At 28.3% G+C, this 144,179-nt stretch overlaps 17 protein-coding genes and 3 long non-coding RNA genes across 28 annotated transcripts in view; 13 read left to right on the top strand and 7 right to left on the bottom strand.

Annotated features, from left to right (window-relative positions):
* Positions 1–1,122, top strand: part of LOC130951181 (uncharacterized) — a 4,593-nt gene extending 3,471 nt beyond the window's left edge. For all 6 annotated transcript variants that reach the window (XR_009073858.1, XR_009073860.1, XR_009073856.1 and 3 more), the window contains 2 exons: positions 117–175; positions 365–1,122. This is a non-coding gene — a long non-coding RNA (uncharacterized LOC130951181). The remainder of the gene's footprint in view (positions 1–116; positions 176–364) is intronic.
* Positions 1,123–14,497: 13,375 nt separating this feature from the next.
* LOC130951091 (transcription factor NAI1-like) lies at positions 14,498–18,540 on the top strand. Its single transcript, XM_057879702.1, has 4 exons — positions 14,498–14,852; positions 14,989–15,192; positions 17,254–17,640; positions 18,285–18,540. The coding sequence occupies exons 1-4, from the start codon at positions 14,811–14,813 to the stop codon at positions 18,354–18,356; spliced, it is 705 nt and encodes a 234-aa protein (XP_057735685.1). The 5' UTR covers positions 14,498–14,810; the 3' UTR covers positions 18,357–18,540.
* A 419-nt stretch (positions 18,541–18,959) lies between these two features.
* LOC130951648 (uncharacterized) lies at positions 18,960–22,457 on the top strand. Its single transcript, XR_009074045.1, has 3 exons — positions 18,960–20,943; positions 21,037–21,919; positions 22,006–22,457. It is a non-coding gene; the product is annotated as an uncharacterized LOC130951648 (long non-coding RNA).
* A 5,267-nt stretch (positions 22,458–27,724) lies between these two features.
* LOC130951617 (transcription factor bHLH19-like) lies at positions 27,725–30,680 on the top strand. Its single transcript, XM_057880314.1, has 4 exons — positions 27,725–27,848; positions 28,013–28,333; positions 29,097–29,462; positions 30,133–30,680. Exons 1-4 carry the CDS (start codon positions 27,825–27,827, stop codon positions 30,235–30,237), a joined length of 816 nt encoding a protein of 271 aa, XP_057736297.1. The 5' UTR covers positions 27,725–27,824; the 3' UTR covers positions 30,238–30,680.
* Positions 30,681–43,046: 12,366 nt separating this feature from the next.
* On the top strand, positions 43,047–48,609 carry LOC130951009 (transcription factor bHLH18-like). The gene is made up of 4 exons (XM_057879618.1): positions 43,047–43,187; positions 43,434–44,054; positions 46,906–47,295; positions 48,244–48,609. Exons 1-4 carry the CDS (start codon positions 43,149–43,151, stop codon positions 48,334–48,336), a joined length of 1,143 nt encoding a protein of 380 aa, XP_057735601.1. The 5' UTR covers positions 43,047–43,148; the 3' UTR covers positions 48,337–48,609.
* A 17,525-nt stretch (positions 48,610–66,134) lies between these two features.
* On the bottom strand, positions 66,135–69,714 carry LOC130948237 (transcription factor NAI1-like). Its single transcript, XM_057876948.1, has 5 exons — positions 69,676–69,714; positions 69,300–69,477; positions 68,522–68,904; positions 67,202–67,588; positions 66,135–66,239 (listed from the first exon to the last, which is right to left on the bottom strand). The coding sequence occupies exons 1-5, from the start codon at positions 69,712–69,714 to the stop codon at positions 66,135–66,137; spliced, it is 1,092 nt and encodes a 363-aa protein (XP_057732931.1).
* Positions 69,715–73,027: 3,313 nt separating this feature from the next.
* On the top strand, positions 73,028–76,686 carry LOC130947732 (uncharacterized). Of its 4 annotated transcripts, XM_057876433.1 has the most exons (6): positions 73,029–74,002; positions 74,709–74,791; positions 75,127–75,238; positions 75,472–75,524; positions 75,988–76,186; positions 76,277–76,686. In XM_057876433.1, the coding sequence occupies exons 1-5, from the start codon at positions 73,117–73,119 to the stop codon at positions 76,135–76,137; spliced, it is 1,284 nt and encodes a 427-aa protein (XP_057732416.1). In that variant the 5' UTR covers positions 73,029–73,116; the 3' UTR covers positions 76,138–76,186; positions 76,277–76,686. The 4 variants fall into 4 exon arrangements, with proteins under 4 accessions (XP_057732418.1, XP_057732416.1, XP_057732417.1 ...); XM_057876435.1 differs by lacking the exons at positions 75,988–76,186; positions 76,277–76,686 and adding an exon at positions 75,810–75,971 and having other exon boundaries at positions 73,028–74,002; XM_057876434.1 differs by having other exon boundaries at positions 74,709–74,801; positions 75,140–75,238; positions 75,988–76,686.
* A 2,736-nt stretch (positions 76,687–79,422) lies between these two features.
* On the top strand, positions 79,423–82,249 carry LOC130950847 (cinnamoyl-CoA reductase 1-like). The gene is made up of 6 exons (XM_057879443.1): positions 79,423–79,652; positions 79,805–79,974; positions 80,520–80,705; positions 80,838–81,003; positions 81,383–81,569; positions 81,863–82,249. Exons 1-6 carry the CDS (start codon positions 79,523–79,525, stop codon positions 82,002–82,004), a joined length of 981 nt encoding a protein of 326 aa, XP_057735426.1. The 5' UTR covers positions 79,423–79,522; the 3' UTR covers positions 82,005–82,249.
* Positions 82,250–84,155: 1,906 nt separating this feature from the next.
* LOC130951857 (uncharacterized) lies at positions 84,156–86,070 on the top strand. Its single transcript, XM_057880599.1, has one exon. It carries the CDS (start codon positions 84,279–84,281, stop codon positions 86,004–86,006), a length of 1,728 nt encoding a protein of 575 aa, XP_057736582.1. The 5' UTR covers positions 84,156–84,278; the 3' UTR covers positions 86,007–86,070.
* Positions 86,071–87,999: 1,929 nt separating this feature from the next.
* Positions 88,000–89,760, top strand: LOC130948236 (uncharacterized). Its single transcript, XM_057876947.1, has one exon. The coding sequence runs from the start codon at positions 88,000–88,002 to the stop codon at positions 89,758–89,760; it is 1,761 nt and encodes a 586-aa protein (XP_057732930.1).
* An 885-nt stretch (positions 89,761–90,645) lies between these two features.
* On the bottom strand, positions 90,646–94,389 carry LOC130951337 (uncharacterized). Its single transcript, XR_009073935.1, has 2 exons — positions 94,283–94,389; positions 90,646–93,983 (listed from the first exon to the last, which is right to left on the bottom strand). It is a non-coding gene; the product is annotated as an uncharacterized LOC130951337 (long non-coding RNA).
* A 724-nt stretch (positions 94,390–95,113) lies between these two features.
* On the top strand, positions 95,114–96,927 carry LOC130948234 (uncharacterized). Its single transcript, XM_057876946.1, has 2 exons — positions 95,114–96,017; positions 96,083–96,927. Exons 1-2 carry the CDS (start codon positions 95,114–95,116, stop codon positions 96,925–96,927), a joined length of 1,749 nt encoding a protein of 582 aa, XP_057732929.1.
* Positions 96,928–99,206: 2,279 nt separating this feature from the next.
* LOC130947350 (cinnamoyl-CoA reductase 1-like) lies at positions 99,207–100,635 on the top strand. Its single transcript, XM_057876028.1, has 3 exons — positions 99,207–99,363; positions 99,527–100,334; positions 100,470–100,635. The coding sequence occupies exons 1-2, from the start codon at positions 99,231–99,233 to the stop codon at positions 99,712–99,714; spliced, it is 321 nt and encodes a 106-aa protein (XP_057732011.1). The 5' UTR covers positions 99,207–99,230; the 3' UTR covers positions 99,715–100,334; positions 100,470–100,635.
* Positions 100,636–101,826: 1,191 nt separating this feature from the next.
* LOC130948302 (F-box/LRR-repeat protein 3-like) lies at positions 101,827–104,343 on the top strand. Its single transcript, XM_057877022.1, has 2 exons — positions 101,827–103,771; positions 104,038–104,343. Exon 1 carries the CDS (start codon positions 102,037–102,039, stop codon positions 103,726–103,728), a length of 1,692 nt encoding a protein of 563 aa, XP_057733005.1. The 5' UTR covers positions 101,827–102,036; the 3' UTR covers positions 103,729–103,771; positions 104,038–104,343.
* Positions 104,344–104,472: 129 nt separating this feature from the next.
* LOC130948232 (uncharacterized) lies at positions 104,473–106,538 on the bottom strand. The gene has a single exon (XM_057876944.1). It carries the CDS (start codon positions 106,536–106,538, stop codon positions 104,793–104,795), a length of 1,746 nt encoding a protein of 581 aa, XP_057732927.1. The 3' UTR covers positions 104,473–104,792.
* A 1,329-nt stretch (positions 106,539–107,867) lies between these two features.
* Positions 107,868–109,691, bottom strand: LOC130948231 (uncharacterized). Its single transcript, XM_057876943.1, has one exon. The coding sequence runs from the start codon at positions 109,689–109,691 to the stop codon at positions 107,868–107,870; it is 1,824 nt and encodes a 607-aa protein (XP_057732926.1).
* A 3,605-nt stretch (positions 109,692–113,296) lies between these two features.
* Positions 113,297–113,929, top strand: LOC130948230 (glycine-rich protein DOT1-like). The gene has a single exon (XM_057876942.1). It carries the CDS (start codon positions 113,297–113,299, stop codon positions 113,927–113,929), a length of 633 nt encoding a protein of 210 aa, XP_057732925.1.
* A 3,360-nt stretch (positions 113,930–117,289) lies between these two features.
* LOC130948483 (plasma membrane ATPase-like) lies at positions 117,290–123,138 on the bottom strand. Its single transcript, XM_057877229.1, has 15 exons — positions 123,097–123,138; positions 122,641–122,760; positions 122,443–122,541; positions 122,201–122,338; positions 121,181–121,495; positions 120,576–120,902; positions 120,376–120,495; positions 119,933–120,055; positions 119,734–119,842; positions 119,350–119,655; positions 118,675–119,189; positions 118,179–118,352; positions 117,892–118,074; positions 117,612–117,793; positions 117,290–117,386 (listed from the first exon to the last, which is right to left on the bottom strand). The coding sequence occupies exons 1-15, from the start codon at positions 123,136–123,138 to the stop codon at positions 117,290–117,292; spliced, it is 2,850 nt and encodes a 949-aa protein (XP_057733212.1).
* A 3,839-nt stretch (positions 123,139–126,977) lies between these two features.
* LOC130947670 (60S ribosomal protein L27) lies at positions 126,978–127,604 on the bottom strand. The gene has a single exon (XM_057876372.1). It carries the CDS (start codon positions 127,537–127,539, stop codon positions 127,132–127,134), a length of 408 nt encoding a protein of 135 aa, XP_057732355.1. The 5' UTR covers positions 127,540–127,604; the 3' UTR covers positions 126,978–127,131.
* A 7,740-nt stretch (positions 127,605–135,344) lies between these two features.
* LOC130951604 (ethylene-responsive transcription factor ERF003-like) lies at positions 135,345–136,869 on the bottom strand. The gene is made up of 2 exons (XM_057880299.1): positions 136,616–136,869; positions 135,345–136,210 (listed from the first exon to the last, which is right to left on the bottom strand). The coding sequence occupies exons 1-2, from the start codon at positions 136,696–136,698 to the stop codon at positions 135,655–135,657; spliced, it is 639 nt and encodes a 212-aa protein (XP_057736282.1). The 5' UTR covers positions 136,699–136,869; the 3' UTR covers positions 135,345–135,654.
* Between the last annotated feature and the right edge of the window lie 7,310 nt (positions 136,870–144,179).

The raw sequence follows: 144,179 nt of genomic DNA, 5'->3' as shown, positions 1-144,179 counted from the left end.
GTATCGTGTAGTCAGCCATTTTAAACAAAAATAGTACTTGAATGCGTAATTCTTAGTTTATATGAATAAAACATGTTTTATTATTTATTTATTTTTTTGTTTGAATTTCATTTCAGATACCCCAGACACTGATAAACACATGTTGGCAATACAAACAGGTCTTTTGCGAAACCAGGTGGGGGATTATTCCTTTCGAATTCATCATTTTATTTGTTGATCTTTTTATATATTCAGTTCATTGAATTTGTAATCTATAATGTTCATATGGTAGTTTTTTTGAAAGGGGGCCTATTTCATCATATAATAGCTTTAAACAGTGTCATAAAGTAAGCATTTTTATTTTCATATTTTCATCCCATGCAAGAAATGGGACTAGTCAGTAGCCAATAACATAGAGTAATGGAGGGGACTCAAAGCAAGTTCAACATGCATTCTTTGATTCCTGAGAATCAACAGTAGTCTCACCAAAGTATGGAACTTGAAATGGAGTCAACAACCAATGAAAAACAATGGAGCCGAGAGAAGAGGTCTAAATTGGAATGTGAGATGAGTTCAACAAGCATTATTAAGTAGTTTTTAGCTAATAACTGCACTATTTTGCTTTGCAGTTAGAACAAGAAATTATGATAAAAGAGGTTAAAGTATGCTTTTTTTTTTTTACTTTGTCAAAATTTTTATTTTGTCTTAAATTGTGAAATGGCTTCATGAATTTATTCATGTGCATGAACTGGTGATATAATCTTGTTTTTTATTATAAGGGAAGATTATGCTAGCAAGTCATTTACATTCGCTTTGTATGTGATATAATCATGGCGCATTCTTTTAAAAAAATCCACATAAATCTGCGGCAGTTTCAAACCGTCGCAGATTTTTTTTAAAATCGAATGACCAAATAGCGGCGGTTTTGAAACCGCCGCAAAATCAATTATTTGATTTGCTGCGGTTGTGCCAGCGGTTTTCTCAAAACCGTCGCAAAATCAAATCTCCACCCTTTAATGGGCAACGCTTGTAGAACCGTTGGAATTTTGTTTTGTTCCTAAAAAAAACGCTGCTATTCAGCGTGTCTCTTGTAGTGTAAATAACGACAGAATAATTAAACCTATAACTAAGTGCTTGTATAGAAAAAGGAAATTAATAAACACTAACATATATAGACATAGTGATCAAATTCTTTCTCTTGGTGAAAGACAATTTGAAGTATTATATATAGCCAAGAAAGAAAAACATACTCTCTATCTTCCTCTTTTATGTTTAATGCACTTTCTCTACTGAAGTATATATTATTTTTAAATATCTAGAAATTTTTGCTTTTAATTTATTTTTACTTGGAAACAAATATCTAAAAAAAATTTAAATTTATTTACCTGAAAACAAATTTTTTACTTTTAACACCAACTTTTTCTAAAGTCTTAACTAATGCACAAATTTTTACTTTTAATTGAATGGTCTAAAACTTGACACGTACTTTGATTATATATATATTATTTAACTAATAATAAATTTATTTTAAATAATAATATAATTATTTAAAAATAAATTCAATTAGATAACAATATAATCTAATTTAGGTTAAAAAAAGCAAGCGTGTTCAAATTCAAACGGATCTAAATTAAACCACTTATCCAATCCAATCCAAATCGAAAACCGATTAAAACTGCACCTAATTCAAATTTGATTGGATTCTATTTTTTGTAAACTGCTGGATCGGATCAGATTTCGAATCTATTTTTTATAACCGATCCGATCCAATTCAAACCGCACAATGTGTTATAATATTATTTTATTATTATATTTACAATTATACTTATAATATGTTCAATTTGTTATATATTTTTATATTATTTATGTATTATTATTATTTAATAAATATTTTATATTCAAAATATTATTTATTTATTTATTTTAACTAACTTATAATTTTATTTCTATTGTTATGTTATCGTTGGCTTTTTAAAATATTGTTGAAACTTCTTATGTCATTATTGATTATTTAAAATTTGATGTTAGAAACTTGTTATATGTATTTAATTTATTTAAGGTTTAATTATTCTATTAGTCCATATAGTTTCGCAAAAATTTTAATTAGGTCTCTATACTTTTTTTCCTTATAATTGAGTTCTTGCACTAATTTTTTTTTAATTAGGTCCCTATACTTTTTTCTTTTTATTTGTCCTTGCACCAATTTTTTTTGTTTTAGTTGGGTCTCTATACAATTAAACCAATTACTATCAAGAAAGACCTAATTGAAAAAAAAAAATTGGTGCAGGGATCAAATTAAAAGAGAAAAAAATATAGAGATCTAATTGAGAATTTTGCAAAACTATAAGGACCAATAGAGTAATTAAACCTTTATTTAATGTACAAAACCGCAAATTCAATACAATCTAAACCACTTGAAATTAGATCAAATCGGATAAAAATTTTTAAAAAAATCATCCAATCTAAATCATACTACAAGTAAAATTAGTGTTCGAATCGAATGAATTTTTAACTCAAAATCGATCCAATCCGTACTGCGAATACCTATACGAAAAAGAAAGGAAGAAGAAAGCGTTGATTGTGCAGTTAATTATTGTAAATTTGTAATACGTTCAACATGTACTATGTACATGCATATGTAACATGTGACGGCACCGACACTGTACAACACAATATGTTAAAAGAAAAAAAAAATAAATAATAAATAATAAATACTAACGTATAATTATTTTTATATAAAATTTATATTAAAAAATTATTAAATAATAATTTAATTAAATTTATTAAATTATTTAATAATTATTAAATATCAATTTTTTATAAAGATAAGAGATAACTGCGAATTTTTATCGTTACATCATAAACCCAATCATATACAGCATTATTTATAGAATTATGGAATGGATAAATTCTGTTTTTTCCCTTCGCAGATGATAGGACGAAGGATTTTTTTCTTTAAAAGGAAAGTTTAACTATATTTGGCAAAATCTATTACGAGTGATGGTGTTGTTCATTACAATTTTTTTTATTTAGGTATAAATATTTATAAAAATATTGAATTTAAATTTTTATCATTATTTTTATTTGTTTGATTTTTTTTATTTTTGTATTAAAATAATAAACTTTTTCATAAAAGTAATACATATGTTTGACTTCTATCTACCTTCTCGTAAAAAACTGTTGTATATGAATTTGGGAGAAAAATATATTTTAAATTCTCAAGCGATTTTAGTTTTACTTATAAATTTTATTTTATTTTAATTTATTTTTAACATTTTATTTCGTTTTAATTTTATTCATTTTTTCACTTATTATTTTTATTTTTTATTTTTTATAATAAGATAGAATATATGTAATTTAAGTTCAGTACAATTAGTAAAAATACTAACGTAAAAGTGAAAAATTTATGAAAATACATCCTATTAATTACAAGTAAAGAGATTTAAGTACATTGAGTGAATTGTAAAAAATAATGGAAAATTTAAGTAGGATATAAAACATAGCTTGCTGCTGTTGTTTCAATTTTTTATAGTAGTAAAAAATTAATTAAAATTTATTTTTACTTTTATCCTTCCTTTTTTATCATCATTTTTGTTAACTCTTATTTCCAATCTCCTCCAAAAATGTTGTCTAAAATAAAATAAATATAATCTTTAAATATAAGGCAAATTAATTTAATTTTATTTATCTGATTTTTTGTTTTGGAATTACATGCAAAATTAGGATAATCTAATATACAAATAAAAAATTTTAGAAACAAAATTGAAATAAAATAAAATTTAAAAATATTTTTAAAATTTTTAACAAATTTTAAAAATAAAAAATATACCTAACTTTTTTTTTATAGAACTTTATTATTTATATTAGTATCCATAAATACTAAAATCTTTTAAAATTATAGAATTTTAAATTTTAACGATTTAACATTAAGTCAAAATTATATTTAAAATTTGAATTTTTAAATGTAAAATAAAATTTTATTTTTAAAAAAATTGTTTGAAAAAATACAGGAAGCCAACTTTAGTTTAGCCAAGATTAGTCAATTTTAGAATTTAGCACTAATGGCTTATAATTTAAGATTTAAAATTTAAAATAAATAAAATAATTTAAAAAGTTGACTAATGTTAATTGAAAGAAAGTTAATAAGTTTCTAATATTACTCTTTTGTTTAGTTATGCTGTCTATAATTCTCCGTCTCAAGTATTATCTCGTCTCTTAGTCTGCATTTATTTTTGAGAACACAATAGAATAAGACATTAAAAATAAGATAAAATAAGATATTGATAGATAGAGACATAAAATTTTGTATTTTTTATCTTGTTTGGTGATAAAATAGAACAAATTATGAAAATTTAATTTATTCTCATTTTTTTTCATTTAAAAATTTTGAGATAAAAAATATAATTATAAAAAATTAATAAGAATAATGAAAGAAAAAAATAAAAAATAAATTGTGTCCTTTGTTAGTATTTTCGTATCCTTCCTATCAGAATGGACACAAAATACACTAATTCAGTATCTCTGAACACATTATCTCTGTCTATGTTTCCTCTACCAAATACGATTCTGTCTCTATAAACAAACGCAGCCTTAAAAACAAAAGTTCACTACTTTATATTTTCTTAATATATATCAATATTTTTCTAAACAAACGAATTTTCTTTTTTTATGTATATACAGATATTTTTCTGACATAAATTCATTTTCTCTTTTTTCACTAATTTAGTAAACTAACTCTATTGGAACAATAATGCATAAAATAAAATAAAATGATGAAAAGTGTAACAACGTCCTCGTGGTTATTATTGTGGAGCCTCGTAAGAAGTGGCAGGTAATAATAAGTGGTGACAATATAGTATACTTAGGGATGTATATGGCTCAACTTGATTCGAAGATTCGGTCCAACTCCAAACACTTTAGAGGTTAATTTAGTGTGATTTTATCGGGTTTAGGGTCGGATAAGGATCTCAAAAATAGACCCAGTTATTATTTCGGGTCGGATCCGAGCCATAGTTCGGGTAATCCGAACTCGGTCCGATGGTTCGGTCATCATATACAATTAATATTTTATGTTAGATGATGGTTATTTTTATGTGAAATTTAAATATTGTAAACTTTAATATTTTGTGTTATTAGTCATTTATAAGATTATAAGTTAATATTTTATGTTTAACATATATAAGACTTTACACTAATACATAATATTGTGTTATTTGTATTGATTTAAATATTTGGTATTAGACAATATTAGTATTGATTATGGTTATGCTTTAATTTTAGAGAATGGTTGGTTCTTGTTATATTTTTTTAAATGAATTTTATTATGTGAATTGTGAAATAAAAGTTGGAGATTAGATAATTTTTATATGCTAAAGACCCAGTTTTTATCCGGTTTTTATCCGATTTTTACCCCGCCCAAATGTGCGTAGGTTTTATCGGGTCTAGAATCGAGTTAGGGTCTAAACATTAGGCCCTGTCTATATTTCGGGTTGGATCTGAATTAAGTCAAATCCAATGTGACCCGGCCCATATACACCTTTAAGTATACTTATGGCACAGCAGCCTTTGATACTCAGAAATTACAATCGAAATATAAACGTATCTCGTTTATGTATCTGGGACATAACATGGTTTCTTAAACTTAAAAATTAGATTATTTTAATAATATCATAATACATAATTATATATTTGTATAAATTTTTTTATATTATTAATGTATAAAATTAAATTCTAATTAAAAAATAGAAATTTGAATATATATATATATATATATATATATATATATATATATATATCGGACACACAACAATTTCATGATCAAATTAAATGAGATGCATGAGAGTAAATCATCACTCGTTTTTATCAATCATTTAATTTTAATTGTTCACATATAGATTAAAATTAATTTTGATATATTGATATGATAGAAGTTAAAAGATAGTTTATATATTTTTTTATTAAAAATAATATTTTGTATTGAGATTGATTAGAGCACGTTGATGAAAAATATGACTCAACTGTTTTTAATATTATATAAATTTATTATCTGGCTGGAAAGTTATGTATAAAAATATTAAAAATAAATAGTTAATGAAAGCCAGAGGAAGTATCAAACTATCAATATCTGAAAATCTCTATTATATTTTCAACTATATTTTGTATTTGTCTGCGTGTTATTATTTTAATAAAAAAATAAAAAAAATATTTTTTGGCGTATTTAATAAATTTTTAGTAATAAAAATAAAAGTATTAAAAAATATTTTTTTTTGAAAAGCTGTAATTTATATATTTTTTAAAAGATTTTTTTCTTAAAAAAAGATGTTTTTCATATAATAAATAAATAAAAAAGTACTTTTATATTATTATACCAAAACATAATTAATAGATAAAAAGATCTTTTTACATAAGATACCCAAACATAAAATTACTTTTATTTTTTCATAAGATATTTAAAAAAAAAACTAAAAAAAATTATTTTCTTAAAAACTCACCCAAACAAATCTTTTACCGAATAAATTACTATTTTAATGAATAAATAGCATTTGTTCTCGTCTAAAGATGATCTTAGTTTAATAAAATGCACAATTTTTTTATAAATGGCAAATAATTCACACTTCGTTTTTTTTTTGGAAATATTTACAAAATCATTTAAAAGGTACATAAAAAAGGTAAGAAAAAAATTGGATAACTAGACCCTTTTTCAATTTTTTATATTTTTGGTTATTCAAATCGCAAGAAAAAAAAATTTAACACAAATCATCAAAGTTTAAAAATGAAAATATCTCATTTTTTAAGTAGAATTACAAAAAATTAAATCAAAAATTGATTTTTAAATCCATATATTTTGTCAAATTAATATTTTTAGTTGATAAAATGTCTATTTAAAAAAATATTTTGTCAATAATTAAATTCCTTAGAGCAAACAAAATAGTTTTTTTATGCCAAAAATTATTTTGCACTTATTGCGAAGAAGCATGTGGCCCTTTAATTTCCACACTACTTAATATATATAGTCAAGACTAACACTAAAATATTAATTATAAGATTTGTCATATTATCATATAAGCTAATTAATATTTTTTAGTGTGACTGTCCCCTTAAGTCGTTAAATTTTAATAAACATCTCTTTAATCGACACTTTGCAAGTTGGTACTGAGCCTAGGAAAGAATCATTAAGACATATAAAATTACTATGTACCACCGCCAAGGAATAGAACCGAATCTTATACGAATTTAAGTTAGAATTCTCTATTGGTAATATAAAAGTTAATTTGGTAATTGATTTAATTTATAATTTTTTAGAATAAAATATTATTTTAGTTCTTAATATTTGGGTCAATTCCTAATTTAGTTTTTAATGTTTCAAACGTATCATTTCGATCTTAAAAATTTTCAAACATTCTATTTCAATTTCAAAAAAGTTTTAAGTGGATTTATACTGTTCTACTACTAAATTTGATACAAACAATTTGTATATTGAATAGCTAATAGCATTCGATTTCAATATGTAAGTAAAATTGATTCATCAACAATACACTACAAGACAAACGGAGCTTAGCGGCGGTTTTTTGGCAAAACCGTCGCAAAACCGAACACCAGCGGCTCAAGAAACACCACCCATAAGAGCGCGGGGGTTGTATTTTGTGGCAGTTTCCAGCAACCGCTGGTATAATCGCCGCAATTCAGGTATTTTGCGTCGATTTGAATAGCGGCGGTTTCACCAAGGGTAATTTATAGTGTATATTTGCGACGCTCCTTAACCGCCGCTATTGGATGCCACGATTTTTTTAAATACTTTTGCGGCGAGTTTTTGCTGCCATTTTTTACCCTCCCAATTATTCAAAGCTAATTGCTACGGCTACAAATCACCACCATTTATTGTTGGTATTTTTTTAATTTATAATATTTTAATTTGTGTTTCTTTAATTATCCTGGGGATAATTTTTTTATGATTATTATTTAATTTTATAAATCTTATTAATTTTCTCTAAAAATTTTAATTGAGGCAAAAAATTCATGAATATTTAATTGTGAAACAAATTAACATATTTATATTAATATCAATACAGTATTTTACTAGTCACTAAAAAAATTAATGGTAGAAATATTGATGATTGATTGTTTAATTTGGATTTGGAGTTTTTATTTAAAAAATAATTAAAAAAATTTTAGTTATATTTCTTTTAACACATAAAAATGATATGACTTGATTAATAATGTTATTAATATTTACATTACTCATTCTGTTAATTATTACTATTAAATTAGCGGTAAAATAATATTAAATTTATTTAAAGTTTTTTGGGACAAAAATAAAACTTTAAAATATTAGAAACCAAATAAAATTTGACATAAATATTAAAAACTAAAATAATATTTTTTTAAGAACTAAAAAAACAACGCAACCTAGTTTTAATAAAAAAATTATCAGCATCAAATTAAAAACTTTTTGTTGAGAAAAAAAAAGCGATGCTCTACACTCCTTCAATAATATATTTATATAAATAAAAAAGTGACACCAAATAACAACAACTGGTTTTTTGGGAAAGATATATATAAAAATAAAATTTTATTATTTAACTGAGTAATATACTAATATTTATTTAAAAGTATTTAATTATATATATGTCTTGTGAAATGTGCATGAAATGTGTCTTTCGTGAGTGTTTTTATGTTGAGGGTTCCCTCTCATGCATCATATATATCATATCATATATATGCAAAAATTATATCTGCTACAACGTTATGTTTTCAATATTTAACTATATTTACACATTTTTGTAGCATAAACCGAGCTATTTGTCAGCTTTAATATTTTTTTTCCAGTCTGAAAGAAAAAAGGGGGTCCCACTCCGAAACTGTTTAAAATTTCCCACGTGGCATCATATGATATGTGGACAACTTTAACTGCCATTCTACCATTTTCGTTATTCAACCACCGTTCTAACTTTGATTTTTGGTGCATAGTTTTGGTTTGGTCATATAGTAGTAGCGGTGGTAGTTGTTGTTTTTTAGTCTTCTCAAATTTGTTTGGACTTATTTTAAAAAAAATATTTTATTAATAATTTTTTTAAAAAAATTTATAAAAATAAAAATAATTTTATATTTGATATTTTTATAAAAATTGTTTATTTATTAATTATATAAAATATGTTTTTTAAAAATATATATATATTGTAATTTTTTTAAAAAGATTTTTTTTATATTTTTATTTTTATTATTACAAATTTATTATATACACTAAAAAATAAAAACTTTTTTTATTAATTTTTTTATCAATTTAATAACATCCAAATAAATACAAATATCCACACACAGCAACATTAACTTAGCTTATATTTAGATATATGTTTGAAGAAAGATAAATTGTTGCAAACCTCCAAAGGAAATAAGTTAAAAGAGTCTATATCTTTTTTCAAATGGTGACCACCATGCATGTATATAGTGACATTTAGATCCATCCATATTTCTAATATCCGTACTGAAATTATACCCCACCACTACTAAAAGGTAATGATCATACTAACACAAATTTAAATGTTATCTTTTATGTATTTTTGATATTATATATTAAAATTAGTCACTAAAATTAATTATTAATATAAAATATATATTAAATTATAAAATATATATAAAAATAAGTTAAATAATAAATATTTTTTTATATAAATATATAATAATTAATTTTAGTATATAAATAATATTTTTGTTTTAATATATATTCTAAAGTTTGTGTGAGTGGATGAAAATAATAGTAAAACAAAACAGAATAAATATTCTTAGTTATAGTTTTATAAAATTATTTACTTTAAAAGTTTAAACGAACGATAAGTAGTATATTCTACGATTGTGATGAGTCTCATTACATTGAGTAAAAAATTACATGGAGTTAATTAATTTGATATTTAATAACAAGTTGCGTTTGTTTATAAAGATAGGATACTGAAATAGAAACACAGAGATATAAAATCGTGTTTGGCAGAGGAGATATTGACAGAGATACTGAATTAGTGTATTTTGTATCAATTCTGATAAAAAAGATACGAAAATACTAACAAAGAATACAACTTATTTTTTATTTTTTTTTATTATTTTTTATTAATTTTTTATAATTATATTTTTTATTATTATATTTTTTATCTCAAATTTTTTTAAATAGAAAAAATGTGAATAAATTGAATGTTTATAATTTATTTTAATTTATCACCAAATAAGATACAAGAACATAAAATTTTATCCGCTAATTAGCTAACATTGTAAGGTGAACTCTTTTATGGGTTCCAACTTCCAATCAAAAAGAGAATATTTTATTTTTGATATTAATGTTTGGGGAAAAAGTATTATTATTCTCGCCGAAAAACGTTGTCATGGACTGTGGACATACAATTGGCGGGGTAGTTTCGGTCTTCGGTCTTCGGATAGTGGTTTAACGAGGCAAAGAGGTTAATATATATTTTTTGTCCTCTTATTTATTTTGTCTATTATTCTGCCCCTTATAGTTTGAAGGTACAAAAGGTAAAAGAAATTTCTAGTTTTCGACCCTACCATAACGCTAGAGTTGTCAAATTATGGGGTTCGAATTAGTTCGTCGCGAGTAGCGAGTTGATATTAAAAAGAATAAATGTCTATTTCGGTTCCTAATTATTTGGATGATGGACTAAGCGTCTCTCAACAATTGAAAATTATTCTTCATCTACCTAAAGAAATGGTTTTCGCATCCTTTATAACTGGTTGAATAAATCTATTGAAAATTTTAAACAAAAGCAAAGTTCATGATCCACTCCTCCACCCTTTCGTTCCTTCTTTGTCACTTCCTACGACTACTTTCACTTCTGGAAGGTTTGCAAATTTTATACCCTCTCCCTCTTCAACAATAACAAGATTAACAAAAGTGTACAATTAGACTGCATTTGTTTATAAAGATAGGACACTGAAACAAGAACACTAAGATACACGATCGTGTTTAGCAGAAAAGACATGGTCAGAAACAATGTGTCCAGAGACATTGAATTAGTGTATTTTATGTTCATCCTGATAAAAAAGATACAGAGACACTAACAAGAGACACAATTTATTTTTTATTTTTTCTTTCATTATTCTTGATAATTTTTCATAATTATATTTTTTATTGTTATGTTTTTCATCTCAAAATTTTTAAATGGAAAATAAAATGAAAATAAATTGAATTTTCGTAATTTGTTCTAGTTTATCACCAAACAGAATACAAGAACACAAAATTTTGTGTCTCTATTCATCAGTGTTTTGTCCTGTCCTGTTCTTAGTGTCTTGTCCTGTCCTGCTCTTGAAAACAAATACTGCCTTAAGGTGTTTGTAAAAAGAGAAAGTCTAAGAGGCCAACAGATTTTATGGTTTTTACCCATTAATTAACCATTAATAATATTTTTAATGGTATGAAATTACATCTAATGATGTAGAATCATTTAATTTTTTTGATGATTAAGTATTGAGCCAATTAAATTTTACAATTAGCCATTAATGATATTTTACACACGTCGTTGGTTTGTGAACCTTCTAAAAGCATGTAAGACAGTGAACCCTCAACTCCTTATTGTTTGGGCCTTGTTGAGTTCTATGTACGGGATCAACTCCAAGGTCTTTTTCTCGAGTTTTACACCTCTTTCATTATCTTCAATTGGAATGACATTAATTCTAAATACATCACCTCAAAAATCGACACTAGGAGAGGATTTTGACAGAGGATTTACAAACTTTCCAGAGGCAAAGATAGCACCGGAGGTGGCGAAGAAGGGAGGAAAGGGTAGAAGGATGGATTATGAACTTTGCTCTTGTTTAGGATTTTCTGCGGGGTAAGACTGTTTAAGTAATTTTCAATGTTGGGAGGCGTTTAGGTTTAATTTGGATAAACAACTTAATTAAATTTTTTTAATAAAATAGTTTAAATAATAAATAATTATATTAAAAGTAATTTATAAATAAGTTATTTTGTATTTAGTTTTAATTTTAAAAGTATTTATTTTATAGAAATGTGATAAAAAGTAATAGTATTATGAGAAAAATTATTCTTTTAATTTTTCTATAAACTCCTAAATAACTTCTTAGAAAGCTGCAATTTGATTTTAAAAATCACACCAAATATTAATACTACTACTTTTCATAAGTAAAAGATAAAAAAAAATTACTTTTAAAACTTTTCAAATAAGCTCTTAATCTATCGTCCAAATAATTAGAGATGGAAATAGACATTTACTCTATTAAAAAAGAATTAAACTGAGATAAAAAGTAATATAAATGATTATATTTTTAATATTTTTAAATAAAATCTTTTTAAATTTGTTTGATTTTTATATTTATCTTTTTTTTTGTCTTATGCTATTTTTTTAATTTTAGAATTTATCAAACATTGAGTTTTAAACAGTTTAAATATAAAATTATAATATCATGTTATAATATTATTTTTTTAAATTTAAATCGATAAAAAATAATATAAATAATTATATTTTTATTATAGTATAAAAAATATTAATTCAACTTAATCCAGCTGAGTTGACGAGTTAAATGAATTGATTTTTATTTAAAAAATATTTAAAAAATTACTTAAAATAAGTATAGATAATTTTAATATTATACATATATTCATATAATGCAAGTAGTTTCATAATTCATGAGAAACTCAATTCTTCACTTCAGCTGAGTCATCAAACTTATCTCATCCCCCAAAGAAGTCGTGGAATTTTGTACATTTTCATGTCAAATTAATTAAAATACAAAAGTCTAGTTAACAAATTACCACATAACAAGTCTTCAAGTCTAGAATATTAAGAATAATGCATAATATAAATTCATCAACTTCGATTATTGGAACATAGGATCGTTAAGTCACTATCATCATTTTCTCTGTGTATTACTATATTGTGCGTCTTAATAATATAAATAATGTGATTAGTTTTATTGTTCAAATGTTTATATATTTTAAAAAACAAAAAAATAAAATAAAAAAGACAAATGATGAGCCAACTTGTAAATGTTTGTTCTTTGGGATCAAATTCGCGTAACTCGCGAGTTATTGAAATTGATAAAATTGATTCACTTTAAACGAATCATATTTTACTTACTTATCAACTCGTAGAAATCGATTAACCGAATTAATTTGTGATTTGTGAATTCTAATCTCCGCATCTTTAAAGATGACAATCTTTTAAACCGCTGATAATTAATTTTGCGACGATTTATAAAATTCTAAATAAACCGCAGCTAAATTATACCTCTTTTATAGTATAAGGACAAATCCGTCACAAATAAGAATTTGAACTTCTATCTATATCTCTTTAAAAAAAAAACAATATAATATTAGATCAAATAATTATTATCGTTAATTAAATTGAGTTGATTTAGTGATTAGTTTATTAATCCGCTTAAATAAATATCGAGAGTTTGAATATTGTCTTGTACAGACAGTAATTCATTGCTCATCATAAACCCTTAAATAGAGTTTCAATTCGCAATAAATTGATCATTGTCCTGCCAAATTAAAAAGATAGTGAAAAACTAAAAAAAAAAAATTAGTTGTCGTTAGGCCAAAAATTACTATTAACAAGTTAACATACACTAGTCTAATTTTAGTTTCTCACAATTTTTTGATACAGTATTTTAATATAAGAAACTTTACCCATTACAAATTAGAGACCACTTCAATAAAGATACTAAAAATGCTATTTTTTAAAGACATTTATATGTGTCATGATATTATTGACATCTTTATTAAATTGATTAATAATTTATTTTTTAATAAGTTAGAATAAAATCGGTTTATTATAGTAACAATAATAAATCCAATTGTCTGCACTATAATTAGTAGGTCCGATTTAATCCGACCGATGTACACAATCTAAACCAAATTATGTTTAAATTTTTTGATAAAAAGATAAATATATCTCTGATTTTTGTTTTTAAAACAAAAAATCCATAATCCAATGGATTATGTAAATTGGTTGGTTCGACCGGATCTGATAACAATTAGATTTATTGTTAAAAAAAATCGGTTTTATTCTAGTTTGTTAAAAAATTTAAAAATAACCGATTCATTAATACGTCCAATAATAATGCGTTTACATAACTACATAAGTATTTTTACAAAAAGATGTTTTCACGCCTTGATGGGAGCATCCTTCTTACAAATTTACGAAGTGATGATGTTATGCATGGAAATAAAAGCCTCATAGTAATTCTAGAAAAATAAAGTAAAAAGAAACAAAAAAACAACAACAAAATGCACAAGAATGAAGAGAAGAGTGAAGAACAACCAAACTATGTAGCTCCCAACTCACTTTCGTTATAATAAATTTTAGTTAGTACATAACAAGGAACACGCGAACCACGCTCGGACTTGTCCCTCTCTCTCAGCTCATGCTCCCGATTCTTGACACGTGTCAAAAACAAGATTTCAACGGCTGGGATTCAACTTGCATGTTTAGCGAGTATAATAAGGATATATATTGCTACTGCTCACCCCTTGAAACTCATCAATAATAATCAGTTTTGTTTTTTTATTTTCCCCCTTTTTTTTTATGTCTTCTTTCTTCATCTTCATTGCCCCTTTTTTTAAATATTATTATTTACTTAGATATATATAAATATATCACATAATTGTGCATTGCACGCATTACTTCACACTACACACCCCACACTCTATTATACTATCATCTTTTCTCCTAGCTACATAGAACCCCAGATCAAAATCTTAGTTTTTATTTTTATTTTTTTAATTTTAATTTGTTGATCTTCTAAACCCCACTTCTTTTCACATCCATTCATTCTTCCTACTACCTTATCTTCTTTCAATAACCCAACTAATGGAGGAGTCAGGGGAAAATTGGCCTTCGGATTCTGATTTGGTAAAAGCAAATTAATTAACATAAATTTATTAGTGCTTATATATATGTGTTATATATGTTATGCTATAGTATGTGGAAATTAAATTAAATTATATTATTGTTTTGGTGATTATTTGAAATATATATGTAAAAATAGGAAATGGGTGATGACAATAATAATGATTATTGTTATGATGATGAAGAAGAATTGGGTTGTGATGAAGAGATTCAATATTTTGCTGAAGAAGCTTTAGATCCTATTATGGATGAGACTCAAAGGAAGAAGAAACAAAGGGAACTTGAAGAGAGATTGCTTGCACTTTCAGCCACCATACCCAGTAGTGGCTTCAAGAATAACAAGGTTAGAAATTTTTTTAATTAAAATAATGCTTTAATTATTCAAATTTAATTAATGGGTTTTATGTTATTTCAAAGAAAAATATATATACTTCTAATAATAATAAGCTCTATAGGATTTTCCGATTTTGTCCTTAGTTTTTTTTATCAATTATTATTTGACTGTTAAATAAATTCCTGAAATTCAATGTTTAATTTATTTATTTGTTAGAATTTTAGTTATTCAATTAGCCAGCCATCCAATCTTGTACAATGTGGCTGCTTTTTGGGAAAGGTAAAATAAAATAAAAAATTTATTATCGTGAAAATTTATGTATCTTAGTGCATTATTCATGTTTTACATAAGAGTGAAAGTCAACTTGCTAAGATATATATACTCATAAAAAGATAAATAATTAAAAATGTATAAATAATTATATTTTTAATACGTTAGCTTTATATATATTTTTTGGATAAATAAAGATCGAATTTTAAATTTTTAAATAATAAAAATTTTGATACAATATTATAAAATTATTTTTTAAAAATACTCTCACGGTTCACACCAGTGATTTATTAAATTTTTTAATGAAATTGCTTATTAATTGCTTTTACTTATCCAAGAAGCAATTCAGGCTGTCTTTATTTGAAAATTTCTAACAAATAATTTTTTTAATGAAAGAATAAACTTCAACATATTTGTAAATACTTTAAAAACTATAAAAAATATTAAGAAAAATAGTTTTCAATTTTTTTTGGGAAAAATGTTTAACATTCTAATTTCTTATTAAAATCAATTTTGAATATTTATTTTTAGTTGTATAAAAAATCAAGTTATACAATCACATTCAAGTTGTCGTGATTGTAATTTTCTCCTCTTTCAGTTTTTGAAGTTACTTATGGATCTCCTTCACCTATTCAATTATTAGTTTTAGATATACGTCATCAAATTGAAGATTTTTTTTTGTTTTTAAGTTTGATTACTTTATAAAATTTATAAAATTATAATTGACTATATATTATAGAGATTGATCAGTATTATTTCCTTTACAAAAAAATATTTTACTATCTAATTTACAAAGAAATAATTGGAGCAATATTATTATTAGTAGTTTTTTGTATTTTTTATTAACAATATATATAATCAAAGGCATTGCAAAAAGAAAAATGTTACTATCAGTGAATAAAGAAGAAAGACACGGGTACACTCTTTAGATCCGACGTCGTTTTCAAAGACGGAATATTATTAGATTGAATCAAGGAGACTATTTGAAGATATTTTATCTTTGAATTCTTAAAAAAATTGATATGATTTAGTATAATATATATACATATATTTGGTTCTCAAAAAATTATTATGTGAACTCACAAGTTTTTTGTTAAAAAATATAGTGTACTAGATCCACAACTTACAAAGCAAAGCGTTATTATAAAGTTTAGAAAAAAAAATTATAACCATAGTTTATCCTATCAATTTAAATTTTATAATATAATATTAAAATTTTTTAAAATAAAAAAATATAAAATTTAATTCTTGTCCATATCTAAACGAAAATTTTAGCTATCTTAATTTAAAAAAAAAAAGTGATTTCTACCGTATAAACAGTAAAAGCCAAAACTAATATTTTTATATTAAAGTGGTTTTTCATTGACAAATATTAAAAGATTATCAAAATTTATTATTTTTTATCATTACTTTTTTTTATGACTCCTTTTTTTGTCATTATTTAGTCATCAACTCAATTTTTTTAGTTTAATAATTCAACAACATACTTTATCTCATATTTTTTAATATTAATAATTAACTGATGATAAAAAATTATAAATTTTGATAATCCTCTATCATTACTCGTCTTTCAATCTATCAAAACCTAAAAAACCATCTTCACATGCAAGCTAAGATCGTTCTCAAGTCTCAACATACATTTTTCCCATTAAATTATGATTAAAAAGTTCAAATTTAGAAAAAAATATTTTTTTTTTCACAAGTTAAATATGCAACGAAGTTTTTTTTTTTCTTTTTCATTTTAAAATGAAGGTTCTATAATAATGATTAACATGAAAAAATTTATGTATAACGTTGTAGATGGACGATAGATCAATCCTTGACAATGCTAGCAACTACGTGAAACAACTCCAACAACGTGTGAGGGAGCTAGAACAAGAAGTTGGTGGTGGATCCAACAGTAACAAAGGTTCCACGTCTTATAATAACGAAGAAGTAAACTCTTATAATAGTAATAATAATTGTGATGAATTCTATTATGGAGAAGGTGGTGGCAATAATATTAATCTTCCTGAGGTCAAAGTAAGAGTGTTGCAAAACGAAGTGCTCATCATAATCCATTGTGAGAAACAAAAGGGTTTGATGCTCAAAATTCTAACAAAGCTTGAGAATCTTCATCTTTTGGTTCTCAATAACAGTGTCTTGCCATTTGGGAAGTCAACCCAAGACATAACCATTGTTGCTCAGGTAACATAATTATTATGACCATTATTATTAATCACCTTATTGATTTAGTGTTATGTGTTATTTGAATATAATAAAATTTATAAATATTTATTTCTTTACATTCACTAAGCAAATTATTTTCTCATATTATTATTATTATTATTATTATTATTATTATTATTATTATTATTATTATTATTTGTTTTAGGCTTTTTCCCCAATGAACGATTATTAGTTAATTATAAAAGATATATTATTGCATTTTTTTCTATTAATTTTTTTCTTAATATTTAGTCAATTATTTATTTACCGGTGATTATACCAATAGTTATTAGAAATCTTCACTAGACGCTTTAAAGAACGACATTTAATCAAATATCGTGAATCTATTTAGCGACAGTTTAGAACTGCTGCAAAATCTTTAAAAAACAATTTTGTTAAATAACTAATAAGGGGTCTAACCAACAACAAGTCAATAAGCATTTTTAAACTGCACTCTGTACTAATTAATTGTTATTAGTTAGTAATTATTTAAATTTTATTTTTTAAAGTTGGTTGATTAAGAGTTGTTATCTATATTTTTTCTTTTACTAATTAACTGCATAGGTAACTCAAATTCTGAATGAATTGTAATATTAAACTATTTATAAATATATGTGGTGCAGATGGGAGATAGATACAACATGACAGTGAAGGAATTAGTGAAAACCCTGAGATTAACTATCTTGACACAATAGTCATCAGTTAATTATTTATATATATTTGTATGTATGAGATCATGCATTCAGAAGTACTTATGATTATTTCTATATGTTTATATGAGACATCCAAATTCAAGTTGTGGTTTCATTCAATGGAGACTAGTTATTCAACTTGTAATGTTGCTCAAAAAATGCTACATATATATACACTACTGGTTTGGTGAGAACTTTTCATAAACTCAGCTGAAATAGAAACCATATATAATATAACTAGGATTTTTTATAATAATAATAATAATAATAATAATAATAATAATAATAATAATAATAATAATTCAATTCTTATTATAATAAAAATCATTAATTAAAAATATACTTAAAGTTTTTATTTAAAAAAAAAAAAAAGATCAATATAGAACTCTAAATTATACAAATATAACATTTGAGATTTAATTATATCTAGTCCTCTTTCATATTTATATAAACTGTGATGACTTATAAATGTTAGGATTTTGTATGTAATTCGTGGTAGGTCATTGTAATTTATAGGGATAAGTATTTTTTTCGTCCCTAAGAGTTGGGGTCAAAATCAATTTCGTTCTTAATCTTTTTTTTTTTTGTTATTAAAATCATCTTCAATCTTTACAAACACATTAAAATCATCCTCCCCCTCCCCATCTACAAAAATTTTCGAACACATTTACTCCTAAGGGTCCCTAACGCTTCGTTTTCATTCCCGTGAAAGGCATTCACTATCTCATTTGTCATTACACACTTCAAAGGAGATGTTTCATGTTCAATGATGTCCTAGCAGTGGTCTGTTGACACTGGAGGAGTATCGGAATTGCATTTGGACATCGTTAGCAAGGGTGAGGAAAGAGGTCAGTCCGGCATTATCATTGGGGATATTCAGGTATGTATGCAGTATTTGTTACAGTTTTGGTCGAGGTTGAACGTAATAATGTTTGAACAGATTCTTTTAGTTTCCTAAAACTGCGAGAGTTTGATTTACATTTTTTGTCTCTTTGAGAAATGGAAAGCTTTACTCTGACTGTCTACCATGTGGGTCGATTCGGATATGAAGATGGGACGTTGTGGTATATAGGGGGACAAAAGACACTCATCGAAGATGTTGAGAGTGATTGCTGGTTTGTATTTGAGGCATATGCAGAGCTAAGGCACTTTGGGTACACAAAGGAGAACATTTCAGCTCTGTGGTATAAGGATCCAGCAAATGAATGGTTAGAGAAGGCTCTAAAATTATTTGCTACGGATAAAGATACACTTAAGATGTGTAGAATAGCGAAGTTGTGGGGTCATGTTGAGGTGTTTGTGGTGCATGTGGTTGAGGATGCAGAAGAATTTTCTGAAACTGAGTTTATGATGTACAACAAGTTAATGAAGGAGATAACTTAGAAACAGATGTGGCTGCTAAAAATGAACAGGGTAAGACAAATAGCAATGATGACAGCGATGATAAGGAGTTTATTCCGTCTGATCTTGAGGTTGATAGTGCAGACGATATTCATTTTACAAATAGTGAAGATGAATATGATGATGAGAGTGGGTTTGAGGAAGATACAAGTGTCAAGGATAGTGAGAGGGTTGATAAAGGCAAAGGGGTTATGAATGGTGATTTTAGTGATGAGGAAGGTTTCAATAGCGATGAAGTGGATTTGGAGCATGAGGTTGGTGTTGGTTCAGATGATGAGGAAGGATAAGGGGAAGATAACTATGAGGCAAGGAGCTATCCAATTTATAAGGATGTTAAAGATATGACTAGTTACAAGTGGGAGGTGGAAACAATTTTTGCTTCAAGAGAGAAATTTAAAGACACTGTGACATTGTATGCAGTACAAACAAGAAGGGAACTCAGGTATGCCAAGCTTGACTTGGTTAGAGTGAGGGCTGCTTGTCAGCTTGGTTGTCCTTTTTGGTTATATGTCGCTAAGATGAGAGAGGAAGCAACTTGGCAGCTTCGGTCCATGAACCTTAAGCATACCTGTGGCCAGTCGCATAGGGTTGGGATAATACATACTTCGTGGCTGAGTAGAGCTTTTAAGAAGAAGGTGGAACATAATTCGAAAGTTAAGATCAATGAATTGGTGAACAAGGCACAAAGAAAGTGGAATCTGACAATTACAACCTCAATGGCAGCTAGGTCAAGGCAAGCTGTGTTGGATGACATACGGAGAGAGTATAGAAAGTAGTACAAGAGGATTGCTGATTACTACTCGGAGTTGCTAGTTGCTAATCCAGGATCATCAGTGACGCTCAAGGTACAGAGGTCCCCTGATTTTGAGATTGAGCAGCAATACTTGTCCTTGAACAACTTCTGCATATTTCAAAGAGTTTATGTATGTCTAGAGGATTGCAAAGAAAGCTTTGTGCACTGTAGGAAGTTCATTGGGCTAGACGACTGCTTTATAAAAACACCTCAAGGGGGGAAGCTGTTGACTGCTATAGGTTAGAACGTAACCCCAATGATAAAATGCTCCCTATCGCCTATGCCGTTGTGGAGTCAAAGACGAAAGATACCTGGACTTGATTTCTGAAGCTGTTAATTGATGATTTCGGATTTGAGACAATTGGCAGTGCAACCTTCATGTCTGATCAGCAGAAGGTAAATAATAATTGTGTTAAACTAAATTAATAGACTCAATTAACTCTGACTATTAACATATTTATGCATGGACAATTTTACCTCTCTTTGTAGGGTTTACTACCAGCTTTTGATGAAGTAATTCCAGGTGTAGATCATAGGTTTTGCATGTGGCATCTCTATAGCAACTTTAGAAAAAAGTTTTTGGGACTGCAATTGAAGCAATTGATGTGAAGGTGTGCAAAGGCTACACACTAGAAGGATTAGGAGAGAAAAATGCCAGTGGTCCGAGCAGTCAATGTGGATGCTCACAAGCATATCAACTCTATTCCTCCTAGATTTTGGAGCAGGTCCAGGTTTAACTTTCATTCCAAATGTGATACTTTTGTAAACAATATGTGCGAAAGCTTTAATGGTGCAATATTAGAGTCTAGGAAAAATCCCATTATTACTATGCTTGAAGATATTAGGGTGTACCTGATGAGTAAATGGGCTGTTAATAGAGAAAGAATTCAAAAGTTCAATGGAACAATTTTACCTCGAATTAGGAAGAAGATAGAGAGAAAAGGTAGGGCAGCCGGTTAGTGGATGTCTTACTGATCTGCTGCACAGACTTATGAGGTTGTAAATGGGTTGAGCAAAATATGCTGTTGATTTGTCTCTTCGTGAGTGTTCTTGTTGAAAATGACAGCTAAGTGAAATTCCATGCACACATGCCATCAGTTGCATAAACTTCAAGGGTCTTGATATGGATTCATATGTGGATGACTACTACAAGAGAGAGGCCTATGTCAAGTGCTATGATTTGATAATCAACTCTCTCAATGGCTCAGATCTGTGGGAGCACACTAACTTCGATGATGTCATGCCACCACCCTATCGAAAGCCTAGCCACAGACCAGTAAAGAAAAGGAAGAGAGGACCTGAGATACAGAGGTGCTCAAACTGTGGTGCATCAGGTCACAAGAGAGGAAGATGCAGCAATCCACCCCTCCCTGTAAGTTCATTTCACCATATGTATGTTAGGGTTTTATTGCAATGTTGTTGCTGCATATAATTTGTCTCCTTCTTGCTATATTACAGGCCCAACCACCTAAACAATCTGCTGTGAAAAAAAACTAATAGAGAAAAAAAGAGATCAATTTCATAACTTGTTGTGCAATCTGCTACCAGAAGGAGGAAGAGGTCCAAACTGCAAGGAAACTCATCATCACAGCCTCAACCAACCACCAGCACAACATCCATAACCAGGTCCAAGTCATCCCATTCCTAGCCCATCCCCAAGCCCACAACACATGCATCTAGGCTCAAGACAATACCAACAGCTACTCCTCAGTGAATGCCCAAGATAAAGTCCATCAGAAGCTCAACACAACTACCACCAGCTGCCAAGGAGAAAGGTACATCTAGCTCAAGTCAACCAGTTATGAATAAAGTCTCCTTCAGTCACAACATTACACTACATATTTCTCCAAGAAAGTTGAGGCTGTTGACAAAACTGCATCCAAAAACTTGGAAAAAACTTTAAGAATTCTTAGAGACTACTTAAGTTGTTAGCTTGTTAATGTAGAGTTAAGTTGATCATACTATATATTTATGAGATTTCATTTTGGTTGCAACTTATTACATACTCTTTATGCTTCATGTTGTGTAAAGTGAACAGATTTACTGTTGTTTTATTCTAAGTCCAACTGTCATCTGGTTTAATGAATGGTTTAAGCTTATTACTTTTGGTTTGTTAATGCATGAAGTCACATAGTTGTGTTTTAATATATCTATTTTTGGTTTCATTCTGATGTCGAGCAAGTATTGCATACTACATATTATGCATTATTAAACCATGTCATAATTTACCATTTATGTTGACACAATTCTTCAGTCATAATTCTGGGCAACCAGATCCAGTTTCATTACTATTTTTTTGTGAAATTACAGACACAAACCATCACTTACATACACATAGACTAACCTACAAAAACCAATTTCATTAACACAAATTCTATCCACCCACAGCAGTAGTGGATTTTAATTACATAAAGTAGATTTTAATGCCTAAGTACAAACTAACTAAAATTGTCCTATTTTCTACCCTACTTTCATCAACCCATTTTCAGAGACAGCAAACAAGGTAAACCCTAATTGTGATTCAAAGAAACCTACAGCCATCAAAATAAACAATCAATCCACCCAACCATACCCAACACTGCAGCAACTTTCAACTTTCACTCAGATGCCTTTACGTTTGCCTTCAAGACTACAACTTTTCTATTCAATCTTGCAACATGCGGATCTTCGCTTTCAGCTTCTGGGTCTGCCCAACGAAAAAGATGACACTCATCTTTAACCTACATGATCCCACTATAGTCAATGCCCAGAAACAAAATGTTGGGGTATGCTGAGAACAATAAAACATGAACGCACCTCATAGTAGATGCAGCCCCAAAATCAGCGATCTGGGTTTTTTTGGTTTCCGAAACTCACAACACTGGTCTCTCTCCATGCCCATAAAGAAGCCCCCTCTTCTGCGCAGACCCCCTGATCCGAGACGACCTTGAGCTCTCCGACGCCATGGCTGCACTGAAATCCGAACCCTAGCACACGCTTTGTGATTCTGGTTTGGGGTGAGGTTTTTAATTAAAAAAATTTAATTTTCTTAATATTAAATGGTTCAACTACTGGTAACAACTTTAAGAGTAAATGTGTCCAAAATTTTTTATAGATGAGAGAAGGACGATTTTAATGTGTTTGTAAAGATTGAGAATAATTTTAATAATAAAAAAAGATTAGAGACAACTTTAATTTTGACCCCAAACTTTGGGAATAAAAAAAGTACTTACTCCTAATTTATATGTAACACTATATAAAGTATAAACTATTATCACTTGTAGCAATTTATAAAGACAAAAATAACCAAATATAAACCACTATAAATTACAGAAATCTATAAAAAAGAATAATAAAGCCATAAACCGCAAGGTAGTGAAAGTTCATTATTATTATTATTATTATTATTATTATTATTATTATTATTATTATTATTATTATTATTATTATTATTATTATTATTATTATTATTATTCCATCCGAAAAATTTACCTAATAATAATCAATGACATGCACAGCTAAATAAATTATTAAATTTAAAAATAAAATAAAATATGTGTTTTGAAATTTTGAAAACAAATAAAGTAAATATTAATAAAAAAATTTAAAAAATAAAATAACCACATGCCTTTTTCATATCTGTATAGAGGTAGTTTTGTCGCTCATTTTTAATTTAAGAAGTATTAGGAGGTTAATAAATTTTGTGATTTATAATTATCAATTAATCATTATCTATATATATTAAGAATATTATAAAAAAAATAATATTAAAATATTTTTTTATAATATACTTAACTTATTCTTTAGGAATAACAAAATCTAAATCTTATTACTATTTCACATTTTAATATGAGTAAAAATAACTACACATTTGACTTTTCGAGAACGAATTCTATACTTCTGTTCGTCTTTGTTTCTCTCTTCAAGGTCTTGGATTTCATCGATTAGTTTGTAAGGCTATCAAAGAATTTGTTTTTCGATTTCCTTTATTATAATATATTTTTTTTAATTGTTGTATCTTTTAGATATGTTCAAATTGCGTCAAATAAGAATTTAATTTTTTTAGGCGTTATGTGTGCATGTTCCGGAAAGAACGCAAGCCCTTCAAAATTCAAGGCTGATACTGATTTTTCAAAAAATTTATGGATTAAGTTAAAAAAAACTAATTTCAATTAAAAATAACTTTGATAAAATATATTCATATTCTTTTCAGAATAACTAATTTTTTGAATACTAGAAAAAAGGAAATCATAAATCTTATTTATTCAAATATCATCTTTTTTATAAGTTTTATTATTAATTGAGGATAACAAAAAATTGTTCATTTGGCCACGACAGGGTACATTCAAAAAAGATTATATAGTTTAGGTAAGTTTTTTGTGATTGCTAATTTGCTTATACTTAAATAAGTATCCTGACAATTTGTGACCGCCAACACCATTCCTCAAGGCTCAAATCCTTTCTTTTTTTTTATTAAATTATATCTCAAATTCTATATGTGAATACTTTTTTTTTTTTTTTTGGTCAGATGGATTAGACAGCCCCTAATCCTAGGCATTACTCATGTATTACACACTCACACAACACACTCACACACACTACATGAGTTCATTTAAGGATTCATTTTTCCTCTCATGGGTTTTATTAAATTACTATATGTGAATACTTATATATGGGTTTTCTTATTGGGCTTGACTTTCGACTATTTGGGCTAGAATGTTTTTTCAAGATTTTTTATTTGACCCCAAAATACTTGCATCAATAAATATTTGAAATATTAAAAAAAATATATGTATTTATATTTATTCTTTTAAAAAATTTGAGGTACGTTTAAAAACAGTTATGAATATATTTTTTAAAATTAATTTATGTTTATTCAAATTCTTTTTAATTTGTTGAAGGTTTTTTATTTTCCTAATTATAGATAGCAAAGATATAAAAGAATTTTGATGATCAATAATATCTTAAAACGTATTCGGTAATAATAAATCAAAAGCTAGTAAAATATCATATTTTAGAATAAAAAAGATTTAAAATTTTAATACATTAAAAATATATTTTTAAAATTTTTTATTTATAATATAAAATATTTTAATAATACGCTTTTAATTGAATCAATCAATTTTACAATATGTATATATTTTGAAGATTTTATAATTTCAATTTTATAGATTTTGTTATCTTGTCTTAAGAGTTTATGTTAAGCATATCAATAAATAAAATATTTTAATATTATTTATTGTAAAAATATTTTTTATATATATTTTCAATACATAGAAACAATAAGTAACATTAAAATATTTATTTTTATGATATATTTAACTTAGGCTGTTAAGATACATAATAACAAAATCTAAATCTTATTATTATTTTACGTTTTACATATTTATTTACTTTTTTTATTTCAAAAAAGACCTTCAATTTTTCTATCTTGATTAGAACGTGTGTATGGTTGATGGAGATAAATAATTATCCATCGCTATTTCCAATACAATAAAGGAAATATATAATTAGAGTTTATCTATTTTGTACTTTAAAGATATATGTTAAATTTACAAATTACGACAATTTTTATTAAAAATATAAAAAATTCAAGTTTTTGATGCATTTATTTTATATTCATTAAATAAAAATATTTAAAAAATTTTACTAATAATAAATTTATCACGTGTCCTAAAAACACATGTTAATTCTAAAGACACATATTAGCTAAACCAATATAATTATATACAATGTGTATCAATTGATTATATGTTAGTAGAAATACTTAATTAGTTAAGACAATATTAAATTAGAAAGGACTTGTTGATTGACTTTTCATTAAATAAATTAAATGCCATAAAAAATCAATCAACAAATCACCTCAAATTTAGTATTATCTTAACTAATTAAGTAAATATTCCTACTAATGTATCATCAACAGATCCTTCTAATTACACAAGCATGAATACAAAATCGCCAACACAATTCCTCAAGGCTCAAATTGATAGAGTGATAGATGCTCTAAACAAAAAACAGGATAATGGTATGTATATTGAATAGAGTAATTACGCCAGAAGTACAAGTTTAGAGTTCAAAAATAACTAAGAACAATCAGAAAGAAATCAAGCTCATCAGTGATTGAGCTCTAAGAACAGAAACAAGATAGAGTTCTTCAGTATAACAGTAACTATGTCAAAATTGAAGAAAATAGAAGAATCAGAATTCGCCGAATCAGATTGCAGCAGTAGGGAGAATCCATAACCTGAGATATGGAAGTGGGAATCAGCACAGGGAAGGGAAGATAACAGAATAGGAAAATAGAAGGGAAAATTCTATGTAGCAGCTGAATGAGTGTGACCAAAGAAAGAGGATTGAGAGAGAAGAAAGAAGAAAATACCACAATACGCCTAGTGCTTGAAATCCCTCAACAGCCTGTTATTTGACCTCTTTCTCACACTTCTTCTGAGGCCTTGAATTTGAGGATCTGCTGCCATCTGTCCCGAGTTAGTTGCAACCTCTTTTGCTGACGTTACAAACCTCTCACTTCCTTCCTTGCATTTAGCTATACTCGTATCACAAATCCTTTCTTTCTTTATGTTTTTTTTTTCTTTTTTTGTTCAAATTATATCCCAAATTCTTTACGTGAATGCTTGTATATGGGGTTTTTTTTTGGGCTTAGCTTTCGGTTTTCTTTCCAAGATTTTGTATTTGACCCAAAAAAATTTGCAGTCAATAAATATTTTGAAATATTAAAAAAATATGTATTTGTATACTCTTTTAAAAAGTTTGAGGTGTTTTTAAAAATAGTTATAAATATATTTTTAAAATTAATTTGTATTTATTCAAATTCTTTTTAATTTGTTGAAGGTTTTTTATTCTCCTAGTTATAGAAATACCAAAAATATAAAAGAATTTTGATGATCAATAATAATGTCTTAAAAAGTATTCGGCAATAATAAATCAAAAGCTAATAAAATATTATATTTTTAAAACAAAAAAAATTAAAATTTCAATACATTAAAAAAAATTAAAATTTTCTTATTTATAATATTAAATCCATTTTCACTGTAGAGAGGAAATAAAGACTATATCTATATGTGTCAGGATTTTTCTAAGTTACCCCACCAATAATAAATCACATGTCTTTCTCTGATGAGTTGTCTCTTTCCATCTTTACTCTTCATCCACACATACATACCTCCCCCTTAACTTGAAGCACCGAGTGGAAAATAAATAAATAAATTAAAGTATTTAATAAAAAATAAGAGAGGAAGAAAGAAGAAAAGAAACAGAAGCTACTTCAGTTTTTTCCTAACATGGAAAATTGGCTCTCTCATTTGGTAATTATTTTCTTCTTATCATTATAATAATAATAATAATATATATCTTGCTACCTACATACATATTAGTAATTAATTACCACTATAGCTATGCTAGTTCTAAATGCTATTATTATTTTTGTTAAAATTAATTTTCATTTTTTGTTCTATTTATTTTGTGGAAGGAAATAAGTGGTGGTGGGAGTGGCTCAAGCAGTGTATCATTTGAAGAGATTTTAAGCTTCAATGGTGGTCAATCTTGTGATCATAGCTCCAATAATAAGGATAATAATATTATTATTATTGGTGATGAGGCTAATAATAAACAAGAGAAGAAGAACTCCAAAAGGGGTAGTTTAGGGAATAACAATAATAATAAGAGAACAACAAAGAAGGCAAGAAATTCAATAGAGGCATTGGATCACATAATGTCAGAGAGGAAAAGGAGACAACAAATGGCTGAGAAGTTCATAGCACTTGCAGCTGCTATTCCTGGCTTGAAGAAGGTAAGTAGTTAAAATTTCGATTTAATTATTAAAATTTGTTGAAATTACGATTTTAAATGAATTAATTGATTTTACAAAGTATTATAAAGTATAAACATTTATTTTTATAATTATCCATACAAAAATGCTATATAATTAATAATTTATCAGTTTTTAAATTTTAAAAATTAATTATATTATGTGATGATAAAATATTAAAATTTATTATATTAAAAAATATATGTATATTGTTATTATTGTGATTTGAATAAACAATAAATATCACTAATTTGTAATTTTAATTAAATAGATTAAAAATATATTTTAATCTTTTAAGAAAGGAAAATTATAGGGTAAAATATATTTTTTGTTTTTGAAGTTTGGTAAAAGTTTTAAAAATATCACTAAGTTTTATTTTGTTTCAATTTTGTCTCAGAAGTTTTTAATTTGTATCAAATATATCCTCAACGGCTAAATTTTCAAAAAAATTAAGACCAATCTAACAATAATGCATGAAAGTTATGCTTGATTTGCTTGTGTTGGGAGTTGTTCTTATGAAATTGTTGTTGAATTGATCTTAATTTTTTTGAAAAATTAGCCGTCAGGGATATATTTGATGCAAATCGAAAACTTCTAGAATAAAATTGAAACAGAATAAAATTTAAGGATATTTTTAAAACTTTTGTCAAACTTCAATGACAAAAAATATACTTTACTCAAAATTATATATTTTGAAGAAGAAAAAAATGACATTTTTTTCTCTATATATATTTATTCTATATAGATAGACAAGGCATCTATACTTCAAGAAGCAATAAATTATGTGAAAGAACTTCAAGAACGCATAGCACTGCTTGAGAAAGAGACCAACAACAAAGAACAATTGATTGTGAAAAAATCACAATTTTATTGTTCTTCTCTGCCGTGTGACAAAAACAATAATAACAACAACATTGGTAATGAAATGGTGCTACCAGAAGTGGAAGCAAGATTGTTAGAAAAGGAACTACTAATTAGAATCCATTGTGAGAAACGAAATGGAATCATGTTGGAGCTCTTGGCATTTTTGGAAAATAATAATCTCTCTCTGGCATGTAGCAGCTTCTTGCCATTTGGAAACTCTACTCTCAATGTTATCATCATTGCTCTGGTATGGTAGTCATTAATTATTTTAGTTTTTAATAAATTTTAATTATGAAATTAATTTTTTAATATTTATTTAATTAAATTAATTAATTAATTTTACATCAAATTCTTCTATTAAAAATTAAAAATTCAGGGTCAGTTTGAATTATTTTTTAAAAAATATTTATTTTTTTAATTTTTTTAAAAAAATTTTTAACAGACAAAAATTATTTTATATTTAAATAGACGACTTTTAAAAAAAATTAAGTATTAAAAATGTCTTTTGCTTTTGTTTTTTTAATAAAAGTACTTTTTTTAAAAGACGAATCCAAATAAATTTTAAATTGAATAAAAATATTTTATTTAGAAAAAAATTCTCTAAAAAAGCTAATCTAAGTGTTTTTTTTTTTGGTTTGAAGTCTTCAAGTAAATTTGTTCATATAGACTAATTTAGTAATTAAAATGGGTTAGAAATTAAAGTGTCCAACTAAATATTTTCTAAGAATTGATTTGAAATATTACTTAAAATTAAATTTATTAATTTGACTCAAATAAGATTAATTCCATTATGAAAATGATATTATCTAGATGCTTTATTTATTTATTTATTTATTTATTATAAACTTAATATATTGCAAGTCATTTGATTTAGATAATGGAGTATATGTTCTAAGTTGTTCTGAATTTTATTGCAGATGAACGAGGAATTCAACTTAACATTGAAGGATCTGGTGAAGACGTTGAGGGAGTATCTTTTGAAGTTTATGAGATGCAATAATAATAATTGTGGTCCATGCTAGTGTATCAATAATCAAACCAATTTTCTTCTAAAACTCTCTTTTATCGCCTTGTTTGAGAAACTAGCTAGTAATTATGTTATGGAAAAATATATGCTTGAGGTTCTAAACTAGTTTAGTAGAAAAAATGAGGGGAAGGATTTTATAATCTTTCTCGAATATATATTGCTTTTGTTACACAAACAAAAAATATAAAATTCTAGGCTTAACTATTGATTTCTGATCTCTAATTTGCAGTTTAAGATAAGCGTAATTTTTATTTAAAGAAAAATAAATTATAAATTAGAACCTCACTCCAATGGATACAAATTATTGTAGGATAAAATTGGATTGGATAGGCAAAAACCTAGCCCATTAGGACCCATAGATATGGGTAATGGGTGGCTGTTTCTTCTTTTCCTCTCTTTCTGACCCAAATTAGGAAAGAATAAAAGGTGTTTTGTGTAGCCCTATCGGAGGGAACATTGAGAAAGAAGAGGTTGGGCCACCAAGGCCCAACTCAGTGTCCAAATGAATGAAGGACTTTGTTAGCAAGTAACACCTGCATAGCTTGATAATAAAAAAAAAAAAAAGAAAAAAAAAAGTAGCACTTGCATAGTAAATTAATTTAGATTAGTCAAGTAGTTAACATATTTGAATTTTTGTTTATACATATAGGTAAGTGATTAATTTAGATTTGTGATGAATTAGTCTTTGACCTATCTGATTGGAGGATATTCTGAGCCACCAAAAAAATAAGAATCATCAATCTGCTTCTCATCACTACCCACTAACTAACTTCAGGTGATAAAATGGAAATGGACCCATTTTTTGTTGATTCAAAATTTCTATATCTATCATAAATAAAGTATCATGTAAGATACTTGTGAATGCTGCATAGAAAAAAAAAAAAATCATATCATGGAGGTTTTGGGGGTAAGTTTATATGATATAAAAGAAATTGCTTCATTTATTGCAATATATGTTAACAGATAGCAATAATTGTAATTTGGTTTGTAGCACATGTTATGCAACATATTTATAATAAGATTAATATAAAATATATAGTTACTAAATAAACATTTAGTTTACGCAACATATATTTGACTGTCTTATACCAAAAAAAAATATTTAGCAAGTTTTGAAGATATTCTTTTTATTTTATTAATATTCAGATTGAATGTATCTAATTCAATTCGAAAAATTAACTCATAACATAAAAAATATCTCGTATTTATAAATTATTTAAAATTTTTATTCTTTGAAAAATATAAAACTTATAATAATTATATCGTTTTTTTAGATATTTTATCTGATCCGTTAACATACATAATAGTTTAGATATACCTATAGATCGAAATCTAAATCATTTAACATGTTAGATTAGCTAGAAATCAGGCTAACATGTACACTATTCATTAATTTGCACATATTCGTAACTATTTAACTACGAGTACAATAATTTTATAAATACAAATGATTTATTAGTCACAGGTACATTATTTAATATTATTGTTACTGTTTTACACTTTTTTAATTTGAGCGTTAAAGTATCTTTACAAGTATTTTCTACCATTATTCTTTAAAAAACTTATGTATATTTCGTTTCACTTAAAAATAGACGAATTCAAACACCAAATAGAACGAACTATATCTCGAAATCAGTTATGTATGCAAGACTCTCAAAGTGCTTACAATCAATAATCGGTATCAAATCATTCCTTTAACATTGCAAAACTAAAATAATAAGATAATGATCATTCCTATCCAAGTACTCCTATAGACAAGAATCATGAACACCAAGTTATTCTATTCGAATTTTGCTCCTTTTCTATCAACAATCTCCAATCAACTCTCCTAAAAACACAATTTATTTGCATTTTCGCGAGTTGAATCTCTAGTGGTCCAGTGCTTTGTAGGAGGTTCATCAGCATGCATGTTTCTTTCAAATTTTTGTCTCCAAACCGTGTTATTCCTTTGTCTTTTGTCCATCTTAAAATATTGAATTTAATTTAGATACAATTACATAATTATGTAAAATATTATACGGTGTTAATACATTAAAATTAAATTCCATCTTATAATTATGTAGAGTTTTTGCTTTTCTTTTTTTTCCAGAAGTGCTCATCGGATTTTTGTCGAAGTTTATCTTTCTATGAACACCTCATTTTAGGGAAAAGTGAATAATTTCATACCATTGAATGAAATCTTACGTCATTAAAAACATCATTAATGGCTACATGATGATTACAAATTACAAAAGTTGATGGCCCCTAACACTCTTCTTCATTTTATATTAAACATGTGAAAAATAACGTTCAAACTTCAAACAACCTAAACAGTCTTGCAGTAATAGGAACACGTTATAAACTGAAGACAAAATGGACACTATCGATGGAATTTTCTTTAATTTTTTGAATAGAATGGAAAACACTATCGATGACTCCAGAAAAACCACCTTAGATATATTTTCGACCACATAACCATTATAAATAAACATATAGATAAGCAAATAATAACAAATAAAAAGCATTATATATAATAATCATGCTTTGTATTTGATAATCTTGCTTTATATTTTCAAAGTTTGTGTTGCCTAACCTGCAGCTAGGGTTATAAATAAGTTTGATGGATCTACACTTGGACCTATTATGAAATATTAATTAAAGGTTTAAGTTATTATAAAAGACTAATTAAATATATCAAAGACTAAAACTAAGTTCATTAATTATATTAGTTTTATTGGCTTGTTAGACTTCTCTAGAGCTGAATATGTTAAAATATAAATAATAAATATATAAATAATTTATTATTATTAATAAAATTAATAGATATTTTAAATTTATTATAAATATTATTGTATATTTTAAATATTTTTTAAATTTATTATATTTAAAATATATCCATGCATATAATTCACGTTTAAAGTAAAAAAAAAAAACTCTTGTAAAAAATTGATATATATATATATATAGTGTGTGATAGTTAATAAGTTCGACCTATATTTAATTACTTAAAAGAAGGATACCCGACCGGTCTATAAAATTAATGGATATTTCTCATATATATATTATTCATGCCTTTTTATCTAATAAATTAAGTTTTTAAAAAATAATTTTATGATATTGTATAAAAATATACGTAAATAAAAAAAATTAGGGAATCAGTAATTTTATTAAATTTTGATCAGCATGTAACCAGTAAAAAAAAAGTAAATTATTGAATGAAATTTTATACCAATCTCACACCATTAAAATCATCATTAATGATTATTTAATGACTACAAATCACAAAAATTTCTGGCCTAGCATTCTTCCATAAATAATTAATGCACTAATCATGTGTAAAAAGAGGCTATTACATGAAATGTCTTAGTATATAACAAAGATTCTATATGTAATAGGTCAAATCTTGAAAAGAAATCATTCATCAATGTGAAAAGCAATATTTTTTTTCTGTTTTATGTTTTTATTTCTTTAAGAAAGTGATTCATAGGAACGGTGACATCTAGAATTGGATAGCAATAAGGAAAACGCCAGCTAGAAAATTATTTTCGTTTTTAGCATAGTGTCATCATGTTCTTCATTGCTTTTTATCTTAAAGAGTTAGAGCCTTTCATATTATCGCGAATTATCCCCTTAAAAAATGGAAAGAAAAATAAAAGTGCATATTAAAAATAAATTAATAAATTATAAATTATTATTTTTTAAAAATGCTTTTTTAAGTAAAATAACATCCGTTTTATTTTTCGTAAAAAATTGGAGAAAAATATAATATATTCATAGACTAACTATTTAGTTATATAATTTTAAAGAAAATTATAAATATTACACTGGGTTAAATTACATAATAAATAAAAAATAGCCGTGCGTAATAAATTAAACGTCATTGACCTATTGGTTTATGACATCATCAACATACACACTGCTCGTTTTTAAGTTTTCTTTTAACTATCTAAAACGACATCACTTTAAAAACAAAACAAGAATAAAATGACACATATATCATGGTCAAATTGTCATGGATTTTGCCATTTTTAATAAAATAATTTACAAAAATAATAATTGGTAATAAAATTACTTCCTTGTCACAACTCACCACACATCAGCTTGAGGTGGTAGATAACTGGATATCTTGATCATTTTGTCTTTTATTATTTACACTCAATGATATCTTCTTACTTTAATTTATGTGATAATTGTAATTTACTCCATTATAATATAATATTAGAATTTTATATTTTAAAATTTAGAATTCAACCTTTAATAAATTCTAAAAATAATAAATAAATAAAAAGGAAAAAGTCTATAAAAAGCTAAACAAACATAAAAAAACTCTTATTTATAAAAAATATTAAAAATATAACTATTTATATTATCTCATCTTATCAATTTTAACTTTAAAAAAATAATTTCATGACATTCTTATATTTTCTAATTTTTGCTTTTGATGATTATAGGGAGAGAGGCTATTGGGTTTATAGTCAATATATAAAACTTTATAACTTAAAAAATATCCATTGTGTGTGTGTGTATATATATATATATAAATGAGTGGTTATAGGTGTTTATTAATATGTTTGTCCTCTCTCTATTTTAAAAAATATATATAATTTAATAATATTTAAAATAAAATTATTTATATTTTGATAACTAATTTTTTCTCAAATTTTGGTAAAATTAAAACAGCTCGAATAGTATAGAAATTAAATATTAAACTTAAGACATGAGAATTAGAAGTCTTTTTTTTTTCATCAATATATATAATATTAAGATTAAGTTTGTAGATTGTATAGTTTAATTTTTAAATAAAAAAGGACATTTTGGAAAATTAAGTTAAACTACAGTCTAAAAGAGTGGCACTACTAAAAAGTGGAATGGAAATATCATCTTCCCTGCTTATATTGCCTCATTTTTTCACAAATTTTTAAATTGGTGGAGTTCTGCCGCTTTAAAAAACAAAATAATCTGTGACGGTTTTAAACTGACAGAAGGTGTAACCAACAATTTATAATGATCATTTAGCCAACATTTAATAAAACTCAATAAAATCAGATAAATGTTTCATGATTATTAATTATTTTATTTTATTTATCCTCTCTTATTTATATTTTAAAGGATATAACTAGAAAAATAAAACTAATTATGTTAATTTATTAAATAAAATTGTATTTATAAAAATTAAATTTTCAAAGATAAACGAAGATAGTGGTATTAGAATTTGAGAGCATACAAAAATTTTAAGATTAGAAAAAATTTTGTGTCCAAATTGATGGGTAAATTATGAAATTATTACGAGAAAAGAGATGAAAGAAGATAAAATTACTAAAATAGTATTTTAAAATACCAATTACTGATTTTAATAACTTTAAAAGATATAAAAAAGAATAATTGTATCTTTAAATAAATTTATTTAAACAAAATAATACTTTTATAACTGAAAAAATGACTTTGATATTTGTGAAACGGTCTATACTTTGATTCAAATTATTATGAAAATATTAAAGTAACTATTTACAAAATCAATGCGAAAAATCAAAACAAAATTTGATTTTTATAAAACATTTGTTCATTTTAAAATTATTTTTCCGTAATCTACAAAAATTGTAAAAAAAATTCATGTGATATAAAATGATCAAATTTTAAAAATAAAAATATTTTATTTTTAATTTAATATATAAAAAGTTGTATTAAAATTTAATCTTTAATTTTGTTGTAAATATATATTAATAACCAATTATTTCATTTTTATTACGTTTTAAAAATTTTTCAAAAATTTATTTATTATTTATATCTTCTAAAACTATTTTATTAATGATATAAACTTTTAAATATTAGTTTAGTAATTTATTGGAATAAAACATTATATATAGGAACATTACAGTATATATTGATAGAGCCATGTGAGGCTATTAATTAATTTTCAGTGTTCACCAATCTCTATGAAACCAGCAGTTCCCGCATGGCCAGGGAACAAGACATTATTTTAGGAGATTAGGAGATTCACCTTCTAAAAATGGGATCGGATATCAAATTATTCAAGCTTTTCGTTTAGAGGTTTAAAAATGTAGTCAAAATAATTGAATTATAAAAAGATAAAATAAAAAATCATAAATAATTACAAAAATACAAACATCAGTAATTAATTATGCTTTTATTACATAAATATATGAATTTTATAAATATTTTCATAATTTTAGTTTATTTAACTATTGATTTTCTTACTTTTTTTCATTAAAAATATCATAATCTTATGGTGCAACTCACAAAACATAATTATATTATTGTTGTTTATAATGCAGTCCGTTAAATATAATTATTTTTGTTTTATTAATTATTAAAAATAAATTTAGAAGACAATTACCAAAAAAAAGTGCCCTAAAATATTATCCTAACCCTAATTCTAAGCTAAATTATGTTCACTCCTCTACTTTTCTCTCAAAGCTCTCAGCCTCTCATGAATCAGATCTCTCTCACTCTTCACTCAATATTGCAACTACTTCTATCATTTCGTCTGGAAATGTTTGGTAATAAAAAAAAATCAGCCAAAAATATTCATAATTTACCTTATTTAATATTTATTAAATAAAAAATATTTAATAATAAAAAAAATTAACAAAAAACAGTCATAACTTGTTCTATTTAGCATATATTAATTGTTGTAACAATTAATGAATGTTAAATAAGGTAAATTCTGACTATTTTTTGTCTCCCTATCACAAAAAAAATTGTTTTTATTGTTTGTCTGCCGTTATTTTTTTCTTTTCATCATTTTTTATTGCACCATCACTCTTTGTTGTTTGTCCACCGTTGTCTTTTTTATTTGTTATTGTTAGAATATAATTAGGATCAATTAGGATCAATTAGTATTATTTAGTATATCTGAATATTTATTATAGAATATTACGTCTTTATTATTACGATTCTCTCAGTGCCTATAAATATCCTTCTATATTGTATCATTCTAGACAACTTGAATAGACAATTTAAATACAATCAATAATACAGTCTTCAGATTATTCTCTCACTCTCTTGTTTCTAACATGGTATCAGAGCCATGGTATTCTCCTTGAAGAGGATAGGTTGTTTTTCTTGTTGTAAAATCACCGTAGTTTTTGTATTTTTTTTCTATGCCATTCTTCTTTCCCTTTTGTCACTCCTTTGATACTTTTTCACCTCATCGACTAGCCTATTTTTTCTGCCTTTTTTTTTTAGTTGTATGATCAAACACCATTGTCATCAGCTGCTTACCTATTCTCATGAAGAAATCATATAGTTTTCGCTCTCTTACGGTAGTTCCGTCTACGTTCTCTTGTGACAGTTCCGTCTACGTTCTCTCGTAGCAACTTCATCTGCGTTCTCGTGGCAGTTCCGTTTGTGTTCTCTCGTGGCAGTTCCATCTGCGTTTTCTCGTGGTAGTTTCGTCTGTGTTTCGTCTATGTTTCTTTATGGCCGTTCCGTCTACGTTTTTTTTTGTCAGTTTCGTCTGCACTTCCTTCAGATAGTGGCAATTTCGTCTGTGCTTTCTTCTGACAAGCGGCAGTTCTGTCTGCGCTTCCTTCCGACAAGCGGCAGTTCCATCTGCGCTTCCTAGTTCCTTCAGATAGCGGCAGTTCCATCTGCGCTTCCTTTTGGCAGTTCCGTCTGCACCCGCGGCAGTTCCATCTGCACTTCCTTCCGACAGCGACAGTTCCGTCTGCGCTTTCTTCCGACAGTTTCGTCTACATCTGTTCTGTTAGTTTATGCAGTTTTTTATTTCGTTGTATTAATTTTTAAATAAGTTTCAAACTCAAGTTGTCATTTGAGTTTGAGGGGGGATGTTAGAATATAATTATGATCAATTAGGATCAATTAGTATTATTTAGTATATCTGAATATTTATTATAGAATATTACGTCTTTATTATTACGATTCTCTTAGTACCTATAAATACCCTTCTATATTGTATCATTCTAGACAACTTGAATAAACAATTTAAATACACTCAATAATACAATCTTTAGATTACTCTCTCAGTCTCTTGTTTCTAACAGTTATCATCTTCTATCATAAGAGTTTGCTGTTTTAATTTTCTTTCTTTTCTTCTATCTTTTGTCACTTTGCCATATTTACTTTTCACGTCACTACTTTTTATTGTTTGTTGTCATTGTCTTCTGCCCCTTCTCTCTGTTTATGTTTTTCTGTCGTGGTTGTGCTTAGCGAAAATCAAGATTTAAGTAAAATCGAAAAAAATAAATTAAGTACATAAAATATAAAATAATAACAAGATTTAAATAGTAAAATTATCAGATTTAATAAAATTAATTGACTTATTTAAAATAAAATATTTAAAAATTAAACTTAAATCGAAATTTTAGCTATTATATATGAGACCACTTCGATAAAGACACTAAAAATATATTTTTAAAGATATTTATATGTGTCATAATATTATTGGACATCTTTATTAAACTGATTAATAATTTATTTTTTAATAAATCAGAACAAAATCGGTTTATCATAGTAACAATAATAAACACAATTGTCCACACTATAATGATTAGACTCGATTTGATCCGACCGATTTATACAATCTAAACAAATTATGTTTAAATTTTTTGATAAAAAGATAAATATATCCCTTACTTTTCTTTAGAAAAAAACAAAAAAAATCCATAATCCAGTAGGTTATGTGAATTGGTCGGTTTAACCAGATCTGATAGCAATTGAGTTTATTGTTATTGTTATAAAAAATCGACTTTATTCTAATTTGTTAAGAAATTAAAAAATAATCGGTTTATTAATACGTCCAATAATAATGTGACACATAAGTGTATTTACAAAAAAATGTTTTACGCGTATTTGTGGAGCATCCTCCATTATATATAGCTGCCACTCCATTATTGTGCTTTTGTTTAGAATTTGATAACTTTTCTACTTCTTTTTTTTCCCTTTATTTTGGTTCTAAAGCATGATGTTGTTTGTCTTTTACATTTTTCTTTTTAACCTTTTTAACCCTAAAAACCGTCCGGATTTTTTGATTCAACGATTATACCCTAACAAGAGATTTGGTCTCCAGTCTCCAGCATTCAATCCTGGCCTTATAGCATGCTAGTATGTGTGAATGCTCCAAGGTGGAGTGGGAATAGATCTAGAGAGGTTTTGGCCGGTTTAATTTGTCCTTTTTTTTTAGTATTCTTTGTCTTTGGAAGTGTGTGAGAATTTGTGACGCTGGATTGTGGGGGAGGGAAGCTAGCTTCCAAGTTCCAAGATAAATATTAAATTAAATTAATTAATATTCAAACAAGAACTTACAGTTGAAAATAACATTTTTCGAGAAAAAAAACAAAAGAATTTTATCCATAGATAGATTGAACGATACTTATAAAAATTGAAGAAATCAGATAGATATACTAAATCTAAATCAAATAAAAAATGAAAAATGTTAAGTTTTTCTTAAAGCACTTTTTGAAAAAAAAATACTTTTATAATTATTATTGTACATATAAGTATTAATTCTCTCCAACTCGGAATATATCTCACAAATAATATATAATAATTTAAACTTCTTTGGTTAAATTATCTCTCATTTTTATATTTTATTAAAAAATAGTTACAAATTAAATTTTTCAAATATTTTATATTCTTCATTCAATATTAAACACAATATAAATAATAAAACTTGATATATAATAATTAAATAAATTAATTTTTCTTATATAGCATCTGTCATTTCAAGAACTGGTCACAAAATCGCAATAACAAATAGTATATTGTGTTAACATTTCAATGTATATTATGTTTCTTATCTAGAGTAGTGTAGAAGATGAAGTCAAAAATACTTAATAAATAAATATATTATAATAAATTAACTAGCGTAGGGTGCCTTTCTAATTTGTATATATTAATATAAAATTTTATTTCCTATTGTTTGGTAGGATTTAGTGGAATGAGTTTATTTGTGAATTATAAAAAAATCAAGTATAGTTATAGAAAAAGAACAAATGTAAGAGAGATTAATAATTTTTATCACCCCAAATTCTCTTCATAACATGTATATATAGATGCATAAATATAATATAGGTATAGGTATATTATCAGTTAAATAAAAGTATTTTGATATATATATATATATATATATATATATATATATATATATATATATTTAGAATAACCTAATTATATATATTATTGTTTCTCATAAATACTTAAACAAGTTATTACTTATTGAATAAAATTAAAAAATGGAGACGGATCAATAAATTTAGGTTTAATTATTTTATTGGTCCTATAATTTTATTAAATTTTTAATTAAGTTTATATATATATATATATATATATATATATTATATTAGAATTAATGAAATATTCTATTAAATTATATAAAATATTCAGTTAAGTGTTGGATATATTTATTTTGTTTAACGAAATATTCCATTAATTCTAATATTTTTATCATAATAAAAATTTAATTATAAAATTTGATATAATATAAATATTCAATAAAAAAATATAAAAAACTAATTAAAAATTCAATAAAATTATATGTTGGGCCAAATGTGGAGAGCTCTCGACCACCGGGGAGACTTCGGGGAGGAATCAAGTGAGAGAACATAAGATGAGAAGACACCATATCCAACTCAAAACCTTAAGGTGTCAAGTTAATGAGTCTCTCATCTTATAAACTCCTCACTCTTTCATACTTTCTTTGATGTGGGACTAACTTCAACATTTCTCACACTTGCAATACTAACATTATAGACCGACAGAATAATTAAATCATAAATGTATTGTTGTTAATATAGTCAAATGAATGTTACTTTAAATGATAAACACAAGTATCAAGTTCTTAAATGATTTTATTATTACAATAAACCTAGAGAAAACATGTACACAACTAATAATAAAGTGTAATAATCCTCCTAATTAATCATAGATGGATCGATATGCGATACAGCTTGTTGCATTGAGCCTATCATTGGTCCCTCTACTGTATGTCTTCATTCAGTTATTTTTCTTTTGGTGACACACTTTACTCATATTTATAAAAACTAAATATTTATCATGTATGTGACCATGTATAATTACGGACACTCATCAATAAAAATCAAATAAGACAAAAAATTTCTAACTCTATCACTTTATTTAATTATGACAACATTCATCTTAAAATTAGAGGTGATTAGAATTTAATTAAAAATCGATAGGTTATTAACTATTAATAAAAATAATAAAAGGATAAGAATAAATGATGAGCTTATCAATGACGAAAATATCCTACTTGATGAGCTCAAAAAGGATTCTTTCTTCAACAATCTATAAATGAAATTTGTGCTGATAAAAGATTAGAATGGGAATGAAAAAGTTGAAAAAGATAAATGTTTTTTCTATGATCAAATGTGAGAAAGTAGATGAACGGCAATATTTATAAGGAGCTACTACTCAAATAAAAATGTCAAAAATATTTTTTTATAAAAATATTTTGTATAAAAATATATTTTATTTATTTAGTCATATTTTAAATAAAAATAATATTTTTATAATATATTAAAATCTAATTTTTTAATTTATCATTTAAAGGTCAAAAAAATTTTTTCGCATCAAGATAATTATAAAATTTTCATTGAAATATATCGCCATATTTATAAATAATCAAAGATAGAGACATACAATATATTGCCTAGTATTTTTTCTACTAAAAAAAGGAAATATATTAAAAAAGGAATGACTTAAATAGCTTTTAGGTATATTTGGATTGTAATAGGATTATCTTATTCGCATTTAAGTGTAGTTTTTAATTTGAATAGTCATTTTACAAGTCCTATTTTAAAATTTGGAAATAGTTAAGATTCTTATGCCATTGTATTAATATAAAATTAATAATAAAAGTAATTTTATATAAAAAAAATACATGTGGATTTACATCTTTAAAAATATCTATTAGAGACAAAATTATAAATAATTAAATAAGCTTTAAAATAAACTTTAAACCAAGTTCGTCAAGTAGCTATAACTTGAGATTTTTTGTGAAATATTGTTAATATATTAAGTTAGTTATACTGCAAATTTTTTATTATAAATTTGTAAGTGATTTATCTTCCTTACAAGATTCGAATTTGACTTCGTTTCAATAAGTATGAATGAATTATGACTATATCGTAACAAAATATTATTGTCGACAAAAAAAAATCACTAAAATTTATATATGTTGTCATATTTCAAATTTTAAATTAGATAAGATTAGTTTTCATTCATGGTCATTATCTTCTAGATTTTTTTCGGTTATGAATTTAGGGTTCGTTTAAAAGTAATTTTTTTAAACTTTTAACTTATCAAAGGTGATAATATTAATATTTAGTGTAATTTTTAAAATTAAATAATAATTTTTAAAAAACTATTTATAAATTTATAAAAAAGTTAAAAAAATTATTTTTTTTATAATATTATTATTTTTTATCATATTTCTATAAAATAAATATTTTTAAAATTAAAAATTTAAATACAAAATAATTTATTTATAAATTATTTTTAATATAATTATTTATTTTTTCAAAAAAAGCTTAAACTCTGACTTATTATAATTTTAATTATATTTTTGAAAGATTGATAAAATTTTATAGCAAGATATGATTTAGTAATTTACCAATATATTATTTATAGAACATTTATTAAGAATCTCATCTTGTCTGTTGTGGGGTCCACCTAATCTATATCATTAATGAATCCAACGGCTGAGATTAAAGTCGCATGATAAACGAGCAATTTCTTGTCTTTTTCCACACCTACACAATTCACCATTCACACAAAACCCACAACTTCTAAGAGTTAGTGTCTTATATTATTATATCTCCATTCCCCCTCCATTCTTATATATGACCAAACCTCATTACTCCATCATTAAATTCTTCTTCCTACAAATTAAACACATCACTTTATCACATTAAAATTTTTCCAATAATGGATGATTTTTCATGGGAGCATTTGCATCTTCAATTGGTAAGTCTATATAAATATTAAATACCGAGCAATGTTAGGGGCAGCAATTTTTGTAATTGTTAGCCATCAACTAGCCATCAATGATGATTTGATGGTGTGAGATTGGTGTGAGATTTCATCCAATAACTCACCTTCTTCTGCTGGTTATATACTGACCAAAATTCAATAAAACTGCTGGTTTCCTAAACTTTTCCTTAAATACCACTCTTTAATTAATTTTTAGTTATTGCTTTTTTTTTTTTGTAGGAAATGGATGATGAGAATATGAACAATAATAATGGCGTTGATGATGATAATAATGAAGATGATGATGAGTTCTTAAGAGAAATCCTAATGTTGCAACCATCTTTCTCTTCTGAAAATAGTGAAAGTGATAATCTCCAAAACACCGTTGGATCATCATCATCACCGGTTATTGAAGAAGTGCCGCAAGATCTGACGGCTGAGAATTCAAACAACAAGAACAAGAAGAATAATACTATGAAACAACCTCGTAGATCATCATCATCATCATCACTACGTTGTTCTTCTCCAAGGAGATACATTTTGTCGTTTGATAACTCAACCATGACACCAGCTATACCAAATCAATTACAAGAAGACCCTTATTATGCAAACAATAATAATAATAATCATAAGAACAAGAAGAACAAAGATCCATCATCATGTGATTATTCTTCTCCAAAAAGGGTGGTGCCGATTTCTACTAATAATAGTGAGAATAAAAAGGAGGAAGGTGCAATTACAACAAAGAGGGCAAGAAGCTCTTCACAAACAATGGATCACATAATGGCAGAGAGAAAGAGGAGACAAGAACTCACTGAGAGGTTCATAGCACTCTCAGCTACCATCCCTGGCTTGACTAAGGTACTAATTCATTTTTTTACGTACAATTATTTTTATGTAAAATTTATAATTAAAAATTATTTTATTTTATATTAAATTATTTGATAATTCTTAATTATTAAATTTATATAAAAATAATTGTATGTAAATTTTTATTTTTAATTTTATTGTAGTAACATATGTTTTAAAAAATTGAGTAAAATTAAAATCCCTGGCTTGACTAAGGTACTAATTAATCCATTCTTTTAACATTTTTTATTTGATTTTTTTGCTTAATTTAGTTTAGTAAAAATTTAATTGCAGTTATTTTTATATAAAATTGATAGATAAAAGTCGTTTTACTCAGATATATTAAATTATTTGTTGATTATTGATTTTATATAAAAATAATTGCTTGCAATTTTTTATCTCTGATTTATATTGTAGTGACATATGTTTTAATTAAAAGGTTGAATAAAACTAAAATCGGCTCTTGAAAATATTTTAGAAAATTTTTAATTATTAAAATTTTATTTTGTAAATAAAAATTACTACTTTAATGAGGCAAATGTCTTTTTCAAGAAATTTTTGGTGGCTCACTTTTATGTTTTAACCTGCTCTCTTGTTTTTTTTTTCTTTTGACTTATGAGCATGTATAAAATTAGATGTGAGATACTATGTGTCTACTGTTATCTCATTTTTATATTACTATACTTAACTAATTAATTAGACTTTATTTCTGATTTAATAATAATATAAGAAATTTGAGTCGATACTACCTCTTGAATTTCGAAGTTACTATTTCTTTTTCTACTAAGAAAATTGATGGGACTGTGATTTGTAGATAGTTTTCTTTAATCACTATCCAACAATTCATGGCATCTCTACTAATGAGTGTGCTAAAAGAAGTGTTTGTTTTTTTCTTTTAAAAAACGTATCAAATGTTGTGTTGAAATGTTGAACGATTCATTTATTTTTATATAATAATATTATTATTATTAAGTTTAATTATTCTATAAATTTTTACAATTTTATCGAATTTTTAATTAAGTCTTTATATTTGTTTTAATTAGATCTTTATATCATACCAATTTTTGTAGTTAAATTCTTACCGTAATAAAAACGTTTAAATTAATAGAATATTTCGCTAAATAAAACGAATATGCCTCATACTTTGACTGAATATTCTATCTTGTTTAATAGAGAATATTCAGTTATTTTCAATATTTTTATAATAGTAAAAATTTAATTACAAAATTTTATATAATATAAAAATTTAATTAAAAAAAATATAATGACATAATTAAAAATTAGTAAAAAAATAGAGAACGATAAAATAATTAAATTTTATATTATTATTATTATTATTATTATTATTATTATTATTATTATTAGACTATAGATTATTGATTCTCAGCCTTCAGTGCCCAGCCATGTCCACCTGTTAACCAACCTGGCTAGTTTAGCATGCATGCACACACATACACCTACATGCATTTTGTATAATAATATTAGAACACCACTTGCCCAAACATGATGAGTGTAACTAGTGCTTTTAAAATATTACTATTCTTAATTAATAAGTTTTATTCAATTAAAATAAAATCAAAAGTTACATACTTTTGGCAATCATATGAAAGGCAGAGTTGTCCTTGAACATTATTAGTCTTAATTTTATCAAAATCAAATCAAATCAAATATAATCAATATGCAAGCGTCACCCAACCCCATATAAAAAGATATGTATGTACTTTGTCTCTTCTTGTATTATTAAATATATAACTCCTACTAAAGTTGTAATTAATTAAGTAATTCAAACCTAACCCCTCGACAACAAAATACTTTGCATACACAATCATTGTATTATTATTATACTTAAAATAATGGTTTGGTTGACACTAATAATTTTATTGCTATTTTTAATTATAAATTACAAACTCATTTATCTCTCATAGTCTTACTCTTACTTTGTTTTTCTATTTTAAATTTTAAAAGTACTATTTAATTAAAGTCTATATTAGTACACTTTTCTCTGAGTCCCATATAACTTTTTAATGCGCCACTAAAAGATGACGTGGAACTTTTGGAATTAGCAAGCAGTTGAAAAGGAAGATAGCTAGGGACCCAATGTATGCATTATTATTATATGGAGATAATATTGTTTTTTAATTTGGTTGATAAATTAAATAATTCCACTAGTTGTGTTATGAGCTCATTACTACTACTTCATTATGTATATTATGAATAATTGAATATTATATTATTCAATTTAACAATTAATAAAAGGTAATAACTAATAAGTCGATTCAATGATTAAGAAAAATGAAAACTCACTGCAGCAATAGTCGTCTTTATATGAAATTGATAGTTGAAAACTGATAAATAATTTGATAAATTTGACTAAAGTATAGTTCCTGAAGTTCGATAAAAATTTAAAAAATACCTCTAAGTTTTATTTTATTTTAATTTTATCTCAAAAGTTTTCGATTTGCATCAAATATACCCCTAACGGCTAATTTTTCAAAAAAATTTAAGATTAATTCAACAATAATTTTATAAGAACAACCCTCAACACAAATAAATCAAACATAATTTTCATGCATTATTATTATATTGGTCTTAAATTTTTTGAAAATTTAGCCGTCGATGGTATATTTGATACAAATCGAAAACTTTTAGGACAAAATTAAAACAAAATAAAATTTAGGAGTATTTTTGAAATTTTTACTAAATTTTAAGGACAAAAAATATACTTTACCCATTATCTATTATTTAATAGTTATTAAATATCAATTTTCTATGAAGACAAGTATACGTGAGTTTTTAGGATCGATTATGATATTTAATTAATTAATTAATTTTAATTTTTTGTTGATGAAATTGTGATGTGTAGACAGACAAGGCATCAATACTTAGAGCAGCCATAGATTATGTGAAGCAACTTCAAGAGCAGGTGCAAGAATTAGAAAAGAAAAACAAGAAGAGGAGCAGAGAGTCAGTGATATTGGTGAAGAAATCGAAGAGCAATAATGAAAAAATATTATTAGAAGAAAGTACAATAATATCAAGTGAAACAAGAAGAAGTGAAGGTGGTGGAACAGGGCTCCCTGATATTGAAGCAAGATTTATGGGGAAAGATGTTTTGATTGAGATTCATTGTGAGAAGGAGAATGGCATTGAGATGAAAATACTTAATCAGCTTGAAAATCTTCATCTTTTTGTCACTGGAAGTAGTGTTCTTCCTTTTGGCAATTCTGCTCTTGGGATCACTATTATTGCTAAGGTATGCATACATACATAAATTATGGTGGAAACTCAAGTACAGTCAACTTTACGTGAAGTTAATAACTTAGAGTCGTCAGATGAAAATTTAGTTAAATGATTCAAATTATTTAGCGACTCTTAACCATCAATTTTACGTGAAGTTGATTGCACTTGAATTTTTACCATAAATTATTGTGAATTTAATTACACCTTTTTGTTATTACGTATTATTAACAATCGTATTATTTGAAATATATACATATATATATGTTTAATTATTCTGTGAGTCCGTAAATTTTATTAATTTTTATTTAAATTTTTATAATTTAAAAATTTGTAAACGAATTTTTTAGTTAGATAAATTTTCAATAGTTATGTCATTTTAAACTTTTAAAAATAAATACAGTTTTTTTTTTGAAATATTTGCTTTGTGTTTGATGCAAAATAAATTATGCAATATTATATTTTAAAGTAAATATTTTAGAATTATATTGCGCTTTTTCTAAAAAGTAAAAATTTAATTATAAATTTTAAACTATAAAGATTTAACTAAAATTTTGATAATAAATTAAAATGAATAATAGAATAATTAAATCTATTTTATATATAGGATATTTTACTAATCTGTATATTATTAGATATATAGAATATAACTTATGAGATTCATTTGAATTGGTTTAATTTGTAACAATTTTATTTTATTGTAAATAAAAGGAAGAACGACCCAAAATAATAATAATGAAAAGATTAAACATTTAGCCTAGAGAGTAAAAAATACATGATATCAAATTTACAAATAATGGTAGTAAAAAATTGGATACATTTAGAAGTTGTTAGATTTAATAAATTATTATTAATTTAAAATTATATTAATAAATTATTATAGCGCGTGATACATGCAGCATATTTTTTTATGAACATGAAATAATTGTAATAATTGATGCACTCTATTTTTATTAATTTTCAGATGGGAGATTCGTGTGAAATGACAGTGAATGATGTGGTGACAAACCTTAGGCAAGTGTTCTTGAAGCCACATCAAAATTCACATGGCATTTAAAAAGTGATCCGTACTAGTGTATCAGACAACTCTGCAGCATGTTATGGTTCATAACATCTATCTATAAATAAATAAAAGTAAAGTACATTTTGTAATAAATTATATGCTGTGGTTTGATTCTTGTTATTCATTTAATTCATATTTGACTGTTTGTCTTCACTGGGGAATGGATCCTCTCCAGTGAATAAAAAACTGGATGGTGTGCAGTGTTTAATCTAACCATTCATCACTCTCTCTCTCTTATTTATTTCTGGTCCCACTATTAAAATCAAAGGTGAGAGATTGCACTGTATTTTGTCAAGTGTTGAAAAAACTGGAGAGGATCTATTTCCGTCTTCACTGTATTATATCATTAAATTTTTTGGAAAGTTATTATATTATGGCAACTATTTTAATAAAAATGTCAAAAATATCTTTTTATGATGATTTTAGTTTAAAAAATATGATATATTTATTTTGTAATATTTTAAATAAAAATAATATTTTTATTATATATAAAAATTAAGTCCTAAAATTTATCCTTCAATAATTAAAATAAAATATCTTTATATGTAGATAATTATGAAATCTTCATTGGAATTTACCTTATATTATTTGCCTATCTTGATCTTAGTTACATATATAATGCATTTTAGTAACTTTGTAACAATTGGTAATTAGTAATGAAAATCAGAAAATTATTGATTCTTAATTGAGAAGTGCTACAGATATAAGAATTAGTGTTACTTTCTTCTATCAACGTAAATTTTTGGGATAAGTGATTTTATGACATAATATATATCAAAGCTCTATGTCCGAAGGTCAATATATGCTTATGATGCATATTATTATAATCTTTAGCTATATAATTTTCGCAACACTTTTAAAATAATCAAAATAATATTTTTATCTATGTAGTATTTTGAAATTTTAAAAATAAAAATAAAAATTATTTTTAAAATATAAAAATATGATCTTAATTTTAATAATATCTAATTTTTTAAATGATAAAATTATATGAAAATTATTAGAAAATTAATAAAATTTATTATTTTTTATTATTATTTTTAATTATTAGTTTAATTTATTTAGTCTAATAATCTAATAATATATTTTTAGTCTATATTTTTAAATAATTTAATAAATAATTATTGACTAAAAATAATAAATTTTATTAATCTTCTCATATTTCTCCAATTATATCACTACTGTACATATTATAATGATAGCATTATTAGACTACTCCACCTTAATATTTATCTACCAAAACATGAGTAATAATTTGTTAGTAGGAGAAATAAGGAAAAAAATGATAAAAAGAATATGAGTCTCACATGATTATTTTTTATGTTCTCTTATTATACAAACAGAAGTAACGTTATTTGTTGTTCGAATTGTTTTATTTTTCGTCTTTTGTTTTTTTTTTTTGGTCTTGGCTTTGTTTAATTATATATACACCAAATAACGCATTTAAGGGATTTGTTTATATCATTGAGTGACAATAATGGACTCGACAATTGCCAATGAGCTATAGTTTGTAAGGCCCACATCGGTTGAAGAGGAGAACGAAGTATGTCTTATAAGAGTGTTGATATATCTCTTTTTAGCATGACGCGTTTTGACGATAGGGATGATAGTCAAAGCCCCCACACTCCACAGTCCACACTCACTCGTGAAAACGCGTCATGCTTTGTTCCCCTCTTCAACCGATGTGGGCTGTTCCCCTCTCCAACCGATGTGGGCCTTATAATCCACCACCCTATAAGAAAGCGTACTCGCTGGCACATCGATTCGGATTCTGACTCTGATACCATCTGTAATTTTTTTATATTTATCTAAGAAATTGCGAGTTCGAACATTTCTATTTTCGATAAATGTTAAAGATTTAAATTTATTTTACGATTTATTAGTTAATAACAAATTTTTAAACAAAATTTAAATTTGCAACAGATTAATTTTTGATATAAAATTCAAAAAATATGGTGAGAATTTGTCAAACTTATTTTTATGGCAAATTTTTAATATTTAAAAATTATTTTTTAAATTAATTAAATTAATCTTTAAAAAAATAAATAATAAAATTAACGTGAGTATTTTTAAATTTTTCGAAGATATTTTTGTTTAATTTAATCTTTTGCAAACCAATTTGATAAATGCATGATCTTTTAAAAATCAAGTTGACCATTTATTCTCATAATGGATCCCATTTTATAAAACGCCAAAAGGTTGAGTATTTTAATGCATGTAACAGTATAACTCTACATAAGGACTGAAGATATAAAGTTGGAATTGCCAACACTTTGCTATGACACCCTTTTTGTTCTTGGGGCCAATAAGAAAGTGAAATGATGTGTATGATTGGATATCTTATATAAAAGGATATAATATTTTTATGGTAATTAACTATAAATTGAAAAGTCTAAGTATGATTATTAACCAAATGAAAAAGTTATCAAATTGTTAACATGTATGTTATGGAGTGAATTATAACCATCACCATAAATCAGAATATCAGATAAAGTAATAATAATGATCCTTTAAGAAGAAATTAAAACTCATGAAAAAATTGAGAAAAGAAAACAGAATGAAATACAAGTATATACGAATTATTATTAAGGACAAATGTTTAACTAGATAGAATTTTTTTTATGTATTTTTTAATTTGATTTTATAATATGATATTAAAATGTTAATAATTAAAAAATGTAAGGTGTATTTAGTTTACGTTTTTATTTTCTGTTTTTATTTTTTATATTTTTTATTTTTTAAATTTTACAAAAAAATAAAAATATGAGATAAAATCAAATAAAAAATAAAATTTTATTATTTTTACTATTTTTATTTTTTTCTTTCACAAGCTTTAAAAAATAAAAATAAAAAATAAAAACGTAAATCAAACACATTCTTATAATTCTATGGCAAGAGACTAATATATTCTGTTGGTATCTTAATTCTTACTGTAATAAATGCTTTTCTCACAACATATAGAAGTAGAACACATTCATTCCCTGTTTTGTAAAAGCAATTATTGCACATAAAAAAAACTATTGAAAATTGACTTTATGTTGTGTCAATTTTGACCTAACGAACGTGTATCTGTCTGTGCATGTGATGGCTGTTACATTCACAAACAGTTTAATTCATCACATCTTCTTTTCAAAATTTTGTCATTTTATCTCTACATTCATCAACATGAATATATATACCTAATCCCATCATAGGACACTAGAAAAACCTGAAATGGGTCCAAGCTTAAGCATGATTCACGTTGCAAGTTGCAACTAATATATATGAATTCTATCGTATCATCTCTAAAATAAAGGATAAATTATCTTGTGTGATATATATATTAAAAGTGATTAATCAGATGAATTTTATAAAATGGAAGAGATCTTTATGAATGCAATTGATGCACTTACAAATAGAGTAAAATTTATAATCCATGATAATAAAAGTCATAAAAATATTTGAAAAGTTTCTTGAAATCCTCAAATCATAAACACAGTTAAAGGGTTGTTGTTGATGATGTCAAATACAAGTTTCAAGGGATGATAGATTCGGATCCTCAAGTCGAATTCAATTACAAACAATAAAATTTGTAAAATGAGTTGACAATTATGCACAAGAATTTAATCACTTTCATGAGACAAAAATTTTGCGAATAGTGAATTTCGAAAATGTTATCACCATACAAAAGAGGGTGGAGAAGGCGCAGTGGTTGTACGTCGAGGTTAGAAATTGAATGAGTTGCGCCTATATAACAGAGATTCTTCATATTTTGATAGTACAGATATTGCCACGTGTAACGAGCTGAATACGTACTTGTACCTTGTTAATGTGTTTGTGAGTTCACTATAAAAAATTTTTTCGACAGTGATAACCACCACCACTACCATAGATACAAGAAAAAAAAGAAAATTAAAAAATATATACCTAATTATTATTATTATTAACATTTAACTTAATTATAATTATAAGTACTATATATATCACAAAAAATAATTTATCCTTTATTTATAGAGAGCACGGTAATATTCACTATATATATTCCGTATATTATTTTCAACATGTGATTAATAATTAAACTTTACTTTAGTTCCATCTTTATTTAATGTTTTATTTAAATTTCAAAATCCACATCATCATTAAAAAAAGTGCTACAAGGCTATTTGTATGACGTGTTGATATCACATTGATCCTTGCTTTTAGGTAAGATATAAAATTAATAGATTTTGAAAATGAGTTCATTAAAATAAGAATAAAATATATATTATAGTTTATGGGATGTAAATTTGACAACCGTAAACGAAGAATAATCTATTGGCCGATCGTACAAATTAAGTAATAAAAAATACAAATTAGCATCATAATTTGTGAAAGGTGAATTTTAGTATACAGATCAAAATTGGTACAGATTTAAAGATTTGCTTACACCACACTTTCTAAAGCCACACTTTAAACCGTAACTCTTCACAAAAAAAAGCGTCACCTAATGGAAAAAAGTAAATTAGAAGATTTAAGAGAAGAAATAATCAAGTTATCAAAATTAATAGATCAAAAATTAATGATTTTAACTAATGTTAACTGTAATGACACCGAATTCTTAAAATCAATACAAAATTATTTTTCTCAAAATCTTTATTTTACTATAAGTTTTATTGAAGGACTTCAAAAACCTGAAAAAAACTTATTTTTCACATGGAATTTCTAAGAAATATTACCATGGAAATGATTCCCCACATCTTTATCATACTTTTAACCCACAATTAAATTCTATAGTATATATGCTTGAAGAAATATTAGTATCCATAAAATTTCAAAGAAATAAAGAAAAAGAGAATCCCAAAGAAGAAAAATTTCAAAATATAATCAACATAACAGATCTAAAAGTAAAACCACCACTAAAATTATGAATATTGAAGAAAAATTAGAAGAAGTTACAATGCTTTTTAAACAATTAAAAATGGCTCAAGAAAATAATATTATGGAACAAGGATTTCAAATAGAAGAAGAATTAGTAAATTCCGAAAATATAGAAAACGAAGAACACATCCTAGATTATTCAAGTGACGAAGAACCAGCAATTCCAATACAAGTAAAAAATGAAGCTGGAACATCTAAAGATAACCAATCTCAATATAAATAGGAAACAAGTTTTGATAATTATGCTTTTAAAAAAGGATTTATAAATAAAGATTCAAAATATACAAAAATACCATCAAAATACGTTCCTAAAATCCAGGAAATGGAAGGAGAAAGAATGCTTGATTTAGACTGTAAAAAGAATGAAAAAGAAATTTTCGAAAATTGGTTGAATTCCTTTTTATTAGAAGCTTTTACTAATCCAAAGCTTAGTGAATTATCTGGAAGAAATATTTGGAATTACATAGGATTTCATACTAAAGGAACTATAAGAGATTATATGACATCAATAGAAAATCAAATAATAGAAGAATTAGAAACAAAAATAACAGCTTATGATAAGATATTATATATAATGATGATTCTATATAAAGAATTTTTTGGAAAAAATATTATAGATCATAGACAAGAAGTCTATAATAAAGAATATCAAGAAGCAAAAAACCATTTAGCTAATATTCAGATATATGATTTATGTAATGCGGAATCTTATATATGTGAATATAGAATACATTATTACAAATTAAAAGAAGAAGATAAAAATCATTATCTCAGTATGTATATAACAAAACTTCCATATCCTGCTAATGAATTTATAATGGGAAGATTTATAAGAGAAATAAATAGAGGAACAATTGAAAATAATTTTGGTGGAGCCACCTCTGTAATAAGAGAGGAAATAAAAGAACGTTGTATGCAAGAAGCAACTCAAAAAAGATTTGCAAATATAATTAGAATTTGCTGTCAGGATAATGAAGAGATACCTCAAAAATATGGTCTTAATAAAAATTTTCAAAGAAAAAGAAAATATCAATTTAGAAGAAGAAAATACTATCCAAACTGGAGAAAAAAGAGATATTTTAGGAAAGAAAATAACAACAAAAATAAAAGACAAAGAAATAACTATTGCCCGAATAAAAAAGAAAATTGTAAATGTTGGTATTGCCAAGAAGAAGGACACTACGCAAATGAATGCCCAAAAAAGAAGGATAAAAAGGATCTTACTAAACAAATAGAAATTGCTAAGTCTTGTTTCATGGAACCATTAGAAGAATCTGATGATAACTTAGACTATATTTTTGAATATGTCTCAGAAACAGACTCAGAGATTGAGTAATAATGCTACATTTATTACTATAAAAATAACAGAAAAATTTATAAATGCTTTCATAGATTCTGGAGCAACACAATGCTTTGCTAGTTCAAATATAAAACTTGATTGGAAAAAATTAAAGAAACCATTAAGAGTTAGAATAGCTGACAAATCAATACATAAAATTGACCAAAAAGCAGAGATGGTTGAAATTTTTATTCAAAATTATAGATTCATTGTTTCATCTATATATATGTTAGATTCTGGAATGGATTTTATCATAGGAAATAACTTTTTAAAGCTATATCATCCATTCATTCAAGAATTAACATATATAGTTTTAAAAGCTCCACACGATTCTTCAATAAATCAAAAATCAAAACGTATAAAAATACCAACTACTACTATAGATAAGATCTTAAAATTTAAAATATTTTCTATATTAGAAACATGTTATTTAAATCTATACTTTCAGATAAATATTCCAAAAAATAATCTTGAAATAAAGATAGAAGAATTTTTTGATGAAATTTGTACTGAAAATCCTTTAGATATTAAAAATACAAATAACGAATTAGTAAGCATTAAATTAAAAGATCCCACAAAAGAGATAAATGTTCCAAATAAAATTCCTTATTCTGCAAGAGATAGAGAAGAGTTCTCACTAGAATGTAAAGATCTTTTGGAAAAAGGAATTATAAGATTAAGTAAAAGTCCTCATGCGGCTCTAGCTTTTTACGTTGAAAACAATAATGAAATTAAAAGGGGAAAACGAAGAATGGTAATAAACTATAAGAAAATGAATGAAGCAACTATTGGTGATGCTCATAAACTTCCAAGAAAAGATTCTATTTTAGAAAAAATCAAAGGAGCAACTTGGTTTTCATCTCTTGATGCAAAATCAAGATATTGGCAACTTCGTTTAGACGAAGAAACAAAGAAATTAACTGCTTTTACTTGTCCAACAAAAGAATCAACAAGTGTGTTGCTCTATGAATGGAATGTATTACCATTCGGATTAAAACAAGCCCCAGGTATTTATCAAAGATTTATGGAAGGAAATCTAAAGGAGTTAAATGAATTTGTTTTAGTGTACATGGATGATATACTAATTTTTACAAAACAGGACAAAGAAGATCATCTTCAAAAATTATTAATAGTTTTAGAAAGATGTAAAGAAAAAGGATTAGTTCTTAGCAAAAAGAAAGCAAGAATAGCAAAACAAGAAATAGAGTTTCTTGGATTAATTCTATCCACTGAAGGAAAGCTAAAACTACAACCAAATGTTCTAGAAAAAGTAAATTTATTTCCTAATAAAATAGAAGATAGAAAACAATTACAAAGATTTTTAGGGTGTATAAATTATATTTCTGATCAAGAATTTTTAAAGAATATAACAGAATACACTAAAAGCTTATTTCCAAAAATAAGTACTAAAAAAGAATGGAAATGGGATGAAAAAGATAGTATACAAATTCAAAGAATTAAAGAATTATGTGAAAAACTTCCAGAACTTTATATTCCAGAGGAAAATGACTACTTAATAGTAGAAACAGATGCCTCAGACATAACCTGGTCAGGATGTCTAAAAGCTAAGAAAGCTATAAAAAGCTTAGAACAAGAAAAAGAATCACTAGATTCTAAATATCCCCCAAAGGAATTACTTTGCAGGTATATTTCAGGAACTTTTACTCCAACAGAACAGAGATATACCACTCATGAAAAGGAAACTCTGGCAGCAATTAAATCTCTTAAGAAATGGAAAATCGATTTACTACCCAAAGAATTTACATTAAGGACAGATTCAAGTTATCTAACAGGTTTTATACGATATAATTTAAAAGTTGATTATAATCATGGACGATTGGTAAGATGGCAATTATTTTTGTTACAATATCCAATAAAAATTGAATATATTAAGGGTGACAAAAATGTTATTGCAGATACATTAACAAGAGAATGGAGTTCGTCTACAACGCATTAGATCAAGAAATTCAAAAATACGAACAAGAACTCGAAAAATGCAAGCATTGTCAGCAAATAAGGATACAAATCCAAAACCATCAGAGTTCAGCCAGCTAAGCGTGGTGGACAAATCAGGTGAAGAAAAAATTCCAGAAAATAAAACAATTGCTGAAATTATCAAAAAATCCACCCAAGATAAAAAATATTATGTAATTTATAATGGCCCCATGAAAGGAGTATATGATGCATGGGAAAAAGCAGCACCATTTACACATCAATCAAGGATAATTCATAAAGGAGGGTTTTTAACACTGGAAGAAGCAAAAGAATCCTTCAGGGAATATGAAGCTCTTCATCCAGAGCAAACTCTAAAAAGAGCAGATAAAGCTTTCAAACCCAGAGAACAGGGATAATAAGAAACATTCCTACAAGGGCTGAAATCAAGGAAAAGAAAAGGATCTGTAGATCAAATCTCAGAGAAACCCTTAACATAGTCCTAAATTGGACTGAAGAAAAAAGGGCAATCTTGGAATATTATCCTATTGCCAAAGAACAGTTAACAAAGCTGGTTATATTTCCAGATGCTTCCCCATCTGACACCTATCAGTTTTTCCAGTATGGATTAATTGATACAATTTTAATTTTTAATGATTTAAAAATTATTAGTGAGTTTCCTGCAGGATTCGTTGATGCAGTAAAGAGATTTAAAAATATGATTGACAACGTAAATCCAAGGGATATATCCCTAAAATTTACGAATAGTCAATCTATTTTTAATGAAGAAGAAGAATGCTTGGTTCCAGCACATCAAGTAATCTTCATGTCCGTCTTCCCAGGAAATTTTCAACCAATTGATCAAGTTCAAGATTTAACAATCTACAGTCATGAAGGAAGACTAGCCAGCACACTAGCAAGGGTCTTCGAAAGAACTCAAAGGATAACAAGGGAATCTCACACAAGAATCAATTATAAAAGCAGAAATACTTTGCTTGTATCCAGTAAAAGGAATGAAATTGAAGAAAGAGAGATGAGACTCTTAGTGGAATTTGAATCAGCATTCTACAACTTATCTGGGCTCTTAGAAAAGCTCCCCGAAGGGATAAAGAGGAATCTCTGCTATTTGATAAAAAACAGAGAAGACCACAAGTGCCAGCTATGTGTCTCAGAGTTATCTGAAGAAAGCAATAATGAAACGGAATCAACCCACATGATAAAGGAAGGAGACAACACATCTGAAGGCCACATAATGAAAGAGGAGGACAGCACATCTGAAGCATCTCTCAACATTATTGCATAATGACGTAAGCGCTTAGGTCATAGAGCACCAACAATGTAGCTGGTGCAAGATAATAAACAATGACGTAAGCAATGACGTCATAAGAAGGGTAAGGATGGGAATTGTCCATCAGACCCAACCATTATAAATAGGTTGTTTAGGCAATTGTAGAAATCATCAAACCATAGAAAGCAGGAGGCTAAGAGTACTCATATGCTAGGAGAGCAAGGATGAAGCTGCCGAGGCGATTCTATAGTTTGAAGAAGAATTCCCTTAGGAAAAACCAATTCTAAACTCCCCTCTGGAGATAAAAACATCTTATGTAAATATTCTAAATAAAGGAAGTTTTTCTCCAAAAAGGTACGCCTTTATCCTAATCTCATAGTTATGAATTATTTAGAAAGTTTAGAATTAACGGAAGAATCTGATTATTATAGATTATCTGCCTTATTAGATAATGAAAAACAGGCTGTTCTAAAAACAGAATTAAATCTCAAATCAAATGAAAATTTTAATAAACAAAATCTTTTAAAAGAAGTTTTTAATAGAAAAAATATAATATACTATGGAAAAATTCAACTTGAAGCCCCTATAAAGATAAAATCCGCCAATGGAGAACTTGAGATAGCTTTGATAAATGATGAAGAATTGAGTAAACAGATTGAAAAAATTAAGGATCAACAAAAAAGATCTAAAATTGGATGGATTCATATTAGTACTATACAAGTCTTAATCAAATCTACATATATGAAAGGAATTAATTCACCAATAAGCTTAGCAATCTGTGACAAAAGAATTACTGATGACCCAATAGATCAAATAATTGGAATTGTTCATGGAAACTTGGCAAACGTAAATGTTAAATTCAATGCCCATCTTGGATATGCTATACCTTTATCAACCGAAAATCTTGGAAGATCTATAAGTTTGGCTTATAAATTTCACAGAAAAAATCTAATGGAACAAGACGATGAACCATTTTCAATTACATATGCAATAAATTATGCTTTAACAAATAGCCATCATAGTATAATATTTAAAAATAGAGAAAGAATTTATGTCGATGAATTATTTCAGAAAATTGTAAAGACAGAAATACCAAAATATAAAGCTATTGAAAACCCAGTTCTTTTACTAAAAGAACCATCAGGAAAATTAGTTTCATCAAATTTTCAAATAAGAGAATCCAAAATTAATAGCCCGTTAAGTTTATCTAAGTTAAAGATCAAAGAAGAAAATTCTGAAATAAAAGAATTAACAAAAAAAGTCGAAAAATTAAATGAAACCCTAAACACTAAGTTATGACAATAAATAAAAAAAATATATGTAACCTATCAAGATAAGAAACAAGAGCTCTTTGAAAGAGAAAATCGGTTGAATTATTTACAGTTTTCTGAAATAAATCAAAGAGCATTTAAAGCTCTAAAAATAATCTATGACAAATTAAAAGGAGAAGTTGAAGAGTTAGAAAAATTAATAGAATATCTAGAAAATAGTGATGAATCGATGATAGAATTTGCAGAAATTCTAAGATAAATAATGAAGTATACAAAGATTGAAAGACCAGAAAACAAAATAAAAAGAAAAAGGGCGAAAAAATTAAAAAGTAAAATAAAGGAGTATAAAAGGGAATTAAATAATCTTCAGTTCGAAATTAATGACCTTATAATAAAAAGGATAGAAATAAAAATAAATATAAACAAGTTGGAGCTAAACTTAAAAAATCTATAAATGCCTAGAACATCATATTATGACCTAAAAGAATTAAAGCTGTTAAAAGAAAAAATGGAGAATGAAGTTGAAAAATTAAAAAGATATTTAGAAACAACATAAAGTGTAGAAATAAAAGAAGTTTTTGAGGATTTGAAAAATTATATTAAAGAAAAAGACAAACAGATAAAAGATTTTATATACAATAATCCATGCAAAAAAGAATATTATAAACTAAAACAAGATTGAAAAACTATAAAAATGAAATTAGAATTAGTAATAAAAATGGTCAATACTTTTGATTATAAAATTACAAATTATAAAGTACTACCAAGCAAATCTATACAAATTATAAACTTATTCGAAGCAAAATATGAAGAGTTAATAGAAATTTTGAAAAAGAAATTACATTTTAAAAATTGGTATCAGAGCCAAGTTAACGATTAAGAGTAATACTTTCTCTTTAAACAACACTCTTAGTGACACGCTTTTAAATTAATAAAAGACAAAAATTTGTAAATCTGTACAAAAGTACATCTGTACAGTAGATGGACCCTTTGTGAAAATAGGTTGAGAAAAGTTGGTCCCATTTTGACAATAATACTACTTCTGTTTTTTATATGTTTATATAATAAGAATAAATGCAAAAATCTATATATAGAGAGTGATATTATTAAAAAAAAAGTGATAAAATCCTCACACTAGATCAAATACCGACATCATCAACCAATTTGACTAAAACATGCTGAACCAAATATTAATAAAATATAATCAAATAAAACATGAATTAAACTAATTAATGAATTTAAGACAACGATTCAGCATTTTTTTTCTATTATATATTCCCCTCTTTCTTTTTCATCACATGTTTTAATTTTTATACATTCTTTTAAAATAATGAGTCATCATATAAATATAATTCTATTGAAATAGGCTTTTTCTTTATGTAACAGTATAACTGTATAAGAATTGAAGATATAAAGTTGGAATTCACGACACCTTTTTTGTTCAAATCCAATTTAATGGGACCAACAACGTGGTTAGATACCTTAGACTGCGTTTGTTTATAAAAATAGAATAGGACAAGATATTAAAAATAAAATAAAATAAGATACTGATGAATAAAGATATAAAATTTTGTATTTTTATATTTTATTTAGTGATAAATTAAAATAAATTATAAAAATTTAATTTATTTTTTATTTTTTATATTTAAAAAATTTGAGATAAAAAATATAATAATAAAAAATATAATTATAAAAAATTAACAAGAATAATAAAAAATAAAAAATAAGTTGTGTCTCTTGTTAGTGTCTTCGTGTCCTTCATGTCAAGATGGACACAAAATACACTAATTTAGTGTCTCTAAACACATATTGTCTCTGTCTATGTCTCATTCGCTAAATACGATTTTGTGGCTTAGTATTTCTGTGTCTCAATGTCCTATATCTCCTATATCTGTAAACAAACACAGCAAACAGTCAAGGACATTATGGTTTTTTTATGGTAATAATTAACAATAAATTGGAAAGTCTAATCATCGTTGTTGAGTAAATGAAAAGTTATCAAATTATTCAACATGCATGTTTATGGAGTGAATTATAAGATAAGAGTCACGATTTTATTTTTGAGAGAGGAGATGTGAGATTTATAATATATTATTTTTACATCTTGGTGGCCTAAGATTAAATAGGGTCTGACATTATATTATAATTAAAATAAAATTGAGTGAAGTGAATTTAATTTAATTTCAAAAATTAATTCGTAAAACAAAAAATATCTCATATTTATAAATTCTCTAAAAATATTATTCTTGACTGCTATAAGACTTCTAATAACAAATGAAAAGAAGAAAACATTACAAAATATAAGTATATATGAATTATTATTAAAGACAAAAATGCAACTCAAAGAAATAAGTGTAAGGTTGTTAAAAAGATAATATAACCAAAACTGAACTAAAATTGAACCAAATTGTTTTAAATAAATCCGTCATTTCAAATAAGAAAACTAAACTAAAATCACGGTTAAACTAAATAAAACTTGTATAGTAGTTGTATATAAACCAGATAAAACCAATTTTTGATATGTTATATAAAAATTAGTTGTTCTTTTATATAAAACAGTTTAACTAAATTCACTACAACAATATAGATGATTTTTTAGGGTTATATGTGTAAAAAAAATTAAAATTTGTTAAAAAAACAAATTTTAACACTATTTTAACTATAAAAATATGTTAATAAAAATTTTGTCAAAAATAGTATTTTTAACATATAAGTAATTGTGAAAAAAGTTTAAATCTTATTTTAATAAATATTGACTGTCAAAAATAATTTGTTAGAAAAATTTGAGAATATATTTTCTGTGATACTTATTAACCATAAAAAATACTATTTATTTTGACACTTATTAACTATAAAATATTCTCAACAAAAATTTCTAACAAAGAATGAGATGAAATCTTAAAATTGAAGAATAAATTGAGATTTTGAAGATAAAGAATGAGTAGTATGATCCCAAACTAAGAACAGTGTGATGTCAAAATTGACAGAGCCGAGAGAAGAAGAGAAATAATAGAGTAAATTGAAAACAAATGAGTGTCAAAATTGAGAAGTAATTTTCTACGGTCAAATTATTCCTCAAAAAAAGATAGAGAATTTGACATTTGTAATATTTGTAAAAAATATATATTAATTTTAATATTTAATTATAATGTTAAAAAATAAAGTGTTAAAATAGTTCTTTTTTCTTGTAGAGATTTTAAAATTAATTTTTTTCTTTTGAATTGATTTAATCTAGTGCATCATATTATAACCTAGTTTAAAACCAACTGACTATTTAAAAAAGTTATTTAATATTATTTTTTAATTATTTAAAATAATTTGGTACAAATTCAGTATAGTTTACGAAAAGAATTTCACTATAAATTCTCTTACTTACAAATATAAATGATTAATAATTATAAAATATTTTTTGTATTTAGAGTAAATTCAAATGTTGGTTAAGGAGTAAGGTGATAAAAAAATACAAAATCCAGCATATTATATTGAATATCAAGTGCTTTTTTGACTAAAAGCAATTATTGTACAGAAAAAAATTCTGCTGAAGATTACATACATTGATGTTGTGTCAACTTTTGAGAGTGTGATATGGTTGTTGTTATATATCACGGCTGAATTCACATTCACATTTTCTTTTGAAAATTTTGTCCTTACATTCCTCACTTTGGATACCTAATCGGCTAATCCCATGAGCATAACATATCATATATTATTATTTCCAACATGTGATTAATAATTATAATTCTCTTTAATTACATCTTATTATTTAATGTTTTATTTACCTCTCAACATTAACATCATTCTCATAGTTATAAAAACCGAATCGGATCGGTCGGTTCAATTAAAAAATTAGTGAATTGGACTATAAACCGATTCGGTTTATCTCTTGAATTGTTTAAGAAAACAAACCGCTATGAACCAGTAAGAATCGAAATAAACCGGTTAAAATCAATGCAAACCAATCTAATCGAACCGATCTGTTTTGAAAAATTCATTCATTCTTTAAGCAGTGTTATAAGGCTATTTGTTGACGTGTGAATAGTGGCGTAGTTTGAAACAAAATTTTGAAAGGACAGATAAAAGATAATTATTAAGATATTTTTTATATGGACCCATTTAAGATAAGCTCGTCTAATTTCATTTCTCTGATTTGGGTGATATTGTCAAATTTAAAAACGTTTTCCAGGGTCTCGTTCCAAAGAATTAAGATCAAACTCATAAGATGCAACTCTTTAAACTTTTGAAGGTTGTATCTCACTTTTTTCGTGATTCATTAAAGTAGAAGAACTATTTACAGATATTGATATTATAAAAGTTATATGTTCTCCTTCTTGAATATTAGCATTTCTCTTAAAAAATGTATCAATTTTTTTATTTTTCATGATTATTTTATATAAAAATTTGAATATATATCCTTTAAAATATGTAAAAAAGAAGTTAGAAGGACAAATATTAAAATTTATAATATTTATTAAATTTTTTTATCAATTTATATAAATACAATAATATTAATACTTATTGAATGTTCTAATATTTTTATCATATAAAAAATTAAATTAAATAAACAGTAAAATATAAAATAATATTAAATTACATATATAAAAAATATCTAATTTTTTATATTTGAATTCAAAAATAGAAGGAGTGTTACTTATTGAATAGAGAGCTGTAAAATACGAATACACTCAATTTAATTAGTCCAAATCCAACATATTTTAAATGTTTAAAACTAAAAATTATATTATACAATAAAAACAAGAGATGAAAATTAAACTTTGATATTTTAAGTCATAATAAAATATTTAAGCCAACTAAATTATTTTTTATTTTATAAAAAATATTACTAATTTTTTTAACAAAAATTTAGAAGAGCCATAGTTTCCTTGTCTCAACTAAATTCCGTATTGCCTGTGAATATATAACAATTATTATTGCTTTAAGGTAAGATTTAAAATTAGTAGATTTTGAAAGAGTAAATTATTTATCGCTAAGAAGTGTTATAAGGCTATTTGTTGGCTTGTGAATATCGCAAAAATGATCCTTGCTTTTGGGTAAGATTTAAATTAAAATAAAATTAGTAGATTTTGAAAAAATAACTTACAATAACAATAAAATGCTACTATAGTTTATGGGATGAAAATTTGACCAAGACAAATGTATTGGGTATAGTACAAATTAAATTAAAAAAAATGCAACGATCATATTTTATGAAAAGAGGTTAAGAAGCGTAAATATCGTCTCTTTTTATTAGTATTACTACTTTTATTTTCTACATATCTGATAAAATATTTACCAAAATTCTCACACTAAATTATTTTCTTCTTATTATATTGAGTGGCATCCAATAACCTATTCCTTCCGTTGATTAAGAAATGTAATATTCTTAATGTTGATTATGCACTTACCGCGGAGACCAGGAACCTGATTTTATGTATTTTTATTATAAAAAAATATAATAAATAAACTTATATCTACTATTAATAAAAAAAGTTAGGTAACAAAATAGAAATTAATTTATCCAATTGTTAATTTATTTATAAACAAATCTATCAGTATTTTAATTTTTATAAACAAAAATAATAAATTATTATTTTTCGTAAGTTCAGAGACAATTTTTTATTCATCAATCAATAAATAAAATTATCAGCATTTTTAACTTTTTATGCATAAAAGGTAACTTTTTTTTTAAATATAAATTACGTAAAGTTTATTTGTCAAAATTGAATATGTTTATTTTTTCTAAACGAAGTTTATCTATAACAGAATAGGCTTAATGTGGCCATGATTGCTAACAAAATTATCAGCCCAAGTTTTAGCCAAAAAAAAAAAAGGGAAAATTGCAACTATGACCAATAATTTCTATTAGTTAGTGTATACCGATATATAGACACTAAAACATACATTAAAAAGACATAAATACAAATTAAACATATGAATATATATTTTATATTTGATAAAATAAATACACAAAATACATTAAAATATTAAAAAACTGTAATATTCTTATCATATCTTTATTATCATCACCCAAATGTTTTATCTATTACCACTTATTTTTCTTTTCCACCATTATTCATAACCAAAATTAAATAATTGAAATAACAAAAAATTCTAATAATTTTAACAATAAATTCAACTATTAATGACAACAAGCTGCACTCCATGAGAAGCAAAGAGGTTGTGGTATAATTAGGGATGAAATTAGTATATGAAAAATTAATAATAATAATAAGGGATAAAAATATGTGTAAAAATTGTGTCTAATTTGTTGTGATTTTATATTTTAATATTTTGCAAAACGCTAAATACATCTATTATATATGCATTAATGTACTAATGCACCACCATATTTATATCTATAAGACTCCAAGATTCAGAGATTAATACTAAAATTTCTGTTTTTATTTTTAAAATTTCAGTATTTCAGTATCTTTAAAAAATGAGGATATAAGAGACTAAAATTTTGAGATGGAAACTGAAACTTTAATAACATTTTATACTTAAAATATCCTATTTTAATTAATTAATTCTAATTTGACCCTTTATACAAATTAAATTAGAGTTTTATTTTTAATTCAATTTCTGTTTATCATTTTACACCAAACAAAATACTAAAATTTATTTTAATTTCTATTGCTTAGTTTCAGTCTTTAATAAACAAAAACACTAACCAAACGAATTATATATTCTCACACAGTCACACCTACAAGTTAAATAAAAAATAAAAACCCTCTTATTCCAATAATAATAATAATAATACAAGTCCACTAGCCCCAATAAAAAAATCAACTAACATCTATTAACATAGATACCACAATCAAATAAATTCACTCATTGTATGACCAAAAAAAAAATTTTCACTCATTTATTTTTTCTTACGTTAAAATCACCCATATGTAAAAAAAATAGCCACATAATTATTGTCCTTAAATTAAGTCATGAATAACAAAATAAATAATAACAGCACCCTAATTGGCCAGGATCACACTCACACTCTCAAGCAAGAAGGACTTTCAGAAATCATTTTGGTTCATCAAAATTATTATCTTGTTTGACGCTCTAACATGAATCAATGACTGTTGTGTGGTTCTTCATCATCATTAGGGGACTCCAAGATACACAGTCTCAGGTTTTTCACTAAATCATTCATTGTCACGTTGAATTTGTCACCTATCTGCAGTAATTAACAGTAATAAAAGTTTAGAGAAAATCCATAATAATTATTAAAGTTAGTTCTTTACTATCATTCATGTTTGATTTTATATTTCTTCTATTTTATATTGATAAGTCGTTTTAATTTTCAATGTTTTCATAAATATATATCCAAATGCAATTAATTGTATACGGAATACTGATTTATGAAAGGATTTATTAAGAAAATTAAACGACTTATTAATATAATTTTTTTGCCACTAATGCTCCAATCATGCAAGCCATGGTTATGTAATGCTTAGTAATTGTGTCATGGTTAAAAAAAATTTAAAAATTTTGTATATATATATATATATATATATATATATATTAAATCAAGTATGTAACAATAATAAGCAAAATTGTAATTGCAATTGGGTGATCATAATTTATAAGACACATAAATAATGGACCTTAACTATGAATTCCTTAAAAGATTAATTAGGACATTATATTGATGTTAATAATTAATTAAAGAACATATATTTAAATTGATTTACGTTGAATTTTAATTCAAACACCTTAGTACATAAAAAAATTCACTATTTTAAAAATCTTCGAGAATTATTTTTAATATATTAATCTCTATTATTTTTAATCAAATTTTTATTATATATATTAAACAAGGAAAGTTTTAATAAAATTTATTATAAGACAATTAAATCTCAAAAAATTGTAATGACAGAATATTCTATTAGTCTATCTAACAAAATTAATTCGCAAAAACTTTTAAATAATAAAATTTTGTTAAAAAACAAGATTAAGATGATATCTAAAGTTTTTTAATATGTGGAAATTCAGGTGCAGTCGACTTCACGTGAAAGCTGAGAGCCATTAGATGAAAATTTAGTCAAATCAGTCAAACAATTTAATAGCTCTCAACTATTAACTCATGTAAAATTGACTGCCCTGAGTTTCCACCTTTTTAATATTGTGCATATATACCTGAGCAATAACGGTGATATCAAGAGTGGAATTTCCAAATGGCAATACACTATTGCTAATGGCAGAGAGATCAAAACTCTTAAGATGTCGCAATATTTTGAGCATAATACCACTTTGTTTCATGCAATGGATCCTTATTAGCACATCATTTTTGAACACTCTTGCTTCCACCGTTGGGAGTAGTGCTTCACTTGTTGCTGCTTTATTATTGATTGCACCTTTTTCGTCATCCTTATTATTAGTTCCATTCATGAGGTGGGATTTCCTAATAATGAATGACACTGATTCTACACTTATCTTCTTCTTTTGTTCTTCTAATTCCTTCACTTGTTGTTTGAGTTGTTTCACATGACTTATTGCCTCGCTAAGTATAGTGGATTTGTCAATCTACATTTCGTAAACCATTATAATTAATTACATTAATTATTATTCTAATGAATTCTTAACATGGACATTCTATACATTTTCTACAAGCTAAGTTTCTACTTTTTATTAACATAAAAGAAATATATAACTATTCCATTGGTAAAAGAATATGTGCTTTATTTAGAAAATCACTTTAATAAAGATACTAAAAATATCTTTTTTTAAAGATATTTATATATGTCATTTTATTATTAGAGATCTTTATTAAATCGGTTAATAATTTATTTTTTAATAAGTTAGAACAAAATCAATTTATTATAGCAACAATAACAAATCCAATTGTCTGCATTATAATAATTAGACTCGGTTCGATTTAATCGAATTACACAATCTAAATCGAATATCTTTAAATTTTTTGATAAAAAAAATTATATATCTCTGACTTTTTGTTTTGCAAACATTTGAGTCCCTAAAAATTTAAAAATACAATTAGATCTCCAAAAAGAAATTAGATTTATTATTATTGTTATAAAAAAATCGGTTTTATTATAATTTATTAAGAAATTCAAAAATAATCGATTAATTAATACGTCCAATAATAATGCGATACGTAAGTTTCTTTACAATAGACGCTTTACACGTTTTTATAAAAATATCCCTTATTATTATAAAATATTTTATACTATTAATTTAATTATATTTATTTTTTAGATGATTATTGACGTAATAAATTAAAAAATAGTTATTTTGCTGATGTGAAATTATAATGTGATTAAATAAATATTCGTTTAAAATTATTTTACAATACAACAATGTAATAAAATTAAATTATTATATTATTTAAATAATTAATTTCTTGTGTAAAATATCTTTACACTAATAATGAATAGAAATTAAATGGATATAATAAATAATACAATAATAACTTGTATATAGTATATACTAAGTACTAACCTTCTTCAAGCCAGGAATAGTGGCTGAAAGTGCTATAAATCTCTCAGTTAGTTCCCTTCTCCTTTTTCTCTCAGTCATTATGTGATCAACTGTCTCTGAGGAGCTTCTAACCTTCTTTGCTTGATTTTCTAATGCCACTTCAATGTGTTGGTATGGTCGTTTCCCATTGTTATTATAGGTTTCTAATGATGGAGGAGGAGGAGGAGGAGGAGTAGCCGTGGCCGCCGCCGTGGTGGCAATAACGGTGGAATCATTGAAAGATAGAATGTATGATCTTGGAGAAGATGTTGAAGTAGAAGCTTTCATATCCAACAATAATGGTGCATGTTCATTATTGTTGTTAAACACAAAGCTACTAGTATTGCCACTTCCACCACCTTTGACTAGAAGGCAAAAAAATAAAAATAAAAAATAATAATAATCATTGATAAAATTAAGGTGAAAACTCAAGTGCATTCGACTTCACGTGAAGTTGATAGTTGAGAGTCGTTAGATAATTTGACTGATTTAACTAAATTTTTATCTAACAACTCTCTGTTATCAATTTTACGTAAAGTGAACTGCACCTGAGTTTTCACTTAAAATTGAATAATATATATTATTGGAACAATTTTAAATCTCCATAAAATACTAATGTTTAAATAGTTTTAATCGTTAATCTCAATTATAAAAAATATATAATATATATTAATTAAAATTAACCGTTAAAGTTACTGAAATACCGATATTTCAAGAATGTTTGAAAAAATTTTTATATTATTAAAAAATATATACTTACTTTGATTATTATTTGTGGGAGAGTGACTATTATCACTTTCAGATGAGAATGCTGGTTGGTGATGATGATGATGATGATGATGATGATCCATGATCTCCCTAATGATATGATCTTCATCAACAATTAGTGATGAGTTAATATTGTAACGTTGGTTGAAGATATCATCATCTTGGATCCCCTTAAATATATAGAACAAATAAACATTAATTCAAAATTCACACAAACATTCATATACCTATACATAAAACTATGTTCATCATATATATACTCTAATATATAATATAACCTAGTCAAAAAAATACGTAGAATATTATAAATATAAATTTATAATAGTAAAATGATATATATTGGATATATATAGTTGATAATTATTTACCATGTCAGAGTACCAATAATTGTGGCATGGCTCCCCCATTGGAAATGGATGAAGAAGGAATTGAAGAGAAGGATGAATATGAATGTGAATATGGGGGAATGGAAGTGAATTAAAAGCACACAAAAGAAAAACCAAAAGAGAAAGACTCGCTGAACATGCATATCAAATCTGAACCGTTGGATCTAAAATTTGTCTTGATGACATGTTGTGTAGGGCTGCACACGGATCGGATCGGATCGGATATGGCCTAAAATTCTATCCGATTCGCACTGCATTCATTGGATCGGATCGGATACGATATCCGCAATTTTTTAGGTCGGATCGGATATCGAGTATATCCGCATAATTAAAAAAATTTATTTTAAGATTTTGTTTGGCCTTTTTACAAAAAAAATATCTAGAAAATTTATTTTTTATCTGTTTAAGCCTATTTACTCCTAGAATATTATCAATAATAGTTCTTTTGAATAACAAAAACAAAATAATAACACAAGATTTAAGTTTAATTATTCTAAGTTGAAGTACAACATAAAAAATTAAAAACAAAATATCATAAAATTCATAAAATAACATACTAAAATTCATATCACATTAGGGTTTACTGTCTTAAACTATGCTATTTATATGTGATGTGGGGATATGCGAGTTTGCGGATCGGATCCGCGGATATCACTGCCGAATTCGCAATCCGATCCGACTATAGTGCGGATCGGATCCAATCCGATTCGATGACTCTGCGGATCAGATAATATCCACAAAATTCGGATCAGATGCGGATAATTACCGCGGATATGCAGATATTATCCGATTCATGTGCAGCCTTATTGTTGTGGATATCTTTATCATTGGATGATCATTACGATGAGATATAGGACCACTGTCCGCCAAAGATAGGGCAGCCCATTTATTAGTGACCTAAATTAAAGTACCATAAGGTCCAATCTTGTTTCACAGAATTGAAGTCAGCAAATTTTGGTCCTAATAAATTCATCTTTATTTTCAGGTCCAAAAAAAAAAAAAAAAAATTCATCTTTATTTTTACTTATGTTGTGTATCTTCTGCATCTAGTTGAAACTATGTGGACCCAAACCAAATTATTGAGTTTGTCGAGTAATCTAAACACTTGTTCACTTAAACGTGTATCAAAAATTTAAATTTTGTTTTTATATGTAATAATTTATTAACTAATATTAAATTTTTTAAATAAAATTTAAATTTGTGTCTATTAGTCTTTGACCTATCGAGTAAGTAAAAATAATGTATCTCATAAATAAAGGTGGGATATCTATTTTAGACATTAAGACTGCGTTAAGAATAAGACAAAACAAGACATCGAGAATAAGATAAGTCAAGACACTGAGAACAAGACATAAAGGATAAAGATACAAAATGTGTTCTTGTATTCTATTTGGTGATAAACTAGAACAAATTATGAAAATTTAATTTATTCTCATTTTTTTTCATTTAAAAAACTTGAGACGAAAAATATAATAATAAAAAATATAATTATAAAAAATTAACAAGAATAATAAAAAAAAATGAAAAATAAGTTGTGTCCCTTATTAGTGTCTCCGTATTCTTTCTATCAGGATGGACACAAAATATACTAATTTAGTGTCCTTAGACAGATTGTCATTGTCTCTATCCATGTCTCCTCTGTCAAACACAATTTTGTGTTTTTGTGTCCCTATTTCAGTATCTTATCTCTGTAAACAAATGTAGCCCAAAAGCACAACAAAGTGTAATACACTACATTCTATTGATCTGAAAATTAGTTACTTGTTGCCAAGAAGAAAGTAGCTTTGTTTGATTAATGAATTGCCATTTAAATCTTCGATACTTAAGTGAATAAGTAAGCTGACTATTCGACTAATTTAAATTAATTTATGTTTTATAATGTAATGTCTTTGGAATAACATATATATGTTTTGGAACTTTGATAAATGAAGAGATGCTTCAATTTGACCGTGGAAGAAAAGGTTTCTTCCTTTCCGATATGCATGTCATGTAGTGTAATGTATGTTGTATAAAACCATCGAACTCAAAACTGTAATTTCAATTCATTTCAATCCAATAAGGTACGAACTTCGCCATGCATTCATTAAATTTCAAAGTGTACGTAACATGTGTTGCCCTGTTTCTTTTGTCAAACTCAGATGTGAACTTAACATCATTAAATTTTATATATGATATATATTGTTCAACGAAAAAAGATTATATAAAATTGCTGAAAAACCTTGTCTTGCTATGCAAGAGGACGTTTGTCTTCTTGCTATGCACGTGAGTCGGTGAGTGTTTGCCAACTTGCTTCATTAGCTGTGTTCTTTTTATTTTGTTTTATAATTTTATTTCTCTCCTTAGTTCTATAGGTTGATTATTTTTATCTGTTGCTAAAATTGGAACAAAATTAATTTCAGAAAGTAAAACAAAAGAATAAAACCATTTTTTCTAACCAAAGACAACAAATTAAACTTTTTTCTATATTGTTTTCTCTACCAAGCAAGAAACTTAATGTCACATTTATAAGTACCTCTTGTGAGCCAGATTAGAAGCAAAGATGAGCATTTATATATAATTGTTTCAGTGAATATAATTCTTAGGATTTGAAAATTGGATGTAGAATAGTAGAATGCAGCAAATTTATTGAGTAATTTTCTTTCCTTTTTTTTTTCGTTAATAAAACGGGCTGAGTAATTAGTCACCAAAAAAACGGGCTGAGTAATTGAGTTAGCATGGCCCAGTATCTGTTTTGGTCAATGTTTGGCCCAGTATTTTAAGGTGAGCAATTAAGCCCAAAATATAAGTGGGTATCCTTTACGCAAGAATCTGTGTTTTGTTTCTCTTTCACCTCCAACAAAAAGAGCTTTGGTTTACACCTCCAACAAAAATATTAACAACAAAACTATTCGTTAAAAAATTTAATATATTTGATTAAATTACTATTTAATAAATTTAATTAAATAATTATTTAATAAATTTAATTAAATTATTAATTTTATATAAAATTAAATATATCTAATGAATAAATTATAATTTAAATCACATAATTTTTTATATTTATCTAAATAATCACAAATTTAAATTTTTTTATCTTTAATAAAAAAAAAAGTTTTGCACCTCAATTTTTACCAACTATAATTTATAAATTTAATAAAAATTTAAATACAATCGACTTCTTCACGTGAAGTTAATACTTAAAAATGAATAAATAATTTAATTAATTTAACTAAATTTTCATCATACATATTAACTCCGCGTTCACCTGTTCGTGAATTTTCACCTACAAATTTTATTCCAAGTAATACCAAAAAAACAAAGCTTTTATCCCAAGTAACCCCTTTAGTAATTTTCCCCCTTTTCTACTATGCAAATTGTAAGCACTCTTAGAAGTTAGAACCCTTCCCAAAACCACCTTGCTTTGATCATCTTGCTCCTTCCGCCATGGCCCTTCTTCTTCTTCTTCAACCCAGGACCAAACCCAACAACAACCCTTTCACAAACCCCGCTTTGTCCTTTGTATTCTCCAAATCTTCTTCTTCTTCTTCTCTCAGAGACCTAAAACACACTCTCAAACACCAACAACCACAATCACAATCACAATCACAATCACAATATCCTTCAACACCCTCAGAGCAATCCTCATTCACCAACACTCATTATCATCAGCAGCAACAGCAACATCAGCAACAGCAACAACAGAAGAACTCTCTCCACGATATCCGTCGCACCCTCTCCGAGTTCCGCCGCCGCACCGCCGCCGAACCGCTTTCATTCAGTGATATCTACGACCGAACCACGCGCCGGAAAACGCCGTTTCCGGACGTGGAATCCTCCGGTACGGCGCACGGCGGAGGGAGGAGACCTTTCAACCTCGGCGCCGTTCGCGATGGCTTGCGGAAGCCAGGAGAGGCTCGCGCCAGAGACCGGAGGAGAGCTGATTCGATGTCGTTGGAGGCGTACAGGGAGGTGCTGAGATCGAGGCCGTTAGATTCCTCCGCCACCGCAGCAGCTGGAGCATCCTCGCCGGAGAATGTGGTTGGCACTGCGAGCTCGTTGCCGGATTCTGTGTTGAAGCAGAAGAGACGCAAAGAAGAATCCGAGTTTATGAAGGTTTATAGCTTTGGCGAATTGGGGGAGAAATTGAAGAAGCTGAGACCTGAGGGAATGAGAAAAGAGTGGTTCTCTATTGAAGAATTGAACGAGAGGTTGAAGAGGATGAGAGAGAAGGAGGTGGAGGAAGCTGAGTCCAATGTCACAGGAGGGGTACTATTCAAGGACATGAGAGAGTGCCTGCTATCTGAAGATGAAAAGTCTAGGAAGAGTTCACGTTAGTAACAAGCTTTAATTTCTTGTGTTTTTGGATTTGATTTTATCTTTCACATGATATTGAAGGTTTCAATTTTGAGGGGTTGAGTTGACTATAGGGATTAGTACATAATAGGAATCAGTAAGGCTGCGTTTGTTTCTGAGAACAGGACAAAGCTTGATGGTTGTCATTTTTATTTATTTAATATATGGATTGAATTTAGAACTTCACTTCAACTTGGATAACATTGATTAGGATTTAGGATAGAATTATAAGAACATGATGACATTGTTCCACACCGTCTAGTGAGATAAAGCTTAGGCTATGTTTTGTAGTTTTGTGTGGGTGGAGGGGATCCACCCTGTCTCTAATCCCCGGATTTGGTTGCGGTAGCGAGTTATGGACCTGGTGTCCCTTGTTCGCCTTGTCTCTCCTTCCTAGTTTAACTCCCTCAAGCATGCTCTCTGCAGTTGTCCCCACTGTGACACGTCCTTCGCTTCCCTCCTTAGCCATCTCAAATAGACCCTTGGTCATTGCTGTATTTTAAAATTTGGCATGAGGTTGATGAAGTATAGGCTTGTCATGAATCACCATTAATTTGATGTGATGGGCTGGAATCAATCTCGGTTCTTGTGTATATTTCTTAAATTTGACTGTGATCGTGGTGTGAAACTAATGTGGCATGATTTTGATTAAAAGCGAATTACTAATTGTTTGAATTATCCAGTGCAGAAATCTGATATCTTAAGCCAGTTCATTGGGACTCCAGCCTACTATTCGGGTCCCCCTAAAGAGCAGCTTGTTGAAAAAGTAACTAATGGTTTGCTTTGGTCTATTTTCTATTTATTTGCTATATTCCTTCTTGTTTTGGTGATCTGAACCTTCATTCCATTGTCAAACTCAAAACTTGCGACATTACCTATTTAGAGAAATGTTTTTCCATGTCGAATCCATTGTTGTTGACATTAACTTCACAGTTCTATACTTCAAAATTGCTTTCTCCTTGATACTATTGAGTGAATCCGTTGGTGATATGTGTTGGTTTTATTAGAAATATCTATAATAACTTACCGTATTAGATTGTTGATAGTTCTGAGTTTTAACAAATTTGATACCCTGACATTGCCACTTTTTGCTAATTCCAGTACTTCCATCCAGATAATATGTCCTCAGAAGAAAGGTTGAAAATTGAACTTGCAAAGGTTAGAGATGAGTTCAAAATGTCAGAGTCAGACTGTGGATCTGCTCGAGTTCAAGGTAAGGGCTATTATTAATTAACTGTTTTATTTATGAGTAGCATGTGGAAGGAAGGGAATGAATTTGCTTTAGTTACCTTCCTATCAAATCTGAAACATTGTGTGACTGTCTTATTGCAATATAGGTTCATAATTAGATGAAAGTGATGATATCAAAAGTGTATTGGAAATGCTTATGAAAATGGTTATAAGAACTTGTTATGGAATCAATGATGTCATTTTGGTTTCATGCAGTTGCACAACTCACAACTAAGATTAAGCATCTATCAGCTGTTCTACACAAGAAGGTGAGTTACTTCTTCCAACATCTCTCATTGATCTTAATCTTCTATATATTGAAATGAAAATAACTACTGGTGGCAGAAATTTTTTGAACCAACCAATTTCATATGAATCTGGAGCTATTTCTGTTTGAGTTGGACTTCTATTAAGCTGTATGTATGTTAAGTTATAGATAAAAACCAATGGTCCGAATAAGCATCCTTACTACTAGTATATCAGATGAACGAAAAATAGTGTATTATTATTGCTGGTCATATGATTGCTTCTTAATTCAATTTGCACTTTTGCAGTCTTGCCATGATCCATCTTATTAGTTCACCCTTGAGATCCCTCTTGTGCGATGTCACCACTGTTTCGATTTCAACCCGTCTCTTGACCCTTCGATTTTTATTTCGGATTACATGGTGAAAATCGTTCTTAGCATATTACTCTCATATACCTTACTTGATTCATTCTATCATGATTTAGGATGTGCATTCTCGTAAAGGTTTGATAGCAATGGTTCAGAGGAGAAAAAGATTATTGAAATACCTCAGAAGAAGTGATTGGGAATCTTATTGTTTCGTTATATCTAAGCTAGGTCTACGTGATAATCCAGATCATGGTCGCAAAACATAGGCCAGAGGTAGATCAAGTCATGCAATCAGTTCATATGGTCATTCTTCTGGTAAGCTAATGAGAAGACCCCTCTGAACATAAACTAATTGGACTATACAAAAAGACAACTACCCATCATTGTTGTTGATAATCTGACCAGGTAGACCAGGGAGAAATACTTCTATGATCTGGATGCAAAGAAAAAATAGTGGTTATTGATAATTTTAAATGTGTTCTAGGACTATGCAAGTATTCCTCATACAGAAGGTTAGTCCAGTTTTAAACATTTTCAGTGAAACTGGCCAACTGGGTGAGTCATTGTTTTGTTTGTAGTTTTGATTAATATGATTCTGCTGTGTCAACTGTTGAAGAGATATGTTGGTCCATTTTTTCAGGGAGAAGATTTAGATTAGTCTTATGGTCAACCCATTATATCATTCTATCAATTTTAGGTTGAATTTTGTGAAAATTTTTAATTTTAAATAGCTTTTTGTTTGTCACAAGAATCATATCATGTATCAGGGAAAACAGATAATTAGGTTAGCAAAATGTTCTGCTTTCACGATAGATTCTCCCCAGAGTATCCTCTTTGATTATTGCAACTAGATTGTTGATTACTGTTTTTTATTTCTTTTTAATAGTAAAAGTAAAATTATTGGAAAAATAAAAGATATCCTATTTTAGAAGTTATAATTTAAATTTTTTAACTTAAAAAAAGTTTTTTTTAATATTATATATAAACAAAAAATATTTTTATATTATTCTACCTAAATATAATTATTAGATAAAAATATATTTTTAATGAAATATTTGAACATAAAAGTATTTTTATTTTTTTAAAAAAGATCGTTTGAAATTTGTTTTTTTTTTTTTTAAGTTTATCCAAACAAGTTCTTATTCGGTGCACAACCCAGAATTTGAAACCCTGGTATGTTGGTATTTATATCATAATTTTAACTGAGCTTATCTGTTTTATTTTTCCCGCCTGGTTGTTTACATTATCCTGAAATTAATTTGGAAAAAGAAGTTTGGATAATTTTTACATGCTATTTATTGACCATGTGTCATTTGAGTTGTGACTATTTCGAGTTCACAAAAGAATTTCACATCTAATACGGTAATACCTACTTAGCTACTCTCTTTTTCCAAATCTATTATTGTTTATTCAAATGGTCTTTTCTTAGTACCAATAATTTGGTAATCTCCACATCACTATCATAGTATCATTATTCACCTCCAAAATTGTGTCGTATTAGTCCCAAGTCGCATTATTGTTTATCCTTATGTTCTCAATTTAACATGTCTTACAACATATGCACATTTTAAATAGTTTTTTTCCCCCATAAAAGACATCTCTCAATTTAGACTCGAAATGTTTAGTTTGTGGATCACTCGCAAAAAATAGATGCATACAATTCAATACTCAACTTTCAAAATGGAATTTAAATAGATAATAGGAAAAATTATTATAAAGGATCATAAAGAAGATTTAATTATTAAAAAAGATTTTTAATATAAAAATTATTTAAAAAGATTAATTTTATAATATTTAAAGAGAAGGATGAAATTTTTGTTGCGAAAAGATAAATATATTTTTAGATTATTTATTTATTTATTTATTTTTTGTAAATATATATATATATATATTTTTTAATTGTCTATCATACTCAAATTTTTATTCTTCATCTATAATTTATAGAGATATTTGTTGCTGCCAATCACAAAAAGTAAGACTTAGGACTTGGGAGTATACTAATGTCTTACCATTATCATATATAAAGTAGTCAACAATGAGTATAAAACAAATAATTCAGATGGAGAAAGAAAACTAGGAGTGAGCACGAGTCGGTTTGATTCAGGTTCAAAGTGAAATTAGAATCGAATCGATCAAAATGTAATTGGTTCGATTTAGTTCGAATTTATATTTTTTTGTACATATACTCAAACCAAACCAAATCGATTAAGAACGGATTGATTCGGTTTGGATAATTGAGTACCTGATAACTTTGAAATTCATAAAAAAAACTAAATTTTTATCTTAAAAGTTCAACAAGTACAATAAGCATGTAACATCAATATAAATAATCTAAACATGTTAAACACCAAATATATTAAAAACCATACTCATTAAAATCCAAACAAATTAACAGTGAATAATCTCACTAAAAAGCTACTAAAAACCATATATATATATATTTTTTTATTTAATTAATATACGATCAGGTTTACGGGTTGGTTAGGATTTCACACCCTTAGAATTGATACCCGAACCAATTACTGATAAAGACCATTGGTTTAGTTTGGAATTAGACCCGATTATCCGTTGATTCTAGAATCAATTATTTAATTGGTTCGGTTTAAATTCAGACGGATAATTGAATACCCGCTATCTGTATTCACTCCTAAAAGAAACAAAAAAAAAGAAGAAAAATTATTAGAATAATATTATCTTTTCAATGTTTTTTTATTTTTGTTTTTAATAATATATAATTAATCCTTTTTAATAATTTTAATATTAATTATCCTTTTCATTAATTATGTTTTATTAAAGGTCTTTTACAATAATTTTTTCTAGATATATATATATATATATATATATATATATATATATATATATATATTTGTCGGTATATTGGACAACCTCTAATTTTAGGTATCTCAATAGATTGGACAACTTCTAATTCTAAATACACAACACACCCACACTTTTCATACACTTACCACATTTTTCTCCCTGATTATAATCGATCGAATTTAAACTTGCGATCTTTGAAGTAAAGAAGGGGAAATATGCCATATGAGTTAAGGCTCATTGGCTCCTAGATAATATATGGAAAGAATAATTATCAGTTGGAATTAGATGTATACGCTATTACGCTTCACAGACTTTTTTGGGTTAGTTGATAAAAAAATAAAAAAAAGGAAGGAACATTACAGTGCCATTCTAGAACCTTTTTCATAAACAATCCTATTCAACAACTACCGAAAAAAGAAATCTAAAGCTGTATAGTTGAAAAAAAAAATAATGAAAGAATGTGAATACATAATGATATTTTAAATAAAAATATTATTTTTATACTAAAATTAATTATTAAAATTAATTATTAATATATTTATGTATAAATATATATAATTTAAATTATTTTTAATATTTATTTATATTTTAACATATTTTATATTAATAGTTCATTTTTGTGATTAAAACGTGGCATCGCATTCACATGCATTTCTTGTTTTTGGTTCAACGTGGCGTGTCACTTGCCTTTTATATATAACAAAATCCAACAAACAATTATAACATTGACTCAGGACTCAAATAGAAAAACTAAGAAGATTCTTTACAAGAGGCGAAGATTGAAGAAAGAAGCAGAGAAAAGAACTCTACTTGAGCACATATGGAAGGAAAATGGCAATGGCAGCTTCTGCAGCAAAGAAGAAAATATGCGTAACTGGTGCAGGAGGTTTCTTAGCTTCTTGGGTTGTTAAGTTTCTTCTTTCCAAAGGATACATCGTTCATGGCACTGTTAGACAACCTGGTACTTTTCACCAATCCCCATTTTATTTCTTTTTCTAAATTGAAACCACTCTCATAATTTTGTTTTCTTACTAATCTCTTGCAGATACTCTTTTGAGTTAATGCTAAACTCAATACAAAATTATAAGTTTATTTGTTTTAATTTGTGAGTAGGTGATGAGAAATATGCTCACTTGATGAAGCTTGAGGGAGCTTCTGAGAATCTTAAACTCTTCAAAGCAGATTTGTTGAGTTATGAATCAGTTCATTCAGCAATTGCTGGATGCAATGCTGTTTTCCATGTTGCTTGCCCTGTGCCTTCAACAACATCAACCAACCCTGAGGCATGGAATCTTCTAATATCATAATACTCTTTGATTTATTTATGTCAATGCTTAAAGGATTTATTTTGTTTGATCATTGTCTTCAAAATAGTTCATTTGACAAATCTGCAGTAGCATTAGTTTTGTGGTTAATGGGAAAATTATTATGGTTGTGGAGTTAATGTTGTGTTTATGTTCTTATTTATCCAATTTACATGTTAACCAGTGTGAGGCCTATATATTCATTTTGTTTTGAAACCATGCATCCCAAAAGTTTAAGCTGATAAGAAGAACCAACATGATTAGTTATATCTTTGATATTTCCTCTCAAGCAAGAACTTTTTTGGGTTTGTTTTTTGCATAAGCCTTATGCTATTTTTTTCACTTTTGGGGGTTCACCAAGAATTGAATTCTAGATCTTTCGTACATAGAGTTTTGATACCATGTCATGAAACCTCTCATCCTAAAAGCTTAAGCTGATAGAAGGAAATAACATGAATGGTTATATCTCTAACACGTTTTTCCTGTGGAATCAATGATGCTAGTAGTAGTAGAAATTTCTGCAGGTAGAAATGATTGAGCCTGCCGTCAAGGGAACTACCAATGTGCTCGAAGCTTCTCTTGAAGCTAAAGTGGAACGAGTCGTCTATGTGTCATCTGTAGCCGCTGCTTTCATGAACCCAAATTTTCCAAATGACAAAGTGATTGATGAATCTTGTTGGTCTGATAAAGACTATTGCAGAAAAACCAATGTCAGTATAATTCTGTTACATATATGCTTGTGATACGAATTTGTCATTGGTCTTATAATTACAACCGTATCAGTTGTAGAGAACATTTGTGTTATATATGACTAAACTCTCAAGTTTTTTTGTATGATTCAGAACTGGTATTGCTTCTCCAAGACAGAGGCTGAAGAGCAGGCCCTAGACTTTGCGAAAAGAACCGGGCTTGATGTGGTGAGCATTTGTCCTACCCTTGTGCTTGGACCCATTTTAAGGTCATCTATTGTGAATGCAAGTAGCTTGGTTCTCCTCAAGATTTTGAAAGGTGCTTAAATGCTTAATTATTACTGTCTTCTACAATATGCTAGTTTATTTACTCTGGAGTGGTAGTTATCATGCACCGGCCTAGACTTGAACGGTTAAAATAGCTAACTTTTGTGGTGTGGTTCATTCAAAGCTCTTCTCGTATACCTTAAAGTGCAAACAATTAAAATCTTGAGACACATGAACAACAACAGTGGCATAAAAATTTCCTCTTGTGCAAGCAGATTCCAAGTTTGGTTTGTAAATTTAGTTGACCATGAAGTAAACTAATCTAAAAACCAATTTTTAGTGATGTCATATGTTTCATTCTATTTGTAAATTATAACTTTTAGCATCCATAGTTCTCTTTTTTGAAATGTATATATGAATTCATGTTTAAGGTTGTGAATCATTGGAGAACAAACATCGTTGGATAGTTGACGTGCGAGATGTAGCCGCTGCAATTCTTTTGGCTTATGAAAAGCCTGAAGCAGAAGGGAGATATATATGCACTTCACACCCTGTTAAAGCAAAGGATATGGTGGAGAAATTGAAGACTAAATATCCAAACTACAACTACCCTACAAAGTAAGCTTCACTTTCCCCCATGTTCTATGATGAAAAATTTCAATTATCAATGATGAACCAATTTCTATCTTATGAATTTAATTTTTATGCACCGACAGTGTAAAGCCGTCGTGTAATCACATCCGGTTTTTTTTATGACCATTCACATGGTCAATGTGAAAAATAGTTATTTTTACTGACAGTATATCAAAATTAAATTCCTATCTTATTTATGACAAAAGGATGAAGTTTTAGGAAACACAGATCTTTTGCTTGTTAGTATCAATTCTAAACACAATTTGCATTATTGGTAGCTTTGTTGAGGTGGATGATCATCAAACAAAGTTAAGCTCAGAGAAACTACAGAGGCTTGGTTGGAGATACAAGCCATTGGAGGAGACACTCACTGATGCTGTTGAGAGCTATAAAGAAGCTGGTCTCTTGCAATCAAAGTAAACTTTGTTGGTCTTGGAATAAAATAAATAAATTCTGTTTGTTATTCAGCATCTCCCTATTGGAAGGGATTTGTGAATGAATATGTTTCAGTTGTTGCAATGTGATTGTATTGTGTGATCACATATATTGTTTTTATATGACCAATTCATGCTTAAAAAGATGGCCCTTTTCCCCAATATAAGGCCAATGTTCTCAAATATATCATTACATTTCATATAAAATAAAATTCCATTCAATTCAATTCATATGCACTGTCAGCGTAAAGAAGTAGTTGTACACGTGTATTCAATTACGCGATGTCACATCAGTAAAAATAACTACTTTTTACATTGATCGCGTGAATGATCATCCAAAAGAACAAATGTTGATTGTACGCCAGTGCATCAAAATTAAACTTTCTTGAAATTTTTTAATACGTGTGAAACCTATTCAATAGGTCTTGAGCAAGCTTTCTCGCCACAAGGGAAACTTGAGCTGTATTGAATACAATGGAATCCTAAAATCTTGAGCAACTCTTTGATTTCCCAGATAATCCTTTTAGATTGTGAAACATATTCAATAAGTCTTGAACAAGCTTTATAGTCACAAGAAAAACTTGAGCTGCAGTGAACATAATGTAATCCTCAATTATTGCAACATATCAAAGAGATTCACACTGCATAGCCAGGTAATCTCTGTTTATTAGTTTCTGTAAAAGTGATTTCATATCAAAATTTTAAGTTATGAAATTCAAACCTAACAACACAATAAAGTATATACCTCTTTAAAAGATTTTGATTCTGACTGCAGCTACCATTACTTTATCTATTTAAATTAAAAGATAATGCACAATCTAATTAAGTAGTTGAGTTTTAAGAACATAATTCCAATTTGTAGCACTTTTTCTCCGCACACAAATGTTTTCAATTGGATGCAAATTTCTACATTCTTAGTTTTGGCTTTTGACTGATTGAAAAATGTTTGAACTTTCAATCTCAAAGGACTTTTCCATGTAACCAAAACCTTCCTTTTGTGCCCAAAAAAAAAAGGATTTAATAACTAAAACACAAATGCATAGCATTAGTAATAATACTTTGCAAAACAACCAGCTCAATTAATTTATTTAATCGTTTTGAATTTTCGGTTGGTAATAAAAGTTCTTTTAAATGAAAGTATAAACAATATCTTACACACTTTAGGTAAGAAAAAAAAAACAAAACAAAAAACAGAGTAATTTCTGCAGTGTGTGTGCACCGACAACATTTAAGAAGTCCAAATTCGTAGTAATTGTTCAAAATAAATGTTCTTGGATTTTTATGCTGACCATACTTTTATTTAAGCAATTAAATTGGTTCCTCTAGCAAATTGATATATTATTTATTTTTTTATTTTTATTTTTTTAGACACCAAAAAATATTGATATATTTTTTAAAGCCATTTTCTTAAATCCTTCGTTGAATAGGGATTCTAGTTTAATTAAGCTCTCAAAATAGACACTATTATAAGCTCCCATGCACAAATATAATTATAATGTAAATTGGAATTATTATATATTCTTTATATATATAAATAGGATTTCCACCATGTAAATAATAATTATGCTGTAGTTGTTGTGTATATATATATAATCAACCCATTATTTAATTATAATAGTTGAATAATCATTAGTTATGCGACTATTCGTTTGTGGCAATTTTGTTTACTTATGCAATTTTATGTATAGTGGTTACTTAAATTTTATTTTCTTAATCAAGTGCTATTTTTTAAGCATTTGCTTTTAGACAATTATTTTAAGTTAAATTAAGTAAATAAAAAAGGTTGTTCTAAAGTAAAGGATTTACCTGTGCAATGAATGCATTCAACAATTCAAAGTTCAAACATTCAATATAGTATTGCAGTTAATGCATTCAACACTTGACCTTAAAAAGAAATAAAATAAAATAAAACACAAGTATTTTTTTTATTTCTTAACCAAAGTTAACAACATATACCTTAAAAGTAGTGAAAATTACATACCAGATGGCTATCTACCTAAGAACCCAAACAGAGTTTCTAGATTTTATTAAATAGTATAATTTAATTTAGAATTTTAGATTATCATTATTAGTCAATCACAAATATAATTCTTCATCTTCTACAAGCTTCATTCACCAATTTGACCAAAACATAAATTCAGACAATTTGCACTGTTTGAAAAAATTATTTTTAAGCAGCATTAGCTACGCAGTTTCTCTCTTAGTTTCTAACTTTCTAAGTATCATACTATATCTGGTATCATTTCTGTTTCCGTTGAACATGTTAATAGATAATCAAGATCAAAGGTTCAGGAGGATGGAAGTTAGGACAGTTGATATTCCTGATGAATGCTGGGATTTAGTCTTTAGATTCCTCGACGACAGCCGCGATTTGGAATCTATTTCGATGGTCTGCAAGCTGTTCCTTTCAATTTCAAGCCAAATTCAACATTCTCTTAAAATATTTGATCAAACAGTTGAACTCATTCCTAACCTGTTCATGAGATTTCCAAAGCTCACAGTGTTAGACCTCAGTTACTTCAATGGAAATCTTGAAGGCCTGCTTCATCAGATTTCGCAATCTGGGTTGGACCTTGATTCCCTTAATCTTTCCCATCAGAGGAAGCTTCCAATTGAAGGCTTGAGCGAACTCAGTTTGGCGATGAAGAATTTGAGGGTGTTGATCTGCTCAAACATTGGCTCTCTGGATGACAGTGATTTGGAGGTTATGGCCTCTTGTTTTCCATTGCTTCAAGAGGTTGACATTAGTTTTCCATTGGATTCTCAAGTATCGGATTTTGGGATATCGAAGCTGTCTTTAATGCTTGAGAATCTGCAAAAGATTAACCTCTCTGGTAATCACTTGCTCACTGATCAATCACTACTCGCTCTGTGCCGAAACTGTGTGTCATTGGAAGAGGTTTTGTTCCTGTCCTGTTTTAGAATAACCCAATTAGGTATTGTTTCTGCTATCCGCTTTCGAGGGAATTTGGCTTCCATAGCTTTCAACATTGAAAAGAGAAGAATTCATGGACCTGGTTTGGCACCTATGCCAATTAGCCAGGATTTGATTGGTGCACTCAAGTGTCTGGAAAGGCTAATTGCTATTGATTTGTCAAATTCTTTCATCTCGGACGAGTTGCTCTCTTCAGTCGCAGAAGGTTGTCACATTCTGAAGAAACTTATCCTCCAAGGCTGCTGCAATTTCACATTTGCTGGAATCTCCTGTGTGCTATCAAAGTGTCAATATGTTGAGTGTTTGGATCTTGGAAAAGTTGACTTCCTAACGGATCAATGCATTGCCAAGCTATCCATGTTTCTTCTCAATGTGACCTCTATAAACCTCAGTGGTTGTTGCCAGCTTACAAATTCAACATTTTTCACACTCACAAGAAACTGTACTCTGCTAGCCGAGATCAGAATGGAGAGAACATATCTTGGGGTAAAAGCCGATGAAGAAAAAGACAAAGATCCTTCACTTGATCTTGTTCCAAACCCTCAGGTGAAAAGTCTTTATTTGGGTCACAACATTCTACTTGATGACGAAACTCTGTTCAAAATCGCTTCCATTTGCCCCAATCTGGAGCTTCTTGACTTAAACTCTTGCAGCAGCATATCCGAAGAAGGTATGGCTGAGGTTCTTAAGAAATGTACCGAGATAAGGCACTTGAACTTAGCCTACACAGAAGTGAAGCTGTTAACTATAGACTCTCAAGTATCACAAATGAAGGCGTTGAACTTGTCAGGGTCAAGAATTGGTGATGAAACACTCTCAGTAATCTCAAAATGGTTCTGTGGACTAGTAGCTCTGGAGATTCAGAATTGCAGTGATGTAACCACAAAAGGGGTGAGGGAAGTAGTGGAAAGCTGCATGGGATTGAGAGAGTTGAATCTGAAGAACTGTGATTTGGTGAGTGATGAGTACATTGCCACCTTGGAGTTTTCAAAGCCATCATTGAGGAAAATAATCAAACACCTTGCGGGCATTGCTGTTGATTATTACCGATGAGAAGCTGATTATTGGATCCTGCGTTGTTAATTGTTAGTTAGCAGAATAGTAATAATGCTTGGTGCATATACTTTTTTTAACACCAAAACTTTTGTATTTTGTGTCCATACTTATTTTCTCACCCTTGGATTATATTTATTTAACTGAATTTAGAAACAAAAAACTTGGTTGTCATATTTATAGCATAAATCGATTTATTTGCGTAAACATTATAAAATATCATGGCCATAAAAATAAAAAAGTTTCAATAATACTACATGAATAATTAATTTTAGTGATCAAGTTTAATTAAATTGATTAATAACTTATTAATACAATAAAAATAAAAAAACACAAAAAATTAATTAAACTTAATTATAAAAATAATTTATTTAGATAATATTTCTCTTGAGATATAATTTACACAACAATTTCTGCAATAAACATTATGGCTAATACTTTTTTTATTTATATTTAAATTAATATCAGCTAAATGATTATTTACCACGAAAATCACCTTGATAGTTTATACTTCAAAAATGTTATTTGTACACTAAAATCAGCTACTAAAATTAGTTACTAATATATTTGTATATATAAACTAATCTAACTTTGTGCATGTAACAACCCATTGCCAGCGACAAACTTTTAAATAGAGTTCAAATCTGCGACAGATTAGTCCTTGACTTGTCGAGAGAAACCAAAAAAATATATATTTATGTATAAATACATTTATGATTTGATTTACTTTTAATGTATATTTATATTTCAACATATATTTTATATTATTAATTAATTTTAATGTACACGATACATGGGTGACAAACGGGCCAAAATTCACCGAGCCGGCTCGCAAAGCTTGCCATAAAAAGGTGGGCCGGCCCTGAAAATTTGAAACCACCATAATTAAAAAATCTGCTTAACTTGTACCACCTAATCCGCATGCTTTGGTAGGGCGAACTTTCTCGACGAGTCTGCTTGTTTTTTTTTTGTAATTGACGATGATAATTAAAAATGTTTTAAGTTATAATTTGGATGATGTTTTATGTTTGATTGATTAGAGATTTAAAAATATTTAATTATATGTGTTAGAAATAAGATACTAAATTGGAGAAATGATAGGATATTATTAAGTGTATTCAAGTTGTCTAGAATAATACAATATAGAAGGATATTTATAGGTGCTAAGAGAATCAAAATAATAAAGACGTAATATCCTATAATAAATATTCAGATATGCTAAATAATGCTAAATTGATCCTAATTATATTCTAACAATATGTTGTAGACAATATTTATTTTATTTTTTATAATATTAATTTTATTATTTTATTTTAAAAAATTTGATCGATAATTATATTTATTATATATTTAGAATTATAAAGATTTTAATGTTTGTAAATTTAAAAATTATAAATTTATTAAAATCAGTATAAAATTAAATATCATTTAATATTTAATAATTTCTTAATAAAAAATAAAAAATTAATAAAAAAATAGAAGAAAATACTCGTTAATACACTGTTAAACAGAATGGAAGAGAAATTAAGGAGAAGTATAAAAAGATAATGAGAATATTAAATAATATGAATAATGGATATATTAGATGTTTAATTTAATAAGTAGATTATTCTTAATTTAATGGTTATTCTTTTTTATTCAATTTATTTATATATAATTAATAATAATTAAATATTCAATTTATTAAATATGCAGATAATTATTTTAATATTAAAATTTATTTAATAATTTGATAATGGAGTGCATTTTAAATGTATTGAATCTATTTTAAAATTTATTATTCACATTATTTACAAAAATTATTGTGGACCGAATTCAGAATTATCTTACTAAATATAACGAAACGGGCCAGCCCCCAAATAACGAACTTTTGACTGGCAAAGCGAAGTAGCGAACTACTCCGCTTGCCACTCCCAGTCACGATAGCATGGTTGTTTATAATTTATATACCCCCAAACTCCCAACATCTTTCTCCACACACAAATTGTAGACAATGACTCCACCGCTGCCGCCACCACCACCACCACCATCATCATCATCAAAAAGAACTTGTAGACACCAAGAAACACATTTGCCAGATGAGTGTTGGGAATTAATTTTGAAACACATCAGCGACCATCTAGATCACGAATCACTCTCCCTCGTCTCACGCCAGCTCCTTTTCCTTACCAACCGCCTCCGCACCGACCTCTCCGTTCTCGACCCTGTCCCCCCTCTCCTTCCCGCCCTCTTCCGCCGTTTTCCCAACCTCACGACCATCAAAATCACGCGCTACTTCACGGGTGACATCAACGCGCTCCTCTCCCAAATCGCTTCGCTCGACCTACCCTCACTCCATTCCCTCGACTTGTCTCACCAACCCACGTTCCCCTCACATGGGTTGCGACAATTCTCCCAAAAGTTTCCAACTTTGAAGTCACTCAACTGTTCCTTCATGCCTCAGGATTTGGGCTTAATTGTCGAGTGCTTCCCCAACCTCGAAGAAATCGATGTGAGTTCCCCTCCGTACAAATGTGATGAGATAACAGATTATTCCGGTGTAAAGGCCTTTGTTTCTGGGCTTAAGAAGCTTAGAAAGTTGAATATTTCAGGTAACCGTGAATTTCGGGATTCTTTTATTGTCACATTGTGTCAGAATTGTCATTTTCTAGAAGAGCTTATTTTTCTTGATACCTGCGGTCGTCCTCAGATTGCCAATGCGATGCGTCAGAGACCCCAATTGAGATCTTTGGCTTTTAGCGGTTTGTACCATAGATTTTCGGAGTTTATTGATGCATTGGTGAATTTGAAGGGTTTGACTTGTCTTGATTTGTCTTATTGCCGTGTATCTGATGAGGTCTTGTGTGCTGTTGCGGAAGAAGGCCTTCCCTTGAGGGAACTCTCTCTGCAGTCTTGCAAGGGATATGGATACGATGGGATTTCTTGTTTACTAAGAAAGTGTAATAATTTACAGTATTTGGATATTGAGAACACAGAGTTTCTGAATGATCAGTGTGTGATTGAGTTGTCTTTGCTTCTTGGTAATTTGAACTCTGTGAAACTTAATAGGAATAAAAAGCTTACTGATTTGAGCTTGTTAGCCATTATGCGAAACTGCCCTCGGATAACGGATATCAGGATGGAGACAACTAGTCTTGGGAAGCAGAAGTTGGAGGAGGAGGATTGTTTGATTGTGAATTCTCATTTAAAGTTTCTCTATTTGGCTCAGAATTCATGGTTGGATGATGAAACTGTCACTATGCTTGCTTCTGTATGCCCCAACTTGGAGATGATGGATTTGAGCTATTGTGGGATGGTTTCAAAGGGTGCTATTGAAGTTTTGTGGAGGTGTTGTAAGATTCAGCACTTGGACTTAGCTTATCTAGGATATAGGCTGTGTCAGTTTCAGTTTAAGGTTAACTTCGAAGTTCCTACATTGTTTGTGTTGAATTTGTCATCGTCGAGAATTAGCAATGAAGAACTCTCTCTTATTTCAAAAAGTTGTTACAACTTAAGAGAACTCAAATTGGAATATTGTGACAAAATCACAGTCAGTGGAGTAAAGCTGGTGGTGAAAAATTGCAAGCAACTAAGAATGATAAGTTTGTATTCTTGTGAAAATGTATCTTCTGATGTCATTGCTTGGATGGTATTGACAAGGCCATCGTTGAAAAAAATAACATATGCTAGTGGTGCTGTTGTTGGCAAGAGAGATCTCTTACTGAGTCATGGATGCTTTGCTCGCTGGGATTGGCTAGGATCTAAGTTAATTTAACTGAATCTTGGTCGGGAAGTAAAATATGGATGTGAAACGTGGAGGAATCTTCATTTTCTGTAAGAGCATCTCCAATACTTGATTTTAGTTTAATTTTATTTTGGATTTTACAATATGTCACATAAGTATTTATGGGATCATATATCATAAAAATTGATTTGATACTCAATAGTCAATATGAAATTTGATATTTTAATAGTTGGTTTCCTTTCAGTTTATTAACAAATTATAATGTTCATTTAATGAGTTTAATGGATATATATATGGTTGCATTGCATTAATTTTTTTTTAAAATGATATGGTATTACTGATATGAATATCATTTCAAAGATTATATATTTAATACAAATTTTAATTTCAAATCAATTCAATTAGTTGGAGTTGTTCTTAGGAACTTTGAAAGATAGTGAATGTATCACAATTTGCATTAATTATAGTTTCCTAAAATGCTAATCTTGTTTGTTATTGAGGAGCTTAATTATAGTTTCCTAAAATGCTAATCTTGTATGTTATTGAGGAAGAAGCTCCGCACTTTCTTAGAGGGTGATGAAGAGTTTTGGGCTCTTACCTTTGGTTTTTCATCAATCAAGAACCTTTTTTGGTGTCCGATAAAGGAAAGAACAAAGAACAACTAAGTTGGAGATATCATCTCCTTCCTAATGATATGATCAACAACACTACAAGGAAGTAAAAACTCAGAGTAAGGACGATAATAGCTAGTCGCTGTCTTAGCTAAACGATCTGAGTTCGCTGTTCGTTGAATCAATTGAACATAAACCATCCAATTACGTTGCAGCACCTCAGAAATCTTCAAAAGGTCTGTGTCTTCTTTCTGCATCAGGGATGAATATTTTTTAATCAAGAGATAAGCCTCTAAACAATCTGTTTTTCAAATCACCTCTGGCCACTTTTTCAAGCCAAACAAAGACCACTCCAAATTGCGAATAGTTACACCAAATGATAGAAACAAATAATAGTTTCTATCGGAATGTTTGCTGAACAACCCAATTAACTATTTACCCGTACTGTCTTGTATAGCAGACCCAAAACTAACAAGTTGGTCTTGTTAAAAAAGACTAGCATTACAATTTAATTTAACAACATTGATTGGAAGAGGGCACCAAGAATCACACAAAGAGGGATGATATGTCACCTGAGTAGAACGTTTAATAGCAGCATACTCAGCTACAAGAGTGCCTGATAAGTTTGAGAACTTTCTCCTTACTCCAAATGTCATTTGGATTAAAAATATGATTGTTCCTATCCCTCCAAAACCACCAAAAGTCTACTGCAAAAATTTCTTCACTAGTCCGAAGTTTTATACGAAGCCAGCTTTAAAAATCTAAGGAGACATCCCAAGTTCGTATTCCCACCTTCAAGCTCTCCCAAATCGGCTTCACTTTATTACAAAGTCTAAGGCAGTGTTTTGCAGTTTCTGTTTCTGGTGCTTCATTATGGGGCAAAGATCTGTTGCTGTAAATGCTGTTAAACGTCTTTGGTAACAAAAGCTGGCAGTGGAAATGGCCCCATGCAGGATGAGCCAAATCAACCTCTTGACCTTTTTCAGGTATTCTCAAACGCCACAAACACAACCGATTCTCATTTATATCCCATGCAAACTTTCTTTCAAGGAGCCATTCATAACCATTCCTTGTTGAGAAAGCCTTTGAGGCATTAGATCCCCAACACCAGTTCAGATCACACCTTGCCTGCACTATAGGGTTGTAAGTTGTAATATTTAGCTTTAGGGCCTCAAGTAACACAGTATAAAGAGTTTGAGCCTTGCCAACAAGTATTTTAAAGGATTAGATAAAATAATAAAAAAAACTATATAGTTAAAATCTTTTAGTATATTTATAATGTATTTATTAAAAGAAATTTAATCATTTTCATTAGTAGCAATATTACCAACTCTCCAAGAACACTTGTTTAGAAAGAAAACCTTAAAACATTAATTCCCTTCATTTATTGGTCTTGTTCTTTTGTTTTGTTTCTCTTTTCTATTTATAAGCTAAGGAAGATATCTTCTTTCTTCTATCTTCTTCTATTTTTCTTCCAATGATGTTAATTCTTTTATACAAAAATTATATGTCTAAAATTCATGACACAAGAACCTACAAATTCTTGTCTATTCAAGTATTGTGGAACAACATAATATAACTCAGATCAATAGCATCTATGTTATCCTAATAAAATTACTACACTTCTTTCGTTCTAAAGTATGTTATTTTGACCTGTCAAAAAAAAGTGCGTTATTTAAAAGATTCAATGTATTAACCATAAATTATATCTAAATACGCTCAAAAAATTTACAGTGCTAAATATTTTCAAGTGCGGCTACTAATTCCAAAAACGGAATAAAATAACTAATTTGGCATGCATATATATGAAGTGTACTGCAAAATTATACTCATATATATGAAACAATGCTAAATTAAACTCATAAACATAATTCAAACCAGTTACTATTAATGAGACATCTGCATAATTTTTACTCACCTTGCTCTACAATGAAGTGTTATACACCAAGCATTATTCAATCTCAAACATCAACATAAGAGTTTCTGATTATTATACTCAATGATGGCCTTATAAGCTCTAAGGAAGCAACAAAATTATCAATTACAAAATCTCAATATTCCAAATTTAGCTCTCTCAACTCCATGCAGCTTTCTAGTACTATGTAATCAAAAGCAAATCTGTTATGTTAACAAGCTAAGCAAATAAACTTTAAAATCGAGGGTCAGTTATCTCACTTAATCACTTAACTTAAAAGGTAAGCTACTACTACACTGAAATCACTTTCTTGTTTCTTCATTAACCAAATGGATTATTATCTACTTGAGCAGAAAAACGCAATGATATTTTTGGGTTAATAGTAAAATGCTCCTTAAAAATTAGGTGTGCACTTTAAATTAGTTTTTGAAAAATATAATCTTAAGTCAAATTGATTTTTTTTATCAATTAGACGATGATATGCGACACTTTATCAATATCATTTATCATATAACAAATTTGATTTACTGAAAAATTTACAAATATATTCACAAATTTTGTCATAATTTAACCTTAATTTACTGAGAAATAATTTGTTCACTTTCCAAAAGACAATTATTTTTATTAATACTTTTAATTAAAAAATAAAATAAATGGTACAGAACTAAGGGCCTTTCAGTACCATGCATCACGTTATAGGATAAATGATGCTCAATGATATGTTGATCTAACCCTTACAAGTTTGCGGGAGTGGATCCTCTCCAGTGGAAAAAAAACTGGATGGTGTCCAATGGAGGATCTCACCTTTCATTGTTCTCTCTTTCCTATTTAATTTTGGTCCCACTTATAGAATTAAAGGTGAGAGATCACACTTTATTCTCTCAAGTGTTAGAAAAAATGGAGAGGATCCATCTCCTGGCACCATAGACACAACCGTTGGCTCTCCTGGCACCATCTCATCCCCCAATTCAAGTTGTAATGACATGAAGTGTGACGAGATTCGGGGGTAAATTTATCCTCATACAATCTTGCCAAAGTCACAACACGCATCAAACTCGGGGGGACACTGAGCTTTCACTTTCCTTCGAATAGCCTGCTTTAATCCGCTTATAAAACAATCTCTAAAGGCATCAAGCGGTTCAATCTGAGTACAATTAGCTAAAGCAACAAATTCAGAATAATACTCACTCACTGTTCTATGTTGTTGAAGCTTGAAGAGCAATTTCCTGAGAGACTCGAATAATGAATGTCCAAACTCGAGCTCAATCGCCCTCTTGAGTTGAGTCTAGGAACAAAACTGTGCCGTTCGCTGTGATAATTGATACCATGGAATGGCCTCTCCCGACATTTGAACCGCTGCTAAACCCACCTGTTCTTCATCGGGAGCCCGGAAGAAATCGAAATATTGATCCATGGAGAAAATCCAACCCAAGGCATCACTCCCATCAAATTTCAACAGATTGACGTTCACCCTTTAGAGTTGCAATCCCGCACGAAATGGTGGATCCCCAGTTGAGCTTGCACCATATGAGAACTCACGAGAAGGAGAGTTGAAGCGGTGCGGATTATGAAACAGTTGCATAATAGAGGACTGAAGCGTGTCAAATTTGAGATTCATAGCCTCAGAGGTTCTGGCCCTCTCAGCTCTATGTTCTTCCGCCGCCGATTCAATCATCTGGTAAAGTTTCTTAATCTCTGTCTCCATACCTTTCATTCTCGTGTTGTCCCTGACAGATATAATCAGTGAAAACACCAATAAAAGGGTGTTGCAGTAAAAAATTTCACTAATAAGGAATATTGATTCAATTATGTATGAAGAGATAACGTCAATTTTAATGGACAGTAATTTCAGGAAGTACTAAATGATGTGATAACAACAAATGAAGTCATAAAAAAATTAAGGAATAAAAATTCAACTGCATCTCAACTACAGGAAACATCCATTAAGAGACTTGGAAGAAGAGGAAGAGGTTTAACAATTAAGAAAGGAGTAGCAATGAAAAGAATAGAAGAATAAAAGGTTTACCACACACGCCTCAAGAGCATATCTTTGCAACCTCCTGTTAATAACCTTCTCCTTAGCACAACGTCTTGGTCCCGCTCATCCTGATCAATTATCATATATCCGTATTTGTAATTAAGCTAGTATTGTAATTTGTGGCACTCCCTTCATGTATCTCCTTTTTTTCATTAATAACCATAACATATAGCTAACACTTTTTTTATATTTAAATTAAGAAAAAATCTAGAGACTAATTATAATATAAACTAACTAAATTAACTCCTTTTTATTTTTAGATTTTGAAATTCAAAAAGTTAAGGTAGTAAAATTTTTTTTATAAAAAATTTATTTTTCAATTAATTGACTAGAATTGACTTCATTCTTATTTAGTATCAAATAAAATAATATTAATTAAATGTCTAAACTCTTAAAAGAATATCTAATTCCAATATAAATAACCTCAACCGACACTTTTAATTTTTAATTTTAAAAATACAAATTATAAAAAAAATGTTTATAATAAATTTATTTTTTAATTAATTAACTCTAATGGGCTTTGGACCTAATTAGTTCTCTAGCAGAACTCATGCATAAATAATTTACAACGATACCCACTTTGATAGTTTATAAATTTACATCTTTTAAATTTTAAATTTTATTTTAAAAGATAAAATATGATCTAAGAATATTTACTTTATAGATGAGATTAAAAAAAAATATAAAAAAAATTATTTAATAATAAAAAATTTCATTTTATTCATTAAAATAAAAATAATAAATTTAGAGTATCTAAATGGAATAGTTTATAATCCCAAACTCTTTCTCTAAAACCTTTCCAAACAAAAATCGTAGACAATGGCTCCACCGCCGCCGCCACCACCATCATCATCATCATCAAGAAATTGTAGACACCAAGAGCCACATTTACCAGATGAGTGTTGGGAATTAATTTTGAAACACATCAGCGACCATCTAGATCACGAATCACTCTCCCTCGTCTCACGCCAGCTCTTTTTCCTTACCAACCGCCTCCGCACCGACCTCTCCGTTCTCGACCCTGTCCCCCCTCTCCTTCCCGCCCTCCTCCGCCGTTTTCCCAACCTGACGACCATCAAAATCACGCGCTACTTCACGGGTGACATCAACGCGCTCCTCTCCCAAATCGCTTTGTTCGACCTACCCTCACTCCGTTCCCTCGACCTGTCCCACCAACCCACCTTCCCCTCACATGGGTTGCGACAATTCTCCCAAAAGTTTCCAACTTTGAAGTCACTCAACTGTTCCTTCACGCCTCAGGATTTGGGCTTAATTGTCGAGTGCTTCCCGAACCTCGAAGAAATCGACGTGAGTTTCCCTCCGAATAATTCTGATGAGATAACAGATTATTCCCGTGTAATGGCCTTTGCTTCAGGGCTTAAGAAGCTTAGAAAGGTGAATGTTTCAGGTAACCGTAAATTTCGGAACTCTCACATTTTCACCTTGTGTCAGAATTGTCATTTTTTAGAAGAGCTTATTGTTCTTAAATCAACCAGCAAGCTTAGTGTGATAAGACAGATGGCTAACGCGATCCGTCAGAGACCCCAATTGAGGTCTTTGGCTTTTAGCGGTTCGCATGATAAGATTTCGGAGTTCATTGATGCATTGGTAAATTTGAAGGGTTTGACTTGTCTTGAGTTGTCTTGGTCGTGCATATCTGACGAGGTCTTGTGTGCTGTTGCGGAAGAAGGCCTTCCCTTGAGGAAACTCTCTCTGCAGTACAGTATCGGATATGGATACCATGGGATTTCTCGCTTGTTGAGAAGTGTAACCATTTGCATTATTTAGATCTTGAGAGCACAGAATATCTGAATGATCAGCGGGTGGTTGAGTTGTCTTTGCTTCTTGGTAACTTAAACTTTGTGAAACTTAATAGGAATGGAGAGCTTACTGATTTGAGTTTGTTCGCCATAATGCGTAACTGCCCTTTGATAACTGAGATCAGGATGGAAAGTACCTGTCTTGGGAAGAAGAAGGTGGAGGAGAATTTTTTGGTTGTGAATTATTCTCATGTGAAGTTTCTCTATTTGGCTAATAATTTATGGCTTGGTGATAGAAGTCTCACTATACTTGCTTCGGTATGCCCAAACTTGGAGATAATGGATTTGAGCGATTGCAGGATCAATTCAAAGGGTGCTATTGAAGTTTTACGGAGGTGTTGTAAGATTCAACGCTTGGACTTAGCTCATTTAGGATACAAGGAGTTTCCGTTTAAGGTTAACTTTGAAGTTCCTACATTGTTTGTGTTGAATTTGTCATGGTCGATAATTGGCAATGAAGAACTCTCTCTTATTTCAAAGAATTGTTACAACTTAAAAGAACTTAAATTGGAATATTGTAGCAAAATCACGGCCAGTGGGGTAAAGCAGGTGGTAAAAGATTGCAAGCAACTAAGAATGATAAGTTTGTATTCTTGTAAAAACATATCTACTGATGTCATTGCTTGGATGTTATTGGCAAGGTCATCGTTGAGAAAAATAACATTTGCTAGTGACACGGGCCGGAGGGATCTCTCCCTACGTCATGGATGCGTTGTTGGCTGGGATCTAAGCGGTGGTTGGTTGGGACTAAGCGGTCGTTGGTTGGGATTTCGTGGGATTACTAACGTAACTGATTCTCTCCTAACCCGATAGGTCAATAACTAAGATGTGTTTGGATTTGCGTTGGAGAAGAGAAAGTTCGTTTAAACTCTTTGAACCCTTTATTTTTTATGTTTGGCAATATTTTTATTCTATAAATCGTAGAAGTGATTTTTGTCTTCAATCTACGATTACCAAAAGCTAAAAATTCTAGCTTTTTCGTTCAGCTTTTCACGTTGGATTTAACTTCTATGTACCAATTATGTTCTTTATTATTCATATATTTATTGTTTTCTTTTTTCTAATATATCTTTTTAATATTTTTTATGCATATTTTTTTTATAAAATTTCTGTTTTTTTATATGAATTCTTTTACTGTTATAATTATTTCTTTTTTGTATAGAATATTTTTTTACTTTGTATTATGATTCTATTAATCTTATTAGAGTATTAAAAAATACTGAGAATACTAAAAAAATATTAAAATTTATTTAAATATTTAAAATAAAATTATAAGATAACATAAAATAATTATTTAAATTCATGTCCTTTTCTATAATTTTTTATTTAAAAGTGATTTTGAATGATGTAATCTAAACAATATTTAGTTTACTCTAATCCATTTTGAATAAAAATTACCAAATATAATCCACGTTAATACTAACTCACTTTTGATCAAAATTACTTTTATAAAATCAATTTTATATAAACCTCCAAAGGGTAATCCAAACACACACTAATTTGTTGCAGATTTGAACTCTATCTAAAAATTTATCGTTAGCTAATAAATTACTACATTGGGATTCGAATCTTCCAACACTTGCTTACTTGTATGTTACTAAGGAAAAAGTTCTACACTTTCTTAGGGATGAAGAGTTTTGGGCTCTTACGTTTCGTTTTTCACTATTTAAGAGTTTGAGCCTTGCCAACAAGTATTTTAAAGGATTTGATTAATAATAAAAAAAATATATAGTTAAAATCTTTTAGTATATTTATAATGTATTTATTAAAAGAAATTTGATCATTTTTAGTAGTAGTAGTAACATTACCAATCCTCCAAGAACACTTGTTTAAAAAAAAAACTTAAAATATTAATTCCCTTCATTTATTACTTTATTAGTCTTATTCTTTGTTTTGTTTCTCTTTTCTATTTATAAGCTAAAGAAGATATCTTTTTTCTCTATCTTGCATTTTTTTTTTTCTTCCAATGATATTAATTCATTTATACAAAAATTATATGCCTAAAATTTATGACACAAGAACTTATAAATTCTTGTCAATTCAAGTATTATGGAATAACATAATATAACTCAGATCAATAACATCTATGTTATTCTAATAAAATTGCTACACTTTTTTCGTTTTAAAGTATGTTATTTTTACTTATAAAAGAAAGTGTATTATTTTGAAAATTCAATGTATTAACAATAAATTATATCTAAATACACTAAACAAATTTAAAGTGATAAATATTTTAAAGTGTGGCTACTGATTCAAAAACTGAATAAAAGAACTAATTTGGCATACATATATTATATATGAAGTATTCTGCAAAATTATACTCATATAAACATAATTCAAATACAGTTACTATTCATGTCTTCACCGAAATTATACACTTTTGGTTTATTTGTTTTAGGATTAATTATTTTTTCATTTAGTCAAAGTTTCTTGCGTTGCTTAATTGGTATGTTTAATGGAGATTGAATCTGAAACTCTTTTCACATATCTAGTACTATGTAATCAAAAGCAAATCAGTTATATTAACAAGCTAAGCAAATAAACTTTAAAATCGAAGGTCAGTTATCTCACTTAATCACTTAACTTAAAAGGTAAGTTACTACTACACTGAAATCACTTTCTTGTTTCTTCATTAACCAAATGGATTATTATCTACTTGAGCAGAAAAACGCAATGATATTTTTGGGTTAATGGTAAAATGCTCTTTAAAAATTAGGTGTGCACTTTAAATTAGTTTTTGAAAAATATAATCTTAAGTCAAATTGATTTTTTATCGATTAGATGATAATATGCAATACTTAAATGGAGCTCCGATCAGTAATTAATTAGTTCTTAACCTGTTGAGTTGGGAGATATTGTGAGCAACTAAAATAAATACAACAGATTCGATTTACTAAAAAATCTACAAATACATTCACAAATTTTGTCATAATTTAACCTTAATTTACTGAGAAATAATTTGTTCACTTTCCAATAGACAATTTTTATTTTTTTTATTAATACTTTTAATTAAAAAATTAAAAAAAATTGGTACAGAACTAACTAACAAATTAACAATATTAACTGAATAGAAAAAAAAAAAAGAAGATTCTTTAACTCTGCTTGAGCTTGAGATAATGAAGAAAATGGCGATCGCGACGGTGAAGAAGAAGGTATGCGTGACCGGTGCCGGTGGTTTCGTAGCTTCTTGGATCGTTAAGCTTCTCCTTTCCAAAGGATACATCGTTCATGGCATTGTTAGAAAACCTGGTACATTTTCTTTTCCCCTTTTTTCTTTCAATTGAAACTCGTTTCATCAAATTTTGTTGGATAATACTCCTTCAAATTAATGCTGAACTGAATCCACAAATATAGAAATACTTCTAATTTGTTATTTTTTAATTTTGATTTCTTTTTTCTTTTTTGTGAGCAGGTGATGAGAAATATGCTCACTTGATGAAGTTTGAAGGAGCTTCTGAGAAACTTAAACTGTTCAATGCAGATTTGTTGAGTTATGAATCCATTTATTCAGCAATTGTTGGATGCAGTGCAGTTTTCCATGTTGCTTGCCCTGTACCTGCATTAGCAACAACTTTCCAAAATCCTGAGGCATGCATCTGATTTCATTCACCTTGAACTTTATTTTAGGGTGGTTTAATTCATTTTTGAAGTTCTTTGTATTAGGATTTCAATTCATGTATATGACAAATCTTTGAATGATCCTGGAGTCCAAAAAAACTCAGTTATTGGCATTAGCTTTGTGTATTGAGGAAACTCATATGATTATGGAGTTAATTAGTGTTTTGTTTGTTGTTCTATTTCTCTGATTCCATTACTAGAAATTAAATTATGTAAGCCTTGCAATTGAATCATATGTTATACACATATGTTATACAACTAAAGCTCTCTTGCTAGATTTTGCTTTTGAATCATATGTTATACACATATACTATAATCCAAACACAAACTTAAAGCAGTGTCTTGTATTTCATTTGATTTATAATTGTTAACATAATTGTCTTCTTGACTAAGCTTGTCTCTCTTCTTGTTTAAGGCTGTGAGCCAGTGGAGAATAAGCTTAAGTGGATAATAGATGTAAGAGATTTAGCTGATGCATTACTATTGGCTTATGAGAAGATTGAAGCAGAAGGGAGATACATATGCACTTCATGCCCTGCTAAACCAAAGGATTTGGTAGAGGAATTGAAGAGTGAATATCCAAACTACAACTACCCTACAAAGTAAGCTTTAGTTCTCACATTTTTGTTCTGACTAACATCACCTTTTTTTAATATATATATATATATATATATAAAAATTGTTTAACCGTATGCATGGTTAAATACATTTCTAAGCAAAATTTTTGTTATTGACAGGTTTATTGAGGTGGATTATTACATAAGGTTGAGCTCGGAGAAACTACAGAGACTTGGTTGGAGTTACAGGCCATTAGAGGAGACACTCATTGATTCTGTTGAGAGCTATAAGGAGGCTGGTCTCCTATAATCCAAGTAAATTTGCTTGGTTAATTAGCTGCTGTATATATAATATACCTATAATTTGATAGGTATGAACATCTGTTTGTCAACTTAATTAATTAGTGCATTTTCTCAGTTTTAAATGTGTACATTTTAAATGTTAATTTAAATTAAAAAATTATTAAAAGTAAGATGGACTAATTTGGATCAAGATTTAGTCATAGTTAATTCCCCTCCCCTTCCCTTCTCTCTCTCTCTTGGGCCTTGGTCAGTTGGTAACTTGGTATATTTAATGGGGATTGATAACAAAAACTTCTCACATATTTGGTATGTAATGCTAACTAGTAACTACAACGCATTATTTGGTTGAAGCATTAAGCTATTTTTGGTATGCGTGAAATAAAAACAACTTTATCATGAAAAAAATTAGCATTCTTAGCTTTTTTTTTTTTTTTTCTTAAATAACACTTTTCTTTCCTTAGAACTCACCAGAAAATATTCTCTGGACTAACTTGAGCGTTGAAATATTTTTTACAAATTTCTATTCCAATCTTTTCTAAAAACTAAAGTATATTTCGTCTTCAGAAAGGAAGAACGAAATCCAGTTTCTTCAGAGCTGAGATATACTTGGACAACTTATCACATAAACATTAATTTAGTTTTGATATGATTTTCTCTATTCATAATTTGAATATCATAAGACGAAAAAAAAAAGGATAAGATTCAAATGTTTTAAAAACATTAAGGACAAATATAGAAAAACTGAAATCAATATAAAATGTGGGAAATAATAATAATAATAATAATAATAATAATAATAATAATAATAATAATAATAATAATAATAATAATAATGACAACAATTTTTTTAAATTGGATCAATGTTATAATGCTCAAATGAGAAAATTGATCGATATTGTGGGGACTGGGACTACACCAGATTGAAAGAAAAGAAAAGTGTGAAAAGTAAGAGGCTGCAAAGTGAAAATAACAGATCACCATATTAGATGCCATCTAAACAAGAACAAAGCAAAAAAGAGTTTCTAGAGATTCATCCCTTTAGACGACAATTTCATTAGTCAAAACTCAAACATTAACGCTTCTTCTTCTGAAGCTTCTTTCCCTTGATCAACGAAATTCTCAGGTAACTTCTATTTGCATCATTGGTTATTAGAATCATTTTAAATAATAGCTACATTTTTTTTATTATATATTTCCCAATACCTTAATACATGTCAAACAATAACTCTTTTGTTTATGATTTGATCAATTTCAATTAATCAATGATCAAGGCCGGCTGATCTGACCATAATCCAAGATTCATAGCCTGAAATTTTTGACACTGCCATGGACTTTTCTCATTATATATATATATATATATATATATATATATATATCCATTTTTGTTTATCACATCATTCAACATTATTGTTATCAAAGCATTAGTTCTAAAAAAAATTATGCTATGGCAGAGATCAAGAACAAGATCAAGATGAAGGCATCAGTGAATTTTCCTGATGAATGCTGGGAATCAATCTTCAGATTCCTAGGCCACGGCCGAGACTTGGAATCGGTGTCCATGGTCTGCAAGCGGTTCCTCACAGTTTCAAGCCAGCTTCAAGATTCCCTCACAATATTTGATGCAACAACAATGCTCATTCCAAAGCTGTTCTTGAGATTCTCAAGGCTCAAAGTCTTAGACCTCAGTTACTTCAATGGGAACCTGGAAGGCCTGCTTTGTCAGGTTTCACAATCCACCTTGGACCTTGATACCCTTAACCTTTCCAATCAGAGGACACTCCCCATTGATTTGTTCCGGGACATCGGCTCGAAGATGAAGAACTTAAGGGTGTTGATTTGTTCAAACATTGGCTCTCTTTGGGATAGCCATTTGATGATCATGGCCTATTGCTTCCCATTGCTTCAAGAGCTAGACATCAGCTTCCCATTGATTTCAGAAGCAACAGATTTTGGGATCTCAAAGTTGTCTTTGTTGCTCGAGCGCCTTCGCAAGATTAACTTCTCTGGAAACTACTTAGTCACTGATCAATCACTGGTAGCTCTGTGTCAGAACTGTATGACAATTGAAGACATTTCATTCTTCAATTGTTTTAAGATAACTCAAGGAGGCATTGCTAATGCTATCAATTTCAGACCAACCTTGGCTTCCATAGCATTCAACATTAAGAAAAGAAGAATTCATGGACGTGGCTTGGCACCTATGCCAATTAACTTGGATTTGATTGATTCGCTCAAGAGTTTGAAAACCTTAACTTGTATTGATTTGTCGAATTCTTTTATCTCGGATGAGTTGCTCTGTTCTGTTGCAGAATGTTGTCATTCCATAAAGAAACTCATCCTCCAAGACTGCTGCAATTTCACATTTTCAGGAATATATTCTGTGGTATCAAATTGTCCATTAATACAATGCTTGGATCTTAGAAAAACCGACTTCCTAACCGATCATTGTATTGGCAAGCTATCAATTTTTCTTCTCAATTTAACCTCTATAAACCTCAGTGGTTGTGATCAGCTTACCAATTCAACATTTTACACACTGACAAGAGGTTGTCCTAAACTTGTTGAGATTAAAATGGACAGAACATATCTTGGAGAAGTAGGGGAAGATTCAGATTCTTCTCTTGTTCCGGTTCAGAACACTCAAGTGAAAAGTCTCTATCTGGGTCAAAATATTTTACTTGGTGATCAAAGTTTGATGAAAATGGCTTCTATTTGCCCCAATGTAGAGCTTCTCGACTTAAACTCTTGCGGCAGCATATCCGGAGAATGTGTCGTGGACGTTCTCAGGAAATGCCGGGAGATAAGGCACTTAGGCTTAGCCAATACAGGGGTGAAGCTGTTGAAGATGGACTTTAAAGTTTTGCAACTGAAGGTATTGAACTTGTCAGGATCAAGAATCAATGATGAAGCACTCTCCATAATCTCAAAATGTTGTTGTGGACTAGTAGTTCTGGATATTCAAGGTTGCAACCATGTTACCACAAAAGGGGTGAAGGAAGTGGTAGAAAGCTGCATGGAGTTGAGAGAGTTGAATTTGAAGAACTGTGATTTTGTAAATGATAATTTTGTTGCTTCCTTAGAGCTTATAAGGCCATCATTGAGGAGAATAATCAGAAACTCTTATGTTGGTGTTTGAGAACAAATAATGCTTGGTGCATAACACTTCATTGTAGAGCAAGGTGAGTAAAAATTATGCAGATGTCTCATGTATAATATAGCATTGTTTCCATTGGTGTGCTTTTACTATCTGTCTTGTGATTTTTATTGCAAGCAATCTATGTATATATGCATGTGAAATTATTTATTTATTCAGTTGTTTGAATCTTCAAAATAACATACTTTAGAATGAAAGAAGTACCTGATTGTTACTACTACTACTATGCATTTGTTATAGTATCTTCACTGATTATTTCATATACATCTAAAGCTCTTGCAATTTTGCTAGGCTCAAACTCTTGAGTGGTCAAAAACCAATTAACTAGCAGCTCTATGTAAGAACTGTATGACAAATTGTTTTAAGATAACTCAAGGAGGCATTGCTAATGCTATCAGCTTCAGATCAACCTTAGCTTCCATAGCATTCAACATTGAGAAAAGAAGGACTCATGGACGTGGCTTGGCACCTATGCCAATTAACTTGGATTTGATTGATTCACTTTGAAAAGCTAAAAAGAACTGACATGTTCCTAAAAATATTTTAAATGAAACACATCCAGTTTTTAGCATTAGAGACTTAAGAGTTTCTTTAATTCATTTTCATATCATGTTTTCTTTCCTGAAAGCTTTTGTTCAAACAAGACTTCAAAAAGGAAGACAGAGAATTTTGATAACAACAAATGCACAGCGAAAAAAAAGAAAGTTACTATTAAATCATGCTAATTGTTCATATACATCTAAAGCTCTTGCAATTAACAAGGCTCAAACTCTTGAATGGTGAAAAACCAAAGGTATGAGCAACTTCTTCCCCAATAACATACAAGTCTAGAATTGTACTAATTACCGAACACCCCCATCTGATTACAATTTGCAAATAAAATAATAGTATGTAATAAAAAAATACTACCTTTTAGGAAACTACAAATAATGTAAATTGTGATATATTTACTATAGTTTATTTCTCACACAAGTTACTCAAAGAAACCAAATATTCCACACACAATTTAGATTCATAGTTCACTTCCAGATCAAGAATCAGTTACATTAATTAGACCACTTGCCAACAAAGCATCCATGACGCCGGAAGAGATCCCTCTGGCTCTCAGTAGCAGAGAATCGAGGCGGAGGTCTTATTTTTCTCAACGATGGCCTTGCAGATACCATCCAAGCAACGACATTAGCAGATACTTTTTCACAAGCTGCTAAACTTATCGTTCTTAGTTGCTTGCAATTTTTCACCATCTGCTTTACTCCCCTGGTCGTGATTTTGTGACAACTTTCCAAATCAAGTTCTTTTAACTTGCAACAACTCTTAGAAATAAGGGAGAGTTCCTCGTTGCTAATACTCAATTGGGACAAATTCAACACAAACAATGTAGGAACATCGAAGCAAACTCGAAATCGAAATTGAAACAGCTCATGTCCTAATAGAGCTAAGTCCATGCGCCGAATCTTACGACAGCTCCACAAAACATCAATAGCACCTTTTGAAACCCTTCCGCATTTGCTCAAATCTATCATCTCCAAGTTGGGGCAAACCGCAGCAAGCATAGTGACAGTTTCATCATCCAACCAGGTATTGCTAGCCAAATAGAGAAACTTTACATGAGAATTCACAACCAAACAATCTTCCTGCAGCTTCTGCTTTCCAATGCCTGTACTCTCCATCCTGATATCGGTTATTAAAGGACAGTTTCGCATAATAGCAAACAAGCTTAAATCAGTAAGCTTTGCATTATCACTAAGTTTCACAAACCTCAAGTTACCAAGAAGCAAAGACAACTCAACCACCCACTGATCATTCAGAAACTGCGTTATTTGAAGATCCAAATACTGCAAATTGTTACACTTTCTCAACAAGTAAGAGATCCCACCGTATCCATATCCCTTACAACATCTTAGAGAGAGTTTCCTCAACGGAAGGCCTTCTTCCGCAAGAACACACAAGGCCTCATCAGATATACTTGAATAAGACAAATCAAGACAATTCAATCCTTTCAAACTCACCAATGCATCAATGAACTCCAAAGTCACATTCCCCTTTCTAAGGTCCTCACTAAAAAAACCATAAGTCAAACAGTTAACTGACAAAGACCTCAATTCGGGTCTCTTGCGAATCGCATTGGCAATGCCTATCATAGAAACAGGGCCGGTTTGAATAACAACTAACTCTTCTAGAAACACACAAGTGTGACACAAGGCAAGAAGGTAAGAGTCTCCATGGGTGAAGTTACCCGAAATAGTCACCTTTCTAAGCTTCTTAAGCCCTGAAGTCAATGCCTTTTCCCAATCCGAAACAATGTCAATTTTATATTTACGGAAACTCACATCGATTTCTTCGAGGTTTGGGAAGCACTCGGCAATTAAATCCAAATCATGACGGGTGTGGGAACAGTTGAGTGACTTCAAAGCTGAAAACTTTTGGGAGAATTGTCGCAACCCATGTGAGGGGAAGGTGGGTTGGTGAGAGAGGTCGAGAGAATGGAGTGAGGGGAGGTTGAAGGAAGCGATTTGGGAGAGGAGCGCGTTGATGTCACCGGTGAAGTAGCGCGTGATTTTGATGGTGGTGAGGTTGGGAAAACGGCGGAGGAGGACGGGAATGAGTGGGAGGACACGGTCGGATACGGCGAGGTCGGTGTGGATGCCGTTGGTGAGGGAAAGGAAGTGGCGCGAGACGAGGGAGAGTGATTCGTGATCGAGAGGGTCGCTAAGGTGTTTGAAAACTAATTCCCAACACTCATCTGGTAAATGTAGCTCTTGGTGTCTGCAAATTCTTGATGATGGAAACATTCTTGTGAGGAAAGGTTTTGGAGAACGATGATGGGAGTTTGGGGTATTAAGGTGGTTGTGACGTCGTCTTATGAAGAAAAATAATCGAACGCTATAAATATTGGTTAAAAGATAAAATCTTTGTTAAAAGATAATAAGATGAGTAGAAACTCATGTGCAGTTAACTTCACCTGAAGTTGATATTGAGAGAGTCGTTAACTGATTTAATTAATTTGATTAAATTTTTATCTAATAGCTCAGATATCAACTTTAAGTGAAGTCGACTTTACTTTAAGTTTTCACTAATAAGATATGATCATTTAAAAAATCATTTTAAAAATATTATTTTAAATTAAAATTTACTTATCTTTAATATACCAAATTTAATGTTAATAAAAATATCTGAATTTTTAAAATATTTAAAATATATAAAATATAATAAATTTCAAATATTTAGTGTCAATTCGACAAAATATTCGAGTTGATCTATTTAATCTTTTTTTATTTTAAAAGAAAAACTAATTTTAAGTAAAAAGACTAATTTAAAAAAAAAACTCTTAAATATCCGTATTTTTGGTTTTAACTAATACTAACCTATTGATTAATTAAGATTTTTCTTTTGTCAAGGATAATGTGCCTTAGTTTGATTGGAATTTTTTGGTTTAAATTAAATAAATATAATATTTATTGAAATGTGTAATATATGGATCATTTATAATTTTAAATATCCATACATATCTTAAATATTGTGGCAAATAAAATTTTTAAAAATGCAAATCTTTAAATTTTTTTTAACAGTCACATTTTTAATTTATTATAGACTAATATTTTTAGTGTAAAGAAAGAAAGAATTAACTAATGTTAATTTAAATATAAGATAAGCATAAGGAAGTAAGTGTTCGTTATTTAATATAATGTTTATTGCAGAATTTGTTGTGCATTGTATCTTCATATCATTTTAAAATACAAATTAGAGGTTAAAAGAATAATTCAGATGTCAAAATTATAATAACACAGAATAAACCTAAAATTCACACGTTTCCTCTCTTTTTTTTTCCATCCATCTTCACAAGGACAGTGTTTATAGTCCGAATAATTCAAACCGAGATTATAAAAAGCCACTTGATACAAAAGTATTAGTGTTCTTGCCAATCTCTATAACAAAGATACTAGTTCAACAAATGTTAGCTTTCTCATACATCATATACCATCCATTCCAAGTTTAAACAACTTGCAATAACAATTCAGGTTCAGAAAATGAAAGTGTAGAAGTTCTTCCTCAATAAACACATAGAAAGGAAACAATACAATTTAGAAGCATTCCCTATCTTTTGTTTCTCAAACAAGTACTCAAGGAAACAAAAATGCCTCCAACAACTCAGGTTCATAGTTCCTTGCAGATGAATCAGTTACATTGGTTAGATCACTGGAAACAATGCATCCATGCCGCAGGAAGAGATCCCTCTGGCCCTCAGTAAGATGAAATCGAGGCGGAGCAATTATTTTTCTCAACGATCGCCTTGTGAACACCATCCAAGCAACAACATCAGCAGCCACTTTCTCACAAGAGAACAAGCTTATCACCCTTAGCTGCTTGCAATTTTCCACTACCTGAGTTACCCCATTGGCTGTGATCTTTTGACAAAAATCCAGTTTTAGTTCTTTCAACCTATGACATCTCTTTGAGATAAGAGAGAGTTCTTCATCACCAATGTGCAACCATGACAAATTCAACGAACACAGTGTAGGAATTTCAAAGTCAATCCGAAACAGCTCCGATCCTAATCGAGCTAAGTTCATATGCCTAATCTTACAACACTTCCTCAAAACTTCAACAGCACCTTCCGAAACCCTCTCACAATAGCTCAAATCCATTGTCTCCAAGTTGGGACAAACCGAAGCAATCATCTCGACACTTTCATCATTCAAATACGAATTGCGAGTCAAATAGAGAAACTTCAAATGAGAATTCACAGCCAAACAATCCTTCTCCACCTTCTGCTTCCCAACACCAGCTCTCTCCATCCTGATCTCAGTTATCAAAAGGCAGTTCCGGATGATGGCGAACAAGCTCGAATCAGAAAGATTCGAATTCTCACTAAGGTTCACAAAGTTCAGATTACCAAGAAGCATAGACAGCTCAATGACACACCTATCATCAAGAAACTCTGTGCATTGAAGATCCAAATGCTGCAAATTGTTACAATTTCTTAACAAGGAAGAAATCCCACCATATCCATATTGATAACAACCCGGCAGTGAGAGTTCCCTCAATGGCAAGCCTTCTTCCGCAGCAACACACAAACACTCATCAGATAAAGGCGAATAAGACAATTCAAGACAAGTAAACTCTTTCAAACTCACCAATTCAAAGAACTTTGAAATCACATCACCCTCATTCATAAACCCAACACGCGAACAGCCAAGAGCCAAAGACCTCAATTCAGGTCTCTGGAGGATCGCATTTGCAAAGCCAATTGGACCTGTTGGGCCAATGAAGTTCGTACTAAGAAGAACTAACTCTTCTAGAAACTCGCAATTCTGACACAGATCAAAAATAGAAGAGAACCAAACAGTGTGACTACCTGAAAGATTCACCTTTCGGAGCTTCTTAAACCCTGAAGCCAAGGCCTTTACACGAGATTCCGCATCTGCGATCCCAGAATAATTAGGGTAACTAATATCGATTTCTTCGAGGTTCGGGAAGCACTCAGCAATTAAGTTCAAATCTTTGTCGGTAAGTGAATCCATGAAGGAACAGTTGAGTGACTTCAAAGCTGGAAACTTTCGAGAGAAATGTCTCAACGCAATTGAAGGTAAAGCGGGTTGATGAGAGAGATCAAGGGAACGGAGGGAGGGTAAGTGAGAGGAAGCGATTTGGGAGAGGAGCTCGTTCAGGTCACCGGTGTGGTGCGTGAGGTTGATGGAGGTGAGGTTGGGAAAACGGCGGAGAAGGGCGGGGAGGAAGGGGAGGACATGGTCGGAGACGGTGAGGGAGGTGCGGAGGCGGTTGGTGAGGGAAAGGAAGTGGCTTGAGACGAGGGAGAGTGATTCGTGATCGAGAGGGTCGCTGAGGTATTTGAAAACTGATTCCCAGCATTCATCTGGTATGTGTTGTAGGTTTGAATATTCAGATTCAGAATCTGATGATGAAGATGACGAGGACATTGACATGGATTGGAACTTGGGAGATAGATGAGTGGAAACTGGAAATGAAGTAAGATGAAGATGAAGATGAGATGAAACTCAATAGGATTAGGTTGACTGGTTTCGAATTTTTCGCTACATACAAATCAGTCTCCGCTTAAAAGGTAAAAACTGTGAAGTCGACTTCAACGTATAAGTTATATTTGAGAGTTGTTGGATAAAAATTTAGTCAAATAAATTAAATTATCTAATAACTTTTAGGTATTAACTTCACTTGAAATTATTTCACCGAGTTTTCTACCTGTTTAAAACCTAAAAGGCTACAATTCTTCTATTATTATGTAAAATTAATGGTGAAAACTCACCTTCAGTCAATTTTTTATAAAGTTAATAGTTAAAAATTGTTAAATGATTTGATTAAATTTTTATCTGTCAGTTCTCATTTATCAAAATTAACTGTATCTGAATTTTCACTATATATAATTATTTTTATATAAAAGGGTAAAGTACTAAATTAGTCCCTTAAAGTTTAAAATGTTCTATTTGAATCCAAAAAAGTTTTATTTAGTTTCAATTTAGTCTCATCGTGGGGTCAAAGATAAATAATTAATAAAATATCCTACATAACAACCGTATAAGAACAAGGTCAGTAATTTGGAGAATAAATACAAGCTCCAGATGCATAAAATTAACCGTGGATGCATCAATACATGTATTTAACATTTTTTTTAGTTTTATAGAAAATATTTTATTTTAATTATAAGAAAAATGATAAATGTAATTTTGTGCCTCTGATGTTTGTACTTATTCTCTAGATTATAGATCTTGTTCTTATACTGCTTTTATATAAGATATTTCGTTAATTATTTATCTTTGACCTCCGGTGAGACCAAATTGAAGCTAAATAAAACTTTTTTGTATTCAAATAGGACACTTTAAACCTTAAAGACCAAAACAGAATTATATCCAAACGTAGGCAACCAATTTAATACTTTACCCTATATAAAATTAATATTTAAAAATTATTAGATAATTTAATAAATTTGATTAAATTATTATTTAATAATTTTTAATTATTAATTTTAAAAAAATTGTATGTAAAACTTTATTTTTTTTAAATATTATTAATTAATCTAACCAAATTTAATCATCCTTGATAAAAAAAACATTTGACATTCAAGATTAATTTACCTAATAAAAATTAAATTATTTGACTAAAAAATTTTAAATTTCTAGCAGGCCAATGTCTAACTAAAGGTTATTTAATTGAAAGTAGATGACTTTCTATTGAAAACAAAATTTACTTTAACGTTTGAATTTTTTTTTTTTTTAAATTGTGACAATTGAGCATGAAATCGTTTATAAGGTATGTTGAATGTTGATGTTAATAGTAGCAACATAACTCATGAATCAAATGGAATTCAAATCCTAATTACAAAAGGAAAAGATCTCATGTAATTTATATAACAAGGTTGGCATATTCATATTCATATAACAAGGAAATTTGTAACAACATTAGTTCAACATATGTCAGGCAAGTTTTACATTCACAATAACAAGACAGATTAAGATTTTTAGGCCTAATCCTCAGAGGAATCAGAAACAACCCGGCATCCATGGCTCCTTCAATCAGAAACAAGTTCATTGATGGTGCCAATCTTCATTGATTCTAGAATGGTCGATGATGCCTACTTTTCCAATTTCAATTTTAATTATCATAAGCTAAACATTTTTTAGTTTTAATTTTAATTTTTTCCCTCTTCCCCAATGACAATAAATATTGTAAATCTGTAATCAACAATTGGCAGCCTGCACTTTTTGACACTCCATCAAGATGCTAAACATCCACATCATACACTTTTTATTCATATTATCAAGTCAATTCTATCTTGGATCATCACTTGTACAGTTGTACTACACCCCCTCTTACTCTTAACTTTGAAGCCAATCCTGTTTTGGTATCAGCCTTTCTTTTAACTTTTTAAGATCAAGGTCTATGACTGTGATAAGATATGGAAAGGAAAAACAAAATTAAGCTTATTATGGTAACATCATTATCCAATTATTATAACTAAACACACTTCACATTAATACATTATAGAGTAATGTTATAATTACAAGTCTTTTTGCAAACTAAGTGCAATTAAATTAAACGGTAAGATTTAAAATAATATTAGTCATAATTAATTTTTGTTATATTAGATTAATTTAATTGAATTTAATGAATAAAAAAATTTAGATGTATAATATTATTCTACATTATTAATGGTTAAAGGTAATTTAGTAAAAAAATAAAATTGAGATAAAAAATGATAATTTTATAATGTTTTGTAATATTAAAGATGATTTTAATAAAAACAAAAAAATCAGAGACAATTTTAATTTTAAATTCAAACATTTGAGACAAAAAAAGTACTTAACCTATAAGTAGCAATTATTTTGTCTAAAACCGTAATATATATTAGTACTAATATAGATAATTATATATAAGTTATATTACGTGTACATTAAAATTAGTCACTAAAATTAGTTACGGTTTAAAATATATGTTAAAATATAAATATATATTAAAAATAAATTAAATTACACATGTATTTATATAAATACATTGGTGACTGATTTTAGTGACTAATTTTAGTGTACAAATAGCATTTTTGATTAGGTTATACTATGTATACAATAAAATCAGCCACCAATATAAAATATATGTTGAAATATAAATACACATTATAAATAAATTAAATCACACATGTATTTATACACAAATATATTAGTGACTAATTTTAGTAGATAATTTTAATATATAAATAACAATTTTCTTTTTGATTATATATTAGAGTACACAATTGACAATTATCAATTTCAAATCCCAACATCTTACAGCACCGCGTATTGTTGAATGAAATTTGAATCATAATCACAAGCACAAAGAAAAGTTAGATTCTCCATTAATTATTATTGTAAATTCTAATATGCATGTGGTTATATAATGCTGCAAATGTTATTAAAATTAAATTTTTTTTATAATTTGATAATTTTTTTAAATAATATTTGTTAAAAAATATTATTAAATAATAAAAAATATTATTTTAATTTTAATAATATTTTATAATTATTGTAATCACCATATCATACACGTAATAGAATGAGCATATTATTTAATATTTATACACATATATAATACAATTTATCGCCGGAAATAAAAAAAAAAAAGAAAGAGAGAGAGCATATAAAACATAAAACAAAAAAGCCGAATAAAGGAAGGAAGGACTCGTCAGTTTCCTAAGGGTGGTGGCAACAACTCTTCCGGCGATGGTGGCACTTCCCGTGGCTCATCAGGAACAAGCCCCTCTGGTAGTTCCGGCGGCGCAAAGAAAACATCTGGTGGTTGATCCGGCATGGTAAAAGCTGGTGGTTGATCCGGCATGGTAAAAGCCGGTGGTGCCTCCGGCAGGGTAAAAGCCGGTGGTTGATCCGGCATGGTAAAAGCCGGTGGTTGATCCGGCATGGTAAAAGTCGGTGGTTGATTCGGAAGCTCTGGAACCAAAGGTGGTGGAAACAAAATATCCGGTGAAGGTGTTGAAAAAAATGGTGTTGGTTCTTGAGGGTTACCTGGATATTCCGGTGAAGGAATGAAAATATCTGGAACAGTTGGTGTTGGAGTTGATAGAAATGGAGGTGATAAGGAGAATGGATCAATGGGTGGCGGCAGCACCGGAAGCTGCGGTGGCAACTCCGTTGGTGGTGTCCAAAACGTGGGGACAAGTGGCGGCGGAAGTAGTAAGGTGTCTGGAGGAGAAGGGTTGATGATGAAGGGGTTTGGAGGTGATAGCCATGGAAATGATGGTTGTGTGGGAGGATCAAAGGCAATTGGCATTGGAGGTGGAATTACTAGCGGTGGTAGTGTGGGGAATGGCAATGGTGGCGGCGGCGATGGAACTAGCGGTGGAGCCGGTGGTAATGGTAGTGGTGGGGATGGTGTTGGTGATGGAGTTGGTAATGGACAACAAGGTATAATAATTGGTGGCAATGGACAACAAGGAGCAGCAGGTGGTGGTGACGGTGGTGGTGGTGGTGGTGGACATGCAATAATGATAATAGGCTTAGGAGGTGGTGATGATGGCGGCAATGGTGGAGGTGGCGACGGCGGTAATGGTGACAGTGGAGAAGGTGGTAATGGTGGTGGAAAATATTGGACTATTGGTGGTGGTGGCGGCGGTGGCGGTGGAGGTGTGATAGTAATTGGTGGCGGAGGAGATGGATAATGATATACTATTGGCGGCGGTTTTGGTGTTAGTGTTGGTGTTTGATCAAATGGGTTTTGAGGGCAAGGAGAAATAGGAAAAGGCCATTGGCCACAAGTTTCAAATAGATAAAGGAAAAATGGGTCACAATTATTTGGTGATGATGGTGATCTTCTTTTGCTTCTTTTGTCTCTTGATCTTTTCCATTCTTCTTGTTTGTTTTGGTGATGTGGCCTTCTACCTTCTACAAGAGGCAGCAATGTAAACAAAAGAAGTAGTAGAAGAATTGTTATAACAATCACAATATTTGATCTCATTTTTGCTTCACTTGGTTCATGTATGTTTTGGTAAGCTACTTTACACTCTCAAATTGCAAGATACTAATTATGACTCTCTCTCTATATATATATACATACATATCCAAGGAATGCATTATCTTTTTCTTATAAAAAAAAACAACTTACCCTTATCTTGTTATTATAATTAGAGATATCCTTCTTTATAGAAATAATTGTAAATATTTGAGATTTGGTGGAAACTCAGGTGTAGTCGACTTCACGTGAAGTTGATAATTGAGAGCCGTTATAGCTGAGAGTTGTTAGATGATTTGACTGATTTGACTAAATTTTCATCTAACGGCTCTCAGTTATCAACTTTATGTGAAGTTGACTGCACCTGAGTTTCTACCCTGAAATTTTATAGAAGATATAATTTTCTCAATAGAGATTTAAATAAAAAAAAATGTTTAATTTGACACGGTTGCTTGAGGTATTATTCACTGTTTTACAATTGGATTGATGAACCAAAAAAATATTATAGTTAATATTAATAAAAGTTTTTAAAATGTTAATAAATATATGATAAAGGAAATAAAAATACAAATCATATAAATTTTATAAAGAATATAATATTAATCAGCTAGACACTTAACTATTTTGCTGCTGTACTCCATATGTATGATTGTGTTATCAAATTGAGTAGAAGACTTAATGTAGCATGCACACTTAGAAGAGAAATAAATACCACAGTGAGAAACCTTTTAATATATCTGAATCGGCACCACCAACTATGAACACTCTCACATTGACACATCACAAATAAATAATCAAAATAATGTTATTAGAGGCATTTACTTTGTTTGAGTTTAAATACATGTTAAAGTTACTATTGATATAATTAAAATTTATTAATATATTAAAATTTTAATTTATATAATATTTTTATGTAATTTTTTTTGAATTAATAATCTTAACATGTATTGTAAACTAAATTGATTTTGTTTTCATTTAACTTTCTTTTTATCTGCAAAAAAATCCCCAAGACTTAAAGGAACCGAAGACTTGTTAGTTTTGAGAAAGTGAAAGTGAAAGTAAATTAATGTGGGATGAAGGTGTGCCTAGTTGTATGTGCCTACTTCACTACTTATCTTGAATAGCACTACTAATGTTAAATTGTAGGGGTCTGAAATTAATTAAAATGTTGTAACTGTAACGTGTATAGAACCCAGTCTTGGGTTGACATTTATATGTTACATACACTTTGCGTGTCAAATCCTCATGCAAGGTATTTGCATGCAATAGAAAGTAGAAAATAGAGTTGCAACAGAAAATTTTAGTCACAAATACTTTAGAATATGAGAGATTTTAAATAGGAATGGGGATATCTAAATGTGGGTAGTTGTGGGGTTGCGGAGATATTAAAAATTAAATGAGAATGAAGATGGGAGCAAAAATCATTCTTTGGAAATAACAATGGAGATAAAGATAGGTTTAGGTAGATGTATATTAAAGACATTTAGGTAGCGTTTGTTTTAAGATATTGAGTCAGAGATTAATAGATTGAGATTTAGTATTATATTTGTTAAGTTAGAAATTGGTATTAAAATTTCTGTTTCTGTCTTTATAATTTCAGTATTTTAATACCTCTAAAAAATAGGGACATATGGGACTAAAATTTTTAGAGACAGATACTAAAACTTTAATAACATTTTATACCTAAAATATCATCATTTCAACTAATTAATTTCATTTTTTATCCTTTGTACAAATTAAATTAGAGTTTTATTTTTGTTTTAATTTCTGTCTCCTATTTTATACCAAATAAAATACTGAAATTTATTTTAATCTGTCTCTTAGTTTTTGTTTCTCAGTCTCAATCTTTCTATCTCTGTCTCTCCATCAAAAACTATCTTAAATTTATTATTAGTAGCGAAATATTTTAAATTTTTTTATTTAATAGATATAAAATGTATTGAAATTTTCTTTTGTATTTTTAATAAAAAAAATTAATTTATAATCTTAATATGTTTTTAGCACACAAGATAAATTAACCATATATATAACTATATCAAAGTAGTAAAATCAAAATAATTGTCATGTAATAAGACCTAAATGGTAACTATAATTTTTTATGATAATATTTTTGGTTTTTTAACATATATATAAGGCAAGAGCTTATTATTCGACTAACTTAAATTAGTTATTTATGATATTCCAATCTAACAGATTAAAAATTAATTTATTGTGGATTTAAATTTTATTTAAAGATTTGTCGTTGACCAATAAATTGCTACATACACAAAGCAGGATTTGAATTCCGACATTTGTTTAAGCAGACGAGTGAATACTAATCTAAACTTTTTTTTTAAAATCTAATGTTTTAGGACTTGAGTTTTTTTCATTTTGGACTTGGATTAATTTAAGACTATTTGGTCCAAGAGTAGGCCCATTTATAGAAAAGCCCAAGAGAGAGAGAGAAAAAGTCGGGGGGGGGGGGGGGGAGGAGGAGTTTGGAAGATTCTTCTGAGTTGAGGAATTTGCATGTGGAGCATGTTTTCCTTTCCTGATTTTGTAGCTTCCATTGACCAATAATCAAATAAGATTTTAAATGTATATTTTCTCCATGTATATGTGCCATTGTGCCCTGTAAATAAAAATGTAGATTATCTTTGTTTTTTTTCTTAATTTGGTCTCATTTTAAAAATTTAGCAAAGTTGAATTTTCTAGATAATAAATATACTTTGCATTTGAGGAAGAACAGATCCATCTTTAAAATCCAGTATTTCACTACCACTTAGGACAATGCAGACCCAAAATAAGAAACTAAAAAATAAAAGCTAAATCAATATGGTGTCCAAAAATATTTAATGTATATATAATAATAATAAAAAAAACATATCAAATTCATTAGGTAGCTGCACCCAACCTTGGATTGTCTTGCACAATCTCAAAACTGTTGGATTATTTCAAAGCCCCCTCCAAAAAAATGAGGACTAGTTAACATAGTAAAGGAAAAAGGACAACAAAGATGAACACTACCAATCTTTTCCTAAGATTCTACTAATAACTAATAATATTTCCTAGTAGAAATTGCTATATTTACTCAAACAGTGTAATTTTGATTCATTGTCTCAATGTCAAGTCCCTTGAGCCTCACAACAGACTCAACATGCCCCTTCAATGTGTGAAGCTCCCTTAATCTACAAAACAATAACATGGTTCAGCTTTAAACAAGACTTATAACAAAAGCAAGCATTTCATAATACAAAAATGTTATTCATACCAATTTTTGTATATCAAGACATTCAAAAAAATATAAATAACATTATCTAGATAAAAAAAAAGGCAGTCGAGTGCACAAGCATCCGAATACAGAAAAAGGACACCTAAAGAATATCTACGTTATCTTTTAACAAATAATATACCTTGCAATTTCGGCACGTTTTTTAGCCTGCTCTGCGATTTCAGTCAATTCCCTATAATCATTTCCTGTGTTCAATATATCTGCGGCTTCAGGTGGATTTAGGTTATGTCTGGTGCGTTCTTCACGAGCCCATTGCGCTTCGCGCTCTTCCTTTCCATAACCTTTCTTTGATGAGAAAGCAACCTACACCATACACCAACCAAAAAAAGGTTAGCATGTATAAAATTAGATATATGCAAATTCAGAATTCATATAACACTTTAAATGTTAACCTTACATACCCTATTTTCAGTAATATTGTTCCATGCCTTGCCACTTAAGGAATAACGGATAATGAATTTAAGAATATCCAATGGGATATAAATAATGAGACTGTAGAGCCAAATGACACCAGCCCAACCCCATCCAATTCCTTTGATTTTTGCAAAGCCAAGGTTTGCATACACAGCCAACAATGTTGCAACCTAACATGAAAAAATATATATTAGAAAATATGATTAATTTGAAACTCCTTTGAAGGAGAAAATATTAGCAAAACAAAATAGTGTTTTTTTTTGTTACAACTTACCAATTGTGCTATGATAAATGCTGTGAGAAGCAACAAGCCAGGCCTTTCAACATAAGACCAGCTCCTTGATCTGGTAACAAAGATGAGAGCCTGACTTATAATACTCACTTGAAGATAAACAGCTGATGTGAGCTCTGTTTCGCTACCTCGGATCGATTTTACGCCGAAATGGTTCTGGAAATGTTGCTTTTTCAATCAGTTTCTTGTGTTGCAAGTAAACTAAAAAATTATCAGTCACCTAACATTTCTCTTAGGGTGTGTGTGGTTCAAGTATTACTTTGTTATAAAGATTCTATTCCCATGGGAATCAAAGATACTCAAGGGGAAGGTGGGAATTGAAATAATGGTATTTTGATTCCCTGGAATCAAACTTGTTTAAAAATAGTTTTTCAAACTTTGAACCAAACATAAGAATATGATATTCCCATCTTAAAATTCCAAGGAATTATTTATAATTCCTCCAACCACACGCACCCTTAAATAATTCTTTTCTTACCGAGACGAAATCGGTTGCATAAATAGCCCAAAAGAAGAAGACTGTGGTGATGGCGAGGTAGGTTCCAAGAACAATGCCGGTTGTGAAAATCTCATTTAGCTTCCATGAATCTGGAGTAGGAGATGGTTTCACCCTATCCTTGGAAATGGTCATGATAGTTCCATCATTGAGTATGGCAATGACCAAAACCATGAAGGGTGAGAAATCAAACTTCCAAATAAGAGCAAGAAGCATGAATCCCAAGACAATTCGAATTGTTATGGAAACAGCATAGATTGTGTAGTTCTTCATCCTCTGGAAAATAGACCGGCTTGTCAAGACTGCGCTTACAATCACGCTTAAACCAGGCTCTGTCAAGACTATGTCCGACGCGCTTTGCGCCGCGTCGGTCGCATCCGCCACTGCAATTCCGATGTCTGCCTTCTTAAGTGCTGGTGCATCGTTGACACCGTCTCCGGTCATTCCACATATGTGCTTCCTTTCTTGGAGTCTCCTCACAATTTCATATTTATGCTCTACACACAACATTAGTAATTAACTTGCACTCTAAGTAATGTTGGTTAAGATTTCAAAAAATAAATTGAATCTTGAAATTCTTTTTTTCCTTTTAATGATATTTGACTAAACTGTTTAACATAATACGTATTAACATCTTAGCTGTCACCGTCATCTTACCTGGGAAGACACCGGCAAAGCCGTCGGCTTGCTCGATAAGATCATCAACCGGAATTCCACCAAAGGTACCATCCTGGTCATTGCCAAGGAGGGAGGAAGAAGGGTACATATTACTTCCCATGCCGAGGCGGCGAGCCGTCTCCTTGCCAATAGCTAGCTGATCACCTGTGATCATCTTGACATTGACTCCGAGTTGAAGAGCCGTGTGGATGGTATCCGCACTGTCATGCCTAGGCGGATCAAAGAGAGGCAGGAGGCCTACGAATTGCCATGGGCCTCCTGCACTCTCTTTGGTCTTCTCTGGCACTTCCTGAGAAAAGATAATTTTTTTAATAACTAATCATAATTTTTTTTTTATTAAAAAAAAAGTGTAAATTTCGGAACTTACTTGTCTAGCAATAGCAAGTGAACGGAGGCCTCTGTCAGCAAAACCATCAATGATGGAATGAGCTTTGTTCTTCACATCTCCCCTTAGATTACAAAGAGATATAATCTGAAACCAAAATGCAATGTGAGCTATACAGTATACATTATAATTATACATTATTGAAACTAATAATATAAATGAAAAATTTAAAATTACCTGCTCCGGCGCACCTTTGCTTACTCGGTGCCAGTTACCGTCGGCATCGATGTATGTTATGGCCGTGCGCTTGTCCACTGGATTGAAGGGCAAGAAATGCACCTCTGTAATGCCATCTCTCGCCTATAAGGAGCAAGAGAAAGTTGCATACATAGTTATAAGCTTGGAATGTTTGTGTATAAAGTTTCATATATGGTTATAGACAATAAACATAGATGTTGAGACGATAGTTGAGAACTGTTGGATGAAAATTTAGTCAAATCAGTTAAACTATCTAACGACTCTCGGCTATCAACTTCACATGAAGTCGACTGCATCTGAGTTTTTTAGAAAGAAATATTTTGGTACATCAAGACTTAATTGCAAAATTTAGAATATTATAAATTTAGTAAAACTATAGAGACTGCCAGAAGAACTTAATAGAAGGAAGCTATGTAACGAACCTCTTTTGGATCACCTAACATTCCAACAATGCAAGCATCAATAGCATCTTGGTTCTCTACCCTTGATGCTCTAGCTCCAAGCAAAAGTACAGTGTCTTTGTCCACATCTTTTGCAAAAGTCTGTAATACAAAGAAGATGAATGATACGTCGATACAGAATACGAGTGAGTACGAAGAATATTATATTGAATAAGACGAACCTCGATCAAATTTTTGTCGACAGTGAGCTTGTTGAGTGTTAAGGTGCCAGTCTTGTCACTGCATAGAACATCCATTCCGGCCATTTCTTCAATGGCTGTCATCCTCTTAGTGATGGCACCTTGTTCAGACAACCTATGGGAACCAATAGCCATTGTAACTGACAACACTGTTGGCATGGCAATGGGAATGCCACCAATGAGAAGCACCAAGAGATTGTCAATTCCACTCCTATATGGTCTATGTTGAATTGGATACATAACAATAATCTCTACTAGCATTCCCAACGCAATTGAACAAATGCAGAAGTTTCCAATCGCTGTTAACACCTAAACAAGTCATGTCAAATATCTTTAGCAAAGAAAAAAAAAAACGCGTAGAGCGCAATAAGATTGATCTTTAGAGGCGCGTATGGCGCAATAAAAAAAGAAGACGCGTGGAGTGTAATAAGAATGTAGATAGAACTGCTAAAACAAATGCAGATTGAACTGCTGAAATAGAATGCAGACGAAACTCCCGAAAAAAAGTACAAGAATAAATCATACTGTAAAAAAACCAAATGAAGATTAATGTTCAAAATTGAGATAAGATTTTGATAGAATAGTACCTTTTGGAAGTGGCCAACTTGGTTAGTGCTGTCTACCAAATGAGCAGCCTTACCAAAGAAGGTGTGGACTCCAGTGGCAATGACAATGGCTTCAATCTCTCCCTGTTTTACTGTGGACCCAGAGTAGACTTCAGCACCTGGATTCTTTGTTACAGGCAATGATTCACCAGTCAGTGCTGATTGATCAATCTTCAGTGGATCCCCTTCTAAGAGACGAGCATCTGCTGGAATTATGTCTCCTAATTTTATGCTTATGATGTCTCCAGGGACTAATATAGCTGCTTCCTCCTCATTCCATTTTCCATCTCTTAAAACCTTACAATCAAATTCACACCATCTCAAAACTGTTAGAATAAAAAATAATAACTATATTTTATACATATATGTCTGGTATTAGAATAATGTTATTAGAAGAACTTTAGAGGTCAGCAGAATTTATTGTTTTTAGCTATTCGTCAGCCTTCAATGTTTAAAAGTGTGAGTTAAAAATAATAAATTTTGCTAGTCATCTAACGTTTTCGTGTTATTATAGACATATAAAATGCTAAATCGTACTTTACTGTGAATTTGACATAAATATGAATTCTTACTTTTAGGTAGCGTTTGGTAGAGAAACAGAGACTGAAAGTCAGAGATTGAAATAAATCTCAGTATTCTGTTTGGTGTAAAGTGGGAGACAGAAATTGAAATAAGAATGAAAATCTAATGTAATTTGTACAAAGGGTAAAATCGGAATTAATTAATTGAAATGAGGATATTTTAAGTATAAAATGTTATTAAAGTTTCGGTTTCCGTCTCTAAAAATTTCAATTCCCTATGTCTATACTTTTTGGAAGTACTGAAAATACTAAAATTTGAAGAACAGAGATAGAAATTTTAGTACCAATCTCTGAACTAACAAATATGATACTGAAATTCAGTTTCCAATCTCTGTCTCAATACCTCAAAACAAACGCTACCTTATATACATGGATAATAAAAAGAACAAGATATTGGATTTTGTAGAAGTTTACATTATACCTTGGCTTTTGGAGCAAGACCTGCCATTAGTGCTGCAGCAGCATTACCTGCATTATTTTCTTCTATGAAGCTAATGGTGGAGTTGATAAGAAGCAGAACTATTATTCCAACAAAATCTGGCCAATCTGGTGGTTTCCCCTGTTAAGGAATGATTTAAAAAATAATAATTAATTAATAAAAAAGAACAAAAGTTAAGTAACTAGTGAAATATTAGGTATTTTAAGGGGCAATATTGTAATTACCCCTCCATTGGCCACTGCAATTGCCATTACTGCAGCAGCTTCCATAACCCATGACAAAGGATTCCACATAAAGCCCAAGAATTTCAGCAATTTGCTTTCCTATAATTGAAATTTTAATCAATGTAAGATAATGTCTAATTCATTAAAAGATTAAATTTTATAAAACATTACTAAGATTTAAGATTTTAATTTCTTTGCCTTCTTTTCTTCCAACTTGTTGGGACCGAAAAGTTCCAATCGATTCTTGGCATCATCACTTGTCAATCCTTCCTTTGTGCATTTCAATTTTTCAAACACTTCTTCCAATGGTAGTTGTGCCTAGAACACAAGCAAGTAGATACTATCACAATTAAATTGGCAAAGTTTCATATTTAAAATATAAAAATCTAAAGCTTTATAACATAGTTGAGATGTGAATGTTTTTAGCAACTATACATGATTAAAAAAATGCCAAAAATTTCATATTGATTTAATGACATAGAATGTTAACATATATAAAAAATAAAAAAATAAATCCAATGATTCAAAGCATTATACATAAGGATTAACGAGGAATTATAATTTTTCACCAAACAAGAACATAATTCATAGGCAGAAATAAATACATTGAAACAAAAAAAAAAATATGAGAAATAAGATATAATGAATACTAACAAGATCTACGTTCTCCGATTTGATTTCTTCAAGACTTTCCATGGCTAAAATCCTCCAATTGCACCTTCAGTGATGATCCTGTATTTTATTGTTATAGCATCAATGTATAGCCAAGAATTAAAAGAGAAAATAAATCATTATTTTACCTCACAAAGTGTGATTTTGATTCACACAGTGTTTGTAGTACACTGAAGTAACTTAAGACTTTGCAACTTAACACTTTATTTTGTAACAGAAAACGCAGATTTTGTAGGGGGATGGATTATTATTCCAAGTTTAATTTTTCCTTCTAATTGAAATATTGGACCTGGTCCTTTGCCAAGCCTATAAAGGTTTATTCAATTTTTTTCAATTTGATATTTATAAAATAAATTTTTTAATTTAATTAATCTTTCCTATCTTTTCATATTCAAATTAAATTCGTTATAGATCAAATTCTAGATAATAATAATAATAATAATAAATAATAATAATAATAATAATAATAATAATAATAATAATAATAATAATAATAATAATATAAGATATTCTATGAGATTAAGTTTGTTACTTTTATCTTTCTCACCTGCTTAATGTGCTTAATTAATTTTTTATTTTTTTATTAACTATTGCAAATAGAAAAAAAATTTTCCTTTTGTGTATGTGTAACCAAAATTTTGGCGTCATTTTAAGTATGTTAATTTCTTTTGGTAATGTATTTTGAAAAGTTCATTCTTTAAATAAGTGAGAAATTATGACGCTAAATACAATTAATTAATTACCATTATTATAATTATAATTATATAGTTTGTGCTTTTTATGGATAAATTTTATATATGTATGTATTTATAGATAGTTAAATAATAAATAACTATAATAGGTTTTTTAGTTCAAATAAACATGATTGATTTACTTTATTTTTATAATTTTACATAGTTTCATTGTCACTCTTTTTTCTACTAATTTTTCATACAATTATGCAATACAATGTTGAATGGTATTATCAAATAAAAAATGGGAATATTAGAAATTAAACTTTGATACAGATACAACTAGCTAGTAAAAGATTAAATTTAACTGCTAAAATTTCTCTAACTCTTTAATTTGTAACACATCTATAGGAGGTTAGTTCCTATAAGAGAGGATCAAGTCAATATTGGATTGCAATCTGAAGCTATAGTTTTCAAGTGTCTCCTTGATTAATGTTTGATTGAGAATTTTTAAATTTATTCAATTAGAATAGAAAAACTATATAAGCCTATTATCTTTTATCTTTATAAAATTAGAAGATATCCTTTTTGAATCTTTTCTCTTTGTACCTATTATCTTTTATTTCTTCTTATGAATGTTAGTTAAACCTTTTAAGTTGATTTAAATATAAACAGTTAAATAATAAACTATTTTATAAATGGCTTGACTTTTTTGTTATATGAATGAACATAAATAACAAATTTTTGAGTGCGAATATAAGGTGGTATTTCAATCCAATTCAACTTTGTCAATGGGTTAGTTACCTTACTTTATAACAAAATTAAAAAAAAAATTTAAGGGGATGAGCTAGAGAATTAAACCGGACCATTTTAAATGTCGTTTGATAATTTCTAATTAATATATTATTGTGGGATGAACTAGAGATGACTTTGAAGCTGTTGGAAAGGAAAGGTGGTTATTAAGCAATTGGAGAATTGCCAGTGTTCATTCAATGCCTTTTCTCTTTTGTTAATCATTGTGCATTTGTGCTGAACTTGTTAAAATTATGTTTAAAAATTTTGTTAATCTTAATTAAATATAGTTAATTTTTGTTAATCTTAGTATATTTATTTATTATTTTATTATAAAACGATTATTCCGGTTAAACTATGTATAATCTGATATTCAGAACTTTGATTATTATTCCAAATTTAATTTTTTCTTTTCTATCTTTTTATATTCAAATTAAATTTATAATAATAATAATAATAATAATAATAATAATAATAATAATAATAATAATGTCATTTTTATTAACATGTATACAATGTAATATGGAATGATTATCAACTAAAAAATGAAAATAGTATTATTATTTTCATGATAATTAAACAGATATAACTAGCAGGTAAAGGATTAAAATTAACTACAAAAATTTTTCTAACTATCTTTGTAATTGTAACGGATCTATAGGAATAGGAGGTTAGTTCCTAGGTAAGAGGATCAAGTCAAATTCATTTATTGACTCAACACTAGAGATGTATTTTTAAGTAAAGGGTGGTAGTGGATCAAATCCAATTGAATATATCTAAAATTTGATTTTGATTCTACTAAATTTATCGGATTGAATTTAATATTTGTACTTTTTATTTTTAGATATATCACAAAATATAAAATATAATAAATATATCTACTCTTAAAATATTATTAAATTAATTTTAGTTAAATAACAAAAATAAAAAAATATAATTGTTTTATTTGATTTTTGATAACATTAACAATGTATTAAATTAGGCTTGTATCAATATCTTAATTCTGGTAATAGATATGATTGTTTTGAAAAAGAATAGATTCGATCCAAGAATTACTTAGTATTTATGTTAAAAAAGTGTATAAAAATACTCAAAGATATTAAACCATAACAAATAATGTAAAGAATTACAATAAAAGAAAATAAGTAAAATAAATGAAAACTTTTAATAAATAAAAGAGTAAAATTGAAATTAAAAAGCAAATACTTAAAGAAAAGAAAGAAAATGCTCAAAGAAAAATAATAAATTATCAAGGGAGAAAAGAGTAAAGAATAAATGATAAAAAATAAATAAATTAATTAATAAATTATCAAATACTTACATACATACACTTGTATTTCATAAATTTTTTTTGTGTAGAATTTTATGTGATGATAAAACGTTAAAATTTTGTACTAACAACAATTAATTATTAATTGCCAATGAGTAATAGCTCAAATAGCCTAATCTCCCCATACTTAATTAAGAGGTTGCGAATTCGAATCTGTTATCTTTAATAAAAAAAAACAACAACTAATTATTAATTGACATAGAACATGAATACAACATACATATTATTTATTTATTATTTGGTATAAACATGCAGATCGAGCTTACGGAAAAAATGATAAATTTACAAATATGATCCGATTTATAAAAATATTAAATTATCTTTAACAAATAAATTTTATTAATTTATATGTGTAAATTTTAATAAATATAAATATAAATTATATATGTTTTATGTACAAAGTTTTGTAAATATGGAGTTATGTACAAAGTTTTGTAAATATGGAAATAAATTATTATTAACCAAGAATGATAATATTTATTCCAAGTGTCTCGTTAATTAACATTTGATTGGGAAATTTTAAATTTAACCAAACAGAATAGAAACACTACATTATAGCCTCTTTTATCTTCATAAAATTACAAGATCCATCCTTGAATCTTTTCTCCCTGTACCTATTATCTTGTCTGTCTCCAATAGTCATATGTTAAAACTTTCAAGTTAATTTAAATATAAACAGTTCAATAATAACTCTCTTATAAATGGCTTGACTTTTTGTTATATGAATATAAAGTGGTATTTCGATCCAATACAACTTCAATTCTAGTGATAAAATTTTTCAAATATTGAAAAATTTCAACCCAATTTTCATTCCTTTGTCTTCACAATCTATTTATATTTCTATCTATATCCAAATAGCGTTCAAATACACGCTGATCAAACTTTAAAAATTTTCGTGATTTTGCAGCTATTAACTACAAAATTTATCATCCTCATGACCTCATTTTCATAACAAATCCAATGCCATATCAAACCAAAGCCTAAAACCCCTAGAATTCAAAATTAATCTAAACAAAATTTTCAGTAAATTAAATACCTCCAGCAAATTAGATTCAACAACCACAACTAACTAATAGAATCTAGAACTTTGATAAAACGCAGTGTTTGATTAACATAATCTCGAAATGAACCTTTAGAAATCCAAACAGATCCGGATATAAAAAAGCATCAAAATTAAAACTTCAAAAAAGAAAAAGATAAAACGACACCGTTTAAGCGAATCCCTCAGAACCTAAGCTTGGTGAAGAACCAACGGTTTTTACCGGTTTTGAACCTCTCCTCGAGCCTCTTCTTTGTCTCTTTAAGCGCCGCAACCTTCTTGTCCTTCGACTGAAGCGACTCAGCAGTAACGGCATCCTTCAAATCCACGTCGAGAGTGTAGCGCGTGGGCATCACGTGCTGGTAGTTAACCATCTTAACGAACGCCTTCACGCGCGACTTCTTCGCCGTCTTCTTGGCGGAGTCTCTCTTCACAACCTTCGAAGGATACTTCTTGATCCCGGCGACAAGGCAGTGGCCGTAGGGACGGTCGCGCGTGCCGTCGTCGAAGGCGCGTATGATGACGGCTTTCCGACCGGCGTAACGGCCTTGCAAAACAATAACCGCTTTGTTGGGTTTCAAGAACTTCACCATCTTCTCCTTCTTCCTCCTCCTCCGCTAGATTTGTTTCTAGGGTTTGTGGTTATGGAGGCAACTAATGAATATATATACATTAGGAATTAAAACCCTAGATGAAGGTATTTGTAGAGGAATTGGGCCTTTGAGGAATGACTAGGCCCAATTTGATGCTTTCGGCCTATTCTGAAAAAAAATTTATGGGCTTCTGGTTTGTTGAAACGATTTAGTAGCCCAGTAGTGGACCAAAAATAAATGTGGCCTAGCATTAAAAAACTAAAAAAGAAATTAAAATAGGAAGGTTTGGACTAAGCACTACGATCAAATAAATAAGTGAAAACTCAAGTGCAGTCCATTTTACGTGAAGTTGATAGTTGAGATTCGTTAGATGAAAATTTAGTCAAATTATCTAACGACTCTCAACTATCAACTTCACGTGAAGTCGACTCCACTTGAGTTTCCACCAAATAAAGATTTAGTTAGTTTGTTTACTATGTAGAAAGCATACATGCACATGAATATAATCTGTTCAACCACATTTGCATCTTCAAATTTTGTTTTCTAAAATATTTTTACAAAAAAAATGATGATTTTATTTGAAAATTATATACAGTGTATTGCGTTCTTTTTTTTCACAAATTTAAACACGACTAAACTGTTTCTCCTTTTATTCTTGCTGGTTAAGTCTTTGGATGTTTAGTTTGGATCTCTTAACTTGTTTAAAATAAGTAGAAGAATTTGGTAACTAGGCTAATATGCTTCAAATATTGATCATTCTTCCAAGTGAAATGATATTATTGCTATTTGTATATTTATGTACCATTGATAGCGGATTATCTCATATGAAAAATTTACATGAACTTTTGATGCGTTTGTTTTTATTAATTTTACCATTGTTAGTGTTTTGAGTAAATACTTGAACTCAAAGTAATATAGTCTAAATATGATGTATAAACTCTTTCGAACGAAGGTTCTAATTAGTTTACCTAAGAGACAAAGTTGTCTGACGTCCTCAAAAAAATAAGTGGAGATACTTGCAAAAGATTATGAAATTAAGTTAGCAAGAATTTTAAATAAATATAAGTGAATTGAGATTAAGAAATACTTAAATTCGACGAAATATTTATAAAGACAAGTGATTACTAATTTATGAGTCTTATCATTTGTAGTAGTCAACAATTATTTCTCCAATATCTAGAGAATTATTCCACTTTATTTGAAATAGTGAATGAACTACGGAATTAACAAGGTCTTTCTTATTGTGCAAGTTGGGTTGGATATGGGTCGAATCACCTGTGTCCGAGTGAAATGACCCATAGACAGCAGAGACAATTTGTATAAATCTGTTAGACCTTTTTAAATCCCTTATAAAAGAATTGAGTGCTTATTTAGGCCATAACTTTTATCTTTGGGCAAAAGTTAGATATTTTTAGTTGTCTCATGATTAGCTCGATATCTTCATCATCAATTATTAAAATGAACATATGCAAGGTAAAATGATGAATTCTAAAACATTTGTGATGAGAGGCAAGGCAATGCTACACACAAGTAATTCAATTTAATAAAAGATTTCGATCAAGACATATGTTCTACTCAGCTACTTTAAGAACTTGAGATACATAGATATCAACATTTGGTCCCGTTTTGATTTATGTGAATTAAAGAGGTTGTGACAGCAACACCCTTGTGATTCAATGTACCTGATATATCAAATGTCAATTTTCCAAAATTCAGCAGATACTTCTCTTGTTCTTTTCAATTTTAGTTGGTTGACCCCCACTAATAATTTATTGCAAGTCCACATCAAAATGAAACAATACACTATGAATATAGTGTGATAAAAGAAGAGGCCAAAATCTGAAACTTAATTAGGTATGCAATAGAATCACCAAAGAGAACTGAAAAGGAAGTATCCATAACATCCCATGTGTGTTATTTATGCATAGAAAACAAAGGTTGCAAATACTTTGAATTTTTGAGGCTGAAAATATAATGTTTTGTCCTCTTTTGATAGATACCTTTGGCTACTTCAAATTTCATTTTAATTCGAATATGGCCATGATATAATAAATTTAAAACGTTATTATGAGAATTGGGCATGAGGAGTAACATATGATGAGAAGCCAAATAATAATAATATTTCCTATATATTGCAATCAAGTGATAATAGATGAGTTAATACTCAATTTGACTCCTAAAATTTAATGTCGGATTTAAATTGATTCTTAAAATTATAATTGACACAAATTGGACCTCAAAATTTACAATAGTAACTCACATTAACCCTTGAGCTGATTTTTATGAACGACGTGTTGATTTGGAATACTAACTTATTGAGATTATTGGATTTTTCGTCCGGATTTCATGTGATCAAGATTATTATTAGAATTCCAGAAACTTGATTGTTGCTTCCACAGCTACAAAATTTTTAAATTGAACTTGTTATTGACCTTTTCGCGAGGATGTTGGGGAGCCAATCAAACTTCTAAGAGGTCTAGTAAGAAATCTAAATCTTAGTAAGTTAACATACAAAATCAATACACTATTTACAGAAATTAACTCAGGAGCTGACATGAGTTATTATTGTAAATTTCGGAATCCAATTTGAAGCAACTGTAATTTTAGAAATCAATTTGAGTCCGACCTAAAATTTCAGGAGTCAAATTGAGTATTAACTCGATAATAGACCTGAAAGAATGCAATTCATCAATAAACCATGTGAATTTTATAGGAGTTCCATATTTGGATAACATGGGTTCATGGAATCCCATGTGAAGAAATGGATAGTTAGAAAGAGAAACATGAATAGCATATGCATGGCATGTGTCCATTTCTATGCATGTCTCGCTCACTAAGCGCTTGCATGAAATTCAGAGAATTTGATTCAAAATTCAAATCCTGGTCTTAACTGGATCAAGCTCATATGACCCCAAATAAATGAATCTTCTTCAATGTGTTCAACCAACATCAATGTCATTATATTTGTTTGCTTGGAACATTGCAAAAACTGTGTCTCAACAGTTTAATTTGTTCACCTAAAGGTTAACACTTCCTAGTCCCTTCTTCAATTTTACTGTTAATAGTTAATGTCATTTTTCTCCTTTCAAGAGAAATTTTAAGTGCTAGTAAAGCTTTATGAGTAACCAACTCGGGTTGGTCGGATAGTTAACTCACTCGTCCGTTTAAGTAAGTATTTGGAGTTTAAAACTCGTCTTGTATATATAGTAATTCATTCGCCAACAACAAACCTTTAAATAAAACTCAGATCCGTAACGGATTAATTTTTAACCTATTGAGTTAAAAAATACCGTAAAAAAAATGTTATGAGTGTTTTATTTGTAATAACAAATAAAAAATATCATTTAAAATAAGAATTTATGAGTTACTAGTAGATCATATTTTAAAAAGTTGTCTTCTTTTATTGGTTATGACCATATCCACGTCATACTATAACAAATCAGCACATCATCATTAGCATTCAATTTTGCTTAATTAGGGTATAAATTGTTAAACCATTCATTAGCATCCAATTTTTTCTTAATTAAGACAGAAATATGACAACCTTTTTGGGCAATTCTTTCTAGAAAATAGAAATACAATTGAAGAATATTCATCTACTCATATGAGTGTATATGGGTTCTCATTGCCATGTCATTAATTAGGCTTCTCAAATTTGTTCTTTTAAATGGTGGTGGGGGACAAAATCAATTACCAAATAGCTAAATAATCATTAAGCATGAGGATACAATAGTGGAATTCATTGTGCACCCTATCTTTTCAGTAATTTTCATTTTTATTTTATTTTATTGTTAAAACTAAGAAAGTTAAATCAACATAGTAATAGAAAACGATGGAGCAGATTTTATGATTATAACAGCAGTTGTTTTCACCCCCTAAAATATATTTCTCATGCAAAAAAAAAAAAAGCATTTTAATTTTTGAATATTATTCTGAGATCAAAATCTTGTCATGGTTCTTTAATTTGTTTTGACTAATTTTTAACCTTACAAGCAAAGCAACGTATTTTCTTCCATTATTAGCTAATATTCTTTGGTAGGTGCTTCATTCATATTGACATATAATTGGACAAGATGGGTAAAATAGAATCTTAGTAATTAAAAATAATAAACATTGAAATTTATTTTATGTTATCCTTAATATTATTGTTGTGTAAGCATTTGATTTGAGGAAATGATATAATATGACTGAAGTATGATTGCAATGCTAAAAAAGACATAAGGGTCCCTCAATGTTGGAAACAAACAAGGTGTTGATTGTAGGCATGCAGGACACTCCCCATGCACATAATTAAAGTTGCTAGCTGAACAACAATCACATTTCCAAAGTGAATAGAACAAAGTCACCAATATTTTATTATTATTATTATTATTATTATTATTATTATTATTATTATTATTATTATTATTATTATTATTATTATTTAACTTGTATATAAGTTTAATTTTTATGTTTGGTATAAAGAATTTTATTTGATTATTTAATTATATTTGTACGTTTAAATAATTTTTAAATAATATATTTAAAAATAAATTATTTTTGCTGATGTGTCAAATATGTGATTATTTGTCTTTGTAATTTTTTTTATAAGTACATGAAAATTATATATATTATTCTTTAATAATTTTTATTAAAATTGTGAGAGACGTCCTTTGTGCTTGTTTGCATCATGAAGATTGCAAGTCTAACCAATTTTGTGACTAATATGACATAATTATATAAAGGTGAAAACTCAGGTGCAGTCGACTTCACCTGAAGTTGATAATTTAGAGACGTTAGATGAAAATTTAGTCAAATCAGTCAAATTATTTAACGATTCTTAATTATCAACTTCACATAAAGTCGACTGCACCTGAGTTTTCACTTTATATAAATATAAAGTAACAAAAAAAAAAACTCATGTGCCTTTTTTATTTTATATCTTAAAATACACTGTCTTATACTTATTTCTAAATCATCTAAACACATTTTATTTTTGTTCTTGTTCTGTTTCTAAAACCTAGGCAACCTATGAAATTTAGACTTGGAAATCCAATTTGTGAAGAAAAATGGTCTGCAAAAGAGTAAACAGTGTGATGCAATATTCAATCCTTTACTATATATTTTTCTTATATGTTAGAGAGATTATATATAACATGCTTAGTAGATATTGTAGAAAGATTGGTATCTATCTATCTACTAACTGAATTGATGAGTATCATGCATTATTCCAACTTTGTGAAATAATCAAAAGAATTTAAAATACAATAATGACTTTCCAAAGATATGGTTCAAGAAAAAGAGATGATTCTCGTTGAATATATGAAGCTCACATACACATACACTACTTGAATATTCATCACGTTGTTACTACAATCCCAAGAACAAAGGACATTAAGATGACAAAGAAAATGTGTTCACACACTTTGGTGGTAAAATGTGTATAAAAAATAAGGACAATCTTACATGCCAGCTGATTTTGTCTATCAATAAAGTCTTACAATCACATATATAATTTAAGATAAAATTTATAGGCATCACAACTTATTTGAATAATATATATATAAATAAATGTATAAATAAAGAGAGAGTCTGATTTTGATAGATTGATAGTGTAAAATATTTTACATAATCGTGTAATTATACTATTTTTTTGAATGACTATTCATGTGGTTAATAAAAAATAGTTATTTTTACTGATAAAATTAAGAATTACATGATTAGATATATGTGTAAAATCATTTTATACTAACAAAATATTAAAATTAAATTTACATATATATTCCTGACAATTGCTTTCAATTTTAGGATTGAATTCTAAATTCTTAATTAAAATATAAAATATCATTTATTTTGGCTAATTTTATGTTATTTTCAATAAAGAAAAGCATGTGTGAAAAAAAATTTAAAAAAAATAAAAGAAAAGAAAAGAAAAAGGGAGTGGCTACGTGGATTATGAATGGATATATGTCTTGTAGTTAGTGAGCAAAAATGAGAATGTGGGTCAAAAAAGATGTGCTTTTACAGAAAACAAAGGATCAAGGATAGAAGGATACTTCAAAAGAGAATATAGTGTGTGTTACCAACTAAGAAAAAGCAAAAAAAAAAAAAAAGCAGTGTTAGAAAACAATGAGAATGAGGGAATGTTTTATATTATATTGTTAAAGAAAGTGTATAATGCTTTCATCAATATCCCTACAAATTAGAAATACTTGGTCATAATTGGCAGTATTTGTGTGCACGTTCCTTGGATCTAACACCAAAGGGATTGACTTTTGTTTTCCTATTATATGTTATTTAAATAACTAAAAATTAGAGTTTAATTTTAATGCTCATAAAATTATTTAATTATTTTTATTAAAATTATCACTACAAGAGAAATGGACAATTGCAGCGGAAAACTGCCAGCGGTTTTCTAGAACCGTCGCAAAATTAAATCTCCACCCCCTAATAGGTAATGCTTGTAGAATCGTTGAAATTTTGTTTCGTGGCGGTTAAAAATCGTCGCAAATCCCTAAAAAAACCGCCGCTATTCGGCGTGTCTCTTGTAGTGAATGATATATAATTTGATACACGTATAAAATTATTTTATAAATTTAATTCTAAAAAATTATCCATATTAAATTGAGTAAAATTTGAATAAAAGTAATCAAAATATGACAATAAATAAAATAATAAAAAATTATTACAAACTTTAGTAAAAGTTATAAATTTTTTCAGCTAAAATTATAAATTATTTGTACGAATTTCGATATAAAAATATAATTTTCAATGGTTAATTATATTAATTAAATAAAAAATTTTGGATTTTTTTTAAATGTTTGGACTATATATAAAGAAGAGTGTGAACAAAAATTGAAAGTGCTGCTTGATATATTTCAATGTACTCCCTTGTCATCACGCCTGCTACTGCCAAAGTTGGTGGCTTTATGACAACAATGTGCTAAACCATGTGTGAAATTATTTGCCTTTTTACCTTACCAGTGCAATTCAATGGTTAAAGTTTCTCATATGAAATATCCACTTTCTATGCTTTTTCTATATTTTTCTTTGTACAAAAATTGTGTGAGATCAGATCAATTTGACTACAAAAAACATCATTAGCCCCATTTTCTTCTTTGTGTTCTTTGTTATTGTCTTTTCTAGATATATAATCCAAAAGTTTGTTTGTACAGTAATGTTAATAAACAAATAAAAGCTGGCTGGTGTGATCATTATATTAACATGTGGGTCCCACAAAATGGAAAAACTTCTTATTAGGATACTCATATATATTCTATTTATATAAGAGTTAGAAATTTAGAATTATTGGATTAATTAGTTGAGTTTTTAGAAGTATGGCTTAAATATTAGAAATTTAGATTAAAAAAGGACACAAATCTCACAATAATAGCTAAACATTATTCATCAATAAGGTTTTTGTAACCTTGAGTATTGAATTATGATAGGTAGCTGTGTTTATTTTATATGATATATTAATTCATTAATTATCTACTATTTAATAAAATTTATGTTTCATTCAATAATAGTGATAAATTAATTGACTAAGTATTTTATATCAAATCAACTTGATTGGTCAAGTGGTCGGTTTATTCATCTGTTTAAATAAGTGTATAATATTTAAATTTCGTCTTGTATATGTAATAATTTTTTTTGCCAACAGCAGACCATTAAATGGAGTTAGATTCGCAATGAATTAGTCTGGGGCCTATCATACTGGAGATACCGTAGACAACCAAAAAAATATTTTTTATCAATAAATAAAAAAAAACATTTTTTTAATTTTACTTAGATTTTTATTAAAAAAATTGTAATCTTTTGATAATTAAGTGTACATTAAAGTCCACCATATGCATGATTAGGGTTTATGGCATGATTGGCTAAATTAGGAGGTTCCACATGGTTGTCCACTAATTGGAGAAGTGATTGAAACTCATGGTGACTCTTCTATGATACTAAACCTTACAATAATAATAATGTCATTTTTATTACAACATGGGGTGAATTCAATCAATACCACCCTCTTCCAACCCCACAAAAAAAAAAAGTGGTAATTACTAATTTGCATTGCATTTATATATGCTACATATTATATTGTTCTAGCTAGGTAATTATATAGTAGATCCTCTAATTAATTTAATTAGACCCAATTGAACAAAGTTCAATTGATCCACAATCAAGCAACTCTTGTATCATTTGCTCAATGTGATCATCTTCAAGAACTGGCTGAAATTGTTGTTGTGCAACCTCAACTTGATGTCCTTCAATAATGCCACCCCAATTATTATTAATAATATTATTATTATTATTCCCTTCTAGCCAGTGTAATTCCTCATATGCAATTGTTCCAGCACCAATTGGGAATTGATTATTGAATCTATTATTTGATGATGTTGATGATGATGATGGTGGTGGTGGTGGTTGAGGATCTTTGTTGGGTTGTGATGTTTTTTGCTTGTTATTGGACATTTGAAGGGCAAGGGAAGCCAAGTGGCATTTATGTAATTTTGCAGTCAAAGTAGGAGATAGTAGCTTAGAAGAAGAAGAAGAAGATGATGATGATTGTGACAAATTTGGATTAAATGGGAAATTAGTTCTTGCTTTTGGTCCACACATTAACCTAGCTGCTTCATCATATGCTCTTGCTGCATCCTCAGCTGTTTCAAATGTTCCTAGCCATATTCTTGTCTTCCTAAATTGCCCCCAAAAAAAAAATTAGTAAAATGATTAAAATCAAATTAATTTAATTAGTTGCATAATACTATACATGCTTTATCAAAATTTTATTGATTTTCTAATAATGTAGCATTTTATCTAAGTTAACAACTAATTTGAAACAGAGGTAGCAATGTAGTAAGTAATACATTCAGGAGCAGAATTAGATAAAATATTAAAAGAAAATCAAAAATATTTATACAATAAAATAAGACTAAAGTAAAATAAAAAAAAAACTAAATTAAAATTATGGAATTATTATCCTTTTTCTACAATGTAACTCCGCCCTGGACACACTTGAAAGATTAATAACATTTATTAGAAGTACTAATAAAATAATGAATTAATTAATTAAGGGGATGAAGGGTAAAAGTGGAATTACAATAAAGGGTGGCGAATTTCAGAGACCCAAGAGCCCCAATGCCTCTGGCGAACACCCCTATAGCGTTGTTGTGGTCTAGCCATGATATGATGATAAAAATAAAATAAAATAAAATAGAAAATAAAATAAAATTAAAAGAACAAAGAAGTTCAAAAGTTGTGAACTCAAAATTTATATGTGATAGATTGTGAAGTGTGTATTTGAGAATAAGAGAAAGATAGAAAAGAAGAAGAAGAAAGAAGATGTTAAGTGAAGTGAAGTGATGGAGTGAAGAAGCTAAGCTGGCATAAGATTTATTTATATACAAAAGGGTCTTAAATTTAAAATTTTTATTTTTATTATTTGTTTTTTTTTTTTTTCTCTTGCGGCCTTCTTCAATGTCAATTTGTGAATGGACCCACCACAAGAATGTTTCAACTTTCACCCTCCTTTAATTATTTTATGTTGCTTATTACTAATTCTCCCTTTTAGTAGTAATTTACAAATGGGGTAATTTTATAGTTTCATGAAGTGGTGAAAGGTTGTTAATAGATTAATCCTTTGCTGTCTATGGAATAGTGATTACTACAAATTCATTTAGATTTTTAAAAATATTATATGTATATCAAAATTAATGATCACGATATATTTATGTATAAATATATATTTTTTTAATTTATTTTTAAGATATATGCTATATTTTAATGTATATTTTATATTAGTGGTAAATTTTAATTTTCAGTCTCTGTCATTCATATAAATTATAAAAGATTCAATTAATTCATTTTAAGAATTGGATTTGTTTCTTTTTAACATAAAATTTTCTCTTTTGAAAATTCATCGATCTGTTTTATTTTTAAATGAATTTACGTACCATTTTAACCAACTCAATAAATATTATATAAAATTATATCGATTATGTTATATGTATATTAAAATTAGTCATCAATATAAAATATATATTAAAATTTAAATATACATTAAAAATAATTAAATCACATATATATTTATATATAAATATATTAGTGGTTGATTAGAATTTTATGAAAATTAGAAGTAGATAATTAAGTAAATATTGCTTGTTGCTTCTTTTTTTTTTTTGTCTAAACATGAAAAAAAAAATAAATTCTATTTTATATTCGAACAGATGATTTGTTGAAAATCAATACAAGGTTCAAACTAAATAATATTATTAGAGTTATTCTTAGTATTATATCTAGTCATTCAATTTACAACTCTATTTATTTTTCGGGACATCCATTCAATGTGAATAAATCATGAAATAAAAGCTTTTAAATTTTGTGAACTAAATCTGTTACTTCAAATGAAGAAATAAATTATTAGAATTGATAGTAAATTTATAATTAAATCCATAAAAACGAAGAAAGAAATTTAATTAGTGATTCAAGAGAACGCCAGCTACAATATTACCATCGACTTAATTATTAGAGGAAAAAGTTTGAACAATTGTTGGAACTTCATTATTAGATGTGCCACATAAAGTTAGGACATACCCCATCTAAAGGTGAGGAATGTTAATAGTATGTAGTTATGAGTTTCCATGAATTAATACCCAAAAAAATTGTTTCACATGAGAGGTTAACACTTATAAAAGAATTTTATAATACCTTAAACTTTCTTATCATATATAATATAATACTTAATATCTATATACTATTGTATTCTCTCCAAGAAAGTAGAAGGTGGAGAAGAAGAAAAAATAATATCCCTATTTTTTGGGATTACTTAATAAAAAAAACTTGGTTAAAAATTATTTATATATCTAACACTACTATTCCAAAAAAAAAAAGCTTATACTTGTTCAAAATTTTAAATTCTTTAATTATAAGATTATGTTAAATTATTTAAAAAGATATATAAAAATAATGTATTTTTATTTATGAGCATGATTGAAAAATGACTTTGATTCTTAATTTGGATTCCTTCTTTAATTTGATTACTATATTGATTTGTTCATAATTCTAATATATATATATATATTTTTTTTCAACCAAAATCTATTGAATCTTTACTGAAGTTGAATAGCAATTTTTTTTATGGATAACGAATGTAAAATAATTTTAATATATTAGAAACTAAAATCATCTTGTAGTTCTTTCTTTTTGGGTAATAAAAATCATATAATTTTATTTATATTTGACTATTAATTATTTTCATTCAATCTTAAAGATCCAAATAAAATAAAAAATATTAATTTTATTTTCATTACAGACTATATATCGATAAGTAATATTGATTTATTCATTTTATTATTTAAAATAATAATAAAACCACCTTATATAAATCAAAACATAAAATACTTAATATGATTATACTTTGATATATATTCACAAAATAGCCTAAGATAAAAAAATAAATAAAATTTCCTAACAATACTAACTCATGATGATGAGTTTTCATGAATAAATAGCAGGATGATTATTAGGTAGTATGTGGGAGTGTGAAGAAATTATTGTGTATTTGGTTTGATATTAGCTATTGATCAATTGTACGCGTGTGTATATATGTAAGTCATTATCATGTTCCTAAAATTCATATTTATTCAAATAGAGATAACCACCATGCACACAACACATATATATATTGATGATATCCAAATTAATTATAATGAGTATATAGCGAGGTGGGTTACAATATAATAATAATAATAATAGTATTCTAAAGTAGTTCATATATATGAGATTCACCCCATCATAATAATCATCTTCTGTGTATTCACAAGGAAGCAAAGTATCTCTGTATATTACTATTGGAGATGCTAATAATTATAGAGTCATGCAAATTTTTTTGAAATTACTCATATTATTTAATTCAATTATATTACATGTATATCAAAATTAATTACTATTTTAAAATACATATTAAAATATAAATATACATTAAAAATAAATTAAATCATATATATATATATATATATATATATATACATAAATATATTGATAATTAATTTTAATGGCAATTTTAACATACAAATAATATTTTTTTATTTAATTTGATTTATTTTTTTTAGTTATACTATTAATTTTTAGACAAATAACAAATAAATCGTCAATTTTTTAATAATTTTACACTATATCATCATTATCACCAGGGAGCTGCCAAAATATTCTGGGACACAAATACAAAAATTGAAGATATATATATATATAATTCTATATTATTAAGAATATTTAGAGAGATTCAACATTTGAAAAGCGTCTCCCTTCTTTGTCTACATACTTTAAATTTATTTAGTGATCCTTTTTTTTTTTAAATTTCAAGAACATGATTAATATATAATCCTACAAAAGACGACTTATGGCATAGATTTAATTTGAAGTGGACAAAGTTTGAAGATAAGTGATGATTTTCGTTCAAATATAAGTGGCTAAGAACTTGGATTATTAGGTGTAGTGGAGTGATATGTGAAAGTTTTTCAACCAATCATTTCATTGTATCGGAGAGGGTTAATTATTATGGAAAAATGCCTTTGTTCATTTATCCTTTTCTTATGTAATTTTCAAGACATAATATCCTTATAGTTGTAGGGCAGTAGCAGCTATACTTGACCATTTTTTTTTTGTTATTGATTAGTTACATTGCACGCTTGCAAAACTTAGCAATCCATGAAACATTTCTAACCCTACAATAAAAGTCCTTTCAAAAAACCTATATATACACATAACTCTAGATCTATATAAGTATCTATTTATTTACATCTTATAGTTTTTTACAGTATCTCCTAAATCTGACAAGTTAAAAATTAATTTGTTACAGATCAAAATTTTATTTAGATATATATATGTTTTCCTAAAATATAAATAAATCTATGACTTATGTCTAGGGACATAAGTTATCGAACCGAATTAAAATTTACCATAAAACTGAATCGAAATTTACAACAATCAAATAAAAAATAAAAAAAATTGGTTTTTTTTTATTTTTTTTCAAATTAAACTGATTGGTTCGGTTCGATTTTCGATTGACTCAGTAGAAACCAAACCAAACTGAACCAAATCGAAAAAGTGGTTTAGTAATGCATTGAAATAAAAATTTTAGACTTAGCAAATGTGTTTGTTTTATGTTTAGTTATTGAAATGAGTTGAAATTGTATTAAATTTAAATGTAATGTAATGTTATTTCAGTTTATTAATTGTTTTGAATATCATATTACTGACATTAATTTTCTATTAATTAAGATTTAAAAACAAAAAATCGACCGAACTAAATTATTTTTGATTTGATTCGATTCGGTTTGATTGATTTTTAATTTAAAACCGAACCAAACCGAATCGATAACACCCCACTTATGTCACATGCTTATTATTAGATTATTGTAATCTAAAATTGGTTTCTATCGAAAAGGTATAATTCTAAACCATTTTGAAAACACTATGTTATTTATAAAACATGGATAAATAAATAAAAATTAAGCAAACAAAACAAAGAATCACAAAATTATGGTCCTTGTGTCAATTTTCAACTACTTTTATGTTGACTTATACAACAATATTTTCATAAGAATTATTGTGTTAAAATTATTTTTTTTCCTACTTTATCATAATTGTTTTGTTTCAACAAAAAAAAGGAAGTTTAATGGTGAAAGGAGAATTTCATTCTTAGTCTTAAACTCTTAATAATTCTTATTCTTACTCAAACGTTGTCCGATGAGTTATCAAAAAATCATCATACGATTATTTGCTCAATTGTCATTTTTTTTAGGGTGAACTCTATTATGCCCTCTCTAAAATAAAGGATAAATTACTCCTTGTGATATATACAGTAATTATTGATAAATTATCTTTCAACCAGAGTTTCAAAGTTCGAATAAGATCGTCAAATTTAATTACGATCGCTAAAAAATCTTAAAAATGAGAGAGCTAAAAAATTAATAAAAATTTGTGATATATTAGTTAAAAATTGGTGCGTGAAAGAAGATATCAAGGTATTTTATTTTTTATTTTTTTCTCTTTAATTGCTCTTAAATTATTTTTCAATCATTATTCAGATAATAAAAATCCTAAAATGGTAATTATTGACTCATTGTTTTTATGACTAAGTAATATTTTGATTTGTGTTTGTTATATAGTTATTCAAAGCTACGAGGGTTGGTTATCCGAAGAGGAGTATCATTGTTGATCTGACTGAATTTTAAGAAAAATACTAGAAAAAAAATAATAGGAAGGAAAGAGCTGAAAAATTAATAGATGTGCTCGTTAAAATGGGAGATTGAAAGCATATGAACAAGTTTAAAATCCTAACCTAATTGATTGAAAATGGTTATTGGATTTGTGAGGAATTATGGTTTTAAAATTGGAGAAAAAGAGGTGTATTTGGTGGGAATTAAGAAAATGACATTACTATCAAGTTTCAAGAGAAACATTGCGTCAATTGAAAAGAAAAGAGAAGATAACCTAAATCTTGAAGCTCTGGTAGAAAAATAATTTATGAATAATTACCGTAAATGTCAGAAGGGATAATTTACCCTTTATTTTAGAAAAGGTAGAGTATAATTCACATTTTTTTAAATATTTTTTTACACTAATAATATTAGATGTACATTAAATTCAATTTTCAAAATTAATTACTAATATAAAATAAATATTAAAATATAAAATACATATTAAAAATAAATTAAACAACTCATATATTTATATATAAATATATAATAATTAATTTTAATAATTAATTTTAGTATCCAAATAATATTTTTATTTTCCCACTCATGAGTTATAGGTGAGTAGCACATGCCGAGAAAACTGGGTCTTGGCACCTAAAATTTGAGGCTTATCCAATTTGAATGTCCAAGCAAATAACTCCAATAAATGCATGTGTTGTGTGTGAAAATATGTTACATGATGCATGCATTCAAATTTGTTTACTATATATACTTATTGTGATTTCTAAAATGATCGAATCTTGTTATTATGTGAATTTTTTAAGATAGGTACGTACCTTAAAAAAAAAAAATAACTATAACCATAAATTAAATATTCAAAGTCATTCTAATTAGGCCACTCAGATAGTAACCCAATGCCTCTGAGAAGAATGAAAGGACATTATAATATAAATAAATAAATAAAATAATAATAATAATAATTAGGTGTATAAAGTTGTATAAACTATAGTATTGGAGTCACATAAAAATCAATCAAATCATTATGTACTTATATGTATATATAAAATTATGTAGTAGTTGACATGGTAAATAATTATGAGAGTCACTGACTATGGTAAATTATTAGTGTTTTTGAAAGCTTTTCATGTACTACAAATAGTAGTAAAAAATTTTTTATTAATAATTATATTAATTAATTAAGTAATAACCCAAGCTAGTTTTCAATCCATCATTTAACCTAACCTAAGTAACAATATTTAAAAAATGAGTTTACTGAGAAGAGGCAGAAAGCAGCCGGCACAAGGCACAGAATATATATACACACACGAAAATGACTCATAAAAAAATTGTTTAAATTATATGTTTAATTTTGTCAGAAACATGTGTTTCATAGTTTCTAAAAGCAGCAAAAAATTAGCAGATAATAATCATAGTTACATAAGCAATTAAGGTGTACAATGCCTTTTAGTATAATTTGAGACAATTTTCTTGAGTCACATTACAAATAATTATGTTTTTTTGCCAACTCTTTTTAGATACATACAGTCATCACCATGGATATTCCAAAAGGACAATATACTATACGTATTATATAATTATGCTATGTATATATCAAATCACTTATTAAAATTAGTTATTAATATAAAATATATGTTGAAATATAAATACATATTGAAAATAAATTAAATTATACATATATTTATACATAAATATATTAGTAGTTGATTTTAATGATTAATTTTAGTGTATAAATAATATTTCTATTTACAAAAGGGTAATGCTAGGAAAACAAAAAAAACAGCCAGAACTTACTTTATTTATCATTCATTAATTATTGTAATAATTAATGAATGCTAAATAAGACAAGTTATGACTGTTTTTGGCTGATTTTCTTTAGTTATCAAATATTTCCGCAAAGAAAAATACCGTATTTATATATACTTGATTTCATCAGTTATTATGTATTTTGCAAATTACATGAATGAAATGAGAAAGTATAGGGTACCAACATACTATCTGCCAACTTATTACTAACAATAGTTAATTATTATATTTTAAACATATATATAAAGAGACACATCCAGAAAATATATTTATAAAGACACTTCTATTAAATATAGTCATAAAAAAGACATTTTTATTAGACACATCCACAAAAATATTTTTATTAATATAGTTATAAATAAGAGTTGGCAAAAATTGACAGATATGCTATTGGTAACGTAGCGGGATTGGAATGAAATATATAGCAAGTAAATAAACAGAGTGTTTATAATGAAGGATAATTAATACAATTTATCAATTATACTATCAAAGGTTTGAGTGAGTTTTGTTAATAATGATGGGGTATGATATTACGTTAACGTATAAATATAATATTTATTAGACACTATTATATTAGGATCATTTAGGGTTTATTGTTGCCCTTTAACATAGATAGTTTTTTTATTAATACAAAGAAAAAAG

The sequence above is a fragment of the Arachis stenosperma genome, chromosome 9, assembly GCF_014773155.1.
Source record: "Arachis stenosperma cultivar V10309 chromosome 9, arast.V10309.gnm1.PFL2, whole genome shotgun sequence".
NCBI classification, from domain to species: domain Eukaryota; kingdom Viridiplantae; phylum Streptophyta; class Magnoliopsida; order Fabales; family Fabaceae; genus Arachis; species Arachis stenosperma.
This window is presented reverse-complemented; position numbering and strand designations above follow the sequence as displayed.

Coding starts and splice junctions, on each gene's coding strand:
- LOC130947732 (XM_057876433.1), top strand. CDS start 73,117: ATGGCCCTTCTTCTTCTTCTTCAACCCAGGACCAAACCCAACAACAAC. Junction 74,792..75,126: donor AAGAGCAGCTTGTTGAAAAA/GTAACTAATGGT, acceptor TGCTAATTCCAG/TACTTCCATCCAGATAATAT. Junction 75,525..75,987: donor CAGCTGTTCTACACAAGAAG/GTGAGTTACTTC, acceptor ATCATGATTTAG/GATGTGCATTCTCGTAAAGG.
- LOC130948302 (XM_057877022.1), top strand. CDS start 102,037: ATGGCAGAGATCAAGAACAAGATCAAGATGAAGGCATCAGTGAATTTT.
- LOC130948236 (XM_057876947.1), top strand. CDS start 88,000: ATGACTCCACCGCTGCCGCCACCACCACCACCACCATCATCATCATCA.
- LOC130948232 (XM_057876944.1), bottom strand. CDS start 106,538: ATGTTTCCATCATCAAGAATTTGCAGACACCAAGAGCTACATTTACCA.
- LOC130947670 (XM_057876372.1), bottom strand. CDS start 127,539: ATGGTGAAGTTCTTGAAACCCAACAAAGCGGTTATTGTTTTGCAAGGC.
- LOC130951604 (XM_057880299.1), bottom strand. CDS start 136,698: ATGGCTAGACCACAACAACGCTATAGGGGTGTTCGCCAGAGGCATTGG. Junction 136,211..136,615: donor GAAATTCGCCACCCTTTATT/GTAATTCCACTT, acceptor GGGGCAATTTAG/GAAGACAAGAATATGGCTAG.
- LOC130951009 (XM_057879618.1), top strand. CDS start 43,149: ATGGATGATTTTTCATGGGAGCATTTGCATCTTCAATTG. Junction 43,188..43,433: donor AGCATTTGCATCTTCAATTG/GTAAGTCTATAT, acceptor TTTTTTTTGTAG/GAAATGGATGATGAGAATAT. Junction 44,055..46,905: donor CCATCCCTGGCTTGACTAAG/GTACTAATTCAT, acceptor TGTGATGTGTAG/ACAGACAAGGCATCAATACT.
- LOC130950847 (XM_057879443.1), top strand. CDS start 79,523: ATGGCAATGGCAGCTTCTGCAGCAAAGAAGAAAATATGCGTAACTGGT. Junction 81,004..81,382: donor TCTCCTCAAGATTTTGAAAG/GTGCTTAAATGC, acceptor TTCATGTTTAAG/GTTGTGAATCATTGGAGAAC. Junction 81,570..81,862: donor AACTACAACTACCCTACAAA/GTAAGCTTCACT, acceptor CATTATTGGTAG/CTTTGTTGAGGTGGATGATC.
- LOC130947350 (XM_057876028.1), top strand. CDS start 99,231: ATGAAGAAAATGGCGATCGCGACGGTGAAGAAGAAGGTATGCGTGACC. Junction 99,364..99,526: donor TGGCATTGTTAGAAAACCTG/GTACATTTTCTT, acceptor TTTTGTGAGCAG/GTGATGAGAAATATGCTCAC.
- LOC130951091 (XM_057879702.1), top strand. CDS start 14,811: ATGGAGGAGTCAGGGGAAAATTGGCCTTCGGATTCTGATTTG. Junction 14,853..14,988: donor GGCCTTCGGATTCTGATTTG/GTAAAAGCAAAT, acceptor ATGTAAAAATAG/GAAATGGGTGATGACAATAA. Junction 15,193..17,253: donor GTGGCTTCAAGAATAACAAG/GTTAGAAATTTT, acceptor ATAACGTTGTAG/ATGGACGATAGATCAATCCT.
- LOC130948237 (XM_057876948.1), bottom strand. CDS start 69,714: ATGGGGGAGCCATGCCACAATTATTGGTACTCTGACATG. Junction 69,478..69,675: donor ATTATTGGTACTCTGACATG/GTAAATAATTAT, acceptor TATATATTTAAG/GGGATCCAAGATGATGATAT. Junction 67,589..68,521: donor CTATTCCTGGCTTGAAGAAG/GTTAGTACTTAG, acceptor TACGAAATGTAG/ATTGACAAATCCACTATACT.
- LOC130948234 (XM_057876946.1), top strand. CDS start 95,114: ATGGCTCCACCGCCGCCGCCACCACCATCATCATCATCATCAAGAAAT. Junction 96,018..96,082: donor GAAACTCTCTCTGCAGTACA/GTATCGGATATG, acceptor TGCATTATTTAG/ATCTTGAGAGCACAGAATAT.
- LOC130948230 (XM_057876942.1), top strand. CDS start 113,297: ATGAAAATATCTGGAACAGTTGGTGTTGGAGTTGATAGAAATGGAGGT.
- LOC130948231 (XM_057876943.1), bottom strand. CDS start 109,691: ATGTCAATGTCCTCGTCATCTTCATCATCAGATTCTGAATCTGAATAT.
- LOC130948483 (XM_057877229.1), bottom strand. CDS start 123,138: ATGGAAAGTCTTGAAGAAATCAAATCGGAGAACGTAGATCTT. Junction 121,496..122,200: donor GTCTTGCTCCAAAAGCCAAG/GTATAATGTAAA, acceptor TTTGATTGTAAG/GTTTTAAGAGATGGAAAATG. Junction 120,496..120,575: donor TCGACAAAAATTTGATCGAG/GTTCGTCTTATT, acceptor TTTGTATTACAG/ACTTTTGCAAAAGATGTGGA.
- LOC130951617 (XM_057880314.1), top strand. CDS start 27,825: ATGGAAAATTGGCTCTCTCATTTG. Junction 27,849..28,012: donor AAAATTGGCTCTCTCATTTG/GTAATTATTTTC, acceptor ATTTTGTGGAAG/GAAATAAGTGGTGGTGGGAG. Junction 29,463..30,132: donor ATGTTATCATCATTGCTCTG/GTATGGTAGTCA, acceptor ATTTTATTGCAG/ATGAACGAGGAATTCAACTT.
- LOC130951857 (XM_057880599.1), top strand. CDS start 84,279: ATGTTAATAGATAATCAAGATCAAAGGTTCAGGAGGATGGAAGTTAGG.